Genomic DNA, 142,814 nt, shown 5'->3' with positions numbered 1-142,814 from the left:
ACACATGCGTATTGTGTATCCATACGCACAGAGCAACACGAGAAGAGATAAACTTCTGATCAGTACACTGCACCGGATTGATTTGTCTCATAGACACCTTGAGCTGCTGCTGATATCCTGTATCACATGCGCGCGCGCACACACCTGCAGGCTCGCACGCTTCTCGGTTGCTCCAACAATCCACGGCAGGTTTACGGATGTCAGCTCAGAACTGGTGTCACCGGATAAAACCCGCCAGCTCTATTTCAGTATACACGGTCCATCTCAATAAGAGCATGTACTAAATGACTGCAATGTAATGAGTGGCTGTGTGGCTGTACTCAAAGCTGTGACACTGACAGCGCATGAGAATATAACGCATTGAAGCCTCCTTTTCCCCTCCGCCTCTCTCACTCGCTCCGTGCTCCTCTGCGCCCCACTGCCTCTCAGCCACGGGATCAGCTGCAGGCGCTAATGAAACGTCAGTCAGGTAATTGAGGCGCTGGTGGTGGCGGGCCAGCCAGGCAAGGAGGCTAGGAATCCTGCGTGGGTGATGACACTGGGACATTAGCACCTACAGTATCCCTGCAACCCCCTATGGAGCATCACAGGAACGGCGCCAGGATCCAGCAGGGTGGAAAAAGAAATGGTTGTGTTTATGGCGACATTTGCGCACGTCTTCCTGTTTGTGTTGCAGCGAATTTTGTGCAGCGAGCGCCAAGGTGTGTGTTGAGTCAATCCCACCAGAGATTAACCAGAAAAGCAAAAGCTCTTGTTGTTCATGAGGATGTTCTACTAGCAGCCATAGCAAAGGAGTCAGAGGTTAAAATCCTTTGTTATTGCACCCCAGAGTGATGTTACAATCCCCGCCATCCGCTGACCTGCTCAGCACCCCAGTGAGTTATGGGTAATGTTTAATTCCCCCACCGTGACAGCTGTGGATCCGCATGGCAAATTGGATTTTTTTTCCCTTCTTTGTTAGAATTGCGCTTGTGCAGGTAAAGAGAGGGAGAAAGGCATTCGCTGCGCTGCTTTGTCAAGGTAACTCTGTCACATATTGTTCAGAGTCGTCTCTATCTCTCACTGACAAATCAAATCAAACCGATTTGTTTCTGGAGGCTGATGGAAGAACAGAGTGGAGCTGATCTGTCCGGCCTGGCCTTGTTTATAGTCAGCATGCAATCACTGCACACTGTGCTGAATGAGCCTCAGTCTCCCAGCCTGCCATGTGTCCTCCTCTTTATTATGTGCGCCATGATAGACTATAAAAAACAGCAAAGCAACCACATGGAAGCTGAAGCCCAAAGTGTTCCACACCACAGACATCTTTGTGTTTTATAAACAGTGTTGTGCAGTTATACACCCATTCCCCCCTCTATATCCCCCTCGTCCATCTTTTCAAGTGTTGAAAAGGTAAATTGGAAACATGTCACTTAATATTTGAGGTCACATGACATTTACAAAGAAAAGGAGTCAGAGCTTTAGTGATGGTGACATTTCTCACATGGTCCACATGGTTGCTATCACTACACACACAGAGGTGATATTCCTTATGGAGCCTTTCTAACTTTGCTGTTCATTGTTAATTTGAACAAAAAAGATCAAATTTTCACTTGAATTTAACCATTTGAAGTCCAACGTGTGATTGGTCCCTGTGACAAAGCTTCAGGGAGAAGAAAACTGGGTTCCACCCTCAGCTCTGTACTAACCTATGACTGAATCGAATTGAATTTGTGTACCTCACACACTGATGCTCAAACACATGAGCGCATTTCTGCTAATGTGAGTACTTTGTCTTTGCAGATTGAAGGTTGTGATGTTACAGTTCTCACATTTGGGATTTGGGGACCAGCACAGCTTCTGATTTTACTGCTGAAGCACAACCTCTTTCACATTTGTCTTTATATCATGACAAGAAATGACATTTCCAAGCACATCAATACACAGCCCCGTTCTTTCATTTCAAGGTAGGACACCTTGACGGACTGCACCACCTGACTCGAGATGTTCCCAAAAGGATCACTGTGCCGGGGAACAGTCCCACTCCCTGCTCTGCTCCACTCCACTCTTCTTTCTTCTTCCTCCCCGGGGCTTTAATGTGGAGAGTGGACAGTGGGGTTAATGCCTAGCTGTAAGCACTGCTTAGCACAAGTGATTGGGTTTGTGTTGCAGCAGGCCTTCCCCCCACTAGCAAAAAAATCCAGTGGAAATGACTTCTACTGTCCAGCCCTGTGGGCACTTTATTTTCCAACTAGCAGTTCCAACTTCCCTCCTCTTTGTTGCGGCTCAGTGTCCCAGAGGGCACAGGTGAATTTGATGTGGAACAATGATTAAAAGTTTTCTCCCTCAAGGTGACCTAAATAGTGGAGAAGGTGAAAGTGAGAAACATGAGTGAGGGGCACGGAGGTGAAAGTCTGCTGTGGACATTTGTTAATGATGTAGATGAGGCAAAATCCAGAGTTTAGGGAATAATTCAGAGCTTGTCCTCACACTACTAATGTACACATGTAGTAATCAGTGATTGCATGTGGCATGATGGGTATAAAGCACTGTGCCACAGAAAGGAGGCATCCACAATCTAATCATTGTCACATCAGCGATTACCTCCAGGCGTGATGCATTTGAACAGCGTTCTATCACTTGTGCTATTACCTGCCTCTTCCTGCCACACGTCCCTCAGTACACATCTTCTCTCTTAACTGTGCGTTCAATCACCACCACCTTCGCCTGCCGCTGGAGCTGAGCTCCCCCTCGACAGTGACGTATGTCGGCGATTAGCCCGGATGCAGTTCAATTATGATAAAAAGCCAGCACACCTCTTAGGCCGTGATTAAAGCCTCAGCCGGGCCTTGATAAAGAGATCCCATCTCAGTGCCATCACGACCACATTATAAGACGCTCTCCAGCGCGGTTCTGCCTCATGCTTTTCACATCAGCATTGCAGGACGTATACTGTCGCACGGATGGAGTCCACGGTGGTCAGAGTTGGATGGGGGGGGCTGCACACGTGGTCGTCGACGCCTCTGCTCGCCTATTTTCAATTTAGAATAGCTTCGCGTTCTCCACGCCAGTCTTAAACGATACCTGCCGTATAACTGAAGGTGGCCTCAGATATAAAGAGGCCCGAGTTTTGATAAATGCAAGAGCAGCGATGAAAAGAAGATATCAGAGGAGCATGAAAGGAGAGAGAGAAGAGAGCAGAGCATTAATCCAACAGCAGGCTGGGAGAGAGGGAGTGAGAATGAAAGACAGAAGAAGGGGAGCGAGGGAGAGAGGGGAGGAGGAGGCGAAAGAAAGATAGCCTTTCGGCTGTGTTCTGTCAAGGGAGAAATTACACATTTACGGAGGTTTTTTCAAGCAACAACGGGCTCCATAGATCAAACCGCTGGATTTATGAGCCAATTTTCAACATGAAATATAGACACAGAGAATCCATTTTAGCCATGTTTACTTGGCTTCTCTCACTCTTCCTCTCTCTCAATCAAACGCGCTGCAGTTTGTGAATGGTTCGACTCCGGAAACCGTAGCAATGCTAATTAGAGCTGGAAGTAAAGATTTGATCAATTGCAGCGTTTTGATCATTTCAAGTAGCTGTAATATCAAATGTTTCCACCTCTGACTGTTGGGAAAGGTGTGGGAAGCTGCAGAAGATCAAGAATTTAAAAAGATCAAATGCTTTCTTTGCTTTGGGGTCAGTTTCTCCTGCAGATAAATTCATATTTGAATACTTTAATAATAACTCAAAAACTATGCATGCATGATGTGCTTTGTTTTGCAGGTTGGAACCCAAAAGGCAGACAGACATCTGATATTTGTGTGCAGGCTGCAGAGACTTATATATTCAATTTAAAAAATATAAAGGCTATAAAGGTGATGTACACCCATGTACACCCAGATCAAAGCGCCCCCCCTATTCTTGGCAAACGTATTCAAAATTTGCATAGAAATTAATGTCTAAGTGGGCTAAACGACATAATTGACATGCAATTAGCAATATTATGAGGAGGAAACCTAATGAAGTTTTAGCGGCTATGCCAACCTAAGAATGATCACTGCTTAATTATCATATTAATGAAGTCATTAGTTGTCACTTAACTTGGATGACAGGTAAGGTAAGAATGTCGTGACCCTACGATTTCCCCAACAAATGTGTATTCAACACTAATTACCCCCAAGTGCAGATCTCTGAAATCTGTGAGAGTGACGGCCCTTTGAAATGTGAAAGGCAAACTTCTGTGGTATAAACACGCACACCTCGATGTAAGAAAAGAAACGGACATTTATTGAATCGTTGACTAAAGCATCTCCAAGGTCACCTGAGAACATAAATCAGTCCCGCTAGTCCAACATGAAAAAACTGGGCAGCAGATGGAAGCGAGGTCGAGACAGAGCCGGCACTACAGGTTAACACAAAACACGTTTCCAGTAAACACTACGGCACGAAACAAACAAAAACCCTCACACGGGTCAAACGAGCACTGCGGCTCGACATCCATTCCCCAACCCCGTTCTTTCATTCCAATTCATTTCAATTACGCAGTCATTCCCACCTTCTTCCCCGTGTCCCGATTAGCTCAGCCGGGCAATTTACAGTTGATCTTGCCTCATCTAAGGCCAAGCACTGGTGGAGGCAGGGAGACGAGCAGTAATGGAATGAAATGTCACTCAGTCGCTGCCTTTGTCACAGCGATGCTGAGCAGGCCCGATGGGAGGGGTTCGAAAGGCCTCGTTAGTAGGTGAAAAGGTGTGTGTGTGTGTTGTTAGCAATGAGTGTACGTAAATAGACAACAACATGGTGTCCAGCTCTGTTGTGTCTCTCTGGTTCACTCGTGGCCATCTCCACTGTGATCTGAATGAGTAACACTGTCGCTTCGCTTCCATGTGTAAAAGCTGCCGCTCCCATCAAGGCTTCTTCACCTTCTTCACTGAGGACGAGCTGGACGCCGATTCTCTCCGCTTGCGCTGCAATGTACAAATACACGACAGTCACAGTGGGCTTTTCCACAGTTCACCAACTCCTACTACCACTTAATGAATAACAATCCAAAATGCCTACAATGGAGAAAAGTCCAATGATTTCTCTTCTTGTGTTGTCAGTTATTCCCCTGTATGACCCACTCATGCTGTGCTCACCCCTGCTAACACCCACTGTTTGCCTCAGGAGGGTGAAGACAGTCATTAGTCTCTACTGTTCTTTTCTACCACCGGAGAACTTTATTATGAGGCTGTGAGCAGGTTCACAGCATCTGAACAGATTCGACTCTTTTCAACACAGATACAAAAAAACAACCAGGAGGAGTGACTGCTGCAATAACAAGTGCTGGATTCTTCATTGGTTGCTCACCCATTAATAATACAGTATAAAAATAAGTACAAAACAGTATGAAAATGATTACACACTTATTACACAATGATAACGGTTTGGAAAAGTTTGTTTCCGAGTTGCACAAACATACCGAGTTGGGGGTAAGCGGTGCTCCAACAACATCGATGATCTGCTCCTTGGCTTCCACCTTAATGTCATCTGCATTGAGCCAGGACTGAGATTCAGCCCCTGGGGTGGATGCTGTAGTGCTGTTGGTGGCGTTGATTTCCCCACCCTGCGATGCAATGACTGGACCGGCTCCTACAGTTCCCACGCACCCGCCGGCCTTCAGCAGGGCCTCGTAGCGATGACGCAGCATCTGCTGCTCATACTCGCAGTTGCTGTGGGCCTGCTTCAATTCATACAGCAGCACCAGGTCACTACGAAGCTCATTGAACATCTGCACAATCTCCTCAGTGGGCATGGGGTTAAGATCTACAGAAGGGCACAAAGAGGGAAGACTAAAGTGTGATTTAAGCACTTCAACACATTTATTTAGCTGATGGTGTGTACAGTCTACACATGAACAGTCGTGACATGTAAAGCCTTACGAGTCTGTTTAGCTAAAGTGGTTACATGTTACAAAGTGTTGTTGCATTACTGTCAACTGTAACGTGAAGTGAGCACCTGAGATGCTGCAAACAAATATAAAGTCAAGTAAAAAACTTCCTGTGTGTTCAACTAAACTCAAACTTATTTATAGCATCTGTGCAATGGTTGCTATTCAAAAGCAAGTTAAAAGGTTACATAATCCTTTTATTTCCTTCAGTACTGAAACTAAACTCTGTCGCAAAGAAGAGTTAAGACTGTGAAACTGGGAAATGTTAACAAATTGCTAAAGTTTAGTCATCCTCACCCACTCCTTGCTCTATCAGGATCTGCTCAATGGCCTTGATCTTCTTCTGGCCTACGGAGCTTGGCAGTTTCATCTTAATAACACACAAACACGCAGAGAAAAATGCACACCCACACACACACACCCCCACACACAAGTGTGATTTAAGGTACCAGGACATTAGGATAAACAGCTCCACCTCGGGGCTTTTAATTCGTATGAAATGCACTTCAGCGGGCCAGATCAAAATGTCTTTATCCACTGAACTCTATCTGACTGATTAGCTATGGGGGCACTCCACTCCTTTAGCTGTGCAAATGTATTTTCCATAGAGAGCGGCAGCTCCTCATCAGTCTTGAAGATGAATAAGAGTCCCCGTGCTTGGTTTTACAGATATTAGCTAGTCAGTAATAGAATTAATTATCACAGTGATAAGAGAAATAGCTACTAAAGTCAGAAACTCTAGTTTCTCACAAATCAGTATCTTGAAATTAAGAGTTGGACAAACAAAAACTTGCTATTTTAAAGAATTTCACATTTTTACTTTTTGTTTTTACATCAATTCCCAAAGAGTGACTAAAATTTTATAGGACTACTTAATAATATTGTCATTTCATAAGAGAACAGGATGGAGCTTTACTCACCCTCTGACTGCGCAGTGTGACGCCCGCTGATTTGAAGTCAGGGAATTTGATGCCTGCCGTCTCTGGAACAGCCTAAACAAAAAAAAATATAAATGGTGAGACACAAACTGTGAGTCAGCTTTGAAGTTTGGATACGTCTGAAATGTCACCATCAGAGGCATTATTATGGACCAAACTGGGTTTTAAATGTTAAGACTGTTACTTATATTAGTATTACTTACTTATACTGAGAGAAGATCGGTTCAGGTTATTAGAGACACACGTGTCCCATCACAATAAAGAAATGACCAAAACACTACTGAGACAAAACTAAGCAACAATTAATTTAGTGCAAAATGAGGACGGCAGCTGCACCGTGTCCATTATTATTAAAATTCTCCCCCATTGTTGCTTTTATTTGACTTCCTGTGTTACCAACAGTCATCATGTGCTTTACTTTGCTCTTCTTAAGTCAAATCATATCATACCGGTTTTTCTGTTTCCCTTTTTTGTGGAAGCTTCTTCTTAGAAACCCTCTTTTCAGCTCGTCTCAACTCTGTAGTTGTGTCAGCTGCCTTAATGAGTTTTTGCAGATCCTGGGCTTTCTTCTCACGCTCTTTCTTCCTAGTCTCAATTTTCCTTAGCTCCTGAATGAGATACTCCTCTTCTGCCACCTGCAGGGAAAAACAGAGAAATGCAGTCTTTCACATTTGAAAGGCTGTGAAAAATCTTTTTCTTCTTTTTTTCCACAAAAAGAATGTGTTTATACACCTGCACATAGATACAGGTCAAAATGCAAAATCACAAACCTGTTCAGGTGTGCGATTGAACAGCTTTTCCAGTTGCTCTTTACGGCGCCTTTCATGGCCAGCATCAAAGATGTAGATTTTGGGTTCTGTCCCTGATGCTGCGCGGACCTTGGTCAGCTTACCACAAATGCTATAATATCGTTCTTTCAGGTCCTCCACAGAGCGTTTCTGAAAAAAAAAAAAGTTTTTAAATTTAAAACATATGTGCTTTAAATCCACCTTACTGTATTTTTTAAATCCATTATCTATAGATGGGGCACTAAGCACTTACTCTGTATTGCTGGTGATCATATCGGTCATGGACAACGATGAAGCGCAAGTCAAAACGCTTGCAAAGGTCAAACAGGTGGTCTGTCTCTGCTTTAGTCCAGCCATCGTCGTGGAGATGCATTTGGTACTCTTGCTCCGAGTACACTGGCACCTGCACTGTCTATAGAGGTGAAACAGTGAACAAGGATGAATAATGAAAGGACAGGTAGCTGCAGCCACATGTCCTTCTTGCCTGTACTACATAAGCAGACGAGGGTTTTCCCTACCTTGTTAAAGCGAGCAAAAGGGTAGTCCTTGCCCTCTTCTGCCACACGTCTCCAGTGGTGGAATATGGCCCCGTCTCTGCGTGCTGGATTTGTGAAGGGCATCCACTTCCAGGGACGAACCTTTTTACAGCCTAACTTGGCTTTGACTGTCCTATAACCTTGAGTGGTGTCACTAGGCAGCAGGGGGGGTGCATCCCTATGGATAAACAGAAAAAAAACAATTCTTTATTATTATTATTGTTATCGTAAAATAAAGAAACACAGAAATGCAAAGTTCTTTACAAAACACTTTACATTCCTTCCAAATGCAAAGAAATAGTTTTGAAATTCCTGAACAGCAAACATTAAAAAGGCCTTTATGCATTTCAGATGAACTGACTAATATTGAAAAAGGAAGCATACTTCTTATCTGAATAAAGCAGAGCGTAGACCTCTCTGTGCATTCCCTCTGGTCTCTTGAAGGTCAGGGTTTCTGTTGCTTTCTTGGATTTTTTCTGAGGCAGAAGATGCAGACATTCGTTATTCAACTGCAAAAATATTTGTGCTCAAACAATTACAATACACATCTCTTCAATTTCTCTCCCTGGCAAAAGCTTTGAGCTGTAAGTACACAAGTACATCATTATAACTGCATGTTATGAACCCAACAGCTGGTGAAATTCATTGAAGGTGCTGGCAAATTTACACCAGTGTTACTTAAATCCTGGGACAGACATCGTTAGAATTATCGTATACAATACAAAACACAAACATCCATCTCACTATAAGACAAACATGAATAACTCAGTCTCACCTTGTCTGAGTTGATGAGGTCTTTCTTGGTGATGGGACCATCATTATCCCCTCCGGTCAACTCAAGAATATCCCTGACATCAGCACCGGTAGCCATGGCTGTATGAGATTAACTGTTTAGCTATTTAACGTTTTGAAAAACCTATCAAAGTTAAATAACACGAATTAATTCACGCGCACTCATTCTTTCTGTGCATGTGGTAACGAAACGACTATACACTCCTAGCTAAGCGCTAATGCTAACGTTACCATTTCGGTAGCAACGCTTAGGTCTCAGAACCGCAAACAGCAATATAAAGAGTTCGTAAGAGTTTATAATCCTAATATTACTGCGTACTTCACTACAATATGTAAACATTACAGGGCCATTTATAATGAACATTCAGAAGATAGTTGTTAAGGCAAAGAGAGCAATTAGCACAAAACCAACACTCCTTCCGTCCCCGCTCACGTCGTTGTGACTACACGGATTGCCTGTTAATTATCGCCCCCGTGAGGTCTGGCGGGCATAACAACTTGAATTCAGCTTTATTATGTTTACATTGTTAAATAATGTAAACGACAGTAGAGTTTAAAAAATACCAATACAATCATTGCAATATTTTACAACGGAAAAAAATAATACAAATTCTTCAAACCATGCCCAGCACATTTTTAAAAATATTTTAAAAATAATTGTAGAGCATAAAACTGCGATGCCATAATAAAAATAGTAACGCTTCAAACATGAAGGACCTGTTTGTCACGTTTCTTTGAAAACATATAAACCTTTGCTTCTTATTTTACCGTTCATCAAATTTTATGTACGCTTACACATTATTCTGAAAATCAATGTACGTGCCGCGATGTCCTTAGTTTTAAAAGAAAATACCGGAAGTAGACCCTTTCATTGAATGAAGACAATTGATCGAAGAGCTTGGTGATATGAAAGTGAAACTGGACTTGGTTGATTTATTTCGTAAGAACTCGAGAAGTGAAAGTTATCAGGCCATATTTTGGGTTTTTAAGGCAGACTAATTTGTTTGGGAGGATTTGGGTTTTTTTACATTTCGGTCCACACTCCTCACCGGTTGGTGGCGGTAATGTACCATTTTGCTGTTTTCCAACCGCCGATAAATAATATAAGGAAGAAGAAGACCCTCTCGTTTAAACTCATGCCTCCTCCTTCTTTCCGCCATTTTCCTCCGTTGGCGTAGCAGAGAGGGGTGTTGTACTAATTCAGTATATGTGCTTTTGAGTTTCTCTTTCGAAGCGCAAGAATCCCTAATATCAAATTTTCTAGTGCAATTTCCGTTTACAAGGCACTCATTTGCGTAAGAAAATGTCTAACGAGCAGGCAGAAACTACCACAGAGCAAGCAGGCCAGCAGCAGTTGTCGACGCCGCCGCAGCAGCAGCCGACTTCGCAGCAGGGGTAAGTCCATTCATCGAGGTTCCTTTGTTGCGACTTATTAGCTAGTTGGCCTAATTTGTTTTCTTATACAGCGATAAATTTCTTTACAGCGGCGAGTCTTTAATAATATAAAACATTCCAATAATTGTAAACTAGTAGCCCCGGTGTGTTTTAAATAAGTTCTATACGTGTTTTTCTAGCTTAGACGGCTTGCATTTGGGGCCCGTCTATTTACCGAATGCAGCCCTGCGTTATATATTGCTGGATAAATGATAGGATTAGAAGTACATGGAGCTATTGCTTTGTTGCAACAGAAAGTGGACACATTTCACTTTATATCCGGTCGCTATTGCGGCTTTTTGGCATTTCTTAAAGCAGTTTAATATAGCACAGGCCCGCTTTATCCAAGGAGAGGCCTAGCCATGCGGCTGAATTGCAGATAGCAGGCTGCTAGTTAACCATTGTGTGTCTGCAGATAGCATTAGCATTTAGCATTGAAATTCACTTTTCTGAGGCAGTGGTTTCCAAACTTTTTTTTTGCTAGGCCGTCCTTTGTTTTACAAGGAAATCTTGCTCCCACCCAAAAACACATCCTCCAACCACACACACATGTTTTATTTTCAAACTCCACTGCAGTTTATATAACACCTCAAACCTTTTGTAAACAAATAAACAAACAAAAGTAAACTGCAATAAATTACGGTTGCAATAAAATAAACTACCACCTACCAAATAACAGACCTCCCCCACAGGGGGCGCTCCCTACTTTGGGAACCACTGACATGAGGTATCTTTTTGTTCCAGATTTTGGAAAATGTTTTGTTACAGTAGTTACAAGAAGTTAAACACAACAAACATAACAATTGGCATAAATACGTAAACTATAGCTAATTAAAGTACAAAAAAATACAATATAATAAAATATTTAAAAGTAAGATAGATGGATCTAAACGAAGCAAAAATGGGGGAGATGATGGACAGGGCAGTGCAATACAGTTTGGCAAGTCTTCTAAAAGTTTTTTAAAGTATGCTTAGAAAGTTTTGTGAACTTTACATGTTGCAGGGAAATGAATGGAAAAGGCAAGAATGAGTCCAATGCCAGCAGGAAGGAAAGGCCCCAGAAGAGAGGTGGAGGTGGTCGCTATGAGCCCTATGGAAACGCAAACAAAAGATACCGCGTTTTCGTCAGCAACATCCCATATGATGTGAAGTGGCAAGCCCTCAAAGATCTGATGAAAGAGAAAGGTAAGGTATCAGGATTAGGGATTGACTCGTTTCACATGATAAAAGATCAAATCAGGATACGGGGTCATTTTGTTTGACCACTGCAGCTTTGAAGAGCTCTGGGGAGTTGTACAGTGTTGTCTGAGACCATGCTGGAGTCACTTGGAACAAACGTTGTGGACAAGGTCCCCTTTTTTTAATTTGTCTGTCAGCTAAGGAGTCGCTGCAGACGTGTACAAGCGTGGTGAACCTGGATGTTTGAATTTTCAGTCTCCATTAAGATGACTAAAATCTTGAGTTTTTGTGAAGTGGAGGTTGTAAATGTGCAAAGGAAGTCCACTAACTCGAAAGTCCAATGGTTTGTGATCATGAATGGGATAATGATGTGGTTCCTCCCCCAAGAAATGCATTAATAATACAGTTCTTTGTTACAGTATAGTGATTTTTTTTGGGGGGGGGGGGTCTAGAAACATGGAATGGGTTGCTTTCAGTTGAAATTTGTAATTAACAGTAAAACTTACACACTTAAGATTTATTAACTTGTGGTCAACTTGGAGAAATTTAATATTAAATTTGTGATGCAGTAAATTTGGATGTGAGTAAGGATTATTTATAAGTCAATTAAAGTGTTAAAAATGTTGTGTAGCTATGGAGTAATGTGTTTAACTGGCACCTATTTGAGCATGTGTTAAGAAGGGTACAATGCTTTTTCAGAAGGTCCAAGTAGTATTTGTTTCATGACAACTGACTGTGGAGTTAAATTGCATTTTCTTTTTTAGGTGTGACCTTGACAAGCAAATGTTTTTCTCGGCAGATCTTCATGTTGTACCAAGCACAGCTTTGTGCTGCGGATTTATTTGGGGTACAGGTCTACAAAACGAAGCAGCTTCTTGTGCACTGTCCTTGTCTCTAGAGGTTTGGTCATCAATGTCCATTTGTTGAGCAGACATGACCTGGAACAAAGGCGTGGCTGTGGTCGACGCTGAATCCAAATTACGATCGTGCATTTCAGGATCAGGTCCAGTCCATGATCAGGTTGGCAGTTAGAGAAGCTTCTCATCCAAAAGTTCTTCTTCATTACGATTATGGGTAGGTGTCTAGCTCAGCTGATGGACTGAGGGTTAAAACCGTTGACAAAGTTTGCTGAGGTTTGACATGAAAGTGGCTGAGGTATTAAGGAGGCTTTGCCAACTTGAAATTATTTGGTCAATTATCTTCAGGTAGAAGAGGTGGTGTTTGCGGCATCATATCCAACTTGAAAGGCTGTTGGCCAGTCCAACAGTTGTTGTCCTCAGTCTACTGCGTTTGGTGTTTTGGGAGAACTTTAACAAGGACGGGCTAAGAAGTCTCAATTAATTAAATAAAGACAAAAGAAAAGTCCAAGCTTGCTTTTTGTAGACCTGTACCAGATTGTGCTGAATGAGGTGCTGGGGGGAAGGCTCAGGACTGGCTGAGCTCACTGTCACCGGCCGCCCTACTTGTTTCTGCTCTAAACCCCCATTGTTCTCTCGGCTTCTCTCCCCTTGGTGTGTGTCGTCTCTGGAATCTGATTTGTAGTGGGTGAGGTAACGTACGTGGAACACTTAATGGACGCAGAAGGCAAATCCAGGGTAAGTGCAAATACATACAAATAAAACACACGAATAAGCCTAGACAAACCTGTGTTTGTCAGCTTTGGTTTCCTTATTTACTATGTTGGGAATTGTTCAGATACAAACCTGGTGGAGTGTGTGTGACACGGTGACGTGCCGGAGGCATGTTTCATTCGAAGTTGTCTGTGGCATTGATTCGAGGCCATCGAAGGGTTGATGATCTTATAACAGGACTTCAGCTCCTTTGTAGGCAATCCTGTGGGATTGCAGTAGCTGATAATGTCCCTGTGGTTGTGGGATTTGCTCCTTATGATCTAATGGGTCGTAGTCTGCAAGAGGTCGTAGCAAGGCTGCTAGATGGTTGATAAATAAAACTCATTCCATAGAACTGCTGGAAAACTCTAATATCTTAGTAGTTGGGAATCCTCTGTCACTGTCTGCCTTTAGGATGCTGGGGGAAAAACTCTATATTGAATATATTTGCCTGTATTGTGTTACTGGCTTGGCTTAAAAAGATCTTAACAATGTAGTGTTATTTTGGAAGCACAGATGTGACCAAGGCTGTAGGCTTGTGTATGATGATGAACTTTTAATTGCATGAGATTGTTTATTTTGACATGTCAAATATGTCCAGTGTTACAATCACTTTAACTAATATGAAATATTTTCTCTACCCTTTGATTTGACCTGTTCTGATGACTTCAATCAACAAAGGGTTGTGCGTAAGTATACTTTAACTTGTCGTCAAAAGCAAATGGTACAAACTGCACGTGAGACATGCACCAGTGTTTTAGACACTTAAATTCTCACTGGAAATGTATTTTTGTCAGTGTTGTTGAGTTCAGGACAGAAGAATTGATGAAGAAAGCGGTGGAGAAGGTCAACAAGCACAACCTCAACGGTCGGCCCCTCAAAGTGAAAGAGGTAGGTTCCAGAGGGGGAAGCTGTCAGACGCACTGAACAGACAAAAGTTGTACTTGTGTATTTGGCCGACTCATTACTTTGTGCTTCTTTGTAAGGACCCTGATGGTGTGATTTGCCAGCGGGAGATCAACAAGGCCCAAGGTGGAGGCCCTCCAGGAGGTCACGGCGGAATGGGTGGCATGGGGGGAATGGGAGGCATGGGAGGAATGGGTGGAATGGGCGGAATGGATCGTATGGGTCCTGGACCAAATGGCCCCATGGTCAACATTCCTCCGAGCCTTTTGAATAACCCGAACATCCCCAATGAGATCATCCATGGTCTCCAGGCTGGCAGAATTGGCAGCACTGTCTTTGTGGCTAATGTAAGCCTTACAGATTTATCAGTTTTTCAATCTGTATACAAATACTGAATATATGGAACTGTGCCTTATTAAAGAGGCCAAGAAATTGGGTTTTTACTTGCATGATTGTTTTTTGTTTTGTTTTTTTTAAAGAGAAATCCAAACTAATCCTGCAAAAAAATAATTTGCATTATAACTTTAATCTTGTCTAATTAACTGTCTGAAACGGTTTCTTGTACCTACAGCTTGACTACAAAGTGGGCTGGAAGAAGCTGAAGGAGGTGTTCAGTATGGCGGGCATGGTGGTGAGGGCGGACATTCTGGAGGACAAGGACGGGAAAAGTCGAGGCATGGGCACCGTAACATTTGATCTGCCCATCGAAGCAGTCCAGGCTGTCTGTATCCTTTTGAAAAATTCAACATTTCTATGGTAGCCATTGAATCTTCATTATTGGTTTCAAGGTGTGTGTGCACGTGTTTTCCTTAATGATTTCAAAGCAATGTTCAATGGACAGCTCCTGTTTAACAGGACGATGCACGTCAAACTGGTATGTTGCCTTTACTGTACATTAGAGCTCTATGGCATGATGATGATGAGTATAGTTAGAATGCCTTTGCCTTTTTTACAGGATGAGAAATCTCTTCCTAAAGATTTTGGACCACCGGACAGAGCAGCTGCCCTTCCCCGTAAGTATACATCGAGCCTTGTTCTAGTATAAAAGGTTTTGAGAGTTTAAAATATTCATGTCGGTTAAAGTGCAGTTTTTTTATAATCAAGTTTGTTAAATAAGATGAAATATTTGTCTCATTCACGTGAGTTCACTTGCTGCATTGAAGACCACTTTGGTTCATGCTGCCATAGTTTTTGTTAAACGGGGGAGAGAGAAACCCAGTAACTGTGTTAAATTATATCCCAAAACTTCTTAAAATCGCCCATCTCCTCTGCTCTGTCTGCTCATGCTTCATGTCAGTGGTTTCCCAGCAGCCCCTGAGGGTCATGTGACCTTTCTGTTTCATGGAGGTCGACATTGGTTTACTGCTTCCTTTGAAAGTGTCAGCTGTATTTATGCTACTGACTATATTAATTCGTGTACACACGCACACTATCTTCAAACTTAACCTGTTGTCTCTGAACCAGGTGGCCTGAGTGGTATTGGCTTGGGACTGGGACCTGGGGGCCAGCCTATTGATGCTACTCAGCTCAACAGAGGTGGTGGTGCAGGGATGGGCAACATGGGTCCTGGAGGTATCCAACTGCAGATTCTTAAAACTAAACACATTCATTTATTTTTAATCCACTGACTGGCTCATTGTCACTCTGTCCCTGTAGGTATGGAAGGAATGGGCTTCGCCAACATGGGAGGCCGGATGGGAGGAGGAGGTATGTAGTAAAACTGAGTCTACCTACATTTGGTCTTTCCCCCCCAAAAAAGTGCCTTCTGTAATATTAATGTTAATGTCTTCTGTGTTTATAGGGATGGACAACTTTGGAGGAATGAACATGGACCGCTTTGGTTCTTCAGGGATGGGCAGGATGAATGGTAAGCAAGTGTTGAAAACCCACTCAGCACTCCAGAGCAAGCGTGGAACAGTTTCACGTTTTGCTGGATGTCTAATGGTTTCATCTCTTGCATTGTCAGAGATGGACCGTGGGATTGGTGGTGCTTTTGACAGGGAATTTGGGCGAAATGAAATGGGAATGTCTCGCAATAATTTTGGAGACTCCTTTGAAAGAGGAATGGGTTAGTATTTACAGGATTCTGTTTGAAAGCCACACTGATGCTTACTTCCACTCATGCGTTTTTCTCTCTCTCTTCTGTTTGCTCACTTTTATAGGAAGCTCGCTGGGAATGGACCGCATGGGTTCTGGAATGGACCGCATGGGAACCAGCATGGACCGCATGGGAGGAATGGATCGGATGGGGATGGACAGGATGGATCGCGTGTCTGATCTAGATAGGATGGGTTCTGGGTTTGACCGAATGGGCTCTGGGATGGATCGGCTGGGACCCAGTATGGACAGGCTCGGACCTGGTCTAGATCGTATGAGTTCAGGCATGGATCGCCTCGGCCCATCTGGATTTGACCGCTTGGGCCCATCTAGCTTGGACCGCATGGGTGGTGGCGGCGGTGGCGGCGGCATGGATTTTGGCTCTCCGATGGGAATGGATCGCATGGGCAACACCGGAATTGACAGAATGGCGAGCAACTTCGACCGCATGGGCTCTGCCGGAGGACTTGACCGTTTTCCATCTGGCGGCCTTGACCGCATGAGCTCTGGAATTGACCGGATGGGATCTGGAGGTGTTGGTGGTCAGTTCGACCGTTCTGGTGACTTGGAGCGTGGATTTGGCGGCAATTCCTTTGGAGGAGCTGGGGCTGGAGGTCCTGGAGCCGGGGGAAGCAATGTCAGGAAGGGATGTCAGATCTTTGTCAGGAATGTAAGTGTTTATCCACAGTTTAGCTTGGCATATTGACTGGAGACGTATACCTGTACTTTAAATTAATTTGGGTATATTTTTGTCTTTCAGCTGCCTTTTGACTTCACCTGGAAGATGCTGAAGGATACCTTCAACGCATGCGGTAAGACTAAAATCAAATCAAATGAAATCAGCACTGTTAATCAGCATTTTTAGTCATTTTGGACATCCGTGTTCTTCCTCCTTTAGGAATGGTCCAGTATGCTGATATTAAGATGGAGAACGGGAAGTCCAAGGGCTGCGGTGTGGTTCGCTTTGACAACCCCGAAACTGCTGAGCGCGCCTGCCGGACCATGAACGGCTATCGCCTGAATGGAAGAGAAATTGATGTTAGGATTGACAGGAATGCATAAGTTGGGTGTCCGTGTTGCATCTGACATTTATTTTAGTTCATGATCTCACTCTGTATCCTCTGAACTGCCCCTTCCCCCAGTGTACTATGTTAGATAAATGTAACAGTGAAACTCTTTATTTTAGCCCTTTTCAGGCATGGGATATGTGTCACATGTTAAAATCACTCTGACATGGGTAAATTTGACTTTAACGGTCCTCACAGCTTCATTCAGGCTGATCACCATGTGTCCGAGTACCACTCAGTCTGAGAGATCTTACTGCCGATCAGAAATGAATTTGAGATATGAGGCTAATGTTCATGTTACTCTCCTTTAGGGGGTTCTCTAGTGAGCTCAGGAGACATAACTCAAACATTAGCTTGTGCTGTTATTGCCTTCTTGAGTTTTAAGAAGTCATTATTCAGACATGAGGCCAGCACGTTCAGATGCTGTTACAGAAATAAAACTAAATGCATGTCTGAAATGGGCTTTAGTAACATGTTGATTGTCAAAGTGTTTGTTTTTGCTTCAGTTGAAATTTTTAGACCAACTTTTAATTTTTTATTTTTTGTCCTATCATGCTTCCTGTCATTGCTTTTGTTCTGTAAGGTGTTTTGATAAAATAAACCTCAATATTTGAAAAGCTTTCACTTTGTGGTGCTCGTGCACTGATCGTACATTTCATAACATTTAAGCTAATAAGCCAAATAGTGAGGAGAGACTGCGGGTCAAAGTTGGTCTCGTAAATACGAGGCAGAAAACATCGGGGGCGGTAGAACTATCCTCTTGAGCTGTCATTGGCTATTAGAGTGAGCTGTAGTCCCGCCCCCTCGTGGACGAGGAAGGTCACCACCGGAAGAAGGTCACAAGCACGACATTCAAGATGGCGACCCCCTTGTGTCAGTGTTATCAGGTGAGTGTTTGGGGCCATGTGTGTAAAATATCCACGTAAAAACACCACAAAACGATAAGGGAACGAACTGAAACGACATTTATTCAACGGCCTATTTTACCCGAAACGGCGAATATCTCAATTTCGTGTAACTTCTCTGCTAAACGTGGCGTAAGCTAGCCGAGTTAGCCGTTTGAATAGAGAGAGAGAAGCAGCCGGTGTCTGAACTCTTGGAATTGGGAGCATATAAAATGTTGGAATTTATCAGTGAAAAGTCCAACAGCTCCTAACATTGTTTCTGGAAAACTGTTTATTTCTATCGTTAGCTTGTTTGCTGGTGCTTCACTTAAAGCGTTCTGATAAAGAAGTTTCCTGTAAAAACACCAAAGCTTCGTGATTTACCGTCACGTTCAGTTCAAGAGTTTATTTCAGCCTCGAGTGTCTGCTGAAGTTTGACTGTGTGTCTTTGTCCAGATATGTGTAAGAAGGGGTTTGGTGGCATTCCCTTCCTCTTACCTGCTGCTTTCCAACAGACCCAATGTCTACAGGATACGTGGGCTCCTCACACACACTCCACAGGTAACAACACCTGGAATAGGAAGTCCTACTGCCATACTTGACCCTGATTATGTCTGCCTTTGCTCTATAGTGTACTATACTATATACTGTTGGTTAGGTTGATATATATAATCATTAGTATTAACACAGAAAGATACTTGGGGTACTTTAAAAAGCTAAAACCTCACAGTTTATTCAGGAAAGTACACACTGCAGCTTGTAGTTTAGAGTTAACCTGTGTTTGTATAGTTTCTGAAAGGCTTTGCTGAAACTTTAATACAAATACTTGGTAGTTTTCCTCTTTTAGCCCAGGTCTAGCACACTGTATCTAGATAGATATACATGATGGGATTTCTTTTCTCTCTAAAAATCGACTGTTGGTCAGGTTTACGTTTTTAGAATTCTGGTACAAGAAATACATTTAAGAAATACAAACTCTACATTTGCATTCCTAATCTTGTGGGGGTTTTTTTTTTTCGTGTGTTCAAGGTGCCTCAGTCAGCCCTTCTTCAAGTAAGGTATTTGTCAGGAGAGCGGGGTGGTGGACGAAGAGGTTTCCTGGGAGAGTTTTTGGATAACCTCAAACAGGAGCTGAACAAGAACAAGGAAATGAAAGAAAACATCAAAAAGTTTCGGGAAGAGGCCAAAAAACTCGAGGAGTCAGAGGCACTGAAGCAAGCTCGGAGGAAGTATGTAAGTATCTGGCCACACACTGAACTTCTGTCACTTAAACTAGTAGCAGGTCTGAAAACTCTGGGAAATGCTCTTCTTGTCTTTTCCCAGAAAAATATAGAGTCTGAAACAGTGAAGACGTCCGAGGTTCTTAGGAAGAAGTTGGGAAACATTTCAGAGACAGTCAAAGAGGTAAATAGGACGTAGCGTATAGGTATAGACTCTGATTGTTATAGGCATGCTGCTGAAGCTGCTACGATTCTGTATGTTTGTAAGGGACTGGAAGAGGTCAGCCGGACTGAATTTGGGAAGAAAATCAAAGAAGGAATGGAAGAAGCTGCCAAAACAGCAAAGACATCTGCTGAGACTGTCTCCAAGAGTGGAGAGATGCTGGGCAAGACGGGCGCATTTAAAGCAATATCTCAGGTATCCAGTCACAGTACAAGTTAAATATGATTCACCTTTTATTGCTCTTATACAGCATGTATGACGCATAAACATGTTAACATTATTCTCAGTGCTTTTATTACAGACGATAGAGGTCATTATTTACTAGGTATTAGAAATAATTTATGTCACTGACAGATTTTCTGTTTTTAGGGAATGGAGAGTGTGAAGAAAGAGATCGGTGACTTGGGTCACACTGGCCCTTATCGGCCTCCCACCAGACTCAGAAAGAGGACTGAATTCTCCTCCAAGGGGGCAGCGGATGAAAGCAGGGTCTTTGAGGCCAATGAGTACGTGAGGGCCCTCTGTTTGCCTGATGCTAAGAAGGGAAATGCCCCTCAGCTTCACAGATCGATATTTGGATCAATCGGGCCAATATTAATTGAGATATAAGAATTGAAACTCACCCAAAGTTAAAAGCAGCGAGAGCTGGGACACATCTGATCAGATACCAAGAAACTGACATTAATATTATTTCTTCAGCACGTTTTTGTATCGTCAGCCTAACACCATCAAATGACAGTTTTCACACATAAACAAACTGTTGCCTGATGTTTGTTTCAAGAGGAGGACTGTAACAGTTGTGTGCCATTTCCTCCACCTCATTATCATTTCAAGTGTTTCATTTCTATTTGGTTTGTTGAGCTGGCTGTAATGTGCTTATTTATCACATTTTATCACTATATATATTTATATCATCACTTTAGGGAAGCTATGGGTGTGGTGCTCCACAAAGACTCAAAATGGTACCAGCAGTGGAAGGACTTCAAAGACAACAACGTGGTCTTTAACAGTAAGGAATAACCCCCCCGTCATGTTACACATCCCGACTCTTTGTTTTAGTCAAACGCTCAGACGTTACCTGGTTAACTGTCCCAGTGTAATCATAGATTGAGAGGACCAATGATGTGTCTGTTGTCTTAAATGTGATGCTGCTGGATTTTCTGATGACATCACTGTTGACCCCAAGTAATAAAGCTGGCGTACCTTTGTGTTTGGCCGGTGATGGCGTTGCTGACCCTCCAGTTTATTAGCATCTATTAATAAGCATTTTCTGAAAGAGCCAGGTGATGGAAGACGTAGCTACACTCGGTTAATTTTATGTGCATTAGTTAGGGAAACGCTGTTAATGATTAATAATGTTTGGACATGTGAAAAATGGCCTTTCAGTTGGGACGTTACACAAAGTAATCATGTAGTTTTTTTCACAGCTATTTGGGCACCATCAGCGTTTTTAAACTAAGCAGTAAAAACGCTGATCACTCACTTCTGTGTTTGATAAAATAACATTGCTGGCAAACTGCTGCCATTTAAAGTCTTTAACTCCAGTTTGGGGTGCATGATGAGTCTTTAACAGACACGGGGTCTGATTGGTTTCACGGTTTTCTTGCCCTGCTTTCTGTGAGGTGAAGCTCACTGCCGCCCACATTTTCTGACACATTTGTAAATGTTTTGACTCAAAGTGCTATAAACAAACATGCTGCTTGTATAATGTACTTATTCTTAGAAAGTATTTAGTCTGGGAAGACAAATATTTGTACTGTTTTCCTAAACTTATCCAGGCCTGGAAATCAGATTACATTTGTATCCAAACTACGTAGGAAACCTCTGACAAACTGATTTTTTTAATAATCACAGGGTTCTTTGAGATGAAGATGAAGTATGATGAGAGTGACAACGCGTTTATCAGAGCGTCCCGGGCCGTCACTGACAAGATGACTGACATCATAGGTGAGGCGGCTGTGGTTGAATGCTCTGGGAACTCTCACAGGTGCTGTCGGTGCTTTGGAATACAGAAATGTTACATGTATCCCTTTTTATGCTTGAAAGACTTAATTTGTATTCGTGGACCTTGATATGATGTCTAGTCAAGATGTTTTTAGTAACATATGTGGTACTGGTCCACCAATACAGACAAGTGATTTTTTTTTCTTAACGCCTCCTAGTCTGAGGCCATGGTCCTCAGCCGGGGCAGGGTGGAGTGCCCACTCCTGTCCTGTGGAGTCGTTCATAAGGAGTACAGCTCCTCCACACAGGGCTGTGCGATATGACTAAAATCTCATATCGCGATATAAGACATCTGTCGTCCGACAACGATATGCATCACGAAAATGTACATTTTCTGTAAATTCTGTGAATCTCGGGCAGCTCGACTTGCATGAATTGTTTTCAGCTGGACGTCGTGTACCCGGAGTCGAGTGTTACACAAGTTGAAACGGCCGCAGTTTTCTTTCTGAGTATTTATTACACGGCGTGCTGCGGGGAAAAGCCTGTTCTAACGTTTATTTTTTAGCACCTGACGGCTCTTTTTAGCTTCTCATCCGTAAACACTCTGCATACTATTTCACATGATTCAGTTTATTTTGAAAAATCTCAACAGGATCTTCAGCTTTATTGTGAAAGGTTTATGTGGAAAATAAACAAGCGGACGGTGGAGCCACGCGATGGTTTTACCGTCATTGTTGCTAACGACAACGCATAAAAACAGTCGCTTGTTCGTCCGTAGTGTGGTTGTATTAAATATAAGAGAAAGAGAGAACTTAAAGAAATTAATTCTACAGTGACCGTCAAAACCATGAAAAAATATTGCCGTAAACAGTTTGTTTTGCGACACCATGAAATAAACGATATGAAAAATAGACATTTTCATATCGTCGTCCGATATATATCGTTATATCGAACAGCCCTACCTCCACTTTGACACACACGATTCAGACATCTGATCGCCTCTGGATAAGCGGAAGAGGATGGATTGATTTATTTAAAGATAAAAGTCTTTATATTATTGGAGGTTATATCGCTGTTTATCATATACTTGATGAATCTTTTTAAAAATCTTTGTCCTGCTCATCCATGAAGGTGGGCTGTTTTCAAAGACTGAGATGTCTGAAGTACTGACAGAGATTTTGAAGGTGGACCCGTCCTTTGACAAAGACTCCTTTCTCAAGCAGTGTGAGCGGGACATCATCCCCAACATACTGGAGGTAACACTAATCAGCAGCAGATATCACTCAAGTGCTCGTTTTTTTAAGCTCTAAACTGTCATTTAAAGTGTACCTCTACAAAATACTTCAGTTGTGTATCAGGAGGAGAATACTCTGTGTGACTGTGTACTGCCCTAAAGTCTAGACGACCCTTTTTAAGCCTTTTTTTCACACAGGCGATGATTCAAGGGGAGCTGGAGGTTCTCAAGGACTGGTGCTATGAAGCGGTATGTCCTTTTGCACACACTGGCTCTGCGTGTTTAAATAAGTAGACTGACAGCTCCATGGCACTGCTGTACCTTGATTATCTGCAGGTGGCTAGTTTTTCATGAAGTGTCTTTGTCATTATGTGATCTCCATTTTCTCCTTCACTGGGTTTCCAGACATACAGCCAGCTGGCACATCCAATCCAGCAAGCCAAGGCCATGGGGCTTCAGTTCCACTCCAAGATTCTGGACATTGACAATATTGATGTAAGTTACGTAAGACGAGACTCTGCAGACTGATACTCAGACTACTGGCTCTTCTTTGCATTCTCAGGTTTAAAAATAGCAACACTCCATTAGTTTGCAGTTCATACGTGTGCTGACAGGAGCTGTAACCACTCTGGTCACTTTTATATTTGTAAATGTTTTACCTGACGACAGGGAAATCCTTGAATTCTGTTCAGTAAATATTTATGCATGTTCTTCTCCAGCTGGCCTTGGGTAAGATGATGGACCAGGGTCCGGTGCTGATTATCACTTTCCAGGCTCAGTTAGTCATGGTGATCCGAAACACCAAAGGAGAAGTGGTGGAAGGAGATCCTGTAAGTCTCTCTCACACACACACGCACACACACACATGCACACACACGCTCACACGCACACACACACATGCACACACGCGCACACACACACATGCACACACACGCTCACACACACACACACATGCACACATACACGCACACACACACATGCACACACACGCTCACACGCACACACACACATGCACACACACGCTCACACGCACACAGTTGTTGGTTGATCATGAAGTATTACAGAGCTTTAGCTGCCATATTGTCACACTCACACATGTGTGAGATCTTTTAAATTGATCATTAAGTGAATGTAATGAGACGGTGGAGTCATATTCAGCTGTTTGGACAAGGCCTTTGTTTATTTAGACCCAGACCTAGAAAGCTTTATGGGCTGTAAATCATCCCCCGAGGACAGCTCGGGGACGCGTGTGGTTGGAAGCGAGGTCAAAGTATCCATTCAGTACCGTGCAGCTGGCAGATGCCCAGTGTTCAGGATGAAAGGCTTCTGCCAAAGGATTAATGGTGGATGTACTGTTCCTCTGGAGTTTATAAGCTGAGCTCTAATGTCTGAGCATTAAATGACACACTCGACCATTTATGGCTCCTGGACTCAGCGTCTCTCTGTTTCCATGTCCGGTCAGAATGTCTTTCATCTTTCAAACTTTTTAATGCAACATCTGGACTGACTGAAACTGAAAATGCCAAGAAGCTATCTGCACAGGCTGTCTCAGGAGCCCCTACCCTTTGAACCACAGGAGACTCTGTGTAGTAGATCAAGCCAGCAGTAAAACAGATGATTGTGTCGTGGTTCAATAAGTCGTTTCCAAATGTATCATTAGTGTCATTTGTTTAGTTTGAATTTAAAGTGAAGTGCGCTCATCTGTTATTTTTCCTCCAGGAAAAAGTCCTCAGGATGATGTACGTTTGGGCTCTCTGTCGAGACCAGGAAGAGCTCAACCCATACGCTGCCTGGAGACTATTGGATATCTCCGCCTCGAGCACGGAGCAGATCCTCTAAGACTCTTTCATGTGCACTAAACTCTCACAGTTGGGGAGACCATACTTCCCCACATAGGCTCTGAGGCTGGGAGGATGGGACACACACAGGTGGACATGTGGGGGCTGGACTTTGCTACGAAAACACTGTGGAGTAGTGTTGCTGAATGCTAGAGCTGCTTCTCCATCTATTGGCTTTGCTCAGTCAGTTATTCCTGACCGTTCCTCAGGCTCACACTTGGGGGCAGTAGACTACCAACAACATTCATCCAAAGTCCTTTTTGCAGCCTGTAGGCTGTGCTTCTCTGTTTGATGTAGCCCTGCCATGGTTGGCTTTTAAAAGATAAATGATGCTGTTTAACTCGGGTTCAACTTATCAATATGGGAAACAATTATGTGGGAATGAGCCCAATACATTTGTAACTAAAACTTAATGTCCTCAAACTGACTCCTTCATATCCTGTCCCTGAGATGTCACCGTATACCTTTATTCCACCGCCGATCTCCATCAAAAAGAGACACACACACCATAAACTTACTGGGCCCAGAGTTGGAACCATTGATCCCAGTGACTGTGGGAGGTGCTACAACTGCCGTGATTTTATTTCCAGAAATTAACTTTGTTACACGACACTATGGAATATATGGCTGTCAAGCATGTGGGATGGTTGTTTCAGCACTAAGGCAAACGCCGGTCCCTCATTGGTGGAAGAGGTAACAGTGGCTGGTTTCGCCAGTGCCAATCAGTGCGCTCCCATCCTTACTGAGGATTGTCATCCTTGTATGTATGATAATAATTCAGTGTGATTATTGAGCTGTAAGAGTCTATATTTATTATGAGAAATAAAATGAACAGTCACTTTTGGAAACAACTTTCAATCCACCTTTTTTTTGTTTTTTAACGGTTCAGCCGGCCTTCATTTTGGGACGAGATCATGTGATTCCTTTGAGGGCAGTTGCTAATTATTTTTTTAAAATTAAATCCTCGTGTGGGACTTCAGTCTGATGTCATATTTCCTTTGGGAACTTCTCCAGGGCTGAGCTGACGCACTCATTTGTTTGGATGAACTTCAGCGACCCGTGTCAGCCTGAAGCGTGATGATGTCACGATGTGGGGTGAACTGGATTGTTTCATCGGCGTCCAGGATTCGTGCCGTTTGTGTTTTTCGTCAGTGATTTCTGGTGCGACTGCTCGGCCTTCAGTGCTGTGATGTGTCAGCGTCACTGTGTGCCATGTTGTACAGCCAGCATCCCAGGAGCTCGTCTCATAGAAATGTGGAGGTTAGAAAGGCCAGGTGGGACCCGAAGCATCTCTCCAGTCTGTTTGGGAAAATACGTTTCATCTTCAGTTTGAGGACAAAAAGAGTTCATCTCTACGTTTTTATTTCTGTTGTGTGAACTCATTATGTCTGCTTTGGTCTTTTCTTTTAGTTCATCAGTAACTTTTGTAACTCCCTTCATTCAGTTTCATGAATGGTAAATGGTAAATGGCCTGCATTTGTATAGCGCTTTTCTAGTCCATAGGACCCCAAAGCGCTTTACACTACATTCAGTCATTCACCCATTCACACACACATTCACACACTGGCGATAGCAAGCTACATTGTAGCCACAGCTGCCCTGGGGCGCACTGACAGAGGCGAGGCTGCCGGACACAGGCGCCACCGGGCCCTCTGACCACCACCAGTAGGCAAACATGGGGTTAGTATCTTGCCCAAGGATATTTGGCATGCAGCCAGGAGGCAGCCTGGGATCGAACCACCGACCTTCTGATTAGTGGCTGACCTGCTCTGCCACCTGAGCTACAGTATGCCTTTATTATCAGTATGCTTTTCTGATGTACACTGACTGGACATATTTTTAGGTACACTTTGCTAGGACTGTATTGGACCCTCTTTATTTCACAGCACAGACTGAAAGTGTTGGAAACGTTCCTCAGAGGTTTTGGTCCATACTGACATGACAGTGTTACATAGTTACAGTCAATGTGTCAGCTGCACATGCTAAAGGTGCTCTGTTGGACTGAGATCTGCAGTGAGCGCCATCTGAAGATGGTACATTGTGGTCATAAAGTGATGGACCTGGTCAGCAACAGTACTCAGGTAGGCTGTGACATTTAAACGGTGCTCGGTTGGTGCTAAGGGGCCCACAGTGTCAGATCCACAGCATTACACCTGAACTTCTGATACAAGCCAGGATGGATCCATACTTTCATGTTTCATTCACCAAATGTGATCCGAGCTGGAATGGGAGTTCTGTGATTCTGATTCTATTATTGGTATCACTCATTGATTCGATCCTTTATTGAGTCTGTCGGGTTCTCACTGGCTAACTTTGACAGTCACCGCCATCGCTAAGCAGCGTATGTTACTTAATTACTCCCAGGAGAAAGTAATTCATTACACTGCTCATTACATTACTTTGGTGCTTCTCTATAAAACGATCTCAAAGTTCCCAGTTACAGCTGAGGCTACAGTCCCTCACACCAACGCAAGTTCCTGTCGCAATGAGAACGCATACGATCTTTCTCTTAGTATGCAGGTATGAACACACAGCTGACAGACAGGAGCAAAGATGAAACCAGCACAAAGACACTTCAAAGTCATCGCCACAGTGATTCTACTTCAGAAACACAAACCGGTAGAAACCGAGGCTGCAGCCGGATTCTTCATCAGTTTGAAGTTCAGGGTCAGTTTGGGCCGGGGTCAGCCTCACTCTGGGTCTTTGGCTAGCTCAGTGTTTTCAGTGTATTCAATCATATATTTTTATTTATGTATTTATTATTAGTAGTACTAGTAATAATTTAGTTAGTTTGAGTTAGTTTCTCAGACAGCTCTCTGTAAACTCTAGAGATGGTTGTGTGGGAAAATCCCACTAGATCATCAGTTTCTGAAATATTCAGATCAGCCAGTGTGGAGCCAACAACCCGCCATGTTCAGAGTCACTGAACATTCTGACGCTCAGTGTGAACTTCACGGTCACCATGACCATGTCTACATGCCTAAATGCACTGAATTGGCTGATTACATATTTGCATTAATGTGCAGTTGAACCCAGTAAAGTGGCCGATAAGTAAATGTTTTCAGTCCAGATGAAATGGTGATCGCAGCAGATGTTCATTGTCTGCGGCAGTAACAAGGCAGCTCGGGACAGATGGGGAGATGCTGAGCAGAATGCAGTGTTGCATTAATTTGGTCCGGTCCTGTGTCTCTCTCAGAAGCTGACAGAGCGGCTGGTGGTTGCTCATAAACAGGCTTGCATGTCTGTACATGTCGACCAGCACCTCCACTGTTCAAGCGCTGTCCTGGATGATGAATCCTGACTATTGCTAAGCTGTGCTGAGGCTGCAGCTCCCTGTTGCCGTGCTCATCGCTCACAGTGCACCACTGTGGTTCTCTCACAGACACCACTCCCCACTCGGGTGTCCAGAGGAGCATCCTTGGAGAATTCACAGACTGGTCAGACGGATCCTGCTGACCGAGAGAAGACCCTTTTGTGTTTGTTCCATATGCTATCATGTTGATAATGAGCTCACAGACAGTGTGCTAATTAGTGTGCAGCATCAAATAGTCATCACTTGTGCAGTTGTTTACAGCACTATACTTCGATGCTTCTACTTCAGGTGAAAGTGAATGACACACATGAACACCTGAGTGAATAAACTGAGCAAAATATTATATAACAGCTCCACTGTGCATATAATAGCAAAAAGATCAAATGTTACAGAGGTGCTCTTATGCTTCTCCTCTTTTAAAAAAATGGTGCAAACGGTTTAAGCACAAAGTGGCTAAACACCAATTTCCTCTTCTTATTTCTCCTGATTGATTTTGGTCTATGTTTACATTTTGCTGGTGTCCTTGTCACTCCTGTTAGCATGAGATGGTACCTGCAGGCCATTCAGGTCCTTCTGAATTGCACATCCACACACGCCATTACGAGAAGATTTGAGAGTAGAGGAGACGCCAGGAGACCTGATCAACCCAGCATCAGGACCTTCTTTGTGCATGGAGAGACAGGAGAAGATAAGCCAGAGCCTTACAAAAGGACCCTCAGCAGCTTGTTTCTGCAGACTCCATGAGCAGGGCATACTTGAGTGGGACCCGTGCTCACAGGCTCATGCAGGTTGACTGGCATTCATGGCAGGTCTGCCCCTGGTGCCTCGGTCTTATCACAGGTGATGCTGCTTGTCGCGACATCTCGAGACTCTTTAGTTGCTGACAGACGAGCCTGCTCTCACCAAGGATTATTGTAACTGTGAATCAAAGTGACTATGAAGCCAGCAGTGAGGATGATGGGTCCCCTTTAACATCCCTAACCCTCACCCCCTTCAATAATAATACTGAGATGTATTGCTAACCTTAAAACTGATTTGGCCAACATCTTAAACTTCTTCTTATTCCCAGCCTCGAAAGAGCGATGCCTACGGTATTTGAACGGGTGGCAAAGGCATGGCATATAGTTCTGTGACCTAAAGTCAAACATGCACAGGACAGGATATGCTGTCGTACAGGGAGCAAAGAAGGTAACGGCCCTGCAGCTAGCCAACCATGCATACGTCTCTCCATGCACGGAGAGAAGTGGTGCCAGGTGAAGAAAGTCAACAAAGTAGGACACAAGTGTCACATACACTCGCTCGCTTGATGGGTGAGTGCTGACATCCTGCCATGGCCTGGGATCCAGGTTGGCAGCTGCAGCAGGACTAACAAGCTGAGTGACAACAACAGGAAGAAAAGGAACTTTCAAAAGTCAGAAAACACGATGAGTCACAATTCAGCCAATATTTAGTCTGTAAAGACATCCTTTCAACAACATGGTACACTGTAATTTAAAGATAACAGTTCTTAAAATCCACATCGTACATTATGAAGCCTGAAGTCCTCGACTGTGAAGCTTGATGTCATTTAGATAACAGGCTGGCTTTAATTTCCCGAACACGTCTTGCTGTTTTATTGTTCTGCGGTGTTACACTTCCTGTTCATCTTTATATCACAAAAGGACATTTTTCAACACATGCTAAGTGCTTCAAGCCTGCCAGCCATCCCTTTATTCAACATCCACCCTGTTTCCTTTCTTCGCTGTCATCTGTGTGATGCCCCATTAACTATGCTGTCCTTGAGCTCCCCTGACAGCCCCGTTTCCTTTAGCATCTGCACTTCTCTACTTTCATCTAATTATCCATTTTAACAGATTTGCCACGAAGGCTAAACTAGGTTAACCCCGTCGAATCGTTTTTCTGTAGCTGATTATACCAGGCAGCACCTCACTTCACTGATCATGAAAGAAAAACAGCATTTTTATCCACCAGATGTTTTCAGGTGGGCTCAGCACCGCGCACAGCAAGTGTGCTGGAAAGATGAGGCTTCTGTTTGTGCAGGCGTGCGCTGTACAGGTGCTCACTTTGACCCAGATTCACCGGTGCAGTGGGACACTGGGCCAACGTGTTGACTCATAGGAAACACACACACACACACACACACACACACACACACACACACACACACACACACACACACACACACACACACACACACACGCTCATTCACACAGGTGGTCGGACAGCAGTCGAGGGGGGAAAGGCCAGAAAGGTGCACCGGTGTGAGAGGGATCATGCAGGGGCGGCGAAGTGTGTCAGGAAGCTGCTGCGCCACCGTGTGTGGACAGAGGCCAGGTCAGATCCTTTCTTCTCTGGTATAGAGACTAGAACTGAGGATATGTAGGTTTAATAACTGCAAAACATAAGAAAAGATCAAAGAAAGAAAGATTTAAAAAAGCTTTAGTCGGCTTGGTGAGCCACATTCATTGTTTTTGTGCCTGCTTTGGGTTTAGCCCCAAAGCAGGCACAAAATCAGACGGGAACATGCGAACCGCTGGAGCATTGCAGCAGAGACATATTCTTGTCTGTGCATGTAAGTCCTTCACACTCACATATTTGTTCCCTTCTAATTAGCTGACTGTCAAAAATACATCTCAGCAGGTTACAACAAGGTTAAATCAGTTTTAACAATAAAAACTCACAATTATCTTCTTTATTTTCTTTTTATGAGGTAATTTCCCCCCTAAGATACGTTCATGTAAGCTGATCTTTAAATCCATGAAATTCAGGTAAGTTCAGAAAATGTAATTATTTTATTTGTAATATTTATTTAAAAACTGCATCTTGTATTCACTCGGGTTGTCTTTGGCTAATGTTAAAATGTGTTTGAGGATCTGAAACATGCATGTCTGAAAAAAAGAAATCAGAAAAGGGGAAAAAAGCTCTGTCAGCAGTTTTTTACATCATCTATGGATAAATCTGAACATTAGTCCACTGAGCACTGAAACACATCTACGCTGAGCCGTTTAACGGTATTTCCTTCATTTCCGCAAACATGGAATTAAATCCCAATTTGCTGCTGTAATGAGATGGAGGCAGAAATGTCTGAATGAAAAATAAAAGCAAAACATCTGCGCTGCTATTACAGTCAAGTGAAAAAATATGTAAATTTTCTCATTAATGAATTTTCTCATTTATTATCTGCTGAATCATCTGTGATGTGATGATTTCCCCCAAAACCAACAATTTTAATAGAAATGTTTCTCTCACGATAACGATTTGGTTTGGATGACAAAAAGCGTGAAGTGTCTTATGTAACTACAGGTGAGGACAGTTCAATAATAGATTGTTGAGACTTTTGTTTGAGGATATTGGCACACATTAAAATTACATTTTTCTTTCAAAGGTTATCTGCTTCATCTTTTCATAAAGCTGGCCTCGTTATTGCTGCTGTTATTGCTGCTGTGTTCGCGATCTAATATCGAGAAGCTGTCCTGCTCATGAAAGTCAGCGGTCAATATATTCTTATCTCATATTCATATAACGCTCCACACCCCTGAGATCGAACAGAGATATCACACAGAGAAAGAGAACCACATTTGGACACGTGTTATGAGGAATCACTTTACCTTTAATAAAAAGGAGAGGGGAGAAGATCGAGACATGCTGGAAGAACACTGCAGAGACTGATACTGTTAAATATAATCATCGCTGTCATGTTTTAACATTCAGCTGCTGTGGTAAGTCTGTTTGGCTGCATTTCTTCAAGCAACCATAAAATAGCTAATGGCTCAAATAACATATTTGATTCTTAAGCTAACATTTCACACCAGTCATTATATATGTATTGTGCTATACTTCAAACTTTGAAGTAAACTTATTGTCTCCATATGAGTAAAGACTTTCTGTTAAAAACATGTTGCCAAGTTGTTGTTGTTTTAAATAGAAAAATAAGATGTATCCAAACAAACCTTCGGGTCTCAGGGGATTACATTCTGTATCATGACTGAGTCGCTAAACGGTTCCTACCTACAGTCAAGAAAAAAAAAAATCGGGGCTCTGTGCCTGTCTGTGAAAAACTAAGTGCATCCTTATTGGTTCTATAGGAATTAAGAGGTTAAATAGCAGCCAGAAGATGCTAAATAAATGCATTGTTAGAAAGTTTTGGCCGGTCTGGAGCATTCAGGTGTGTGTTAACACGTTGCCACAGCCTTCCCACTAATGGACATCCCAGCAAATCATCCCACGGTCAAACCATGCAGTGCTCAGAGAAATGCAAAAAACCCCAAGAACTACATGTGAGACTGCAGGTCTGAGTTAACACAATTCAGTTTGATTCATACAGCAACAAATCACAACAACAGTCGCCTCAAGGAGCTTTATATTGTAAGGTAGACCCCACAATAATACATACAGAGAAAAACCCAACAATCATATGACCCCCTATGAGCAGCACTTTGGCGACAGTGGGAAGGAAAAACTTCCTTTTAACAGGAAGAAACCTCCGGCAGAACCAGGCTCAGGGTCACAGTAGAGTTTATGAAAGTACGATTAGAAAAAGACTGAATAAGTTTACATTTTTATGAAAGCGTTGAGGGGGAAACGCCTCTTTGTTCCAGAAAGACCATGGTCGCCATCTTTTTCTAACAAATTATGGACCAAACTGTATATGTTTAAAAAATATCACCATGACGATGTCTTTGTCCTTGACTTTCTTTTTCTTTTTTTCTCTTCAATTCTTGTAAGAAAAGTATTGTGACTGTATTCAAAGACACAGGAGTCAGCAACAACGCAGCAATATTAGTGACTTTAACTTCATGTGCAAGTAAAGTAATTCACGTCAGCATTAACCCACTACGTCACAAGTCTTAATAATCTTAAAACAGCATATTCTTAAAACCAGATGAAGGATTTACAGGTGCGGTTTACATGACTGCACGTTTCTGTGTGGATCCGTTACTTTTATTCATAAAAACTTTGCTGGGAAATCATGCAAACCAGTGCATTAACAAAACTTGCTATGCTGCTTAAATCTAGCTCATTATTGGGTAGAATATCTTTATTAATACAAAACATAGACGACAAGAATCTTTTTCTTTTCAGGAAAAAGAAAAAGAAATAAGGCTTTTTCCCCCTGAAACTCTCGTTTGGCAGCGTGCTGACAGTTAGACAGACAGCACTCGTTTAGCATTGTAAATGAGTGGTAAAGCAGGCCAATTTATGGAGGGTCAGATGTGCCTGTTCAGCAGTAACAGGCAATGAGAGAGCTCTAACCAGGCCCCCCTCACCCAAACATGCTCATCCAGAGACCAGCGGGACGTGCTGGAACTCCCAGAGCCCACATTACAGCGTAAACGTGGGACGATGGCTCTACAGGACGGACGCTGTCAGACGGAGCTTTGTGTGACTGCATGCGCTGCTGCTGATAAATTCTCACTCAGGCTGGATCGCTCTCTGCGTGGGCGGAGCGAGGCCACCCGGGGTCATGAAGCACTTTCTGCTGACGTTCAATCCCTCCTCTGTCATTTTTTCCTTCTGGGACTGACACCACATTAAGACAAGTAGATACATAATTCTCTATATTCTGCAAACATTTATGTGTATTATGTTTGTGCACAGGTTCCTGTTTTTGCTCTGAATCACATTTGTCTTTGACATAAACCTGCTCCTGTACTTTCATCTGTTAAAAATTTAAGTAAACAGTAATCAGCACATTCTCACCATAACCCGGTTAAGTTTATCCTCCACATGCACACACAGCACCACCACCACCACCTCCACCTCCCAATCTCTTTCCCTAAATCAAATCCCCATCCACCCAAGACACCATCAGCTAGCCCACTCTAATTGCAGGCAGCAGTCTCCTTATGAGAACGGCCATTCTGCTGAGAGGAGGGAAAACAATGGAAGCAAATGCTGTTTCTATTGATCAGCCGGTGTCTCTGTCCTCCCTGCAGCGGGCCGAGTTTTCCTGTTCAGACGTCCGATATATACGATTTAGTGGCGTGGATACTGACATAGTAGAAATAGTAGTAGATGTGAAGGGAGGAGGAGTTTAAATTAAAAAAACAAACGTGAGAAGCTGCATAAAGAAATGTAACAATTTTTTAAAAGTGGGAATGGTCCTGTGTATCAGGCTTAGATGTATGTGGGCACGACCGTGTGGTAGCTCAGAGCAGATCAATGAGCAGAGGATAAAAAGAGGTTCAACATAATAAAATGACTCATTTAAAATATTTAATACAGCAGGACTCTGGTGTTTTTCCTCTAATATGCTCTTTATACGCTCAGTGCTTGCCTGTGGGCAGACACGGTGACAGATCGCCTCACCTTCAGTGACAGCTAATCATTACGAGTAAATTAGATCAGGGCTGAGGCCAAAGGACAGCTGTTGTGGGCTACAGGTACTGCCCTGCCAGCCTGCCCGCCCTCTCCCATAACTCTAATGATGATGGAGGCCAGGTTAGATTAACTTTTCCACGCTGTTACCGTGTCTTATCAGTCATGGAGCCCAGCGGGCTGCTGAGACGAATGTTAGTGCGTAAAGGAAATTACAGACTACTTATCATTAAATGTGGCTGCTGTGGATGTCCTCAGAGAGATCAAAGGTCAATCCAGGACACACCCTAATCCATAGTGTGTAGGGAATAATAGCTGAACCCATTAGAAACCCATGAACTAGTTTATATGCTTAATCTCAGGGGCTGGACGCTACATTTTGGGGGTTTCTGGTGTAGAGAGCTGCAACAAATTAAAAAAGTTCACATTATTTTGTATGCTGCTAAATGTGTCTGATTCATAGCAATCTAATACAAACAGACTGCTAACTGACTACACCTGTACACCAGACTGCTTTCAGGATTAAAAGCTTTTCGTTTGCCCACAAAATCTATTTGTTTTTCTAAAAATGAAATTGTTTTTCTCTTCTTACCTTCTGCTTCTCGATGTGAGCATGCGCGAGTGTCTGTATACTATGGTTGACTTGCTGTTCTCTCTCCATCAGCATGACAGGTAGATGAGGCTGTGAATAGTCTTCCATCCCCTCATCAATAGTTGCCAAGGTCAGGGTCGGAGAGACAGACGCAAACGGTTATTTATTACTGGAGGCAGAAAGAGAGGAAGTGTTGAAAACTGAGCGCATTCAAGAAGAAAACTTCAGAGGAACATCGGAGATCAAATAGTGCAAACTGACCCAAGGACAAAAAGTCACCTGTGCATCACACGGCGCAGTGATACACGTTCAGGACTTCTTTCAGTATTTCAACAACTGCTGCGAAATGTAGGGCAAAGCTGGGTGTGTGCACAGAGTGGGTTGTTCTTCCAAGCAATGCCACACAAGTCATTTACAGAGAGCTCACATATTTGAATGTCCCCTTTACACAAATTATCAACAGCACAAGTCATTAAGGATTAGTGATGTCAGCTTACGTGAGGATTTAGGAATCGGATGACCTGCGATAAGGCGAGGTTTCACACGGCTAATTAGTCCAAGTCTGTTCGTTTTCATGTGGCCTTCTCTACCGAAATGAACTTTAATCAATCAGCTCATTGATTAAAGAGTCATAATTATGGTCTGAGACCTGGCAGTATAAATCACAATAACAGTATACAGTAATGTGTATGTCCCCCAATCTGTCCTCGCGGTCCCCTGTCAAATTACACAAGTGTCAGGCTGACATATTTAATCCACCGCGCTGTTCTCATGAGACTCCTCCACAGGCTAATCATGCTTCAAAGAATAATTGGAGTCATTTAAAAGTGATGCGTGAATGGTATTTGATAATATGATTTCATCGTCCCCTCAGTCTCCTATTTCCCAGTGATCCCACACCTCCCACTGTGACTGTGGCAAGAAATCTGTGTGGTTTCTGATCTCATACATTAAGAACGTGGCTTTGTCTCTTATATCTCTTATGGATTTCTGTAGGCAAACAAAAGCAATGTCATCTGGAAAATATAATATACAGCACTGTGCATAAGTCTTGAGCCAGCCCTTTGAAAATATTTTGCTGGGAAAATGTGAAATAGGTGCAGCGATTTATTGAACCTCAGAAATACAGTGAATGAGTTTGGACAATTCTAATAAGCTTGAAAGCCAATATTTGGTATAATCACTTTTATCCTTCAGGCAAGCTTTCTGGTCATTTCTTCAAGTGGATCAATAATTTAATAATTTGTTAATTTAATTAGCAAAAATGTAACATTTGGAATCATCACTCCATGAGACCCATTGTCATTGATTTTCAGTCTAGTTCTTGTGTAATTTGGCATAACTCTGCGTTTTCTCCTTCCATAAAAACGGCTTCTTGACAGCCAATCGTCCACTGAGACGTTTCTGATGAGGCTTCGGTGAACAGCGGCTCGATCGGTTGAAGGACCAGATGCATCTTCAGGTCCTGCGTCAGGTCTTTGCTCCATTTTTCCCTATTTCTTAATGGCATGATTACTTTTCATCTGCTATGTTTTTAGGTCTGACACTTCCTGCTTTGTCTTCTGCTGATCCAGTTTTTGAGGACACAACGGCCAAACCTTTGCTGAGGAGTTGCAGGTATTTGGTAGTGAGCTAATTAAAGTTTGGCCCTGTTAATGGGAAGAACATTATCATGATTTGTCCTGAAAGGAGGCCTGGATTTCTGCACCGAACCAGTTTGGCAGCATTCACTCAGAATCACACGCGTCAACATTATAGTCACGTTAAAGCAAAAGTCAGGGACACAAACATGAGACATACTCAAAGTAAATCATGTAATGTGGCACAATTTAACACTGTGACCTGCTTTTGGCATCACAGAGAACAGTTATCATGCTGAGCCGCCAAATTCATAATAATCCAAATCGCTCATAAATATAACACAAAAATCTCAACTTCATAATTTAATTCATATCTTTAACAAATAGATTTTTCTTTGTCATGAGACCAACACATCGTCTCTAAGAGTCGTGATGTTAGAAAGCTAAACAGGATCTGACTCCAGAACATTTAAACCCAGGCCATTTCTAGTTGTGGCATCCATTTTTGCTCCCATCTTCTCTTCCTCGTTTTCATTCTCTATCTTTCTCGCTTAAACAGTTTCCCACTTTCTCGTTCTTCCACCTCCCAAACATAATTTTTCCCCCTCTCTGTGGACCTAACTACCCATCCATCTTTACTTCCCAAAGGCTGATCAGGTGACTGGAGAAATGTTTACTAAGGAGCAGCTTGTGGCTCCATAAAAGGCGTGCCACAGAGTCAGCGTAGTCACGGCTGGAGTGACGGATTGTGCCAGGCCTGCCTGGCGGAATAAATAGAGGCATTAGCAGCTCTGCAGCTGGCCCAGGCTACTCCTTGGGCTTACTGGTCTATGAAATGTGCAGCATGGCAATGTCCTGGGCCTCGCCACAATGTGATGAATGGCTTATATTCCTCTGTAAAGCATATTAAAGTCAGATCACATGATGGATAGCAGAGAGAAGACAGCAGGGGAGGAAGAGACTGGGGGGGGGTGATAAAATATGTAAAGAGAGGAAATTAAATCCCAGACAAAAATATCAGAACTGGTGCCCCCTTGCTCCCCAACTTCCATTTCTAGTGACTGATGAAAAGAGTGGAGGCGATTTTGAATATTTCACGAGTCGCCTTTAGGCCCCGCTATACTGTCTGGTCTGTGCATGCCCGTTAGCCTCAGCAGGAAGGTTCTTGTGCACTCGCTTTACTTCGCACAGTTCAGATGAACTCCCAAAGGCAGCGTTTCTGCCCATGACCCATACATCTCTGAATAATTGCCTCGTTCACAATTTTCCCAAGGTAGCCATACAATACCTGCCCATCGGCAGAATATACCTGAACCTCACATGCCACCAAAAGGTTTCTCGTTCTATTCAAACTACAAGTGAAAGCAGAAAGAAAGAGATCATTCTGTCAGATAGAAGAACTGTTTATCACTGTGGTTATTGCTTCTTGCTTTCTTACCCTGTGCCTCACCTTCACACAGGAACTTGTTTTTATAGCTTATAGACTCTGTTTTAAATCAGTTATACATCTTAAAATATGCTTGCTATTTGAGAAATGGACTTTTTTGCATTCGTCCTTACTGTGAGATCAAAAGAGACCTTTTCTATGTGGCAGCTCGCGACCTTAGCCTAAATAAAGACTGAGCTCATGTTCCAATCCATAGGAGCGTCTCTGAAATCAGCACCACTACCAGCTGTTCTTTGTTTCTAACCTCATGTAGGTTTATGAACGTGGTTGGGTAAAGGGACTGATTGGAGTTGAAATACAGAACTTTAAGCTATGATTCAGTTCATAATTAAACGAAATACTGATGTTTGAATCAGAAAACACACTCCAGTCTCTCATGTTCAAGTTAAATACATTTTTGTTTACATTTTTGTTGTTCAAATTTAGATGATGAGGATGTAAACCTGAGGGGGTAGGGCTAAATAAGTATATACTTCTGCCTACTCCTTTTCAAACAACTGCATGGAATGATTTTATGAAATGTTGGAGAATAAATATGTTTGAAATAAAAATGAACTGAACTGAACTAAATCAACCCAGCAACCCACCCTGAAGTTGGCTGGACCAGTAAAACTCTGCTTTCTATCAGTGTAAAAGAGTTTAACTACACATTTATTTCTGTAATGTCATCGTTTATCTATTACTTATTTACTCTACTGTAGTATGCATAGCTGTGGGGGGAGGTCTTTATTAGTAGCCAAAGCATTAAAACTTATGAAAATACAGTTAAAAGTTTTATGCTCTTTTATTTATGCCCGACTTCACATTTTTCAAAACTATCCAGTACGGCAGATTGAAATCTTTGGCCCGGCTCTGGCCCCCGGGCTGTATGTTTGACACCCCTGTTGTAGATCTCGAGGCACAAAGTCCACATATGGAGGAAAAAACAAGAATAAAAATGTAAGTATGTCTGTAACCCAGTCTCACCGCTGTTCATGATATATATACAAAGAAATCTCTTGTGCTCCTTGATGGTTGTTCAACATGAATTTTTAAAACGTTACTTTGTGTCCCTGAAGGCCACCTTCCATCAGTCTGCTCTCATGTGTGCATATACACTTTTATGGCTACTTTTTAAGTTTTTGACCCTATTTGACCTCATGTGAAAGCTGCTGAAGATGATGCCATTTTCAGCATGGCTGTCAGCAAAGGCAAGAAAACAATTTATTTCAGGGAAAGTAAACCAGACTTGTCTTTATGAAAGATTGTTGTGTCAAATCGTTCAACCGTGTAGAAGCTAATTTTAGAAGTCAGACTATTTGTTTCAGTCATACCGGATGGAGCCCGGATGGATTTAATAACCTATGTTACTAAATACTTTTACCAACTGCTCTGGTGACCTTTAAACATATATCTGCATTGTGTTCAGGGACATTAAAAAAAAAAGGCTTCAGCTGAAGAGCTGTAAGGAATATTTAAGGTTAACCAAGCATGTAACTTTCTTCCGTGGCTCCACATCTCTGAATTTTCTCATAAAACAAGTGGAGCAAGCTCTCCTCCTTGAGCAGGTGCTGTGTGCCTGGAAATAAAGGCTAATTCTCCTGTGAAGTCGCTCACCGAGCACACAGAAGGTCCTCTCTTTATTCCAAGTATATTTTACGTTCTTTTCTCAGGTTGTAGGCTACATCAGATTCAGCAGTTAACTACAGCTTGTTTAAAGAGGTTAATTCACATATTTAAATGTGACACTTTAAAGTAAAAGCATCAAAATAATGTTAAACAAATCCAGTACTGAATTATTACAGCGTAGCAGTGACGTAGCATCCACTCGTGTGCTCCTGTCGTGTGACTGTCAGCTCATACAAACCCAATGAAAAGTTGGGTTTACATAACACTTTATACAGTTTACATCTTATTCACAACGGAATATAGAAAACATATCAAATGATTAAAGTGAGTAAATTGACCATTTTATAAAAACTGTGAGCTAAATTTGAATTTGATGGAAGCGAACGGCTCTATAAATTGTGACCAATGTAAAACTGAGAAGACTGTGAAAACTAAGGCTCTGTCATGCAAAATCAAGTCGTATGTGAACATGAAACATCGCTGCCTACGCTTTTTTAAAATGGACTGAGGCAAAGTGGAAATCGGTATCCTTCAAACTAAAGACGAGCATCGGGCCTAATGTGAGCACTCAGTTCAAGAGCCTGCATCTCTGATGGGAGCGCAGCATTGCCTGTGGAACTGGTGGCTCGCACATCTGGAAACCATCAGTGCTGAAAGGCATATACAGGTCTGGATGCTCCCTTGCAGATGACGTCTGTTTCATGGAAGGCCTTGCATATTTCAGCAAGACAATGTTAAACCGCATACTGCATGTGTTACAACAGCATGGCCTCGCAGGAGAAGAGTCTAGGCCTGCAGTTCAGTTTAAAGAAATACATCAATAAAGACCCAGGACTGCTGAGCAGCTCGAATCCCAAGAACAGGGCAGCAGCAGCTGGTTTCCACAGTTCACAGACTGGACTGTTGTTAAGAGAAACGCGGGTTGCTACACAGTGCTAAACATGGCTGTGTCCATACTTTTTTGAGATGCCATCAAATTATTTTAAAAAGTGACTCTTTCACCTAAAATTCCTCCAAACATTTGATATGTTTTTGTGTTCTGTTGTGGTTAAAATGTGGACCTATGAGATTTCCAGATAAATTTATTCTGCTTTTATTTCCATTAGATCCCAGCTTTTTTTGTAATCATTGTAATCTGATTTCATGTGTTCAGATAATTGATAATCTATAGATTTATGATCTCACCATCAGATTAAAAAGAAGAGAGATTTGATGAGGTTTCGGCTGAACACATCCTGGTAATGAGGAGGACGGGGAGGAGAGAGGAGGAGAGATAAGGAGTGCGACAGACAGATGACACAAGAGAGGTGAAGAAGAGGAGGTTATTAGATAGATAAGACGCAGAGCTAAGCGACTTTGTCACAGTTCACATTTGTCACAGTTCAAAGAGCAGAAGCTAAACCAAGGTTGATCGATTTTCTAAACTGACGGAGCGAGATCCGTCCTGTCTGGGATACGACTGCTTCGTCAGTGTCAAAAAACTTTTTTCTTTTTTTTTTACTTATGCTGCTGAAAAACTATTTCTATAACAACAGTATATGTGTATACTGCCCAACAAGCCACCCTGTGCACCGCACTGTTGCAGTAACGATTCCTCCGCTGGGCTTTTCCCTGTTTTAAGATCCTGACGACATTCCTGTAGCAGAGGAGGGTGAGAGTAATGCCTGCATTCTATCCTCTCTGGCTCTCTATAAATCACTTGAAGATGTCACATTGAAAGAGAACTTTCTAAACACCGAGTGTAGGCTTTTCTCTTCCTGTGTGAACGGCAGAGTTCCCTCCTGAGTCGCTGATGTCGCGGATGAGTCACAGAGGTGGGCGGCTGAGAAGTGCTTGGAAATGTTTTTGACTTCAAGTAAAAGAGTCGCAAAAATGGAATGAATTTGATTTGTGAAGTAAGTTTAATAATGTATGAATGGTTTGTATGACTCACAAAGAAATTTGGCAATTCCTTTTTCACGAAATGAACAAAATGTATTAATAAATGATCATTAATGTCCTCGGCCACGGCATTAACTCAACTTTAAGAATGGTTACATGAAAATTTCCCCTTTCATTAGCTAGCTGACTTCAAGTAATAGCTTTTTTTTTTTTTTTTGCTGAGATGATGTCATTGCAATGAGTGAAGTTGAGGTTTCTTGCAGTCGGTGTAGCTCTGCATCGAGACTGCAGCAAAAACCTGAGCTCGTCTTTCCAAGGCTACAAGCTCTCCCTTTCTTCTGCTGAGGGAATCCTGCACAACACTCAGCTGATCGAACCCTGATCTCTTCACTCATATCAGAGAAATTCTGCACCATCTTTAATATTTCATCTTACCTCATGGATGAGAGGAGGCTGATCCCTGGCCTTTGCTGTCTGATGGTTTTGACTCATTGGCTTTAAGTTGAGTAGTGAAGGGTTAAGCAGGAAGCATCAACTCCATGAGTCTCCATAGGAAAATAAACTAGGTGCTGACAAGAGTCATGGATGTGTGTGTGTGTGTGTGTGTGTGTGTGTGTGTGTGTGTGTGTGTGTGTGTGTGTGTGTGTGTGTGCGTGTGCGCAATATCCTTACATGGCATGCAAAAAAAAATGCAAATAGCAAATTTGAAATTGATGCATTGCAGCAACATGGCTGGTTGCCTTTCTGGCAAGGCTTATCCCTCATTCGTTACTAATATATTTATTATTTGTTTCATTAATTTATAGCAATGATCAATCACTTTAAATGTGGCCAGAATGAATCCTCCGGCGATGTTAATCGTGTGGAGAGGATTTGAAACGGCGCATCATCAGTCAACTGGCTCCATCACACTACGTTATCTGAACCAAGTGTCCTCTCATTTTAATTTAATTCAGTCCCCCTCCCACCGCTCCTGCTCCTCCTCTCCCCCCCCCCCTCTCCCCCCTCTCTTGTTCTCAGAGAAGTAAAATTACGCCGTGAGTAGCGGTACAAAATGATTTTGGCAGCCTGCTCTGACAAACTCCTCCAGTCACTGTGCGCTGCTGCGGCGTGATCAGACCTTTACAGCTTTACACTTAATTTCCAGAGCTGATATCAAATGGTCATCAATCATTTAAGTCTGGCAGAAATGAATGTCCTCGGGCTCCGAATCGCATCAAGCAGTTAAAAAGTCTTTTACTGGGGACTTGCTTTCTCACTCTGCACAGGATTGTTTACTGCTATTGAACATCCATGCATAATTAAAGCTCTTATGAATAGCTAAGGCCGTGCATTTAACCACGCAGCTCTCTGCATCACAACACAAAATAAGCCCTTACCGAGGTCAGGGGCTGCGATAATGTCTCATTAAGATCCCATTTTGTCATCAAGGTAACTGGAGGGTGATGGGCTTCCTTAGGTATTGATCTAGACCCGATATGCTGATATGAAAGCTGTATGTACTGTATGTGATGCACTGGATGTTCACAGGTCTGTGGAACAGCCACGACCGACAGCATGTGAAGAAAAACCTCAAAACAAATTTAAAGCATTTTGTGGCTCAAATTTCAGATTTTTGATTGAATCAAAAACAGATGAAATGAATAAACTTATACAAATAAGTGTACAGTGAAACTGCCATGTTTACATGTGAGCTGCTTCGTTATCGAGTCACAACATAGACACACACACAGACACTGAAATCCTGGCACAGCCTTAAACACTTAATTAAAGAAAAATAGAGTATCAAATGGACCGTGAAGTGTGGTTCAGCTGGTTGGGGACTGATGTGTGTGTGTGTGTGTGTGTGTGTGTGTGTGTGTGTGTGTGTGTGTGTGTGTGTGTGTGTGTGTGTGTGTGTGTGTGTGTGTGTGTGTGTGCGTGCGTGTGTGCGTGCGTGCGTGCGTGCGTGCGTGCGTGCGTGCGTGCGCGCGTGCACCTGGCTCTGGAAGGAGTATAGGCTTGCACAGTGCATGGCACTGGGACAGTCCAGGGTGAAGTTGTGAGGCTGTATGATGAATGTTGCCCCCTAACCAGGACTGAAAGGGAACGATTAAACCTCGTCCACCAATCACCTCCCCTGGAGCTTGAAGGAAACCACCGGGGAAAGAGTCTCTGCTTTCAGCAGAGGACACACAAAGACAAACGCCTACTGTATGCACACACACATTTAAGAAAAATCAGCTTTCCAACTCCTGAGCCTTGTTGACTTAAAGTTGAATATTTGCACATATCAGCAAACCCAGTAAAACTGATATGATTTTGTCAGAGTTTCTGGATTCTGTTTGAAAGTCCACGCTGATGCCGAAATGTAAACGTATGTAAATGCATAACCTCAGCTTTTTTTCTAATATGTGTCCAGAGATGGTGAAGAAAGGGGGAAAATGTGCTGATACAGAAATGTTCTTCATCCGCTGAAGAGTCTTCACCGAATTTCAATTAATGTTTGTGCATTTAGTTCAATCCCACGTTCAACACCTCATAACGGTGCTTCTAAATATGTTGCTTTGAGGAACTTGCACACAGCTGCAAATGCACCTCTTTATTTGTGATGTCATCAAGGTTCCTCTGTGGTGCTCAATCAGCCATACACATACAGTAAAGTGCACACAAACACACACGCATACAATAGCACCCCACAGGGGAAGTGACACGGCTCTGAAGGTCAGTGGCTACAAAACAGCTCTGATTCCCAGAGGTTTTTGTGACTTTCAGACACCCTGTTCTCTCTCCCACTTTCACTTTCAAAGCAGCGGCCGTTGGCTTTTTATGCATGTTACACCAGCTCATAAGACCTGAGTGACACTCGTCTTCAGGGATGAGGAGAAATTTTTCACGGTTTGGGTGAAATTTCCCAAACCCACACACACACACACACACACACACACACACACACACGAGAACACTGTGTCATCACAGCTGCTCAGTTTGTTTGCAGCCACATGTGTCTCCATAAAGTGTGATGCAATCCTAAATATCACGTTTATTCCTGCAAGATATTTTCAGAAAGTAATTTTCATTTCTGCCAATCATGATCACACCTCAGTCTCCTCAGTGCAGCCCAACACATCACTATAACCAGTCTACAAAACAAAAGGCTTTTTGACTCTAAACTGATGAATATGCTGCGCATCACATGCAGCCGAACGCTCGATCTCAACTGTAACTTTCCATACAGCACAAAGCTGATAAAACCTGCGAGCTGCTGCCCAAAAAAGCAGACACATCATCTTTTTCAGACCATTTAAGAAACAGCAACATATCCTCCAACGCAAGAAAAAGCTTTATTTGCCAAACCATAAATGCGAACAGTATGCCGGGGAGCTGTGAACAGTGTCTGGTCGGTGTTGTGCCGGCTCCAAAGGTTAATGAGCTGTGTGTTCTGACGGAGGAAAAGGAGACAACGATGCTCTTTACGGTACAGGAGGCGTTGCTCGCCCAAGGGGCCGCCTCAACGACACCGCTCAGATCTCATTATCAGGCTTATTGATTAGTCATGGCCGCCTGCCCCTCCACCCACACATACACAGACCCCAAATGACATTCACAGATAGAGAAGTAGAAATGATTGCACTTCCGCTCGCACACAGAGACACAGCAAAGGGTCCCTTAAATCCTGCAAGGATATGTTTTATTTAACCGAGAACATCAAGAATTTCCTTCTATATAACTTCTTAGCCTGTAGATTTATTTATTTTTTTTGCATTAATAACTTTTGTTAAAAGTAAATAACTTTTGGGCACAAAATTAAAAAAAGATAGGACAGAAACATTTATTCAGCTTCCCCGTCAGTGTCTAATTAGGATGACACATATGGGCTCTCTAGCTCCAATCAAAGGTCCCCACTCCCACACACACATACTCACACATTTCAGCAAACACACCTAGGAAAATGACACACTCCACATTCATAATGTACTGGCTCTCACCCACACAGCCACTCCACAGGGGGACAAACACACGCTTGAACATACACGGACGTTTTACAGCCCCTAATGTGAAGCTGCCATTTTGTTCCAAGAGAAAATTGCTTTAATTAAAATTAGCACAGCGATAATAGGTGAGCTGTTCAAAGGCTTGAACACTGCTCTGTGTCAGCCCACATGTTCCCAGCATCACGGGATGAACCTGTCATGGTCCTGGGTCGTTGACCCAGCGTTTTGTGTTTATTGTGATTACCTTCCTCTATTCTAGTTATTCTGATTTTTGGTATTAGTTCTTGTGCTTAAGTGTTGTATCAGCCCTACCTGTGCCTGTCCTCTGTGCTCTGTTCGGGTCCTTTAGTTTGTGTGGTAAAACAGTCTGTGTGTTTCCTGTTTTACTTTGTAGGTCTGTCTCGTTATGCCCATTAGTTCCAGGTGTGCCCCCTCCTGTGTGTCATTTCCTGATTACCTGATGTGTGTATTTATACTGTGTGTCTGCCTGTGCTCGGCGTCGGCTCGTCTGCGTTTGTCTGCGTTCGTCCGCGTCATCCGCGTCTCTCTGCGTCTCTCTGCATTCTCCAGTTCATATGACTCCAGGTTTGCTCTTTAGTTTTCCCAGTTTAGGTTTCTTTAGTCATTTGTCATTCCTCACTGCCTGTTTTGCCACTGCCACCTGTAAATAAACCCTCACTCATATCACCAGTCGGCTGCTTGCATTTTGGGTCCTCATTCATCCTCAACACGACTGCTGCCCCAGCCGTGACAGAACCATGTTTCCGTAACGCGCCCTTCCTGTGTTTTGGTGGCATCTGCACAGAAATCGCTGACATTAATCAGAGGAAATGAATTTTTTTTAAAGTCATTAAACCTCAGCTTTGGTTGGTTTATTCACTCCTTTATAAACTGGCACATTTTCACATTTAGCCCTTTTGTTGATTACATGTTTGCCAAGATGCCAAGAAATAAGCTCTCAGGACCAGAAAAGAAATCCATCTCTAGATGGTAAAGTAACATATGCTGCCTCTTCCACTTCCTCGCCCCAACTTCCCACCTGCCATGACCTGCTCTCCTGTGGACGTGGGCATTGTGCCTGGCATCAGCAGCTCTTGGCAGCAGGTGGCTCCTCCACCTGGAAACCTTAAACTGGAAGAGCAGTGGAAGGATGAGGATCAGACTGGCTTCTTTGGTTAGGATAAGAAACTGAGGATGGATTCATGTGACAGAATGAAATGAAACCATCACGGCTGAATCGTGCTGTTAAAATACTTCAGAAAACAAAAGTGAGGCGTGATTTGTCTTCCTGTGGGAGGAATCCCGGGTCTTTAGTGAACTGCACTGACTGTGCTGTGTGTTCATCCTCCCCGGACGCTCCCGATGTCTTTAAGGTACCAGAAAGAGCCCGAATCACTTTTGTACTGGAGCATGAAATTAAAAAAAAAAAAAAAAAAAAAAACCCATATAGGACTCATGTGGCTATAAATTGATTTTTGCATTCGATCTCAGTCAAGTCGTTTAAACAAAGTTTGGCACTTGATAACTTCCATACTCGCTCAGCTGAACTTTGGAGGCGCATTTCTATTGGTCCTTTAGTGGACGCAGCAGAGTGGTTTGTCATTTGACAGGCACACATAAACACCGGCTTATTACTGATATTTATCAGTTTCCATACAAATAATGACCTTCTTACCTGCACACCCCCCTGCATCGGTCTAAGCTGTGTTTGAATGATCAGATCAGGTCTTTGCTCTCATGTTCTCCTTATGACACATTCAAGTGTTTCTTTATGACAAAGTTGTCTCGTGTATGAATCGTCTTTGTATTATTGTGCTGAGACCACATTTGTGATTGGCTGCTCGCCCTGCGGGAGGCCGGAGTGGGTGGGGAGCTTAAAGAGTCGCTGCCTGCTTCCAGTCGTGTCTCGGAGCAAAGCGATTCTCAGCAGCAGAAGAAGGAGGAGGAACAAGCGGAGGTGCAGGAGGAGGAGAGCCGAGCACATCCTAAAGTTTGTAGCTGCAGCTGTCTGGACGCAGCGGACGCACGTACTGCGCACCTGAATCAGGTTGGTGTCGTATGACGGGCAGAAATCTGCGAGCACGCAGCTCAGTAATGACTGCGACTGAAAAACAGCAGGCAGGGAGCAATCATTTAAGTAATCACAGCTTAAATGTTCAGCGCGGACGCCTTCGTAAGAGACTGCCGTGTGTCGTAGTGTCGCTCGAGCCTCCATATTCGCAAGTTCGAAAGTCCGCAGACGATCCGTTTGCCATTTGTGCCAAAACTTTCCAAGTTATCCTCTCGATACAGATGCTCTGTCCTCCTGGAGCTCAGCCCCAGCCTGCCAAAGCACTATTAGCTGATCACAGTGTTTCTGCCAAATAGCAGCAGTAAATGCTCCTGTAGGTTTGGGAATAAATAGGGGTGAAGATCGAGGGGTCGGACGACCCAAACTGAAAACACAGACAGACGCTGCTGCATCGTTTCCCATTATCGTCTGATTGTTTTATCTTTTGGAAATGTTGTAAAAATGTTTATCAAGGCAGCGCAGTTTTTGCAGTTTTAAGAAGGTAACGTTAGATCAGTAACCATGTGACCTGCTTACCTGGATATGCTTGAAAAAAAATCCTATGGCCCAGTGTACCATGAAATTAATCTGACTGTCCTCCTCTTGAAAGACAGAATTCATTCTCTGCTTATAGCCCCGTGCAAGCCACCTTCAGGAACTATGGATTGAATTATCCTGCTGACATGGGCTGTTGTTGTTGTTTCTCTCTGAATGCCCTGCAGGACACCAGGTAGGACAATAAGATGGCACAGGTGCATACGTCCTGCACAAATGGCAGAACTGGAGTCATTTCAATGTTGGTCAGAATAAAAATAGACTTTGGTTTCATGGTGAATTTTATTTGCTCGTATATTTGAAATCCATCCATCTGCACACTGTTTGTGATCGGCTCTGTGCAGTCATCGTGCAGTTTGAGTCACGTGTGGGTTTCGGCCTGTCCTGCACCGTCTCGTTAACTTATCAAAGGATAAATCTGTGTCAGCCATTGGATGCTCCACAGCCTCCTTGGCTTCTTCCATCCATATTGTCTCATGTTACAGTGACAACTGCTGAATAATTTACCGTGCCTTGCTAACTGTAACCAGGAATCCAAGTTTGGGTATCTGATGGTGATTGCTGAGCAGAGAGGTTCGGTGCTTTGGAGACGGGTTGGAGCTTTCAGATTAAAATGTAAGTGATACCCCAAAAAGAGAGCTATTTAATTGTCTTGGCTTAAAATAGAACCAATAAAAAGACTCGCTCCAGTGTCTACACTGTGCTGGCGGCTGCATATCAGTGAGGCAAAGTACAGCTTCATTTGTCTAAAGTACAGACAGACATCCTGCTGTAATGCATAGTTACATATTTCATAAAAACGTTGGTTTGTTTTTGTTTTTCTTAAACACTCCATTGGTATCCCACTGCACTGCACTGCAAGGCACCTTCATGCAAGGCAAACACGACAATCGAGTACCATGAGTTGCTTTCTCCTCCTCTATGTAGACTAAATATGCAGGCAAACTGTACGATTTTTACCTGGAAGAGGTGAGTTTCTACGCAGAGTTCAGTTGGGATGAAGAGGAATTTCCAAAAAAAAGGGACAAATTAATCAGAAATAATGGTCTGTGGCTACTCTCAGCTTACCAGTTCAGATAAAAACAGAGCGTAGTAATGCTGACTGCGACAGTCATCGAGTAATGACATCGAGAGATGGAAAGAAAAGGGAGAACCCAGGTGGGTTTAAGCCCATCTTCCTCGCCTGTCAGGATCTACAGCATGGAGCACGTTAGTGCCACAAAGCTGTCTCACTGTGTCACTGTTATTAGCTTTGATATCATTTACTCTCCGCTGCTCACCAAGGTGGCTCCTTTATTACGTTGTTTAAAATCAGCCGAATAAGGAGACAAAGTCGCTCTCGTGTCTTTGCTGCATCATTTTAATTTCATGCACTCCTGAAACGACTTCTTCGTGTGGCAGATGAGGAACCTGAATCACCTGTATGTTACACTAAGCATGATTCATTTGAACTGTGTGTCATGTAGCACCACAGCACAGCGGGTCATAAACATCCCTTCTGCAAAATCAGCAGGAAGGTAGAAATGACTTGTGTGTCAGTATAGAGATGCAGCAAAGTCACTGTAGGTCTTCAACCTTAACCAGTAAGAGTGACGTGACTGGCTTTGATTCCTCGTTGAAGATCAGCCATCAAATATTCATCAAGCCCATTATCAGCCTTTTGTATCTGACTCTGGGATTTATTTGCTCTGCTTCAGCTCGAAGCACTGACCGTAACTCCCCCGCACGACTCTGTTAACTCCTCTGGAAATACAAGGGGAGACCAGTTCACTTACTGGAGTGACTCTGCCGATGGCTCATGATCCACACTGTGCACATAAGCTGCCATTTCTTCTGCCCCAGGTATTATGGCTTGGGAGGCTTAAGACCCCACACCCCAGCCCACTGTCAGCTCGGTAATCAGCTGGACAGCCTAGCTTCACTTCAGCAGATGTCCGAGGTTTTGCTTTGACTCTTCTTCTGTGCTGAGGACTCCGGCTCGGGGCTTCTTTTGTCTCCGGGGATCAGAGCCGTGTGCAGCACCCTGCTGAGCAAAGTTATTTCAGCTTCACAGTTTGAATCAGCACTTTGCTCACTAGTTAAAACTCCTCTTATTCTTTAAAGGCAGACCAGATTTGCTGAACATTTCACCCTGATATTTTGCTTTCACGGCGTTGGGCGGGGGCCGCTAGGTTTTATTCCCTCGTTGACTGAAAAGTATTGTTTTACGTCCGGACTCTGACATTCAGGGTCGTTTCCTTTTACTGTCTGGGAGAAAGTTTATGCCGTTTTCTTTCTTTATGCTGACTCTCAGCCCTTTTCCACCTTGGATTGGAGCGAGTGTCGTGTGGGCAGGGCATGTAAAATATATGGCCTTCACCCTGGGCCTGGCTGACTGGCTGGCACAGGTTCTGTTCTGTCCCAGTGGGCTTGACAGAATGGCTGTGTGATGGGAGGAAAGTGCTGTCTTCTGGCTTTAAGAGTGCTGACATCTCCATACTGCTCCTCACATGCACTCGCACACCTTCCATCTCATCTGTTTGCTTTCCCTTCTTTCACCTCCTTCAGATTTCTTACCTGCAGATGTATCTGCCCCCCCATGCTCCCTGTTAGCTACACACCTCTGCTCTGTGTGAATGCAGACGTCAATCATAGATATTAGCGCCGCCACCTTTCTGCTTCTCTCTTTCCTCATCATTTGTCTGACACTCCTCACTTCACCACCAGCTCTCTCTCTGTGAGGTCTTTCAAGGTGAGCTGCTGTATGTGCTTCGACTTCTCCTTCATCCTCTTATCCTTTCTCTAAATTAATAAGAAAATGTTTTAAGAAGCCCACTCACAAGCCTTTGTCCACCCACTGCTGATATGCTCAAACTTGTGAACTGGTCTCCTTTCATCCTCATCATTGTGTGAATATTTCATGTCTGTGATTTGTGAATTAAATATAGGATCTAGGCAGATATGATTGGGCTGACATTTATTCACACTGACTGGTGGGACGGATGGGTTAGACCTGATTAGAGCTGCGGTGGTGAACAGGAGAGTCCTGTCAGCACACCTGCATCGGTGAGGTAGCCGTGTTCTCAGGACTCTCTTTGCTTTGAGTCAACCCCCAAGGGTTCCATAAATAGGAAAAAAAGTGACATTTATAGCTTAGAGAGTCATGACTTGGTCAAATAAAATTCACTCTGAGTGTGTGCATTTAATCTTTCTGGGGTTTTTTTAGTAATACTTTTATAGCTGCTAATATTTTCTATGACATTTATTTTACAGTAACCTTATTTAGCAATGGAGGAGGCAATAAAGCAGTGAATACACCATGTAATGCTCTTAATACCCAAACAAAGGTCTTTTATGCTCTGAAATCATGGCCAGATATTTCAAGTCTGTCTGTGTAGCACCTTTTATTAGCACATGAAAACACACCGCGAAGTTGGGAATATATTTTTAAGCTAATAAATCTCATGATCTTCCTATTGTTTTATTCTTTCCCTGTAGGACTGATATTTTACATTTCTCGAGTTTTAATATTTAAATTTAATTAATTACAGTGAAACAGTCCATAAAATACAAGGAGATCTACTTTTCCCCACTAATCTGGAAAGTGCTGTATATATGTCTGGCTGTCATTTCAGAAACTGTAGTTGAAAACAGTGGCATTTACTGAGCGTTCACTTTTAAGGTGTTTTTCCTCATGCATTAAAGGTATTTATACATGCATATATTGTACATAAACCATCTGTACAGTATGTACTGTGTTACAAAGTAACTTATTAGGCCTTGCACGTCCTAGAATTGCCACTTGCAGTTTTCTTTAATATATAGTTAATCCCGTGCGTGCGTGCGTGCATACATACACATATATGTGTGTGTGTGTGTGTGTGTGTGTGTGTGTGTATGTATATACGTGTGTGTATATATGTATATAAAAAACCCCATTTACAGTCGAGCTCATTAGACTTCAGTCACCTCCCTCACTCACTCTCTGCTGAATCATATCTGTTATTAATCTCTGTCTCTCTTCCACAGCATGTCTTTATCCTGTCTTCCTTCTCTCACCTCAACCGGTCGCAGCAGATGGCCCCGCCCCTCCCTGAGCCTGGTTCTGCCGGAGGTTTCTTCCTGTTAAAAGGGAGTTTTTCCTTCCCACTGTCGCCAAAGTGCTTGCTCATAGGGGGTCATATGATTGTTGGGTTTATTGTAGGGTCTACCTTACAGTATAAAGCGCCTTGAGGCGACTGTTGTTGTGATTTGGTGTTGTGTAAATCAGTCTCGGGTTCCCCCTTCCTCACTTTTCTATGGAGCATGTTTTGTTAAACTTAACTGTTTAAATTGCGTTTTGCCTGATGACAACAGCAGCGGCTCCAGCCCCAACATGTCCCTGAGTAGGATAAGCAGTTAAGACAATGGATGGTTGGATGGATGGATTGTAAGTTAGCAGGAATTGGACCTTTTGAGTGATAAGTGTGTGTGAAGGTGGCTGTAGGCGCTAGCTGCTGCCCACCATCACTTCAGCTAATTCGCGTCATTGAACTTCAGCTCTTAATTGTGTGTTTTGGTGTTTGTCTCTGTTGCAGCATTTATAATTGGATTGTATCACAAATAATACAGCTTCTTGATTGGTTAACGGTAATGACAGCCTGTCCAAGAACTCTGCCGGGTACTAACCTCTTCTATGAGCATGGTCTCCTCTAGCTCCGAAACAACATCACCTAGCATTGACCAAAGTACTAAAATCACTGCTTTAAATCACTTTGGTTTTTTTGGAGTAACACGCAGGTCAGTGTACAGCACACGAGCCTCTCGGGGGGATTTAAGCCTCATCGTGCTCATGCAGAGCAGAAGGCTTGTCTTTAAAAATAAAAAATGAATCAACAGTGATGGAGAATGTTGCATTATTTCACTGTTGATGCAGGGGTGACCTTGAAAAGGCCTAAATATGCTGATAGAGAGAAGAAACTTGGTGCTCATCTGGGCTGTGATAAAATGATAGATTGTAGCTTTGAAGATGGATTTGTTCAGCTGCATTGCTGCTGTTGAGAATCACAGCAGCCCTGTTTTTGCCCCTTTGCTCCCTCGTCTGTGCGCAGCTCCATTTGTCTTTGCCTCTGTTTCTTCATCCCTTGTTTCTCCTGGTTCACTACAGCAAAGGTTTTACGTGAACCACTACCAAGAAAGTTTCCCGTGGAAACGTATCTGGGTGTGTTTATGTGGATTGACAGGTCCCTCAGTATGAAGTGTGTTGCGCTCTGTTATTTGCATCTACCTTTATGTTTTCAAAGGTCAGCAGTCTTGAGTGCACTGCTGTCTCATTTGCATGTACACTCAGTAAAAGAACAGGATGCTCTCTCGCTGGCTCTCTCTCACATTGTCCTCACACACACATACACACCTTCTCGTACACGTCCAAGTGTGTCCACAGAGCCGAATGAATGGCTGCGTCGGAACAGCGGAATATTTAATTGGCCGACTTTATCACCATTACTGTAGCCACTGACTGTCTGCCAGCCCAATTATGACAGGGGCTATCTGCTGGCCAAGAGTAAAAAGTGCGATGGCTGCACAGGCGCTCTGTGCTGTCTCAGTTCAAATGCTAAAAATACCTGTTAGACAGTCGTGTGCGGGTCATTAAATGTTAGTATGCTTGCACATGTACAAGAGACCAGAGCCGCTGTGAACTCCAGGTTCAAGCCAGACGCGTCCAAGTTAGTTAAGGTGGATTTTTTTTTTTGAAGTCCGTTTGTTGTTGTACACAATGCAAGGTGACCTGGTCCCTGTCGTCCTCATTAGCCAATTGTCAACTCCCTTAGGCGACCAATGAAGCGAGACAGTCACACACATATAAAAATCCCCCAAACCAATCTCTCATCAGTGCTACCAAAGTGCTTCCACAGGGGCCCCCAGCTCTTTGAATATGTGTGTGCAGTTTATGGGCAGATATGTTTTCTGATGCCCTGGAAACAGCATTACTCCTACACTGATGGAGTGGGGATGCCTACCTGAGCTGGTGGATCTCACGCAGCTCCCCTTTGCCTTTTCTTCAGGTCCACTTTATCTTCATAAGTAGCAAATTGGAAAGGGTTAATTCAATTCCCAGCAGGCTGTGGCTGGGAACATTTACCATCTCTCTCACTTTTGCTCCCTCTTGCTCTTTCCTCCCTTTCTCTTTGTTTCTAAAGTCTAATTACTTTTAGAGAGTGGCTTTACTCGGGCTATAAATAATGACAAATCAAGGCTGTCTCTGCACTGAACCTTTAGAGGCTTGCACGGCTGGCTATCGGTGTACATGAAGCGATAGGACGGTTGTGGTCTGCGCAACTCGTGTTGGCTGAAAAGACGATGCTCGGTTTGGGTGTGAAATTTGCATGAGAGTGGGTATCGTGGGTGGAGAGCGGAGGCCAAACGATGATGGAGACCACAGGGCAAAGAAAATATCGTCATTTCTAATTCATTTTTACAGAAAGGCTCAACAGGTTTCCCCTTGCTGTCCAAAGACAGACAAAAATATGATCAGTATATGAAAAGTTATGATGAATTCTTACGTGATACTAAACATGAACTTGGGTTCAACATTCAGCTGCTTCGCCACCTTTTATAAAAATGTAAGAAACTATTTTTGTCTTTGTTTAGTATTTAGATGAATAATCTACAGTAACTGCTTTTATCTTCACCATCGCCACATTATACAGAGAGAGAGTGCTGATGATGTGGTGGCTGGAGACACTAACGCAGACCCCCATTGGTGTGGTCACCTAATACTCCAAGTTTTATACAAGTCATAGTTTTGCTGTAAATATTTCCCCCTAGCGTCCCTCTCTGTCTGTCTGTGTCCTCATCCTACGCATGCTGTGTATGTCTGAGTGGTGCTAAAGAGAATAAGAGTCTGCCCACTGTTGCAGTGTCTGTTTTTGCTGGTGCACTCTTTGTGTGTCCGTGTGAGAGAGGTGTGCGTTTAAAGGCTTTTCGACGAAGACTGAAGAGTGTCCGTTTCATTCCTCTTCATCTCAGGGGTCTCGTCACTGCCCGGAGGAAGTGTCCTGGAGGAGAGATGGAGTGGGCGAGAGCTAATGCGAGACGAGGCTGATGGACGTGTGTGTGTGTGTGTGTGTGTGTGTGTGTGTGTGTGTGTGTGTGTGTGTGTGTGTGTGTGTGTGTGTGTGATGGAGGGTGAGACTTAACGAGGAGGAAAATAAGCTGAGCAATCTCTGTCTGTCCTCCCTCTACCTCCCAATGACTTATTCTCACACACACACACACACACACACACACACACACACACACACACACACACACACACACACACAGCCTCACTGACTCTGTGAAACCTTATATACAATATGTGGCCAAAAAAATCGACTTTTCTGTATCCTGTATGTTTTACACTCACGGCTATTCAGAGTCCAGCTCATTGCTTGAATAAATCAATATACCGTAGGAGCAGTCGGATACCTGCTGTCTGATATGATACATTTCACTATTTCAAATACAATAAATTCTTTTTCTGTCTCCTCTTATAGTTCATATGCTCTCTCTTACGGTCTATTCATCATCACCTGACGAGTTACTGAGAGATGTTGGACAAAAGCTGCCACCAAATAATTACAGAGTGATTAGAATCAGATGAAGAGGTTACATGCATACACGTTGTAGGTTTAAAGTAAGAGTTTACATGCCTTTGATAAATAGACTTTATTAATCTTTCACTGGGGAAATTCAAGAATTACAGCAGCACAAGGCTGAGGAAGAAAAAGTCCATTAGAAATTTATTAGAAACCAATAAAAATTGCAAAAAAATAAAGACAGGGTACAACAAAAAATGCTAAAATTGTTGAAAAGTGCAAAAATGAATCAAATACAAAGGTAACTTGTACTATATACACGCAGTACAATATGCACGGAAATATTTTTGTACCTAAACTGCAGTAGGAATGATACACGTGTGTATTTGTGGTTGTATGTTGGACTTTTTCCAGGCCTCCTGTTGTTGCTGCAGTTTAATATGAAGGCAGGAGTCCAGCTGCTGTGACATCTTCACTTTGGTATTAAGCTTTTAGCTTTGGATGAGAGCCTGGAATGCTAAGCTATCAGCTAACGTTAGCATGCTTGGATAGCTACAGCGCTGGTACCTGCTGATCTGTGCTAACAGTGCTGCAGTTTAACACTGAGCACAGACCAGACTGTTAGTGCAGTTTGCCATACAGGAAGCCAAACTGTCAGATTATTGTATAGAAAACTACTCAGAGGCAGCAGTGAGTTATGCCCCTGTACAGTTATTATTACAGGAAACGTAAGCTTAGAGGACACTAAACATATTTGACCTCATCAGAACATGTTGGTCATGTTAGCTGGTTAAAGTCTGTCGGGGTTGACTTGCTTTCAGAGTCTCAAGCGGCCATTAGTGGAACTGCAGCAGTTTTGTGTTTGCCTACATTCTTTAGTCACTGACGTTATTCACACTGATGTTTGTCTGCTATTTATTTACTTGTTACATTCACCTTGAATCTCACCTGTTTCTACTAAAGCTACAATAATATGCTTTACCAAGACTTCGTACCAAAAACGTGTTATTTATGTCATTAACAGGTCATGTTATTATATCTATGATGAAAATCAGTCTCTACTAACAGCTGTCTAGTTATTTAAGAACAATAAATTACACTCAAAAACATGTTCAAGCCCAAAATGTTGACTTTAAGAAACTTGTACTGAAAAACATTTCTATTGTAAACAAAGTAAAATGGAATTGTATCCAATAAAATGTACTTGATGTAAGCTGAATGTATCAAGCATGTTTACCTTAAAGATTAATTATTTGACTCAATCAACCTTTGATTTTATATATTTCAGTAACATTTTGCTCAGAATGATTGCTTCATGTTTATGAGGGCAAATAATCATTTTTTTGAGTGTATTCCAGCTGGTCGTGATGGTCGAAGGTCATCATGCTGCTGGAAATTCTCTGCTGCTGCGTGTTTGATATATAAATGCTGTATGTTATAAATACATTATAGAACTACAGCCCCACTGCACCCCGATATCACAAGCTTTGAAATGAGTCTTTTCAGTTTAGACAGCAGTCTGTGCAACAGCCCCACGGTTGTTGCTCTGAGAGGTCAAGTTTTGTTATGAATATCGAAACACGTTGATTCTGTGAACGTAGCTTTTCTCCTACGAAACACTGAAGACGTCCAGATGAACAGAATCGATGTTTGGGGATTTCCTTGCCTGGATGATCGAGCCTGCATCAGGATTATAAACCAGTTCCAACGTTTGCAAAACTGTAACAACAATTTCAAAGCTTCTGCGTTTCAGATGTGTGACGCCGTCCGTTCACATCGTCATCGTCTTTGAAATTGGTTTCAAGGTTTTCGGGCCTATTTCAGGACTTTTGCTGATCACATCACTCAAAGGCCAAAAATCTGGAGCTACCAGCTCGTGCGCAGCAGGTCTATGTTGTACACGCACAGACGTGCACGTTCAATCACAGCGTGAGCGCCTCCCGAGTGTGTCATCCTGCTGCCGGTCTGGGGCAGCAGGCACCCTGGAGACACCGGCTGATGAAGCAGCAGATAGCAAACCTTTGAACTGAACCCGACACGCAGAGAGTGTGCCGGACGGCAAAGGCATTCTGCCATGGTCACGCAGAGGAGAGTCAGTCCAGTCTGTGCCAGCAAACCTCTCCTCTGTACTGCTGCCTGTTCGCCACAGGAACTCCTGCTCTGTTCATCCATCTTTCTCTCCTGCTACACTCCTGTTTGACTCCCTGTACAGAGTCGCTCGCTTGTTTTTCTTCTTATTTAACGCAGCATTAATGCTCTGTGCAGGGCTGCTGCGAATCATTAATAAATGCACAATTCTTAATCCCTGCACTAATTTCCCCTTAAATGACACTTTCAATTTTCCTTCTTTTTCACCCATCTCTCCCTCTCACTGCTCTTTCTTATACCCACATGCGACCCCTCCTCTCTTGGTATCATGTTTATTTAAGCGAATAGCGCAGCCACCACCCATCAGACAGGTGAGCAGGTAAAAATGCTTTTGTATCATCTTTCCTCAATGATTTGAAACCTGGTCGGCCGCAGGAGATTTTAGATTATTAATGAGGCTCCTCAGCACATTGTCTTTCCTTCAATCATGTGAGCGAGTGAATGTAAGTCCTGGTGTAACAGTGCACCGACAAATATGGGCGAGGCAGCGTGGTATCGGTGTTTATAATCGTGCATTCATTACTGCTAATGTGGCTGTAATGGCAGCATAATCGGAGTCCTAATTGAGAGTCATTATAGGGATGCTGGTGCTGTGTTCTCCTCACAGATGGTTTATATCACTGTCACTGCTGCTTATTAAGCACGAGGTTGTAATAATCACATTGTGGGGAAAATGACTTCATCTTCTTGTTATGCTTCACATTAAAAACGGTGCATCCTATTGGAACGATGGTGCAAATTTGAATTTGAATGTCATGATTTTAGGCATACTAGGGACAAGGGGCAATTTTCTAACCAGCTGGCTTTCTTTGGCGTTTCTTTCAGGTGTGGGAGTGGTTGCTCATCCGGACAATCTCACGACACTTGGTCCGCTTCGTGTCGGCCGAGGAGTGGAACGATCCCATAAAAAGATTCTGCCAATCTGCATCTGAATGAAGACACTCTTCATTTGTGACCGACAGCCTAACGCATCAGATAAACATTTTCTACCTCTCGCTGCTTCTCTGCTTGTCAAGAAGGGCGTTTTTCGCCGGAAAGGACTGGCTTCAGCGTTTGACAGCTCTGACCCACTTATCACGCTCCAGCCGGTCGAAGGGAAAACTTAGCATTTAGCAGACAGCGTCAGGAAAGGTTATGCATTGTTTTATATTCAGGGCCACTGAGCAGCTGACCTCCCAATCTGATTAGCTCCATACAAACAGCCACACATGTGCCCACACAGACGCGCACACACCGGGCTGCCGGCCTCTGCAGGTGCTTTAAATAGTGCGCCGCTCGTGTCTGCGTTTCACTTTAGTGTCACAACACAAAGACACGCGCTGAAACAGCTGAACCCAGCTTGGTGTTAGAAGTCCATCTGCGCGCTATTAACTCCCTCAGAGCACGCTGACCTTGACCGCCATCAGTGACGTTTGCGTTAGCGGGAGGCGGTGTCACGTCCTGTCTGCTCTGTGAGACAGAGTGAGAATGAGAGCTGGTGTGGCTCCGATAAATACACTAAAAGCATGACCGCCGGAGGGCAGGCGCTGAAATAGGAAAGCGGCTGAGCGTCATTAGACTTTTTAGGCAAATGTGTTACACAAAAAATAGTCCTTGTTAATTGAAAAGTGTGTGTGTGTGTTTGACACACTGTCAGAACACATGAGAGTCAAAGCTGTCTGGGTCATGTCACTCTGACTGGCCTACATTTGATCCAATAAAGTGGCGACCATGGGAATGCGCTCGTCGTAGACACTCGCGCTCTGCGGTCCTCTCGCTCGGTAACTATTCTTAAAAATAAACAGGGTCTGCAATATAAAAACTTTCAACATTTCCTAAATGAACGCCTTCCCTTCCTTCTCCGCACCTCCACCCAACACACCAACCATCCAGTCAGTGTGTAAGCCCTGTCTTCGGGCCCCGTGGAGGATGAACGATGTGCCCACACTTGACTACGAGTTGCTGCTGTCCCCAGCCAGCTCCTCCCTCACCGGCAATCATGGCGGCGGCAGCAGCAGCCCACCTCTGGCCTTGGTCGGGGTGGACACGGAGCAGCGCACCGCTTTAGCCTTTGTAGGCCTCCTCATGCTCTTCTTGGTCTTCCTGCTGGTCAGATGCTTCAGGATCCTTCTGGACCCCTACAGCCGCATGCCTGCATCATCCTGGACTGACCACAAGGAGGGGCTGGAGAGGGGTCAGTTTGATTATGCACTGGTGTAGGGGGCGCAGGGGAGCGTGTCATTGCACACAGAGACTGTTTTAAAGCACGGACTGGTTTAGAGGGACAACATTGTGACTGCACTGCTTAAGAAGGACGTCAACTATTGCAGGAAGTTTATACTGTGTCACTGTCATCGTGTACTGGTGTAAATACGCGGCTGCAGGACCATAGGTAACCATAACGACTGTGGTTCGACACGAGGCTCGCCCTGCAAGCCAAGCGCTCGACGCACAGCTGCCTTAACCAGACCTACTGTAACCGTGGAAACATGCTACCCAGGCCACAGCATCACTTTAGGGCTAGCTTAATAGGATTTGGGAAATATTCACTCACAACTAACCTCAAAGCTAGATTTTTTTTTTTTTAAACCCACTCCACGTGCGTAAACACAGCCAGAGCTTAGCTGAAGGAGTTTACATTTAAGCAGATGCCCCTTTAATGAACCGAAGCCCGTCACGAAGCGTCTGACCTTTGAGCACAAACACTCACCTTTATCGTGCTTATTCTGAGTCCTTACACCGAACAGTTCCAGATGCTTTTAAGGCCCAAGCAGGTCGTTTGTGGCGCTATAAAAATCTTGTCTGTGTATGTTTTGTGTGTTTCTGTGTCTGTAACTGAGAAGCCATACTGAAACTATATAATCCCGTATTACTGCGAGTAGAGTTTCTGTTAGCCGGTCGTGTCCTTTGCTGTAGTCAGCCTGCTGAGCGTGTTGATGAGGCAAACGGCAACCTTTAGGCGAAACAAAGCTTTATTTTTCTATTCTCGACTCAGGTTTTGGAGTCTCCTTTTTGCTATCCTTTTCTCTCTTCCTCTTACTGTGTCAACCTTTAGACTCTAGATTTTTGAGCTAGTCCTGCAGCCCAGTCTTAGGAGGCAAAGGAAAACACTTTGCTTTTTTGAGTTTTGTAATTCAATATTTTTCTGACTATATGCTTTGTTTTTGATACGCTGGAGTGAAACAGTGAAAAACAATATGATTTTCTTCTTCGATTACTCTTATATAACTTCCACTGATGCTGGACTGTGTGTGTAGTCCATGTTGTTCATGTTTGAAATGAAATAAAAGGACTGCTAGTTAAAGTCTCCTGGTGTCACCTTTGCTAGTGTGGGCATTTACACAGAATCTGCTCCTTTAAATCTTCTGTTTACGAGGAGCAGCCAATCAGAGGAAAGCTGGCTTAAAGGAAAGGAGGCCTTAAAAGGAGAGGAGATAAGCAGCTGTTTCATGCACCGAGGCCCACTGGACCTTTTAAAAAATGTATTATTCTGAAGTGTAGATAATAAATATAGTGTCTTCTTCTTGCCCCAGCTAATGATCTCTGCATGTTCTTACTACATCATGACCCTCTTCTGTGGCCTTCCTCTTTTCCTCCACATGCAGTGTCCTTTGTCCAGTATTTGCACTGTCCCTCCTCTGGACACGTCCGAACCCTCTCAGCCTCTCTAACCTTGTCTCCAAACCCCACACACTCATCTCCACCCGGTCCACCCTGCCTTCACCTCTCTCGTGCAGTGTCAGATAGCTGACCTCCAGGTATTTGAACTCCTCCTGCTTCCACCTTGTTACACGCATGCATTCGGCTTTCATTCCTCTTCTCCCCAGAGCATACCCCCACCTCTCACTACAGATCAGTCCACGGACACTCCTGCCTGACTTCATCTGTCAGCCTGTCCGTCGCCATCATAAACACGACGGGGGTCGGAGCAGATCACTGATGTTAGCTCACCCACCCAGTGGCGTGTCTAGAAAATTTTTGTTGGGGGGGGCCAGGTAGGGGCACAGATTTGGAGAAGGGTGGCAGATGTAATTGGCAGATAATGTTAAAAAAAATTCTACCAACAGTTAACCATCATTCAATAACCCTGTAAACCTAATAACTGAATTTGCTTTTGACTCTTATTAGAATGAGGTTTTAACCACTACGGTGCAAAGTTTTTAGATACTGTGTTGATGAAGTACAAGAGATACAATCAGTGCTTTGTCAGTGTTTGCTCAGCATTCAAGGACAGCAATATTTGCATAGTATTTTTACTGACATATAGTGCACATATGTTTTGGGCACAAACATTTTTGAATATTAAAATACAAACATTTTTAACATACAATTGGCAAATTAGCCAATGCAAAACTTTATCTTCTTTTTTTAATAGGAAGATAATCTTCTCACAAACTGGTGTTTGATTTTGAAACAGGGAAAAAGTGGGGAAACAAATGAAAAGACTAACATTTGAATGAAACCTGAAAGCAAGTAAATACTTTCTATGCTGCCTTATGGTAAACTTTGGTAATATTGATGTATAAAGAACAACACTGGCTGATGATGAAATACAGTCAGCTGGTATGGTGACACTGCCAGTATTAACCTGCAGGGCTGGACTGGGACAAAAAATTGGGCATTTTGACCAGAGACCGGCCCACCAGGTATTAAAGCCATAAAGCCTTTGAATGAAAACAAATGCTGTTGTGACAGTGATGTACACGGTCTTGTTGGTATGTGTATGATTTCTATCGATTTTACATCAGATAAAAACTTTGTTCGCAAGATTCAGATAATTATTTAATAAAAGCTAGATATTTTAAATGAGAATAAGTAAGAAAAGTATTTCTTTGTGCCCCCCTTTCCCTGTTAATGCCCTGCCTGGCACCCTGGCATAACTTTGCTAGACCCGCCCCTGCACAGTTACCAGCTGTCAGCTACTTAGAAAAGGATCCTGGTGTTATTTGTCTCTCAGAAACAGCTCATAACTTCCCTTCAACTCATTCATGTGACCTAAAAGGTAAACCTGTTTCTCCATCACCTGTTCAGCTCTGATGATTCAGTAAGGACATCTCCTGGTTTCATCTTCATGTTTCCTCTCACCACATATCCAAACTGACATCATGACCAGCAGCTTTTACAGCTGTGGCTCCAGCAAACATCAGCTAATACTAGAAATTAATATTAAATAAATTCTAACAGCTGATCAAGCTTAAAGGTGCTGCTGTTGTTTAGCGCGACATCCGCTGGTTTCCTCTTTCTGGCAAAGTGGGCGATAAACAAACAAGACAGAAAAGCCGATCAGCTGATCATTGATCAGTCTCATGATTGAAGTAGCAACAGGAGAGGGAGGGGGAGAGAATGAGAGAAGAAGAGGCAGCTGTGCAGTGTAAACACAGAATAACTCCAGCTTTGTGTCTTTTCCATTCTAGCTTAAGTTCGGGACAAACTGCGTCTCTTCTCAGCTCAATACAAAACCTGTAATATTGTCTCTGAATGAGGGACCATTCCCTTTTTTAAGGAGCTGTTGGCAACTCTACTAACTAACCTTATGAATAAAGTTCACTATCAGTAACATCACAGCACCCACCCAGCTGTATATAAACTCCGTCATGCTAGCTAGTACGCAGTACGAGTTATTGTAACTGACTGTAAAAAGTCAGCACAACGAAAATAAACTCCACCTAAACTTGGTTTATATCTGACCCGGATAGACTGCAGGTCATAACTTCTTACCTGAAGTTCAGTTCACCTGACACTCGGACCAGCGGCTGCTTCGGGTCTCTCCTCCTCCTGCCTACCCTTCCCTCATCCACCTGCTAGCCGCCGTGGAAGCTCCGCCATGCTCGATGGCCAGTCCAGCTATGTTAAACTGTTAATCTTTCGCCGAAAAACTGTTTTCTGTGGTGCTGTCTTTCGTGCTTGGCTCTCCTACCTTTGCTAACATGATGCTAATAGCGCAGAAGCCGATGCTGCATTCACTTACACTCGGATATCTGAGCTTCACTGTGAAAACATAATCGTACATTTGATATTTCATTGGATTTTATTGTTTTGGCTTCGGGGTGGCACCTGGGGTGGCCAGTCTGGTTGGGGGGGTGGCCTGTGCCCCCCCAGGCCACCCCGCTGGACACGCCACAGCACCCACCTGTCACACCTCCTCATGCCTCTATCGTATGTGTTCTCCACAAAGACACAGTGCCAAGAATACACAACTTAAAAATATAACCCACAATACTTTATTGCCATTTATGTCAGTGGACAAAGGTTTACAATATAATATGAATGACTCTAAGTTTTACAGACTGCCGTTTGGTGTCATAAATCTTTGGTTTTCAGAGATGATGTCACAGGATGTCCCGCGATGGCCGCTTTATTACGTGATCCTCATCTTGTAGATGCTGTGTGACTGGATGATTGTCATATCAGCTTTCAGTTAAACTGTGGGATCAACAGGTGTGACGAATGCTGCTTTCGTTAAGCACACGATACCTCGACGATGATGACGATATTCAAGTCTGACGCTGAAGCTGAGATACAGTAAGCACAGGCAACACGGTGCCCTTTCAAAAAATAAAACATAGTGGCAAGTTTTAAAAAAACAACAAAAATTACAAAATGAGAATAAAGATACAAAGTATACAAAGGTTCCCAGGTTAGAACATGGTTATGTGTTATAAACGTCGTCTTCGATGAAATACCTCAAGTGTTCAAAGAGAAGGATTAGCATTTAGCACCACAGGTCCGAGCATGGTTGGCATGTTGGCCTCGATCGTTGTACACACAGTGTAAGCTTCCCTACTTGTTGTGATAAAAGATAGCTCCTGATTATCTCAAAGACTGATCTGACTGCCTGAACACGTCAGTCAGGGATGACCAAGCACATGCTCGCTTTTGGTTTGGATTCAAAACAGCCAACAACACTTAAAAGCTTTCAATCTGTGACTATTTGGCCTGGCAGCTGTGACATTTTAAAAAAAAAATCTACATTTCACTTAAAAATATACAATTAAATCTTCAAGAAGCAAGTTTAATAATAATAATAATATTGGTTTATCAGCACTGAGACAAAAGACGGAGACAACAGCAATAAAACCTGGTAAAAAAAAAAAAAAAAAAGAAAGAAAAAAAGACTGCGCTTCTTCTACAGCGTTGGGTATCATGTAGCACCTTTTTTCCCCTCAGGAGGAAAAAAATCATGACAAAGGACGTATGACCTGAAGCATATTCTTGTTTTTGTGAGGTTTTGCGTTCTAATGTGCAAGCCCTTACTCTGTAAAGCACTGCTGTTAGTTACAGTTTAACATGTCATGTACCTTTGAGGCTGCTACTGCATTCACGTGTATGTCCCTTCAGCTGTTTTCACACATGAATTCTGGGAAGTGTCGGGAGAATGGGGTTGGTACGACATCCCACGCGGCAGGAGATGGTTCTGGCTTCTGGAGATACTCCGTTTGCTTTGGACGGTGCCGTCTGTGTAGAGCGTGCAAGAAGGCGGGCGCGCGACGCCCGTTTGGTGAATTCAACAGATGCTCTCGAGTTCGAGTGAAATGGACATCTGTGTCCTCGGGGCTGCAGTGAATGTCTAAGGCTCAGTCCTCAGACACCGAGCTCACGGTAAAGCCAAAGAAGGCAGATAAAGTCAGCTTATTGTCATTAAATGTGTGACTGTAGTAAAGAAGCTACAAGGCTCCGACAGCCAACACTGGTAGGAAGACTGTTGATTACATGAAGGCTCACAGGTCCTGAATCAGTGAAGTCAAAATCACTGAAAGCTTAAATACCTGATCGTGACCTGATCTATCTTCTTTAAAGTCTCCGAGCTACTCGCTGCTGTATTCCCTGCTCACGATGGATGCTGAGGGACATTAGCACCCTCTTTTGTTTTAAAGTTAGCATCACAGCATGGTGTTGAGAAGTACTGAGGTAACCAAACGTGACAACACGCACACGCAAACACGCAGGACCAACATCAGTCACACGAGAGGAGAACTTGCTGTTTTCTGAAAAAGACTCGTTGGCATCCGGATATCAAACAGAGAGCGAATCAACCTGAAATGCTGTGTATACGATGCAGTCCTTTGTGTTTCTGAACAGCAAAAATACATTAAATGACTTACTAGGATATGTAAGGGGCCCAAGATGACAGAGAAGTGAGCTTGTTCTTAGACCATGGTGGCACCCTTATCTTGAACCTTAAACTCTATTTTTCTCGATGCTACTAAACACAATGACATCTGTAGATGCTGCCTGTGATTTAAATACTCGTCTAAAGACAGTTCTCAGCACTTCACTTCTAATTAAAGCTTTGTTGTTTTGTCTCATCTACAAAAGTGCTTCATGGACTCGTGAGCTTCCTGTCTGCTCTTGTTTGGGTGGAGGTGGGCGTGGTCCAAGCACAAAGACACCTCTCTGCGTCGCCTCCGCTGGTTCTCTGGGTGGAGAACGAGCGCTGGGTCGGGTAGGAGTGGAGGGGAAAACAAAAAGAACAAAAACACAAAACAAGAACACAGAATAATTTGAACATTAACAAAGTGGTGGTAGAGCTGACTCAGTCTTTCGTAGCCCTCGATTTCCCCCTGTTGGTGTGGTGGTCCTGTAGGGGGACTCTGTGTAGGAGTTACTGGATAAAAGGTTAAAAGGCTTTAGAGATCAGTCCAGAGCAGGGTGGCACTCTGAGCTCAGTGCAGATGGATGTGGAGCTTGATGCGCAGGGCGTCACCTATTTCCCCTTGTAGGTAGTCAATGTCATGCTGCTTTTCTAGTTGGTGCAGTTTTCGGGGCCCAAACAGCCGAAGGCTGGCAATCTCCAACCGGTAAGATCCAGGTGGAGGCGGCTTCTTGCCGAGTCGGAGCACGCTCTTTCCGTCGCGGCGTTCCAGCAGGCGGAAATGTTCATCGGCGTTGCCGTGGGTTATGACATAACGGACGTGGTGCTCCAGGGGCTGCAGGGCGGGCAGAAGCTCGAGTAGAGGCTCCTTGTTGAGCAAGGAGGCCAGAGAGATGTTAACAGGGATAGAGGCCTGCGTGTCCACACTGGCCATGCTGACTGCTGGTTCCTGCGGGGGGAACGAGGATACAGAGGATGGCTGTCAATTCTCATAATCTAAAAAAGTTCAACCTGAAACCAGAAGGAGCTAACGAATATACCTGACTGAGCTCATTTTCATCAGCATCGCGCTTGTGTCGTCCATTCTTTCCTCCTCCGTTGATCTTACATTCGTAGCAGGCCTCGGGAGACAGGCTGTCTTCATCCTCACCCTCTACGTACTGGCCCGGGAAACCTGAGCCGGTTATGCAGTGACTGGGTGGAGACGAGCATATCAGCCAAGTTCAGCGTGTGCACAGAGAAAATTCATTTCACAATCAGCATCACGAAAAATGTTTTGGTGCAATGTGACCCCTCACCCCTGTCCTGCTCTGTAGAAACCTCCAGGACAGCCACACAGGTAGCCTCCATCAGTATTGGAGCAGCCATAGATGCAGGGGTTTGTGGACGTGGTGCACTCATTCACATCTTGGCAGCCACCGACACCCTGATCAAAGTCAAAGCCAGAGGGACACACACACTTGTAGCTACCCAGCGTGTTGTAGCAGGAGGCCGAGCCGCAAACCGACGCTCCCTGACACTCGTTCTCATCTGCAGTGAAAGACGAGAGGAAGTTTTTAACTTCTTATACACTCGCTGACCACCTTAGATATACCAGCTGAACTGCTAGTTAATACAGATATCTCACCAGCTAGTTACATGGTAGCAACCTGAAGCATTTAGGCATGTAAACATGTACAAAAGTCCAATCTGGGGGAAAAGGGTGTATGTTTGTTGGAGGCAGACAGGCTGGTGTTTCAGAAACTACTAGGATTCCTAGGGTTGACAGAGAGCTGTCAGAAGACACTGAATCTGTGTCATGAAGACTTAAAGCAGGTCCAACCGGGTATTGACAAGATATGCCTAATAAAGTGGCTGGTAAGTGTGTATTAAAACATTTCTATTGTTTATCAATGAATGAACAGTAAAGGATGCAGAAAACATTGAAATGTTACAATCTGTGTTACACTAAAAGCCCGTACAGACACTAATAGAAAAAAAGGAAATGTATTTATCTGTGGCAGCAGATGGCCCCGCCCCTCCCTGAGCCTGGTCCTGCCTGACATTTCTTCCTGTTAAAAGGGAGTTTTTCCTTCCCACTGTCCCCGAGCGCTGGTTCATAGGGGGTCACTTGATTGTTGGGGTGTCTCTGTATTATTGTAGGGTCTACCTTATAATATAAAGTACGTGAGGCGACTGTTGTTGTGATTTGGCGCTGTATAAATAAAGTTGAATTGAATAGTTTGATTATGACAACACTTATTACAAAATACATAAAGATATGTGACAATTCGTCCATACTTTATAGCACACAGAGCTCTCAAACATCCAGATATTTCTGTATTATCTATATCTCATTTTTTGCTCCAGCTTGTCTTATTATTATAAATATGAATCTATAGTTTCATTATAAAACTAGAAAATGTCTCGCTTACCTACTAGAATCACTAGCTCCTCTATTCTGGTCTCTGTACTGCTTGCTGCCCTGAACAAGAACCTCACAGACTCTGTGTTAAGGTACTCACCCACACACTGGTTCCACTGGTAGTGCTGGACGTAGCCCTGAGGGCAGCCGCAGCGGTAACCTCCCAGCATGTTCTGGCAGCCATGCTGACAGCGGTGGTTGCTGCTACATTCATCCACATCTGAAAAACATGAAAACTTCTCACTTAGTGACAAAAATCAGTGGAAGAACAATTTTGGACCCCGCTCTGCAGCCTGATCACAAACATGTCAGCAGAAACACTCGTTTCTCGTTGACCTCTAACTGTAAAGGATATCACGCCTGCTTACCTTCACACTCAAAGCCCGTTGTGTCCAAGGAGAAACCTTTGGAGCATTCACAGTTGAAGCTCCCAGGCGTGTTGACACAAGAGGCCCGGGAACCACACACGCTGTTCTGAGCGGTGCACTCGTTGTTGTCTGGCAAAATTTGAGAAACCGATTAAAAAAGTGTTTCTGCACCCACGAACTGTAAAAACATCTCATATTTAACCAGTTTCAGGTCGATCTGGTTTTCTTTTTCTTTTGCACTCACCAATGCAGGCAGTCTGGTGCTGAGAGAAGCCAGCGGGGCACTTACAGGTGAAGCCCCCAATGGTGTTAACACAGAGGAACTGGCAGTTGTGCTGCTTGGTCGCGCACTCGTCCAGATCTTCAGAGAGCAGAGAGGAATGAAATCACAGCTGTTGGAAAAGCTTTTTCCATAATCTAAGAATCTGCAGCCCAATTTGAAATCAGGAAACATTTGGAGAACCAGTGAAACATTAAATTACAACTCTGCTAAACCAGATCTGAGTTTTCATACATTTCATCATTTGATACATTATTGATGTGTTTGTTTAGGTTTGAACTATTTCCTGTCAGTGAGCTGATACAGTCACAAATACATCTTAAATATAATTTAAATATTTAGTCAGGAACATTTCGGGGTTATTAAATTGTAATCAGTTGTTTACAAATTGAATAACTATCTGTGTTTATTGTCAATGATGCAGTACTGTGATTGCTCACCAGGGGGGCACAGCTCACACTTTCACAGAACACAGAAGCCTCAAAACCATAAAACTAATACTTATGTTTGTTACATTGAATTATTATCTTCGACTTTGTAGTTCAATAAATAGAACGTAGCGCAGACAGCAGCCGGCTATAAACAGGACCAATAGAAAGCAGCTTGTGATTTGGACACAGCTAAAGAGAGATGCAGTGGGCTTTCATACCTTTGCAGGTCTTCCCATCAGGCTGCAGGCTGTATCCTCTGGGGCAGGAGCACAGGTAGCTGCCTTCTGTGTTTTTACACAGGAAGTTACAGGGCTTCGGGGACAGGGCGCACTCGTCCATATCTGAAAAAGTAAGACCACAGTGAGAACACAGAGGCATTCTTTATCAATATTCAGGAAAGGCAGAGAGCAGACGTACCGACACAGGAGGTTGCTGTGAAGTCGGCTTTGTATCCCACGTTACAGTGACAGCGGAAGGATCCGATGGTGTTGATGCACTGACCGTTACGACACAGATCCGGCATCACCTGGCACTCGTTGATGTCTGGAAGAGATGAGAGATTATAGAAGCCACACCGAGAAACACAACATTCAGCCTCATGCTCTGCTGTGTCAGCGCGCTTTGTTTTACAGGTTAGAATCGTAGAGCCAGTTACATTAAACATTATTAAATGCAGAAAAACAGAAGTAAAATCTCTTCTCATTACTGAGCATCTCACCTCTGCCATCAGTGGTGTAGCCAGGACCGAGTGGGCACATCTTCTTGTACTGTAAGGTGCCAGGCAGCGGGCAAAGCTCACACTGTGACCCCCAGCCCCGACCTGCGTTGCAGCAGCACTCAGACTTGGTCACGCTGTTCCTGTTGGTTGATGACTGCTGGCACATGGTCTGCAGGACCTCTGTGAAACAGAAGCCCTTTCTGTTGTCTGGAGGGAAAGAAGGACCGAGCAGAGCAGAAGCAGTACTTTAGTTACGGCCCCGTTCACCCGAACGCTGCGTGCTTAGCAGGCTCTTATACTGCGGCGATCTCACCGATACACTCGGTTCCAGTGGAGCTCGGCTCAAAGCCGTCGTTGCACTCGCAGCGGTAGCTTCCCACTGTGTTGACACAGCGGCCGTTCTTGCAGATGCCGGGCTTGGTGCGGCACTCGTTCAGGTCTGCGGGGGTACAGAGAAAAGACGAGTGAAGAGGACAATGCTGTATGTGCGAGAACTCCATCTCTCCCCGTGTTAGTCACTGTCACTCACCCATACATCCCTCTCCGTCAGGTCGGCGCTGCATGCCAGGCGGGCAGATGCACATGAAGGTGCCGATGAGGTTCTTGCAGGTCATGCCTTTGGAGTCGCAGTCGTCCAGTCCCTCTGAGCACTCGTCCTGGTCTGCTCAGAGGAATGAGAGATGGTTCATCCAAGGTCAAAGCTAAAGCACTAAAAAACCTGTTACACTGTTTAGAAAATACACGAAACAAGATTCTGTACATCACACATGAACATGAAGACACAGGAAGGTGAGCTGTCTACAAAATAAAAGCAGCAGTTTTAATAACGAATCCACGGTGGCAGGCTCACCTCTGCACATGCGCTGGTCGTCTCGCAGCACGTAGCCAGCGGGACACATGCACTCGTAGGAGCCAAATGTGTTCACACAGCGGAAGGCGCAGAGCAGGGGGTTCTGGGAGCACTCGTTGATGTCTGAAGGAGAGAGTTGATTGGAGACGTTATTTTATTAACTGCCCTCTGATAAGTCAGTTTGACTCGTGCTACTGAATGACTGACCTTCACAGGTCATCATGGGTCCTGGTTCAAAACCCTCCTCGCACGAACACTCGAATCCTCCCACCACATTGGTGCAGGTTCCATTTCCACAGGGGTTTCCTATTGAGCACTCATCAGTGTCTGCAGAGGCCAGAGAGCAGACAGATGAGGCAATTAAAACTAATCAAAAATTTATGGCGCACTGTAGATTTTAAAAGCATTCATTAGCAGGTCCCAAAATAAATCAAGGCCGAAAAATGACCCGGTATTGATTTTGGTGATTAATAATGTTGATGCAGCCGAAAAAATCCAAGAGGTCACAGTTCCTAAAAAGAAGTGCTTTTTATTAACTACGACCAGTGTTTGCCTACAAAACTGGAGATATTCCTGATGATAAACTGTTAAATGCTTAAAAGTCAGTAAAACAAATGTATTACATTACACTGTTACAGAAATGGCAAAAAAATGTGAATTAAATGCAAACTCTGCACATCTCACCGATGCAGTTAACGCCAGTGTAATCCAGGTTGTATCCAAAGGGGCATTCGCAGCGGAAAGACCCGTCTGTGTTGATGCAGATGCCGTTCTGGCAGATGCCCGGGTTATCCAGACACTCGTTCAAATCTACAGAGAAGGACAGAGAGTTAACCCATCGAAGCCTCTCGCCACTCTTCTTCAAATGAAAACGCTTCGCTCGGTGTTGCAGCGCTCACCTTCGCGAGCATCGCCCGGTCCAGGCAGGGCTCCGTGGCCGTAGGGACACAGAGTGTTAAAGGCAGCTGGAGACACATCATAAAAGTCAGTTTTAATATTTGATGCATGCGACTGCGTGTGTTCGAACAGCTTAATGACTTTGTTTCACAAACCATCGGTTTCGCGTGGGCACAGCTCGCAGGGCAGTCCCCAGCCCTCTCCGGGCATCTTGCTGCAACAGCACTTGGCCTTGGTGGTGTTGAAGGCTTTGGGGACCGAGCACTTGCCTGCCTCGAATTTGGTGAAGCAGAAGCTCTCTCTGGTATCTGGCAAAACAGAAATAAAGAGTCAGCTTTGTTTTCAAAGATCTCCTCCAAGTGCCTCGATTGTACTCGACAGCTTCTCTCACCGTAGCAGCGTCGTTTGTTGTCAGAGAGCACGAAGCCCGGCTGGCACGAGCACTGGAAGCTGCCCGGGGTGTTGGTGCAGGTCCCAAACTGGCAGAGGCTGAGATCCACACACTCATCGATATCTTGGAGGTGAGCATAAAAGAGCGTGCGTGCATGAGCAGGCGGCCTGACTGTCTTTGACTCCCTGATGTTTAAGTGGAGGCGTTCATCAGGACTCTTTGTGTGTCTTACCGATACACTGGTCATTTTGCACCTCGTAGCCAGGAGGACAGATGCATCTGAAGGATCCGTCCAGATTCTGACAGGTTCCCGGAGAGCAGGTGCCAGGCAGACTCACACACTCATTGATATCTGTGAAAACCGTACACAGATGTGTGTCAAACATGCTGCGAGGGATTTTTACCACAGCTTTTCCAAACATACAGCAGCAGTATTAGTATTTCAGACGTTATTTTACAACAATGACCAGGGTCAAAATGATTAGCCTCTCTGATGCTAACAGGCCTTTTAGCTGGATAACAGCGTGCAGCTGTTTGTCTCACACTCGTCTCCTGAGCGATCAGAGCCGCTCTTCTTTGGAGAATCTCTCAAGCTCTTCCACATTTGATGATCCTCAGACGTGGACCTTGGTCTTCAGTTCATCCCACAGACTTTGTTACGTCACACCTTTGTTCAGACCACTCGTTGTTCTTCACTTTGGTCTTCTGGAAGTCGTTCTTCACCAGGAGCGACGGATGCTTTGGATCCTCGTCTGGTTGTAAGACAAAACCCGACTGGCACACTGAGGCTTCCCTGCAGCATAACACTCCCATCCCAACTCAGACATCGTCTCTGTGGTTTGTCTCAACGGACCAAAGGACCTAATCTTTCCTCAGGTTGTCCTCAGCACACTTCAGTCCAGCTTGAAGGTGTCGCTTCTGTAAAAGTCAACTTTTCTTCAGTCTCGCAGTCCATTCCTGTGCAGGTGGTAGTTAGTGTCTCGTAGTTGCTGTGGAGTCTTTAGACACGTCTCTCACTAGTTTTCTTTCCAGAGTCTTTAAAATCTTTTGCTTCTTCATCTTCCAGGCTCGTTCTGGCTCTCTTTGAATTTCTTGACGATACTTTTCTTGACACTTGGAAACCCTGTGAGAACTTTTTAGATCCATCTCCTGCTTTGTGAGCATCACCAAGTCTAAACTGATTTCTTACAGCGTGATGCTTTCTCGAGTGACAGCTCAGCATTTCTGTCCTGATCTGCACACGTACCTCGACCTGGTTTCCTACTCTTGAGGATTTGACCGGTGACTCACCAACACAGTTCTTCCCATCAGGCGTGTTCTCATAGCCTTCGTGGCACAGACACTGGAAGGAGCCCAGCCCGTTGATACACTGTCCATTCCTGCAAACTTGGCCCTGGAGAGCGCTGCACTCGTCTATATCTGTGAGGTAAACGGTGGAAAGATTAGGATTCGTCCGAATTTCTTCATTTGGAAAGAATAAACCTATTTTCTCTTCCTAACATCCAGACTCTGTGACAAAGCTGCCTTCAGGAAAAGGTTCAAAGACATAATGTTTAATACAGTTTGACAAATTTCCCCATGAAGCCAAAGAACAGTAAGAACACAGAGCGAACATCTAAATCTTACTTCACGTCAGTCCAAATGTCACAGCGCAGCAAAGGGCAGCCTGTTTTTATTGAATTGTAAGGGCGTAACTTTTAATAATATGACAACTACAGCTTTGTCAAGAAGACGTTGACCTTTCACAGAAAGCTCAAACTGCCGTTGACCTTTGCGGAGGAGAACAGCAATGATTCGTACCCATGCAGTCGTTGTTGTGAGTGAGCTCAAAGCCGGGGAAGCAGAGACAGTTGTAGGATCCCACGGTGTTTTTACAGGTACCGTTACCGCACGGCTGCCGTTCACACTCATCCACGTCTGAAACACACAAACAAGAACAACATCAAATAAAGTGTACTGACCCAAATGTACACATTTGTGTTTGTATTGTAACACCTGTACTGATTTCCCTAATCTTCCCTCTGACGTTGGCCCTCTGTACAACACTAATGAAAAAGACTCAAAGTACCAACCGAAAGTCTGAATGAAATGTTTTTGTACAATAGTTGTTGTTTCCTACTCTTTAGTTCTTCTCTACTTTCTTTACCATGTCCCACAGTCTGTGTGGGATATAAAGTGTGCGCGCTGTGTTTTTCTCACCCATGCACATAGTTTGGTCAGCAGTGGCCTTAAAGCCGTTGTGGCAGATGCAGCGATAACTGCCCTGCGTGTCGATACACTCGCCGTGGCTGCACACGTTGGGGATCTCCTGGCACTCGTTACGGTCTGTGGACACGGGACAACAGAAAATTAGCAAAACGCAGCACACCACTAACATGTTTAGTTATGATCATCATGGCGAGTCTTAAATACCCAAAGATAGCTTCCCAAAGTCTAAACTGACATCTTTAAATACATTTTTTTATATATATGTAGAAAAGCTGAATAAACTGAAACCCGTTTCGTGTTCTCCGTGGACTCCTTACACGATCACACAGTGTGGACTCACCCAAACAGGCCCCGCTGGGAGACAGTTTGAAGCCTTGCGAGCACTCGCAGCGGTAGCTGCCGGGAATGTTGATGCAGTTGGCGTTTCGCTGGCACAGGTTGTCCCCGCTGTTACACTCATCGATATCTACGCCAGAGGAAGGAGGAGAGAAACAGTGGGCATCAATCACAGGCTCTGTAACTGTCTGGTCAGAGCACGCCGTCAGCTCGCGGACAGCAGGAAACACAACAGCGCCATTTTGGCTCTGATACAGTACAGACAGCTGCTGACTGGCTGACTGATGGCTCTGGCAGGTACTTCCACTTAGAGCCACTGTGCTTTTTACAAGGAGACAACTCTTGTTGGTAAAGGCAGCAATGACTATATTGCTAGAAGTGATTGTAAAAGCAGCTATGTGGATACTGTAATTCGAGTGTGACACATACTGTATGGATGTGTGCACAGCAAAGTTATTAAGTCAGAGTCTTCCTCTGGGAGGATTACAAAGGACATTTCAGACCAATACAAATGTCACTGAAAGCCTGAGTGCTACCTTCACAGATCAGTAGTATGTTGTTGTAGCTGAAGCCCATCGGACATTCACAGCGGAAGCTCCCAATCTGGTTGATGCACACTCCATGGGCGCAGATGCCAGGAATCTCCCTGCACTCGTCAATATCTGCAGAAAATCACCACCGGGGTCTATTTACAGCACGAGGCACAGCAGTAAACATGCACGATTAGCAGGTGGGGGCTCTTGATGTTGTAACACTTACCAATTGGTTTGCCAGTATGGATGTCAATAATGAAGCCAGGAGCCTGGTTACCACACAGCAGCTGGTATTCAGCTGGAGAAAAAGAAATCAGTTGAGAATCAGCGATGGAAAACACGCTTTAGCTCGTGTTTCGAGGACTTTGTTGGAACTCACTGGTAGCAGGAGTTGGACAGGCTTCACATGGCTTGTTCCAAGCTTTTCCCACGTTGTAGGCACAGCAGCACATCTTCTTGGTCATGTTGAAGGACAGCTCGTTTTCACAAGTGTCGTTGAAGTTGCGGTAGCACACACTCTTCCTCATGTCTGCCACACGAGAAGGAAAGTAGTCATTAGGAAAGGTTTGACACAATGCTGTTCGACTGTTGGACATGTCTTTAAATAAGAAACAGCGAGGACTGATCTGCACCACCCACCCATGCAGTTGTTTCCTCCATTGACCTGCATGTACTCAGGTGGACACACACAAGTGTAGTTGCCCAGAGTGTTGTAGCAGGTGCCGGGCCCGCAGATCCCAGTGTGAGTCGTGCACTCATCGATATCTGCAAATAAAGACAGAAAGCATGAGCAGCGTGTTAAAGACCTCCTATTGGGTGATATTTACCAGCTCTGGACTCAACGACAGCTTTATCAACCATCGCTGTCACGCTTATTTCAGATTGGATCTGAAATGTTATTATCGTTACAATTTTACTTTGTTACTTTTTATCCATATTTGAATCCACAAATAATATCAGCTACTAGCAACAGCACTGGCTAATAAAATGTTCTATTTCATGTACTTATCTACACTGTTAGCTACTTCAAAATGTGTCCTCATATTTCACCACTACTTGTAATATTAATAATAAATGATGTATTAATTACATATTTTGTAATGGGGGTAAAAGTGAAAACAGCTGTATTTAACCAGAGGTGGGTAGAATAGCCAAACATTGTACTCTAGTAATAGTAGCACTACCTCAACATAGTTTTACTCAAGTAAAAGTACAAAGTAGCCTCCAAGAAATTACTCAAGTAAGAGTAAAAAAGTATTTAATAAAAAAGGCTACTTGAGTACTGAGTGACTGATCACAACATCTGATTTAATGTTTAAAAATGAGATAAAAATATGAAGTTTAGTGCAAATGTTGGTATTTTAAAGACTGAAAAGCAAAAACAAAAGAATAAATCTAAGCAGAAGAAAGAGGTTTCCAAATCATTATTAAACTAATATTTAGAGAAGGTAATAGAAATATAATAAAATAAAGATAAGTTAGAACAGAGTAAAGAACTTCCAGTGATGCTGTGACTTCATCTCCGACAGGCTGAGCAGACAGAGTAACATTAACAAACTGCAGGTTTGTGTCGCCTGCATTTTTGGTTCAAACGTGTTTATTATTTGATTAGGAGTAGCGATACCTCATGATAATATTACTCGAGTAAAATTAAAAAGTAAATGTAGTAAAACTCCTAAAGTAATTTTTTCCAAAAAGTTACTCAGTAAATGTAATTAGTTACTACCGACCTCTGTATTTAACATATATTGTACAGGTACAGTGGTGAGAATCATATTAAGGACGTGAAGAGAAACAGAAACCACACTGACGGGAACATGTGTGGTTGTTACAGGATTACTGGGTATCCTTACTGTGTAACTCAACTGGCTGTAATTGTTTGTGTGTTTGAATGTTGTTGTTTTTGTGTGTGTGCATTTAGGCAGCAAATGAATAAATATACAAACATAAATACATTAAAAACATCTTGACTTTACTGTTTATCAGGTGAAAAAGAAATGAAGTGACTCAATAAATAAAAACAATACAGTCGTACAACTGAAAGAATTGTGATAAGAGGAGGACGGCTGTCAGACATCCTCAGCAGGCGAAGAAGAAGAAGCAGCAGGACAGGAGGGACTGGGACACGCTCAGTCCATCTACATCACATGACCCAGGCCCAGGGGACGGGGACCGACTGCATGCCATGTTTACCTGTTTATGCGTATGTGTTTATATCACATGTGATTAATGCTAATATTTAAAAATAACTGCTAAGGTTTCTCCTCACACCTGTTCATTTATTTTAAGTTCTTAAACTGCAGTTTCTCATTGGTTGAGTTTTGTTTTCGGGGCTGCTGAGCTTATCTGTGCATGTTTCCTTGGTTACAGCAGACGTAGACCCTGGAGTAACTCTGACAGGAAGTGTCTCTATAACAGGATTGTCAGTGTAACTTTGATTTCAGCTCTTACCTTCACAGATGCGAGTCTCTTCATTGAGGTAGTACCCTGGTGGACACTCACACTGGAAGCTGCCAAATGTGTTGACACAGTTTCCACCCTGGCAGAGGCCTGGAAGCTCCTGGCACTCGTCAATATCTGGAAAAGAATTCACTTTGTTACATCCATCAGTGACACCAACGTGTTGTCTTTAAACACAGGAGAGAAAACAACGTTTTACCCTCCAGGATGACAGTGATGGGGTTGGGTCTGAAACCCTCTCCTCCCGGACACAGAGTCTTATAGTCGGCTGCAGACGGGACAGAGACACACATGCAGGTTTGCATTTGGAAATAAACACTGTAAATAAATGAAGTGAGTGGGTCTGTGCATACTGGAGTTGAGCAGGGGGCACAGTTCACAGGGGTTTCCCCAGGCGACCCCCTCTGAGCAACAGCAGGAAGCTCGGGTCACACCCACTCCGATCTCTGCGCTGCAGGAGATTCCTCCATCGCCGCGGGCGAGGACATCCAGGAAGCAGTTCCCAACACGGGTGTCTGAAAAAGACACAGAACGGCAGCGAGTCCAAGAATGAAATGAGCAACATTTTGGGCGGCTCACAAATATATCAAACACATTAATTCATTATGCTGCGTGACCCATCCTGGTACAGAACAGACAACATCTGCATTTCTCAGTGTGACTCACCCACACAGCCCACTCCTGTGGGGTTTAGCTCAAAGTCAGGTGGACAGTTGCACAGGTAGCTTCCTGGTGTGTTCACGCAGAGTCCATTGATGCAGTTAACAGGGTCCGCACACTCGTTGATGTCTGCATTGACGTACGGTCAGAAAACTTGTTCATATAAATGCTTCAGTAAATGGAAAGTGCAGATGAAAGAAACGATGAGCAAAGCTTTAAAGCAGATTCATGAGCTGAGACAGAAGCACTAACCAGTGCAGTTTCCTCCACTGCGGTCCAGTTCGTAGCCATCATCACACACACAGCGGAACATCCCTGGAAGGTTCTGACACGTTCCAAACACGCAGATGTTCTGGAAGTTACACTCATCGATGTCTGTGGGGAGGAGAGAAGGACAGTTTGTGTTTTTGTCTTTTTGACACCACCTGTTTGGAAGAAACAGTGACGCGCAGCACCTTGGCAGGCCTTGCTGTCTTCTGTAGGAGTGAAGCCCATCTCACACTCGCAGCGATAGCCTCCCGGGGCGTTCAGACACTGGCCGTTCTCACACAGGTTCACATTGTCTGCACACTCGTCCATGTCTGAGAGGGACATATTAAAAACTTACAGTGTGCTGGACACACAGTCGCTGGCTTTAATCGGGACAGCTCCGACAGTCTTACCGGAGCATGAAAAGCCATCTCCGTTGAAGCCCTCTTTGCAGGTGCACCTGTAGGATCCCGGCGTGTTGACGCAGTCTGCGTTGGGATTGCAGTTGTGGTCCTCTGCAGCACATTCATCTTCATCTGCAGGAGAGAAAAGTGGAAAGCTTAGCATATTCTTGATTTAACGAGGAAATTTTATTCCTTTTATGCTCTGTCGAACCCGATGCTGCAACATAAACTACCCCGAGTGCATCCCACAGCCGAGTAATACCCACTCACCCACGCATTTGATGCCATCTCCCACCCAGCCGTCTCGGCAGCGGCATTTGAAGCTTCCGGGAAGGTTGACGCAGGCGGCGTGCATGTCACAGTTATGGGATCCGATTTCACACTCGTCAACATCTGGAAATATTCACATTAAGCAACAATTGCAAATCAAGTCAAAGAAGAAGCAGGCAGCACTAATAATGTTAGTGTTGGTTTTCTCAGGTGAAATTCTCCTTTTTTTAAGGAAAGGACAGCTCTGACCAGGTCTTCACATACTCTTTCTAAGCCTTAGATCGGGAACTATTGTATGCATGAACGAGCTGTGTCATCTCAGAGAGTCCCGACAGAGGCGCCGACCTCTCAGCTCGGCCTCTGATGTACCTGTGCAGCCCGTCGATCCCTTTTTGACAAAGTATCCCATCTGACAGTGGCAGATGAAGGAGCCTTTGGTGTTCTCACAGTCACCATGGAGACAGATGTTTGGGTTCAGATCGCACTCGTTCACATCTGAGATGGACAGATGAAGATTATACATGAATGTTCTCACCGTGGAGATTACAGTGACACAAAATGAGAGTGACAGTGGAAGTCCCACAGATGCTGGGCAGCCACAGACAGCTCATCTATATTTATAAACACGACAGAGACTGAATGAATAAATTAAGGCGGCAGATGAAAAAGACACAAAATCACAAAAGAGGGAAATGGATTTACAGATCAAGATGAAGACACTCAAATTATAGGCCTACCGATACAGGTCCTCATATCCATGGAGGCCATGAATCCATCGAAACACAAGCAGCGATAGTCTCCAGGAATGTTGCTGCACTGGCCTCCGTCGCAGATGTCAGGAGTCTCCTCACACTCGTCGATATCTGACAGCACAGGCAGACGATTCAGTTTGCTACACGCAGCGACGCAGTAACATTTCTCCTTCATGCTGTCTTTTTACCTGCACAGGTCCTGAGGTCAGGCATAAGTGCGTATCCCTCACTGCAGCTGCACTCGTAGCTGCCCTCTGAGTTGGTACAGTGGGTCTCACAGCCTCCGTTCATTATGGTGCACTCATCAATATCTGCAATGAGAGGTCACAGCTATGAATGAAAACACACAGCCCATCTGTGTGTCTGTGTTATTCGGGCGTTTGGGTTTCTAAGTGATTAAAGTTCATCTTCTGCATAGTTTCATCGTTTCTGTTCTAGTTTTATTTTGTGCTTTTCAGTTCTGTTATCTTCTGATTGGTTCCTCTAGTTCTAGTTTTCTTCTTTCCTTTTGGCATTCCCATTCTCCTCCCGCAGTCCTTCCTTCGTGGAAGTCTTGTGTATTTCTTGTCCTCCTGTTCAGTTGTGTCTCTCTTCCTGTTTTATTTTGCTAAGTGTTTCGTGAGCTGAGTGTCGCTTCCTGTCATGTTTGGTTTGTTGTCTGCAGCTGTGTTCCCTACATGTTCCCTCATTACTCTTTGTATAAACTGTGTCAGTCTCCCTTTGCGCTCCCAGTCGCGTTTCTGTCCTGCAGGATAATCATTAAAGCTTGTCTCGGTTATTTCTGTCTGCTGCATCCACTCCGCAAATGACTGGACCCAAATTATTACACAGCCTTAAACGGTCTGGTTCTTATGTGGCACTTTTCTACTCTAGCTGAAGACTCGCAGCACTTTATACAACTTCTTCTTCTTCTTCGGTATACAGACTGGAGGATCAGCCGGGGAACGAACCCCAACCTCCTGATCAGTAGATGACCTCCTCTACCTCCTGAGCTCCCATCATCTTTGCTGTTGCAGGAGTCTTTCTTCTTCCAGGAGTCGAGCCTCGCTTTCACACACTCTCTAGTATGACTTTAGCTCTACTCACCAACGCAACCCTGTCGGTCCGGTGTGGCCTGGTAACCGGTGTCACAGGAGCACTGGTAAGTTCCCATCATGTTGACGCACTGGCCATTCTTGCACAAGTTGTCACTCAGCTGACACTCATTCACATCTGAACCAACAACAAAGTGCAGAGACTTTAAAATGATACAAAACTATTTTTTGTTAATTATTAAAGACCTCTCCGTCTCTCCGTCATGGCACTGGCAGTGTGATGTATGCCGCACCTTCGCAGGCCGATCCATCCATGCTGAGCGCGTGTCCAGGGGGACAATCACACTCGTAGCTCCCTTCTGTGTTCAGGCAGGTTCCTCCTTGACACAGCAATGGGTTTCTCTCACACTCATCAATGTCTGTGTGGCAATAAAAGTCAGCAGGATACAGAGGAAGTCAAAGGGAAATGTAAAAGCAGAGCCAAATATCGACTGGACTGACGTCACATTCAGTGTGGCGTCTCAAAACTCTCTGAGTGTGTTTCATACGTACCCATGCAGTTCTTCATCATCATGAAGCCGCTCTCATAGCCCTCAAAGCATTCACACTCAAAGCTGCCGGGTGTGTTGACACATGTACCGTGACCGCACAGGTCAGGAGAGATTCGGCACTCATCGATATCTGAAACACAAACACAAAACAAGTGCTCGCTGTGCGCTCGTTACAGGAGACGTGCCACTTAGCTGCGGTCTGCGCCCATCGTTCACACCTGTGCAGTTCCTCTCGTCGGAGGTGAGAGCGAATCCGTTGTTGCACCGACATCTGAAGCTGCCGATGGTATTCCTGCAGGTTCCGTAGGTGCACAGACCACGGAAAACCTTACACTCGTTCACATCTGAAAACAAACACAGATAACGTGAAGCGAAAGAACGTATGAAAGGTGAGCACATTCAGTAAGTGCAGAATGACCTTTGTAGAAGGGCCTGCCCGTCAGGATGTCTCCTCTGTTGGCAAAGCCATGTGCTCGGGGACAGATGGCTCTGTACTCAGGTGAGCCTGGTTTGGGACACTCCTCACAGTCAACACCCCAGGCAGCACCCACTGAACAGCAGCACATGTCCAGACGGTATCTCCCAGGCACCGGCTCGCCACACTCATCCTCATGCCACTTCAGGTAGCACTGCTCACTGCGCATGTCTAGAAAAATTGAAAATGAAAGTCATTTCTCCCAGAACTTTGGAAAAAAGGATAACATCATCGGCTGATGTCCTCTTACCCACACAGGTGCGCCCAGAGCTGTCCAAGGTGAGACCTTCGGCGCACTCGCAGCGGAACGAGCCCTGGGTGTTCACACAGCGGCCATTTTTGCATACTCCAGGGAACACCTCGCACTCGTTAATGTCTGCATGGTGGCAGAGTTTCAGAATCATTATTGCAAGGCCAAAAAAATGCGCACATTTGGAAGAAATCTGCAGGCACACGTTACAGGGACTAATTATTCCACAAAGGTCAGTTCTCAGTTAGACATCAGATGTTCTCACCTTCACAGACGAGGCCCTTCATACGAGCAAATCCTCGGGAACAAGCAGTATCTGAGAACCACGAGAACTCAAGATGTCATATAAAAGTATTTCTATGAAGCAGTAGTTTGGCTTATATTTGATGTAATTAACACCATCTATGAATCTACGGACCGATCTCGCAGGGTTCACACGGGCTGCCCCACGCAGCTCCCAGCGTGGAGCAACACTCAGACTTCAGCGTGGCTCCGTTGATGTTGACTTCACAGCGGTTGTCCTGAATCGTAAGCCAGCAAGTACTCTTCATGCTATCTGTAGAGCCAAAGAACAACAGAGAAGGCGTGAGTAAAGGATCCCGGTGAGAGTTACGGCTGTAACAGCGACAGCTTTGCTCTAAGAGCACACGGTGTCACGGTCTTTGAGTTTATTGAGGTTTTGTGGTTCATTATTTCAGATTTAGAGACAGATTCATATTCTAGTTTCAGTTAGGCTTCAGTTTAGTATTTTGTAGCACATCTGACTTTGTTATTCCAGGTTCCTGGTTGCTGTTCCGTTTGGTGTCCAGCCTGTTCCCGGTCCCAGTCTGTCGTGTCCTCGTGTCTGGGTCTACTGGGCTACTGACTGTCCTATGTTGGTAACAGTTTTAATAAATGTGAGCACCATGAGTGGAAGACACCCTACGATGAGCTGAAAGATTAACTTCACCCTCACGGTTTCCCGTCACCACCCCCTCCCCTCCCTTTCATTCTCTGTTTTTGTGTCCCATCCCAGTATTATTATTGACCCCCCGTATGGCCACCCTTATGAAAAAAGTCTGGAGGCGGCCCTGCTCGTGTCTCAGTTGTTTCCTGTTTTATTTTGATAGTCTCCTGCCTCGTGTGCTTTCCTTGTCTCAAAATGAGGGAACAGATCACAGCTGTGTTCCCACACGTGGCCGTTCCCTCATTTCCCTCTGTGTGTACATGTCTGCGTCTCCCTCTGTCTGTGTGAGTCTGTCGTCGTGTTTGCCTCTAAAGTTCTTTAGTTTGGATTTCCAGTTACGTTCATGTGTGGTGTTGTTTTGTTGTGAGGCCTCTGCAGCAAAGCTGCTCTGAGTTTTACTCTGAGTCTGTCGAGCCGTTTGTGCCTTTTCCTTCCTGCCTCACAGCTGAACCTGACACAAGGTCAGTAAACATAAAACCACCAAAAACTACTTTTCATCCTCCATCCTCCACGGGGCGGGCTCTCAACATAGGAAGCAGAAATGAACTCAGCCAGAGGAACCAGAGACAAACACAACCGGCTCATGTACTATGCATGAGTATTCATTCAATGACTCATTTACCCTTCCAGCTGTAGCATGTAGCTTCTTCAGAGCGATTTCCAAAAACGAATAAAACCTCTTAAAAAAGTCTGGCACAGCATTTTAAATCTGTGGCAGATTTCTCTGAGGTAAAGCAGAGAATCAAGGCCACGCAAGCAAGTATTTATCTAAAAGCTTTGCGTGTTGCTTTGTCTGTGAGATCATCTGAGGATGATAATCCTCCTGGATCGCTCCTGAAAACCTGAAACCTCAGTGTTTGTTTACAAGAGTGGAGAGCGGACGTGGACTAAAATCACTCGAAGGAAAAGACTCTTGCAAGAAATGATTTGTGTAATCGTCTCACACAAGCTGTGTCTCGGACCCCGCAGTGCTTCCTTAATTTGCACTGACCATTGAGGAGGAGGAGTATCTTACCCACACAGATGGTGTTGGTGGAGTCCAGCTTGCTGCCGTGGGTGCACTCGCAGTGGAAGGACCCAGCCACGTTACGACACGCGCCATTGATGCACGGGCTGGACTCACACTCGTTGATATCTGAAACACAGGCGAGCGCACACCTGAGGTCAGAGCTGATTCCAATTCATCATCATTGTTTGACACACACACAACAGACTGTTATCAGGTGTGTGTGTGTGTGTGCTCACCTTCACAGGTCTCTGATTCAGGCTTGAAAACAAAGCCTTTAGGACAGAAGCATGTGTAGGAGCCAGGAGTGTTTCTGCACTGGCCGTTGTCACAGAGCAGACGGTTCACCAGACACTCGTTGATGTCTGCCAGAGAGAGGAAACAGAGTCACTGAGTCACAACAGGAATAATGCAAAGAAACTTGTATTTAGAAGTATAAACATGCAAACCATCAGAACCTTGTAATGTTCACCCTCTGACATGTACCAGCTGAGCTAACGTTAGCTGCTCTAGCTTTGTAGACCTGTCAGTATCGTAGAGAACTGAACATTTGCAACTGCAGCAGCTTATATGAGTCAAAAACATTCATGTTTGTGCTGTTTTTTGACATTTTCATGTATCTAACTACTGAAACTACAAATGTAGAAACTATGTGGTCAAAAAACGATGCAATCCTCTTGGCTCACACCGAAAGCACAGCTAACTCTGAAAAGCACAGTCATGAACCGCTTCAGAGCGACTCACCAACACAGTTCTTGCCGCTGGTGTCAGACTCGTAGCCAGCGTTGCAGATGCAACGGTAGCTTCCCCTGAGGTTCTCACAAATGCCGTTCTGGCAGATATCCGGGTCCAAGGCGCACTCATTAATATCTGGGAAAGATTATATTTTATTCAGAAGATGTTGAAGATTTTTTTAGCGACACTGTGGTTACTTTCAAACTTCCTGCTCACCCCTGCCATCAGCTGTGATGCCAATACCACTGCTGCACACGGCCTGGAACTCAGCTGGGCAGAAATAAAGGATGTGATGAAAATTAGATTTGTGTGAGCTGAATGTTTGGCTTAGGGTAAAGTTATCATTTTCAGACCATAACTGTTAATCAAGTGTAAGATGAACCAAGGACGGTACCTGAGTTTCTGGCGGGACAGGGTTGGCAAGGCTCCCCAAAGCCATGTTCTGGATTGGCACAGCAGCACTCCGACTTGGTCACTGCACCTGGGAACGGGCGTGAGCACGTGCCCATCTTGATAGCACCGTAGCAGGTAGTCCGCATGTGTGTGTCCACACACACTCGACCATCCACATCGACAGCCAGGCCTGGTGGGCACTCGCAGCGGAAGGAGCCCTCAGAGTTGATGCAGCGGCCGTTCATGCAAATGCCAGGTGTCTGACACTCATCGATATCTGACAGAGACGGTGTGCATGCATCACATCGAGTCACGCTCAGTTTATCACACAAGACTATAAAAACCAGAATTACAACGGGTTTCCTCCAGAAATCACCGGATTTTTCTTAGTGATTCATTATTTGCATCACAGCTACTTCAGATGTTCTTTCAGTGCATCTAAAGTTATTTTGTTTTTATTTAGTTTTATTCAAAATTATTATACAGCGATGAAAAAGAATAAAATATGTTGGTTTTGTTTGATGTTTGGGACTATAGTTAAAAATCTTGTTGAATTCTGGTGGCGATAAAGTGGTAATAAACTCTCAGAGTCTGCAGGTACATAAAGACAGAATGAGGTCACTCAGAGTTTAGATGATCTCGTTTAGCCGTGTGTGTTTTGGACGTGCGAGCGCTCTCTGTATTATGGTATGATCGTCATGGGAATGGCGGCTCCTCTTGAATGTTGAAGACAAAATCTCTCGACAGAGATTCAGAAATTCATCAATCTTTCTTTTTCTGGGCTCTGCATAAAAGCATTTTGGGGGAAGCCTCAAATACTCTGACTACTGAAGCAAAACTTCAAACGGTCAACGGGGAATCTGCAGAATTTCAAACAACACCAAATCCGTCATCGCTGTTTCGAAGCAGAACGTCTTTGGCTGACTTTTAGTCTGCGTTTGTACTTAATAAATCGGCATACCGGTGCAGTAGCGCCCGTTGGGTGCAAGTGCAAAGCCAGGCTTGCAGATGCACTTAAAGCTGCCGTCCTCGTTGATGCACATGCCGTTCAGACACATGTTGGTGGTGGCACATTCATCGTGATCTAGAGTGGACCAAGAGGAAACGTTCAGAGAGCTGCTGGCTTATGTGAGCTTCAGCCTTCTCTGGTTTTGCTCCTTACCAATGCAGTTCTTTCCATCAGGGGTGAGCTCAAAGCCAGCATTACAGATGCACTGAAAGCTTCCTTCAGTGTTGACGCAGCGGCCATTACGACACATCACTCCATTCACAATACACTCATCGATATCTTAAAAAAGAGAAGAAAGACGGCTCCTTAAATGGTCTCCGAAACTAAAAAAGTTCTTAGAATGAAAGGAAAACACAGATTTTATGATATGACATTGTTTTCGCAGACATACCAATGCAGGCCTGTTTTGTGGGGGTTCCCTGGTACCCCTCGTGGCACTTGCAGTGGTATGATCCATCTGTGTTGACGCAGTCTCCATTGACACATGGATTACTCACACATTCATCCACATCTGGAGCAGAAAAATAAGAGCACATAAAAGGTCAGAATAAATGGATTTAACTCTCAAACACGAACACCACGCTTCACATTTCAGACCCACGTTTGAATCAAGTTCCTTAGACTGGCAGAAGATGGCAGTGCAGTGCATGCAGTTAACTGTGGCGCTGCATGTACCCTCCACAATATGCAGTGTTTCTTACCAATGCACTCCCCACGAACATCCTGTTTGTAGCCCATGTTGCACTCGCAGCGGTAGCTTGTAGGTGTTGGGATGCACCGTCCGTTCAGACACAGGTTGGTAAAGTGTTTGCACACGTCCACCGTTTCATTCACAGTAACAGTGCCTGAGAAGACAAAACAGGCCTGTAAAGCAGACAGCACAAACACAAAGTCTGTCTGGGTTAGTCTCCCACAGAGCTTCATCTAAATCTCATTTAAAAGAATCATTCAGATCCACAGTGGGACAGACTTATGTGCTGGACGGTTCCTCCGTTGTTTCCAAACGTTCCTCCTCCGTTGTTTCCAAACGTTCCTCCTCCGTTGCCGATCCCTCCATTACCGTTGCCGTTGGGGAACTTGAATCCATAGGGGTAGTGTCCATTGTGGTGTTGAGAGAAACCGTGTACTTGAGGAACGCCCACAATACACAGACGCCTGAACTCATCTACAAGACAAAACAGAGCACAGACTAGTGGATCCCAACAACTGTTTGATTCAGAGAGCCAAGAAAAACCATTTAGGTGGATTATTACAGCGATTTGGACTGAAAGTGCTCGAATCAGCCGGACTGCTTAAAGCTGGAGTGGATCCACCTGAAATATCCGCTTCCTTCAGCTGCAGTGAGGCCATCGAGTAAATTAATTTACTGGTTTGAGATTTACAGAAACTGACTAAGTAATATGATGAAAGCAACATGCACATAATAGACATGCAGCTATGTATGCACACGTGCTTTTTAACAGTTAACATGGACAAATGTAATCCTCTTAGTTTGGGAAGTGACGATAAATCAAAACACACAAGCCAAAGTTTAACGGTGGAAGAGAGCGAGCACTCTGTAACAGATGAGTTTGGGTCACATGATCTCATCCATCTTGAGCAGGGGGATGATGGGTAATTATCTCCACATAAATCCTTTCCATGCTTCTTTGTTTGCTCTTTGTTCATGACATCATGCTCATCAGCCTAAGTGGATGATGCTGTTGCCTCTATGTCACGAGCTGCAACACAAACTCAAAACAGCCTCACGTTTACAGCGTTGGCGTTGTTTAGTTCGACTCTGCTGAACTCGTTTCACTTGTGCTCTCGCAGCTTTTTAAAATCTCATTTTGTCTAAAGAAAAGAAGAAGGTGCTGAATGGGTTTTCCTGATTTTAATCTCACATGTATCTCACAGAATGAGCCAACAAGTATTTTTTATTATCAGGTTCTCCTAAAAACTCTCTAAGAAGCGTTGCCAACATGGTGTAGCTGAAGTACAGACAGATATTTAAAAGTAGAATGGGAGGCAGAGCCTTCAGCTTCCGGACCACAGCTCCCAGTTTGGATTTGGGAGACAGACGCCCTCTCTACTTTTATGATGAGGCTTCAAACTTTCCTTTTCTAAAGCTTACAGTCAGAACTGGAGCAGGTGACCTTAGTTATGCTGCAACAGGCGGCTGCTGGGGGATTCCCATGATGCACTGGGTGTTTCTTTATCAGTCAGCTTTGTGTTTACACAGCTCTGCATTTAATCAGTAGTTATTATTATTGTCTGGATCGTTTACACAGCGTGTCTTTTGTCCTGTCCCCTCACATCCAACCAGTCACAGCGATTTTATTTCAATTCAACTTTATTTATACTGCGCCAAATCACAACAACAGTCGCCTCAAGGCGCTTTCTATTGTAAAGTAGACCCTACAATAATACATACAGAGAAAAACCCAACAATCATATGAGCAAGCACTTTGGCAACAGTGGGAAGGAAGAAACCTCAGGAAGGGGCGGGGCCATCTGAGAGAAGGAAGACAGGATGGCTGCCCCTCCCTGGGAGCACCTTAAGGTGACAGTGTTGTGTCGGTGCTATATGAATACAATGGAAATGAGCTGAACTAAACCATGAGAGATGTGTCCTCTTTCCTGTGTGTCACATATACTCACCAGACCCTCTGACGGGGCACATCTCAGGGATCTGCCCTAAAGCCCAGCATCGTCCTGTCTCACAGCAACACTGCATCTTGGTGTACTGACCAGTCAGATCTGCAGCACAGCGACCGTTTGCCAGAGCAGAGAAACAGGTTCCCACACGCTGATCTGAAGAAGAAGAATATCAGGTATATAGCTGAAAATACAGTAACAACTAAGACTTAAAGACTTCATGCAAACAGGACAGCAAAACAAAGCTTTGTCGCCACTCGCCAGCCGCTGAGTTACGATTTAAAAAATTCAAATCAACACAAGTTTAGGTCAGAAGGCTGTGCTGCCCTCTGTGTGGTGCCTGGGAGGAAGTTTCTTTATAGGTTAGCAGTGGGAAAGGTTGCCTGGGCTTTCAACTAACAGCAGGCATCTGAAGGGCCTCCAGAAAAGAGGTCTTATTTGTTACAGTCGGCCAGGTCAGGGTCAGTGGGGCAGGACGTGGGGCGGGGGCTCAATGAGCGTATGTAAGGAGGTGACTGAGGGGGAAACAAAAACCAAAAGGCAGAAAAAAATCAAGGCAAAGTGGCAGAGAGATTGTGCATTTTTATCTTTCTATAAACTGAAAGACATATGAAAGAGATGTTTAAGTGCAGAGAGGAAGGAGCAGAAAAGGAAAAACTAGGGAGCAGGGTGGGGGTCAGGGGGTGAGGGAGGAGCGCAAGTCGATTAACTCACTAATGAGCCAGCAGTCTGGAATTAATCAGTTCCATGTGGCGTAATTCTTGCCAGTTAGACAGAACATGCGGTGCTGCGTCTGCGAGCACACATACAGTGCAGCACGCAGACTCATGTTTACAGCAGCACAGAGGTATACCTTCCATACATATTCACAAACATATGCTTTCCACACATGCAAGTACACAGTGTACGCAATCAACTCCACAGACTATAAGATCCAGAAGGTACGACTGAGCTTTAGGCACGGTGGAGGACAAAGGGAACGGGGAGGGGAGGTGCTGATGAGGATGGTGATGACTTCAATTGGATCCAGATGTTGGTTTGCTCACTAGTGTTGCTCCAGTGCACAAGCATATGCTTTCATTTGGTGAGGTGTTTTTACAGACTGACTGACTGGACAGGTCTTCTTTTCTTTTTTTCTTCCAAACTTTCACTGTGTGACGGAGCATTAGGCTCTGATTACTGTCAGGGGCCCCAATAGGTCCCAGTGGTCTACTTCATCACAGCACAGCGCATCCAGCAGAGACGAGAACAAACATCCTGCTTCTAAAACACCAGAGCGAGCGAGCAAACAGTATGCCCTATAAAAATGATTCACTCCTGTGAATTTACTCTAAACACAAAAAACCAAAGAGATCATGTATGGAGCTGAGAGTCAAACAGTCACATGTTGAGGAAACAAGCTGAGACTGTCTTTTGTTTTTAAGCCCAGTTTTGTGGATTTGCGATCAGTGGTTTGAAACATCCAGCTCAGATTGGTTGGTATAGGTTTACTGATCTCCCCTTGGTTTCCTCTCCATCTGTGCAGACAGCAAAGGTTTAGGGGAAAGGATGTACAGGAGCAAGACCAACATCAAACCACAACCCACAGAAGTAAGGCACAGGACATGGATGTCAGAGAGATGTAATGGGAAAAATGGAGGAGGATGGGAGTGTGAGAGTATTCCAGTTTGGGGATTTAAAGGTTCGTTTTTTTAAAAAGGAGACAGAATAAGAGAAATGTTCCACTTATAGATGAAAATGAGCACCGCTCCAGAGTAAACAGCAAGACTTTCTATTGTAAATCACTGAGCTGCTAGCTGAGGGAACGAGCTTTAGTGCGAGCCATGCTTCAGGCAGGAGAAAGATGGAGTGAGAAAGACGGAATAAAGTGAGAGAATAATGTATGACTTTAGGGGAAAGGAGAATAACGGGGCTGAAAGTGATAAAGGGAGAAAAATGGACTCGTATAAAGACAAACAGATGGAGAACGACTGAATCCGGTGACTGGAGCACCGAGTCAGTGTAACACAAACATACCACAGACACATGCACGATCCCTTCTTCATGTACTCTCACATTCCTGCCGGGAGTGACTAATACGCTGACCGATCGATCTAAAGAGACCAAATTTCTCTTTGAGTGATGGAGGTCGTTAGCACACGTATTGATTAGGTTTGGAAACGGGGTGTGAAGTCATGCAGGGACGTACATTTTCAATCCTCAGTACTGACTTTAGAGCTGACAGCTTTTGTTTGAATGTCTTTCCTCTTTGTTTTTTCACCATGCTCAACAATCCACTACATGACTGCGGACTCTCTACCTGTGACATCAGCCCCCGCTCTGTGTATGCGCTGCATGGATGCACACATCTGCACATCTGGGCGTGGCTATTCTTGACATTTTCACACTAAGCTCCACTTTTTCCAAAACAAAGTCAGCGAGCCAAATACCTTCCACGGATGATGGATGACATATGTGAAACTAGGAAATAACTTAAATATTAAATTTAAGAAAGCACGATGGCAGCAAAGAGAGGCTGCTTGGCCCGCTGATGTTTAAAATTGTCAAACACGCTGACAGTGAGTCGTCCGTTTTGGAGCAAAATCTTGAAATGACGTATTAATGCCTGGCTGTGTTTCACTGTAGCTCCATATGGGGGGAGGATTGTCGGGAAGTCCATATGGGAAAGCAACAGAAAATGTGTTTATATTAACTTTGTACTCGCTTATACTTTTTATTTAATCATGAGAGCGCCCCTGTTTGCAGTTTTGTCACATCATCACACCCTGATTCTTAAAATTATGTTGCATAGAGGGGCCACGTTCACAAGTAAATCATATTAAGAGACACGTAAGTCTTATGAGAATATAAATATCAACTATCCCTTTGCATTTTTGCTATTTCTCTTCCATACGGTCTCCATTAACACCTGGCAGAGTCTGACTAGACATGTCAGTTTGGTATGGACTGTATGTGAGTCACTGTGTGTGAATGAGTCACAGGGAGGCTAACATTAGAGCAGATTAATGCTGTCAAGGACAAATAATGTGTGTAAGTTTGTTTTCCCGCACATGGCGACCACAGGTCTGCCGGTCAGCTCGATTCACCAGAACTCCACTCACAGGAAGCGGCGAAGGAGGGAGGGAGGTTACCAGCCAGATGTGGAGCTCTTAGCGAGCCAGGGGGCGAGGAAGTGCACAACTGACAGAGACAGAAACGTCGAAACTGTTTATGTGTGTGTGACTCACCCACACATCTGGAGCCATCTGTGCTGGAGATGTAGCCTCGTGGGCAGGTGCAGACGTAGCTACCGGCGGTGTTGGTGCATTCTCCTCCGTCACACACACCGGGAACGGTGCTGCATTCGTCGATGTCTGAAACAGGCCGTTACATCATAAATACCTCCGTTCATCTGATCATGGAGCACATCTGTTGATGTTCAAATGTTCAGTTCTTTGTTAGGATGCAGTAGCATGCTGCAGTAAAAGTTTATTACACTGGAGCAAGAGTTTCTCCCTCGGGGGAAACTGAAGGAAACCAAATGGATCTGCAGCCTGACAAAGTGGAATTACTTCACTTCTGGTTTGTTCTGTTCTGGCTAAAACTCGGGCTCATCCGCCAAACGTGTAAATAGCAGGAACAATCACCCAGTAAACCACACGGCTCGGAGAAGGAAAGCACATCCGCGCTGACTAATGCATCAAGGTAACATCAAAACAACCAATCAGATTACAAAAATATCAAACAAACAGAAGAAACTAAGAAAAACAATCACAGGCTGGGAACGGGAAATGTCCAGACTAAAACAGAACCTTTTCGTGCACTCCTCCTTCGCTCTTACATTTAGTGTCTTGGCCATAGTTAAGCAGAAAAAGCTGATAGAAAATGAAACCCCATTGGTGGACAGCCTGCAGTGCCACCCGAGCCTCCAGCGTGGTTGCCAATAAGTGAGTATAAAATTTAAACATGGACGAAATAAGCAAAGAGAATAAATTCATGCACAGGTAATCGTTTCCTTTAAAAGGAGTCCTGTTGTGTAATGAAAAAAAGAAATAAACAGTATGGGGTAAATGTAGTAACCACAGTTGCTTTCAATCTATAAATTACGACTAGACTTGAGGCTAAATTCAGAACAGGATAAAGGTCTTAAGCCAAACGTACCACAGCGTGACTCAGACATTATGCTGGTCTGAGAGTATCGAGGTACGGGCAGCGTCGACCTCAAGTTGTATTATTCTGTGAGAGAGGTCCTTGTTGCTCCATGATCAAGGAACCCAAAGTTTTATGGTGTGTTACGCTTATTTATCCATATATGTAATTACTGCGCCACTGCCAGGTATAATTACAGCATCAGTGCAGCGCACAGCTCATGCGGTAATGCACAAGTGAGTGTGCTGAATGCGATCAGCTAGAAAAGTGAAAAGCGTGGTGTAAGTGTTTGTCTGTGCAGGAGTGAAGAGTGTGTAACTTAAATCCACGTGTCCTTTGTCTTTATGTGCCTGCATCTTAGTGTGCAGTAACACCTGGAGCTACAGGCTGTTCTCCCCCCGCTGACAGCAGTGGCAGAAGGCCTAGGTGAGGCTGTAAAAGCCCAGGCAAATAAACCTTACGTCAGCAACAGCAACAGCAAGCCAGACATTACTCCACGCAGAAACAGCGCTTGAGGGACTGCCTGTGTGTGTGAAAGGAAATGTGTGTCACCTGAATAAATGTCTGCAAACAACCATCGAGTCTGCTACGCGTGCACGACTGTGTGTACGTAACATTCATGTATTTGGGAAAAACTCCCACATACATGTAGATAAGCTAGCGTGTAATGTATTCATTTTTTAGATCTAATTGCAACTTTTATATGTGAAAAACAGAGTAAATGCATGAGCATCTGAACGTAAGGGCAACAGTGAGGTCTGTGTGCAGTGATTATGTCTCCCAGATGCTGTTAAGTGTTTCTTTGTTCAGCACTAACAGCTGGTTTTGAGCCAAAGCCTTTCCACTGTATTTATGGAAGAAAAATGAAAGGCGAGGCAGAAACAGGGTAAGGAGGGTAAAAAGCAGAGGCTGTTAAGCAGACCGAGCTAAAAAAACAACAGGTGCCCCGTTGGGTTCAGGTATGATCAGACACCCATGACATCTTAACTGCTCCAAAACCCGACTACTCTAACAATGAAAGCTCTCATTGTGGCCGCTTGTTCATTAGCTAGCAGCGTATTTCAATAAAAAGCCTTCCCAAAGGATCTGGTCTGATTGTGAGGGAGATTTCACTAAACACGGGTTTCCTGCGAATCCGTGACTTAACGTACACGCCACAATTGTTCTTTTGTTTTTTACAAGCTTTGCAAACACTAAACTCTTTCTCCTTCACTCTGCATGAGTCAAATAAACAAATGGCAATATAAATAATGAAATCAACAAAACAGCACGAGGGCTCAACTCATTTTTCAACCAAATTTCAAAATAATTCAATAATAAGACCAAACACGTTTCCCACGCCACGCCTTATTTCAGCTTTTTTCTGAAGATAAAACCAATTTCATTGCTGTCACCTGCTGTTATTATGATCATACCTACTCATATTTTGTTACTGCTTAAGTCCCAAAGGATCCCAAAGTCTTAGCCAGACTGTTGCCAGAGAGGCAGCCGGCTGGTTTCACAATAAACGTGTGGTCAGGCCACATCAACGAGTGGTTTGAGTAATCAGATCACATTGCGTCTTGGTGGTCATCTATGCTTTCTATGATCTGATTGCCCAAGAGCAATTTTAAAATGGGAAATATTTGGTGGGAACTCTTGTGGTGCTTTGACCAGTACTAAGGAAATAATGTCATCCCACAGTCCACACACAGCTCCTTTTCTCTCTTCTCATTGCTTCGATGTGTTCATGCTGCAGATGTCAATAAAGTTGTGGTTGTGAAACTTCAGCATCTGGTTCAAGGCTCCAGCCAGAAGTACAGAGGATGAGCGAGTATAAAAGGAGTAACATTTCTAACCAGCAGGTAGTTTCACATGTTTCAAACAGCTCAACAAATATCACAAATAATACAAAACATACAAACTGTTTCTGTGCAGTTGGGCCCACAACAAGCTAAAGGTACAGAAGCTAGCAAGAACTAAATGTAAGTGTGTGACACATTCGCTCTCAGACAGGGAGCAACAAAAGGAAATATAAAGATTAGATCATAAAGGTTGGAACAAATCAGATCTATGCATGCTGTGTTGGTAAAGTTGTGTGTTTCTTGTTATTGCATAGACTAAACAAAAACAAATGTAACTTTAATAATTTGGTGTTGTTCAGTGGTGGCATGAAGATACTAGACAGCTTAGTGTAGTTACATGCACGCTAAACTTGTTAGTTTGTAGCAATAAGATTAGATAAGATGGATCTTTATTGTCACTTTTACCAGAACAATGAAACACAGTTTGGCAGCTCTCCATTGGCAACTTGTCGGTTTTTACATTTGCATACTTCGAATAAGAGAAAAGATAAATAAAGATAAAATAAGTGGGGTTAGGGTTACCTAACCCTACAATACCTAACTAATACCTAACCCTAACCATACAACTGTAGAATAAACCCTACAATGACGTGAAAGGTTGCAGTAATGCATCCTGTTGGGACGGGTGCAGAGCAAGCTGTGGTGTTCATGGTCAGTGTTAGGCTAAATCAAGGGTAGTAGATATTAATTCAAATTTAAGATGATGATCTGCTTATAGGTCACAAGTCACAACTACTGGAGCTCATTAGACACATTTTCAGTTTTGTGATTATTTTACCCAGGCTGCACTGCTACACCGCATATTCCCCACCTGCCAAATCCCAGTCTAACAGGCGATGGGGAGATACAATAACTGTCAACACTTGGTGGCAAAAAGGTTACAAAGAGTTGCTAAATCTAAGATTCTGGGTTTTTTGTGTCCACCTTCTTAAATCTTAGACCAGGGATGTCCAACTCCAGGTCTCGAGGCCCGGTGTCCTGCAGGTTTTAGATGTGTCCTTGATCCAACACAGCTGATTTAAATGACCTCCTCAAAATGTCTTGAAGTTCTCCAGAGGCCTGGGAATGAACTAATCAGTTGAATAAGGGGTGTTGACCCAGGGTGCGATCTAAAACCTGCAGGACACCGGCCCTCGAGGCCTGGAGTTCCCCACCCCTGCCTTAGGTGTTTCATACATCCTGCTTCAATAAATTCAAGCTCCTTCTCTTCTTACTGTAAATCCTGATCTGAGCTGGCGCTTCGCTAAAATCACGTCTGTGACTCTGGTAGATTCAGTGAACTCATCCGCCCCATTTCCTGCTTCATTCACGGAGACATAAATTACTTTTTAGTGCGTGACGGTAATTGCTTCTCATGAATCTGAAGGTGGAAACCAAAGTTTCCAGCAAATATAAACAGTTGTGTATCTGCTGCTGCTGTTACTCCTGCTGCAAGCTCATAAAAGCAGGACAATAATTCATACACTGACGCAGTGCACCCGCGGTCTTGTTCAGCAGAATAAATGTCATCTGGCTCAAACAGTTTAAAAGCTTTCTGTAATCCTCTCAGACGACTACGAACACATCGGCTTTGGTCCAAAAGACACAACCCCTGCCTCGCTAACTATCCGACTGTTTAACCTGGGCATCGTTTAAATTCCACCCAATCAACACGCTGTAATGTGATCCCACTTGTGTGCGTGCACGTGCTTCAGTGTGTTTGTGTGTATTTATGCGCACATGTCAGGACTACTTTAACTTTGGACACATCTCCGCTTTTAAAGCGCCTGTGGAGATTTGTCGAGCCAATCCCAGCAAACCCGGAGTTATCGTAAAGTACACAGTCTTGACCGCCTCACTGTTAAATCAACAAAATCTCATTTACTTTTAGAGGTTTTTTTTATTTTTGAGGAGACAGGATTGTGGAAAGTCCTTTTAATGGTTTTGGTTAATTATCTATAGCCACTAGATGCAGATTAGCACCATGAACTCAGGAGAAAAATAATGCCTTGCTCAAGAACGCTTAAGAAGGATAGATGGGAACTTATCTGTGACTTACTCGCTGCTTACTTTATTTATGCTGATGTTTTCACATTGTCATTCTAATTTGCAAATATTCTTACCTCTTACTTAGAAGGCTTACCTTCACATTTGTGGGTGGTTTCGCTCTGACGGTGGCCAGCAGGGCATTTACATTCATAAGAGCCGACGGTGTTGATGCAGTTGCCCCCAGAGCACAGCCCTGGCACTGCCTGGCACTCGTCCACATCTACAAAAAAGAAGAAAAGACACTGAAATTAATGACAAGCAAACGCACATAAGAACAAAGGTTGTAGTAATTACTGGAGTTCCCAAAGTTTGGGAGGCACAGCGTCTTATAAAGATGAAATCTGCACAGACTAACTTCAAACAAGATGCAGTGTTCATGGTATCAGTTAATGACAGCTCAAAGGATCTTTTTGTGTCTGGCAAATACTCTCTCGCTGTAACTCTGCATACTCTGTTTTTTCTTTTTGCTAAGAGAATGAGTTAAAACAGGCACTGACTTGGCACCGGCTGCAGTGTCTAAGACCACATCCAGAAAGACCCGCTTCAGCTCTTGCCTGAACAGGAAATGGCTTTTTAAATGTACATTTTTCCCAGCATTAAATGTGAGTCACTTTTACCAGTATTGGGAATATGTCAGTGGGCGTACTCCTTTCAATATAAAAAAAATAAAACTGTTTGGGGCCAACCACTAAGTAGAGTCAGAGCACTGTGAGTGGCTAATCCCTCAGAAAACACTGAACAACATGAATAAATCTGCATACAATGCTGCTTTAATAGGAAACAGTTTGTTTAATCTTCAAAAAGAACGTCCTGTCTACTGTTAATGAGCTCTCCGTGGCAAAGGCTGAGAAAGAAAGCAACTACTGGCCAACATCCTGACGTGGAGCCTGGAGCTCAGTCCTTACATTTGGATTCAGAGTCATGTGTGCTTTGTACTGCTGCCAGAAAGACGTTGCTCCTGGCTCTCTGGCGATTAGGTATCTTTAGTGTGTGTGTGAGTTAAAGACAAGAAAAAAGACAGAAACAGATATTCTGAGAGAGAAGGAAGCACAGACACAGACTCCTGGAGAGGAGTTAGTGACACATGAGCAACCTGGCAACCCCGACAAAAGAAAGGAAGCTGAGGAGCTAAATGGAAATCAGTTACTGGTTCCACATCCTTTACATTTGCCAGTTACGCCCATAAATAAGACAATTATACATATAGATGAGTGAACTGTGGAATTACCATCTCATCAGACTCATAAATTAAACACACTAGGCTTATAAATAATTACTGCAGTGCATTTTCTGGCCCCCAAATATTCATCCCAGCTGTGTTTGAGGTAGATGAGAAGCTGAATACTTACCGTAAGCATCTACCAGCACTCTGACACTTCTGTGTCTGGACTTTCTGGGCCTTGCTCTGCTTTACAAGCGATGCACTATGTCACCCCACAGAGTATAAACACAATTTGTTTGGTGTGGCAAAACTAGCAAAAACTGCATGCATCCGCACACAGCTAGGCTTGAAGCTATCAAGAAATATCACTGTAGCTAAACAACAAGCATCTACATGCATCCTGTCAGTTATTAGGTTTTAGGCTCTGGTCTTTAGCTTTAGCTGAGTTTAGCAATTCAAGTCAATTCAATTTTATTTATTGAAATCGCAACAACAGTCGCCTCAGGGCACTTTATATTGTACAGTAGATCAGTAGTACAGAGTAAATTATATTATATAAATTAAAGTCTGCAATGTCCCACCAGCATGAAGCAACAAAGGGCCTGACTGTGGTCATTTTACCGTGGACATGACCTCCACATGAGTCATACATGGAGAAGGCCTCAGGTTATTAGATATGCACGCACGGGGAGTCTGGTTTTATCTGAGAGGGGGGGTGTCAATCAAAGAGGGGGACTCTCAGTTCATGTTACTGTCACTCTGCTCGCCTGATTTTCTTGACTGTGTTATGTCTACACTGCATGTGTTAAAGAGCAGTAAAGTAAGATGAACAGTGCAAAGGGATACATGTGGATACTTTGTAAGGGAACAGTAACTGGTGGAAGCAGTTTGCTGTTACTGAAAGCTGAAGACATTCCCGTTCCCTAAATAAGCCTCCATCCTCTGTGTATATATTACTTTAGCTGGTTCCCTGAGTTTTGAGAAAAGTTCAGAAAAAGTATCTCAGTGCCCGCCCACTTTGAGTCTGCTGAATGTGATTCTTTGCTCTTTGTCTGGCTGTGACTGTGAGCGGATGCCCCTTCCTGGTCCCTGGGATTGGTGGATTGGACTTTTAGTTTTGGAATGTCTCCGATTTTGTTTCCGTCTGTGGTTTGATTCCGTTTGTTATTCCAGCTTTCCCAGTGTTTCCCTGTCTTTATATGATGTTTAGCATGAATCTTGTCCCTGTGTTTGGTATTTACTTCTGTTCTACTTTCTGTTTGACTTTAAAGCTCAGTTTGCTGTTGTTTCTCAGTGTGTGTCACTGTGTAATCCGTCCCCTTCCTCTTTGTCAGGTCGTCTGGTTGTGTTCCCTTTTGTGCATCCCTCCTTGTATACTGCTCAAGCATTAGCCAAAATAAAAGCCTCCTTTCATTCCATTCATTTTGTACTCACTACATGCATTTAGTACCTCACTAGAAAACAAACCTTCATGTGCTGTTGAGTTATAGCAGCCATCCCACAATGCAATGGGATGTTTAAAAGATCCTCCTTTTACATAATGGAGCTGCCTCTAAGTGGTTAATGATATATATATAAATAAATAAAATACACGTAACATATAATGTAATTGCAAGGAGGTATTTCTGTAGTCTATTGATTACTAGATAGTGGAAAAGGGGTGGGATTAAATAAGCTTATGCTTCTTCCTGCTCCTTTTTGAACATGAAAGTTATTTGTAGTTGTGGTTGCTCGTTTTCCTTTTGTTTTGCTTTGTTTATTTGTCTCTTTTTAATTCTATGTTGTTGTACTTTTTCAACATGTTCAAAATAAAGATTCAATCAATCAATACTTCATATATTCTAATAAAATCAAACTTTCTGTTTCACTGAAGCCTTCGTAGCTTATTCGGTTGTTGATAACATAAGATGACCTTTATTAGTCCCACAGGTGGGAAATTTGTTTTGTTACAGCAAAAGTGCAAATTATGTAGCAGAATTAGAAAACACTGGAATGCAATAAAATAAAATAAAATAAAATATACAATAGAATAAAATAGAAAAACAAATGCTATATACAACTGAGTAAGAAAATACAAAAGTACAACTTCGTCAGAAAAAGAATTGCACATATAGCAGTTTTATTGCACGTGTGAGGGTTTGATCAAAGCAAAAGTCTTTGTTGTGGAGTCTGACAGCAGTGGGGAGGACAGACCTGCGAAATCTGTCCCTCCCACACCGTGGGTGCCGCAGTCTCCCACTGAAGGAGCTGCTCAGTGCTGTCAGAGTCTCCTGCATGGGGTGGGAGATGTTGTCCAACAGGGATGACAGCTCAGCCACCATTCTCCTGTCACTCACCACCTCCACTGGGTCCAGAGGGCATCCTAGAACAGAGCTGGCCCTTCGGATCAGCCTGTTCAGTCTCTTCCTGTCCCCGGCAGAGATGCTGCCGCCCCAGCAGACCACACCATAGAACAGGGGTGGGCAATTCCAGGCCCTGAGGGCCGGTGTCCCTGCAGGGTTTAGATCTCACCTTGGGTCAACACACCTGAATCACATGATTAGTTCGTTACCAGCCCTCTGGAGAACATCAGGACATGTTGAGGAGATAATTTAGCCATTTAAATCAGCTGTGTTGGTTCAAGGACACATGTAAAACCTGCAGGGACACCGGCCCTCGGTGCCCACCCCTGCCATAGAAGATGATGCACCAAATCTGGTTTACTATCAGGTGTTTGAACTTTCATCAAAGTTTTTTTCTCCCATTAGGACAGTGAAACTAATAAACTAACAGGCTGAGGCTTTATGTCACACATTTGGAGCAAATAGTTCAAAACAACCAAACTACGTGTCGGTGGACTCCTGTCCTATACCGGTCGTGGCCCCGTTACGCGTGTGGCGTCACCTCTCAGAGGCCCGCTCTGAGGCGCCGCATGGACAGCTTCAGCTAAATTAAGACCTTAACAGGAAAATACAAGCTCGTATCCGGACTCCTGTGTACATGTAAACACGCTCTGTGCTGTTATCACTAGTCTGAGGATGTTGTACAGCAGGAACTCCAGCTGAGACGATGATGGATAAAGTGATGGTTTGGATGTTTATCGTGCACGGCTGTGTGTGTCTGTGTGTGTGTCTGTGTGTGCGTGTGTGTTATTACGTGCGTTCTTTTTCATCTCTGTTAACATGAAGTGGTAAAGACGTTCTGCCAGGTGTGTATACAAGAAGACAGAGAGCGTGGTCTGACCTTGGCAGGCTCCAGTGCGGATGTTGGGTATGAAGCCTCGTCTGCAGGGGTGGGGCTGGGCAGGACACTGCTCGCAGGGGTGGCCCCATGCTCGGCCAATGGTAGCGCAGCACAGAGTTTTGGTGCAGACGATTCCACTGAGCTGGCCCTGACACATCTGGTTGTTCACCTGGGTGAAACATGGCCCGGTCCTGTAGTCTGCAGTTTAACAGTGAGATCAATCCTTTGTTAATTGGTGGCTGACTTAATATTTCATTGACTCAATGATAAAGCAGTGATTCATTTCCTGGAGCACATCTGGTGCAGGATTAAATGAAACCACACAGTACATAAATGAGACATTTCTAAATGGAGGAGGCATATTTCCTGCAACATCTGAGTCTTTTCACTTCTTCCTGCCTTTCTTCGTTTACTAGATTTCGGTGCAACATTTTGGAGAGATGACTAGCTATTCAAACACATGCCTGCAGTTTAGTTTCTGTATCGAGCACTGGCTTAAAAACAAGAGGAGACAAGTTTAGGAGTCCAAGGCTTTCGATAAACAACAGGAGGGTTGGTTCCACTGAAACAGGTTAGTTCAGGCCTCAGATTTCAAACATTAGCTTATTAAATTTGCTCACATTAAGCTGTAAAAGTGGTTTCACTCAGCAGGAATTTGGCAATCTGATAAGAATGACTTCTGCGTATTTAGAGCTTCTATTAGAACCACATTTAACGGACAAACTGAAGCTCTTTAACTAGGAGCTGACGGTAGGCTAAACAGTGGAGGTTACAATTTCCGTCACAATTATGACTCAACCAGCTAAATAACTACCACAGAAAAAATGAAAGGGCATTTGGACACTTCTGTAATCTATCCTGGGGACAATGCCTATTATTTTGGCTGTGCAAAAACACATTGCTGCTAATGACCAACACTAATGTTGTGTTTGAAATGAACACAAACATCTCAGACGTCAGACTGATTCGTGCAGCTGTGACAAACAGAGCTCTGGTTTGATCAGTTTATCAGCACTGTTTACTGAGGACACCAGCGTAAGTAGTTAATGCTGGAAATTTGCCGCACGCACCCTGGGCTTTGTTTTTTGGACATGCATGTATTTTTCTAGACATTTAGAATCACACACACATGGTAACAACAGCAAAAATAATTGCACGAGAAAAGCAATCACCACTCTCGTGCTGCACTGCTGCCTGCCAGTGAAAATGGCATAATCTTGTTAACTGCACTTCACAAATCAGACTCGGTGAGCTCACGCTGAAACCATTTCAGCAATACAATGTTCGTCCTTTCAATCACATACAGCCTAATGATTGCTTCTCTTGTGGGAGAAACCCCTATTAAGTTCTCTGCAGTGGCGCCAAACTTAATATAGCCTTCATTAAAAGGAAAGTACGAGAGAAAAAGAAGCAGATTGTTAGATTGTCACAGGAGACATGAAAGGCTAACTGCATGGTTGGCTCGCCAAGGCTGTGACAGAGAAAGAGCGCTGCCCGCTCAGCTCTGAGGACGAAATGAGATGAAAGATTGGAGGATTCGAGAAGTGGTGGCTGTCAGTCTCCAGTCTTATTGCCCTTATTAGTTCCTTGTGCCATATGAAAGAGGATCACAAAGAATGGGCCAAAAAGTAGGAGAAGCAAGAAAAAGAGCAGAAAGTAGGTCAAACTGAGCGTGCAGCAGTTTGCAACTCTCACCCATCTGTCTTCATTTCTCTTTGTCCACTTCAGGTCTGTTTGTCTTTCACTCTAGTCTGCTTCCTGCTTGCCTCCCTCATCTGCTCTTTGAGCTTTCATCTTCATGTGACCTGGTGTCACATGACCGACTGTATGTGATGCATATTTCTCACGGTTAGCTCTAAAGCAACATAATGCACGCAAACGTCTCCGTGCACAAACACACAGAAAATGCACATTTAATTCCAGATTAAAAATGAATAAGAAAGAAAAAGAAAAAAGCTGCTGGTAATTTATAATTTACATTTATGTCAATAAATCCAGTTCAATCAATGATAAAGGTCTGACTAATAACACTGCTCCTGCTCTTTATCAAAAAATATTCTTCTATGTCACAACTGTGACACAGAAGAATAGCTTCATACACACACACACACACACACACACACACACACACACACACACACACACACTACTAGCAAGCTGAAAGACAAATAAGAAAAGCAAACAAATTCCGCTTGCTTTATCCGTTAAAACCAAACTGTTTAAATTGACATTAAAAAAGAAACAAAAGGAAGAAAATCCAACTAAAAAAATAAAAGTCATGGGGCGATCGTGGCTCAAGAGTTGGGAGTTCGCCTTGTAATTGGAAGGTTGCCGGTTCAAGCCCCGGCTCGGACAGTCTCGGTCGTTGTGTCCTTGGGCAAGACACTTCACCCGTTGCCTACTGGTGGTGGTCAGAGGGCCCGGTGGCGCCAGTGTCCGGCAGCCTCGCCTCTGTCAGTGCGCCCCAGGGTGGCTGTGGCTACAGTGTAACTTGCCATCACCAGTGTGTGAATGGGTGGATGACTGAATGTGGTGTAAAGCGCTTTGGGGTCCTTAGGAACCAGTAAAACGCTATACAAATACAGGCCATTTACCATTCCAGCCTCCAGTGTTTGATTTTGTCCCTGCATTAAAAAATAAATGGACTCTCCCACGCTCAAATCATCGACACTGAATAACCAAACGCAGCGGCCAAGTTCAGCAGCGTATTCGTGTGTGCTAAATTAAATATATATGCATGCACATTCTTTCTCAAGCAATGCCCCACTGTTGTCTGTCTCTTACACACATTAACACACAAGAATGCGTCTGCTTGTCTGTGTACATGATGGAAAACACAGCATCTGCATGAGCTGCAGCGTTTAGCTAAGCAAGAGACTGGAGCAGCAATCACAGCTTAGCTGAAAAGCAAAGAGTAACGGTGAATAAAGCTCTCCTGTCTCAGTGTCTGCTCTCTCCAAAGTGTGTGTGAGCCATGTGTTCAGGGTTTTGTTTGTCATGCACGTAAATTTGAATTTGGAAACAAAAAAAATAGCCTCAAGCATTCAGCTGAGAGCTCAACAGGTGTGTCAGGGCAACGTCATCGGTGTGTTATACATGTAAGTTTAGTAGACACATGAAAGCATGAGCACTGGCAGGTTTGGACCGGAGACAAATGAAAAATCCTGAATTGGTCTGGCTGACAACATTAGGAAGCAATTTCGTCTAATTAGAGCTCAAAAAGATGAACAGATAAAAACATCCTGCTATCCTCCTCACTCCGTACTCCTAAATCCAGTATCAAGGGACTGAAATCTCCTGTTTCATCCACACATGCTATGGATGCTACGTTCACTCACTCTATGCAGCATAAAGAATCTTTACTCTCCGGTTAGGACGGTGTGTCCGTGTATTACTCAGCTCAGAGTCTGCTTAATGTGACTGATGCACTTCCACCTCTGTTGGCTTACACAGTCAGCCATCAAACACTGTTAACAGAATGCAAGCTTTCACATATGATCTTATTTAATGAGTAAATCCTGTCTGTCTAGGACTTAAAGCATTCTAGGCAAACATTTTCCCATCAACCGTCTCCAACTATAGGATCACAAAGATGAAGAGGGCACGGGCCTGAGCACTGGGAGGAAAAGAGAGGGGAAGAGAAATGGCACAAGGGAAGAAAAAAAATCTCATTTCAGACTCATTAATAATCGCTGAAGTATTTATAAAACTCCCAGGAGGGAAAGTCTGGGAAAATAAGAAACCTAGTAGGTTTTTTTCATGGAAATCAGGCTATTATCATTTATACATACTTGCCTATGACAGGAGTTCAACAAGTCAAATGAATAAAGCATGTATACAAAAGCCTTTGAGTGTGTATGTGCACGTGTTTACATATCTTTGTGGGGACCAAACATTGGATGTTTACTATACTTGTGGGGACCAAAGTGCCCGTCCCCACGACTCTGAAGGCATTTTTGGGACTCAAAATGAGGGTTTAGTGTCAGGGTTACAATTAGGTTATGGTTAGGGTTAGGCATTCATTTTTGATGGTTAGGGTAAGCGGCTAGGGAAAGCATTATGTCAATTAGATGTCCCCACAGAGATATGAAAACCAGCTCTGTGTGTGTGTGTGTGTGCCGAGCACACGTCTGGCGGGTCTTGTGGAATTTCTGATTGCAGTGTTTTGTTTGTGTTTGTGTGTCCTTCTGCTGATGTGGATGTAAATAAATGATTCAAATGTGTGGGCTTGTTTGTTTGCATGCGTGTGATTGTGAGCATGTCTGTCCGTGTCTCCCGGCCAACCATAGCAGTCTCTGTTAGTCTTATCAGTGCCATTATCAACAGGCTTGAAATCGCTCTTTTCCTTTAGCCGTAATGATTCCTTAAGGAGCCTGCTCCTTTCATTTCTTCCACACTGAAAAAGCAGCCACTCAAACGTGACTAAATGTTTAACGCACACATAAGAAAGGCCAACAACTGTGGGAGAATGGCAGAGGGAGAGATAAGCCCTCAGCGTTCAAGATCTGATAGCCTTTTGCGTCAAGCAAACTGTGTGAAGGCACAGCTCACACACCCATGCCAGTATTCAGGACAGGCTGTGGATGCTGCACTTCCTCTGTTATTGTTTCTATATCGCGCCCATTGTACTGTACAATGTATTTGGAGTTCTGCAGCTACAGTATTTTAGTCTGTTTTAGGAAACTTGTCTAACAGTGGAACAATAATCCTCACTCTCATGAATGCAAACAGAGCCGCTGCCAAACCAGAGTCAGTCAAGTGGGCTCTAATCTCCATCAACAGCTCCCATTCATGAGCCGTTCTCTTTACTCAACAGTGGAAGAGTCTTTGTAGTGTTTTTTTAAACTGGAGCAAAACTAAACCGGTCCATTTTTCAACCGGCCAATCAGAGGCAGCCCCCGCCCACCACCGTGGAGCGACGATACTTTAATGCTGATATGAATGAGATGGATCATTAAATTTAGTGCCCCCATGAAAGCAGACACTAAAACAGCTAGTGAAATGTGACAGTCCTAATTATGTTTAATAAATACCAGGATGATTTCACTCAGAACATGTAATCATAAAAAGTATCTGGATGAAGGACAGGATTGGTTACGCCAGCAGAGTTCACCGAGTTTGCACATTTTTAGCCAGTTTTCTGGACTCTCGGCTGATATTTGCTCCTTAGTGGCTCGATCGGGTTTATTTTATCTTTTACTGCAGAAGTTTCTGCGTATGGAAAATGCACCATTAAAAGGCTTTCTGCAGGTCAAATTTAGCCAGGCTCCAAAGTGGCTGACTCTTGCTAAATTGTCACCGGGGGATATTTTCCACCCGTGCCTGCTCCAGCGCCCCCACACGCCCAGCGGTGCAGCCATCCTGTCCAGCCATGTTCTGTCTGCTCTTATCCAGAATCAATAGAACAGAAATAGCACAACTTCCTACAATTCCAGCACCTCAAATGCCCCTGACGTCAACACTTGCTGATGTACAAAATTGCTCCTCTGTGATTCTTATTATATTTGGGCTGGACTGGAGAGAAACTGGCGTTTGAGACTTTATAGGTCTGCAGAGACAGACAGACTGGACCAGACCTGGAACAGAGGAGGCACAAAGTTTCAGACTCACATTAGCTCATTCTTACTGTGCATCATACATGAACACAAAGGATGACCACACGGTTAACGTTGTGTGTTAATGTCAAGCTCATCGATGTTGTGGCCAAACATTAACTCACATGACGGTGCAGGTTTCCCTGCTTGCACAGATATATTAGTACACACGTTTGTATCCATTACATAACCATGGCGACTGTACAGATGATATATGATGATGACATTTTAGTTTTATATAAAACAGAACGATGAAACTGTCCCCAGACCTCCAGGCTGTTTGCGCATAGCTGCACGAGCTCACACTCCCCACGCCCGCCGGGGCTTCCCATGAGCCCGTCACACACGCCGTTCACCCATACTGGTTGACTTTCACTCCCTTCATAATCACAGCTCATCAGCAGTCTCCTCACTGAATCACACAGTAAATCTACTGACCCATGGCTTCAGTTACACAAACTCTAAAACCGCATGCAGCCTTATGGCGAGCGCACCCGAGCACACACCAGGGACACTTTGACCTTTTCAGGCCAAACCCAAAAAATTACTGGCCATTTATCAGACTTGCAGGAGAATTTTTGGATTTTAAATTGCAAATTATTGTTTGGTCAGTGTGACAACACTGCCCCATCCATCCATCAACCTGGGGTCATGGAGGACAACCGCTGCTCCTCAGTATCAAAAGGAGCTAGTCTGAGCATCTGGTTAGGATGCATCTTCGGTGCATCCCTTTGGAAGTTTTCCGGACACGCCCAACTGGGAGGAGACCCTGGGGTAGATCCAGAACCCTGTGGAGCGATTATTTATTTCGTCTGGCGTGGGAATGCCTCAGGCTCCCCCCAGGAGGGGCTGGAACGTGTTGCTGGGGTCAACAACATTTGAGATACACTGTTTATCCTGCTGCCGTCACCACTCAACGTCAGCTGATGGATGCATGGACTCAGAAAAAAACACACATATATATATCAAGTCATTTTGCTTTAAGGGTTTACAAAGGAAGTAAGTTAAAAATTAATTTACTGAAGATGATTGAACTCTAATTCCTGATCTTCAACCTTCATCCCAGCAAGGGACACTCTTCATGTCTCGTACTAATAAGATTCCCTGTTACTCTGTTACTATTACCACCTTTCAATCTGAAGCAGCTATAAGGCACCAAAAAGACTTGTAAGCATTTCTCTTGTGATTTCCTTAAAGTGCGTCGGTCCCCCGACTCCTTTAACAAGGAAAACATTACCCCACCCCCACCTCCAACAGCCTGTGTGTACACAGCTGGGGAGTCCATTTTCTCACCCCGGCCCACCCATCCTCTTCTCCTCCATCGCCCCTCTTTCTCTTGCTCTGATTTCCTACCTTGTCCCACTTCTCATCAGGAAACATGAAGAGTCCATAAGGAAACTTTCCTTTCTTAGTCCTGTGGGGATGTTATGGGGTGGGGGGGTCTTTATGACCAGATGTTGTGCTGCCAAACTCAGCACTGATGGTGTTGTAGTCTCTAAGAAGACAGGAACCAAGACATTTAACAAGGTCGGAAAGTGAAAAAAGAAATACCTGAAAGTGTTTAAAGAATCTGATTAAGTTGACAGGTCGTCCAAAAGAAGCTACACAGGTACACACACACACACACACACACACACACACACACACACACACACACACACACACACACACACACACATCTGCAGAAGGATGAAATGATTACAGGCTGAGAAGTTATCCTAGCCAACAGCAGGTGGGAGGAACAAAGACAAAAAGGGGAGTGGATGATGGAGGTCAACAAAAGGTAATGTGACCGAAAATATCTGACGATTCTGTTTTTCTAACAAACTGAACAGAAATGACTGGAAATTAAGAAATCAACCACGGCGATCTTTCTTTGGGACCTTGGGACTTACTTCCCTGCCATCACTCCCCACAGCACACATACCACAGGATACGGTTCAAAGCACAGGACAAACACCCACTGTCTGTCTGAGCTATGAAGTCATCCACCTTAGAAGAGCCTGAGGTCTCACCAGCTCTGCTGATAGGAACAACACTCACAGTCACAACATCAAAGCTTTCCTGGTTTGATATCTTTCCTAACATTAGTGCGTGTGCGTGGGTATGAAAAGGACTGACGAAAGACAGATCACTCCTCCAATCCAAGAGGTCAGGTCGAATATAATACACCAAATACACACAAACCTCTTATTTTCAGTTTTTAGCCATTTCACTCTGTTACAGTGTTAAAGTAGCTGCTGAGAATCAATGCAGGTGTACGCTGCAAACAATATCTTCATTTACCCGCATCATCTCAACAACATCTTTGGGTGTGAAACAAAAATCAGGCACACAGATGATCATATCATACAACATGTACACGTTCAACCACGGTAAGCACGGCGAGTGGAGGGTGTACTGTCTTTGTTCCTCGTGGTTTTCCCACCAAAGTCCGAGCAGGGATTCGTATTTGAAGGCCTCCTCAAAGGAAGAGAATCAGTTCACACAGTATAAACACAGCAATAAGGATGAGCGCTCACCTCTCTCGCACTGCGGGCCAGTGAAACCGTAGACACAGGCACATCTGTTGGGCCCGATGCAGCGCCCACCGTTCTGGCAGCCATTCTCACACACAGCTATGCGAGACAGAGGACAAAGAGATTCAGTAAGAATTGCAGACTTTGCGCTCTCTTTAATTCTTTCTTTCTTATAGATGTTTGAAATGTCATGACATCATTCTGTGTGGTGTTTGTTAAACAAGCCTCTGTGAGGCGTTTCATTTGCACAGATCAGACTGTAGATTTCTGCAGTAATATAACAGCATTTCCTCATTACAGTATGCTTCCGCTTGTACGCTCAGCAGGTGAAGACAGGAGCAACAGGCCTGTGAGGGCGTCAACTTCAAATGTCCTCGCTTCTGTTCTTATGAGGTTTAAGTGTAAAAGACCGTGACCAAAGTTCTGCAGACAACTTGAAGAATATCAAACATTCTTCTGAACACATGTGGTCTGCGCAGCACACAAGACACTGATGCAAGTTACACATATGTGCATGCACAGCGCACCGCCCCGCACCCAGGTGCGCTGACTCAGCAGTTTTGCACTCACGTTGTCCACAGTGGTTGCCGGTGTACCCTTTTGTACACAAGCAGGAGTCCTCGGCGCAGCTGCCTCCATTCATACACCTGACATTACAGGACTGAACTGTAAGAGAGAGGAAAGGTTTGGCTCAAAAGACACATTAACAGCTCCGTCTGAACATCTGCATTTTAAGTAAATATGGATTTTACACATGTTGGTAGTTTACACATGTTTGGAGGGTTCAGATTAACATACATTGTTCAAAAACACCCCAAGCTACAAATCCGGACCTAATCAAGCAGACTGAGGTTAGGCAATACGTCAAGCCAGCTGAAGGCTACAGCCAGTCAGGAATTTGCTGAAAAGAAAACTGGGGGAAGGGAGCAAAAAGAAGAGCGCACAAGAAGCAAAGAAGAGGAACAAAAGCCAACAGGGTGTGAAGAAGAGTACGGCAGAGAAAGAAAGAAAAAAGAGCCATAAGTGGTGTCTCTGTAAAAACCTTTCAGGCTGTCAGACTGCTTCCCCGGGTTGAGAGGGTCAATTTGACGATCTCAAACACACAGGAGCAGCTTCCTTAAGAGCAGCTAATTGGCGTTCCCAGCAGACAGGCAGCTTCTGCTGAGCCAGCTTTTGACTGAACGTAGCAAAGCAGAGACACCGACGTGCAGAGAACTTGACCGTCTTCATTGGGCCTCAAAAGTTGATTTTATTGTCCTTTAGTCCTCCTTTCCCTATAAACTCTGTGCCTTTCATGCTCTTCTGTTTTTATCTTAATCTTAAGTTCAACATTAATTTCCTCTCTCCTCCCTCCATCTGTCTGTGTGCGCGTCTGTCTCTCTTTAACATTTCTGGCATGCAGCGCTCTGCAGCAGAGGGGAAATGACTGAGCTTCCCCGTAGCTGACTTTGTCTAATGAGACTTTCTGAGTTTGCACACTTGCCAACAGGAGGTATTTCAGCCACTATAATCCACCCACTTATTTTGACTGTACCCAAACACACTAACTATGCCTTGTGTGAATCATAATGAAGGAATACGCTCTGAGGTAGCTTTTCATTTTGATCGCAGATTTCTGCCTTACTGGAAACTTGCGCAGCACCAAGTTTTAGTGTACATGAGTCAAAGCACAATGGCATGAATCCTTGGATCTGGATCCTGTGCAGTTTTGGAAAATGTAAGGCAGAGGTATTTTTCACAGGAATGGTTTACAAAGCTTTCATTTGTTCCATAGATTGAATGCATCTAGAAGTCGGGAAGGAGTCCCAGTTAGCTTTCTCACGTGCACCTCTTGGCAGGCTCCATGCACAGATTTGGCAGAAGCTCATTCTGTCTGGACTGTTCCTCATAGCAACACATGGTGATAAATTAAAGCAAATAGTTTGGGACTCTGGAGGAGCCTGCGCTTACAGGTCAGTGTACTAGTGGGCTGCCTCTGGCTTTCAACTTTCTTCTTGTTCACTCCTTTAGGGAGTCGGGTACGGCTTTGCTCCCAGCTTTCAACCTCACCCTCCTTCAAGATAGAAGATTACAGCAACTGTCTGTAAGGCCAGCAATAGAAGCAGTCGTGTGAATCATAAATAGTGACTGCAGTCAGTGATTACAATTTTCCCCACCATGGAACAAACTGTGAAGAAAACCCCCTAAACTCAGGGCTCCCCAGAAAAACATGTTTTTAAATAGGTCCAGGAAGAGTAGGGAAAGACTTTGGCTAGCAGCAAGAAACGCTGTAGTGATGCTCTCTGTCTGCTTATCATCCCCTGTTCCTCAGGAGGATAAGAGGCTGCTGACTGAAGAGAGAGACACTGGAGGTAAGCTTTCATGTCACGAGCTTTCTCTTTTACAGGAGCTCATCTGGAGGAGCAGGAGGAGGAGAAGGGATGAGGAGAGGAACGACTACATTTGGACACAGAAGAAGATGATCTCATTGGCCCACTCTCCTCATGACACTCCATCTCCTGCAGGTGGAAAGAGATGGTCTGCCCCAATGACCCGTGCATGGGAAGCTGCACGTGCAGAGCAACATGATTGGGAGTCTCTGCGTGTGTGTGTGTGTGTGTGTGTGTGTGTGTGTGTGTGTGTGTGTGTGTGTGTGTGTGTGTGTGTGTGTGTGTGTGTGTGTGTCATCCAAAGAAGCAGGGGTGCAGGGCTATGGCAGCACAATGCGCTTCTGTGTTCTGGTAGTATCGTCGGTAAGCTGCTCACATGTGGGTGGTTTTTACGAGAATCTGAGAAACACAGGAAGTCGAAGCTCGCGTGTGAGTGTGTGTTGGAGCTGAGCGGGAGTGTGATGGAAAACTGAGGTGCTTTATAGCTGTGTTTTGTCCTGATTTACACACACCCCAGAGACCTGTGACAAGTCCCCGTGATGTAGTGAAAACGAAGGTTGCACAAGATGCTCTCAAAGCAGCTCCAACTCCAAAGGAGTCGTTGAGTTCCAGGAAAATAACCCTCCCCAACTGTTGTTTAGTTCTGTACCTCGCTCAAGTCATCAATCAATTTTGGGCTAATTAGAACAACTCTTTTGTTTTATTTGCACTTTTAAACTTTACACCAAACAGCACAGAGACTCACTTCTGTGCAAGATAAAACTACAGCGCTTGGTTTCAAAGCCTGCACTCCTTTCCTTTCATGGAATATGATGTTGGTTTCAAGCCTGAATGAGCGTGCTGGTTCTTTACCACAGAGGTTACAATGGTGACCAGTGACTCTGCCTGCATTAGCAGATAAGCTGTACAGCATCGTAAATCACTGTCTTTGGAGGCTTTTTCTGTTTTGTGGGTGAGTGCTGAGTCAAACTGTCATCCTCAGTTTAAAACAAAAACAAAGCCTTTTTTCATTTCCCATGAAACACACTCAAACATATCCTGCATGTATGATAGAATAACTACAGGATAATTTACTCAATAAGTCTTGGTTGTACATTACAAAGTCCCTAAATCTGCGTGTGTGGGTTCCAGCTTTACTTCTTATTAAAGACAGCACACACTGGTTGCAACACCAGCGCCACAATCTGGAGCTGTTACAGTTTTTCTCAGTTGCTTTGGCACAACTCCTGAGACCCAGTTGAGCTGTTTGAAATCCTTCGAATCGGCGCAGAACGTGCCTCCTCGTAGAGCAGTAAGGACGTGTGGCACACACACACACACACACACACACACACACACACACACACACACACACACACACACACACACACACACACACACACACAGACCTGTGGTGAAGGGAAAGACAGGCTGTCCCTGTTTTGCTTTTTTTTCCTCTCTTCTTGTTATTTGGTATTTTAAGTTCTTTTACTGTGTAATTTGTACCTTTGTACAGCACTTTGACCAACACTACTGTTGTAATTAAATGTACTATATTAATAAAATAAACATAAACAAAATCGTGTAAACTTTTAATTGTTCCTGTTAATAGTTTAGGGGCAGCGTGGTGGTTAGCGCTTGTTGCAAGCACCTTTGGGAGGACCATTCTGTGGGACGTTTCCATCTTCTCCCCTCGTGCTTTCCGGGTTCCTCCCAAAGGCCAAGGACATGCAGTTAGTGGGGTTAGGTTAACTCGTGGTTCTGGTTGTCTGTCTCTCTGTGTTACCCCTGAAACAGACAGGTGAGAGGGCGTACCCCACCGGTCGCCCTGTGGCAGCTGGTATAGGCTGCTCTTTCTCTAAGAAAACCCTGCACTCTTGACATCAGCATCGAAAAAATGAGCCACTTTTGCTAATATATGGTCGCCATTTATCCTCATAAAAATCATCTGTCAGAGCAGGCTTTCAGTGTCAGTAAAAGTAATTATGCTGTTAGGAAATCCTCTAAAATCATTCAGAGAAAATATCTAAATATTTGGGTTACCTATGTTTACACAGTGTCAAAGGAATTTGTCATTTTAGTGGCTCTGACTTATTCATTGAAGCAAAAACTTGATTTTAATAAATGAATTCATGGTTTGGGGCGAGCTTCAGGTTTTTGTAAGTATGCAGTGTTTTGCAGGAGCTGCGAACTTCAACAAAGCTGAGAGAAGTGAGCCAGAACAGCTGAGAAAAACTGTAATGCTGGTTAAAGCACACCAGTCAGCTGAGAGCGATGCAGTTTAAAGGTCAGATAAAGACCAGTGACTGTAGTGGCTCTTTAAACGAGCCATGTAAACATAATCATGTAAACATGACCCATGTCTGAATGAGACTTGATAAAATCCGCCTCTCTCCATTCACAGAGCTCCATAAAGCTCCGAGCCAGATGCCAATGGATGCCTGTCTCAGAGACAGCTGTTTCTCAGCATCAGCGCATCTCTGCTAACCATTCTGTAATTACGGTTATTGCAAGACGAGGTTTTAAAGACAATCCCAGCACAGCTGCTCTGCCCGAACTCTCAGTCGGCTGCTAACAAGGGCGACTTGTCTGGAAGTGACACATATTTTCTGGTCATCGATAAATGTGACTCATTTATTCGACTGTCCTGCTTTCACACACATTCAACATTCCTTCTTCTGGACATGTGTACGTTTCCCAAATCCTGCCAGGCCTTGTTTCCTGGCAAACACGAGATTCCAGGAAAAGTCATTTAAAAAATATCCCGGCCATCTGTGTGGACGCAGCAGTCATCACAGACACGTGGGTCACGTGAAGAAAGTCACAAATGTGCTGCTAATTTATGTAAACCTCTGCGTTCCACAGGCAAGACGTGAAACATAAAAACGCTATCTATAACTCTGGAAACCAGGGTGCTAGAAGTAGGCCGTATAATTAAGGCGGAGGAAACTGGCATTTGAAAATGGAATTCCATAGAGCTGCAATTTGTTTCCAACTGCACTGAATTATCCTGTTAGATGATGGACTCTGGCCAAAAGCTGAATTTGAGAGTTTGCACATTTGGGAAGATCCACACAGAGAGTGTAGATGAGCCCTGTGAGACTGCTGGGGTTAAAAAGCGTTTTAAACTGCAGAATTTGCTCAACAAATCAAGCCTTACAACCGACTATGGACAGAGCTACAATACCAGAGCGGGTCTTTCTTTGACTGGGTCACCAACTGGAAGGTTTTCACTCAATCTCGTCCTTAGAGGAACAGCGACCCAACAGGTCACATGAATATGGTTCTTTTAGTCGTTACGAAAAATCACCTGTCAACAAACATTTTATAAACAAAGCCAGTTTCTTCCAGCTGAGAGCTTCTGGAAAATAATTCCTGCCTTCATTTCACGCAGGCCTGATTCCTGCCACAGCCTTTATTTTGGAATCACACAGGCTCTGCTTTCTCGTCTGCTCGCTCAGAAAGCAGCAGTTCAACCACTGACTGTGAAAGGAGGATCCACTGTGGACAGAGAGCGACACACTTACACTTACAGCCGGTTTATAATCACAAATGATTCATGACTGTGGGCTGTGGGGCAAAGCTGGAGAGAATGCACAGAGGAACAACAAGAACATGCAAACTCATACCAGTTGATTCAAACCTCTGTGTACGCTGTTCTTTATCAGTCGTTCCTTTTCTTTTAAGTCTCGTATGGAAGAGAAGGTGGAGGAAAGGTTTGGGAACCCCTGAGTTTGCAGGATTGTAACTTCATGTTTGAGATCAGTTCCTGATACATTCGTTTCAGAAGAGCAGAAATTACAAACTAACATGAGCCCCACCCTCGATCGCTTTGGTATCTGATGGGGCTTTACTTCATCTTCGGTCATAAAGTTGTTTGACCTTTGACCCTGATTACTGCAGCCACAGAGGCCAGCGGATGTTCTTGCACAGTCACCGTTTTAGCACCTTTTCCATCAACCAATCACTGAGCTGTAAAGTTGTCAGTAAACTGGTCACGTGGTTTCGCAGCAGTTTGGATTCCGGTGGGTGAACCCAGCCTGGGGAGTGTGACAGGAAGTTTGGTCCAAGCTCTCACACTAATCTATCACTTCACTTCCATGTCCCTAAGGAGCATGACGCCATAGCCAAAGCACAGATTTTACTGCACATCTGTGCGTGTTCTGCCCAACAGGTCAAAGGCACTTTTTCCTCACCCCGCCCTCCGGCCTTCTCCTAACGGCCATCGTTACTTATGGCGGGAAGAGATCCAGTTTTACAGCTCTGAGCCAAATGATGATCACCGTGTGTGAGACACATTTTTCTGTCTGTTTGGATTTAGGTTCGAGTGTATCTGTCTCGCTGTGTACCGTTAAGCGTGTGTGTGTGTGTGTGTGTGTGTGTGTGTGTGTGTGTGTGTGTGTGTGTGTGTGTGTTAGTGGGCTTGGTGGAATGTGAGTATGTGTAAAGGGTCTGGCAGGGCCAGGCGTGACTGATGAGCTGACTTTGGCCTACTAAAGCACTGAAGCTGAACGCACTGCATGCTACTTAACACACACTGACACAACTTTCTTGCTCCCACAGTGGTGCTTAACAACAATGTTTGCAGTGTGTCTTGCACATATTAACCTTATACTGAATAGCCGCACACTGTGCAGTAATCTCATAAAGACAAACATGATTTCACACACTCTGTATGTGAAGTACAACACTTTGCTCCAAACACACATCCTGAGTGGTCTGTAACTAAGCCCAGCAGACTCAGCCGGGCAGCCAGACTCTCCACTTTAATCCTGACAAACCCAGTGACCTGAACGCTGCGTCTCAGGCTCCATACACTGCTATTACACTGGCCTGAGTGTTACTCTGGCTTCTATAAGAGTAAGGTAGGATAGAGACTTGGAACTGAAGCTTTTCTGTGTTAAAGAAAACATTTCACAGCTTTGAACAGTAGAGTGAAGTAAGGCCTGAAACCATTCAGAGGACTAAAGCAAATACAACATCTCTGCACTTTCCATTATAACAGTGACAGCTGATTATTTTGCTTGTGCTAGTAAGAAAACATTTAAGTGGACGTCATGCTCTCAAGCAAAAGGCTTGAATTTGAAGAAAACGAAACCACCTCATGTTTAGGACTTGATACAAAATACATATGATTCTTACATGATGTCATTTTACCAATTTACATGAATTTGGTACCCGACTATTTGCAGGAACAGCTAAGGGTTTTCTGCTTCTGTTTTCTCGTGTTTATGCTAAGCTAAGATGCTGCTGGCTACGTCCTGCTTAGATATTCTGTGTACTGAGTGTTGAGAGGTTTTAATCTTTGAGCTCTTGGGCAAAGAGAGAAAGTGACTTTGTTTGATTTACTTAATCTACTGCTGCCTAATACAAATGTCTAATCAGCCAATCACATGGCAGCAACTCAGTTTCTTTAAGTATGCAGACATGGTCATGATGATGCTGAAGTTCAGAATGAGCATCAGAAAAGGGAAGAAAGTTGATTAAAGTGACTTTGAGTGTGTCATGTTTGTTGGTGCCACACTGGCTGGGCTGAGTATTTCAGAAACTACTGGGATTTTCCACACAGTCATCTCTACGGTTTACCAAGAATGGTCTGAAAACAAGGAACATCCGTGAGTCGCAGAACTCTGGGAAATGCTGTGTTGATGCCAGAGGACAGAGAAGAATGACCAGCCTGTTTCGAGCTGATAGGAAGGTAACGCTGGACAGGGCGTCACTCCTGTCAGCTAAGAACAGGACACTGAGGCTACAAATTAGCTCACGCTCACCAAAGCTGGACACAGGACATTAAACAAAGGTTACCTGGTCTCAATCTCTGCTTCGGCATTATAGTTACAGTTATGATAATCATCATAACTGTGCAGAAACATCACAGGTGTAGCGATGTCGAGCAAAAGAAACAATCATTGTCCGTAAACTCTCAAAAAGATGATCTGCTACTTTAAATGTGTGTGTGTGTGTGTGTGTGTGTGTGTGTGTGTGTGTGTGTGTGTGTGTGTGTGTGTGTGTGTGTGTGTGTGTAAATACTGACCTCCTGCTCCACAGTTCGGGGACAGCTGGCCATTCGAGCAGGTACACATGTTGGGTCTGGAACAGAAGCCATCACCACAAGAATTCCTGCAAATCGCTGCAGAGTGAAAAGAACAAGACAGAGCGGAAAGGAAAGGAGAGTAGATCTAATGTCTTCAACCATACATAATCCCATAAACCAAATCGTGCTATGCCTATTTGATATCTTCTCCGCTGAGTTTTGCGATGTGGGGAACTTACGAACAATGCACTGGTTTCCTCCCGGCAGAGTCTTCCAGCCTGGACAGCAGTATGAATGGAAGCGAGAGCCGCACACATTGGGTCTGATAGAGAAGAGAACAAACAAACACACTACTTACTACTGCCAGCATACTTCAGTACATCATTAAACAAACACACACATATCAGCTCATTTCTGAGGAGCCCAGAACCTGCTCGGTCTCTGCTTTCAGAAAAAACAAACTTTGATATGAAAGCATTGTAAAGTGATGGATCGAGGTATTCTCAGGCTTGGTAGGAGGGAAGGAAATGCAACAGGCCTTCAGCACAGCGTTTTGTCTTCCTTCAATGCTCACTTCTAAGCTTGGACAGACAGGATGTGTAGAGTCCTCCTTTCTCTCAAAGCTCGGCTGCCCTGATTTCTGGCAAAGATCCTGCTGGTAGTCGGCTCTGATCCTTGGTGGTAGAGAGCAACTTTGACCCTGTCTGACAGATGTAACACTCATCACAGCTCATGGGCCGCTTGTCTGGCCTTAAAGGTTAGCCACAGAGTTTTCCTCTGAGGAAATGGCTAAACCACATCTAGAACTGACTGGGTCTGCTCACACACTCAAACACACACATAAACATGCCGTCAGGACTGAGGTCTGTTTTACAAGCTAATGAGAGGAGCTCTACAATCTCAGTCATCCGTGAATAAAAACACCTCTTTGTATATTTAAAGAAGGAGGAACTGTGCAAACGGGCATCGGTCGTCAAAGACTCGTGCAAGCGTGAGACACTCAGGTCAGTGTCAGTCAGGATTCCAGCTGTGTGGCTAAACTAACGGTATCCTCGGTGACCTTCCAGAGCGTATAATGACGAGTGTTTGCGGTCATCCAAGTTGGTCATTTGCTGATGGCATGACTAAGTAGCGACGGACCGCAGTGTGGTGAGTTGGGATAAAGCCTGATCCAGATGCTCATAGTAAAATAATTTGCCACAGGGATCACATCCCGTTAGCCGGGACACTTTTGCACCCCCAGGATTGAATTTATTGTGTTGTGAAAACAGAAACTTTTTTTTAGTAAAACTAGATTACTCAAAGTTTTTTTTAACACCAAACATGAAGCAGTAAAAACCAGACTCATAAAATAAGTTGGCAGAGCTGAGATGTTCTGAGATCTGGTCCTTAAGTGGCTGCTGGATACTACATTTCCCACGATGCAGCTCAACACAGTCTTTTATTAGAACTTATTGGCCCAGTCAGTGTCTTTTTAATCCCAGTTTTCCAGAGCTAACAGAAATATCTTTGCCCCGTTTCTTTATAAGAACATCAGCTCAAAGGCAGAAATGTCGAATTAAGAAATGCTAAATGGACTCAGGTCACCCAGCACGCTACACTACTCTCACTTTACATAACATACACGTTCATATTTATAACTATAACACACTCACACACACCAACAGTGTTGGCTGTGATGCATTACAAAGTAACGAGATACTGTAACCACATTACCTGTTTCAATAACTTAATAACGTGACGCATCATTGCACTAAATTCACTGCTTACTTTACAGTTACTGTATGTCGTTACTTGTGTTAGAGAGGTGCTGCAGTTACCTGGGCACCAGGTGGATAGAAAGACAAAAATCAAACAAACGTGCTTTTTCGTTCACGTGCGTTTGTTACAGTTGGCTTATTTCAGTTTCTGTGGCAGAGGTCCATCCATACGGGTCTCGAGGGTGGAAATATGGACGTTATTTTTATTTTTATAGCAAAAACTGACAACGGCGCAATGGTAGAGTGCAAACTGCATCAGGCACAGAAACATCCGCAATATGCTGCTAACACAGCTTAAGCTCTTTGTAAGTATCTGCACAAACAGCATGCTAACACAGGGCTAGCCAAAGACACAGAGTGACGTTAAAGCTGGGTGGTGGTCTGGGTTTCGGATCAGTTTCACTTCATGAGACGATGCTAACGCCCTCCTATGCAGTAGGAACAGAAGCCGTTCGCATAGCTTAGCATTAAGACTCAAAATGAATAAAGCTGCTAGTTTTTCTTGGTCTACAGCTCATCTACAACTGTGCAAAAATTGTTGCCCAAATGTTTAAATGTTACAATTTTCCGATGTGCCCGACTGTTTTTTTTATGAGAACAGCTGAAAACCACCGGAGAAAGATTTTAGATAGTTTTTAAAACATTTTATGGGGAAGCTAGTTGATTTTAGTGAATTTTTAAAAAAAAAAATAAGACAAACCAGTAACAGTCAGGTTGATGTATTTGTAGTTCCAATCCACTGCAACACAACAGTGCAGCTTTTTCTTGATTAATCCCAAATAAAACTGGAATTTAAGGCGTTGACGCTGATGAACTTAAGTTGCTCCTGTGTGCTCACCCCGCCTCACTGGGCAGCATCTGCAATAATCCTAGTTTTTTACCAGGAAGATGACAGCTGGAGTTTGAGTCTCTGATATATGGAGAACAGAGCACACCTCCAACCACATTCCCAGATGGCACTGGGGGACAACAGGACAGAAAAACAGGTGGGCAGGCAGACGAGAGATATTTATGAAGGTAGAATGAATGGTCAGACAAAGAAAGAAGACAAACACGTAAAAGAAAAACGGGGAAAATTCTTTAAGGGTGTTTGCAGAAACCAAATTGTGACCTTTGGCTTTGGAGAGAAAGCGTGAAAAGAGCGAAAGGAATGGTGACTAGGAAGAGGAAAGAGTGGTTGGTGGGAAAGGAACAGGAGATCAGTGGGAGGGAAAGCAAACAAGTTTATGTTGAGAGGAGGGGGAAACAGGAGAAGGAATGGGAGCGGAAAACCGAGATATGAAAACGAAGCAAAGAGCAGCGTGAGCTGGACGAGGCCAGACCCTGAGTGGGGGTTGGATTTCTGCAAACACACAAACCAAAGTTCAGAAATGGATACGGCAAGAATCTAAATTCCAACGCCTAACGAGCGCTCGTGAGCAAAATTATTTCCTGATCCATTCCTTCACGCAGCACTGACGATTTTCCGCTGACCTGAGGGATGTCAATATACAACGAATTACAAGGGTGTGACCCCGAGGTCAGAAGCTCTGGTTTGTTTTCTTTCCTCTTTCTTTCACCTCTTTCCTCTGGGTCAGCGCCTTGTCTCCCGTTGCACAGAGGAGGCTTTACAGGGTGAACCAAAAGCAAATTGAAAAACTGCCATAAAAAGGAGTTTAGGCCCCAGGGGGTTCCCCCCAATATTGAAATGTCCTACTGTTCTCACAGCTAAAACTACAACAGATGAACTCTTCTGTGGCCATTTTGCTGCCTTTGAAGCTAACCCCCGGCCCGTCGATCGCTCATTAACCGCCATTAATAATGACAAAAGGGAAATAGCTGCCACCTCATCCAAAGGAAAGTGAAGAATGAAGGCAAAGTTACAGGGAAGTGGCCCAAAAACCTGCTATGCTGAGAAAATTAGTCACCCTAATCTGCGTTGGCCAGTGCAGAGCAGCCGGACTCATGACGACGGGCTGACTCATAAAAACACCGACTGAAAGTTCACGGTGTCTTTGCCCACGTACGCTTGTGATTTTACTGGTCACAGGTCCGACGCCTTAAGTCCTCGAACAGCCCGGGCCTGTTTCTCTACAAACGAGTCAATGAGTCTGACTCGTGTTGAGAAATGTTGAGAAAACGAGCTGCAGACAGATACGAAGCTGACGGTGATCGATCAGTTACAAACTTTTTATAAGTAGCTGAAAAAAAATAATGTGCAGCAGACAAAGGAGGAAACCTCTGGCTCTCGCCCAGCTCATTCGAATGACACGCTGGCTTTAAGCCCTTAAATAATGTGCAAAATTATTCAACGTTTGATGCTTTGAAAGCAGCTGAAGAAAGCCGTGAAGTTTAAAACAGCGGTGCTCAACCCCCGGGGCATGGACCGGTACCGGTCTGCGAGTCATTTGGAACTGGGCCGCGAGAGTTGAGGCTCGGGTGTTAAATTCATGGTTTTCAGGGTTTTTATCGGTTTTTCTCGTAACTCGGTTTCCCTGAGTCTTTTCCCGTGTGTTATGAATAAATCTTCTTTTTTTGGTACCGGTACTGGTTTTATTTTGTTGTATTTATCCGCAACACCTTAAAGGCCGGTCTGTGAAAATATTGTTGGACATAAACCGGTCCGTGGTGCAAAAAAAGGGTTGGGGACCGCTGGTTTAAAACACAGGACAGAAACTGTGAGAAACAAGTGAGAAAATTAAAAACTGAAGAACAGACTGGAATAAAAAAATGGAAGGACGGGAGAACTCTGAACTAGCTAAACGCTGACCAATATTTTTCAAAGTATCTTTAATTTCCCAGATATGAGATTTCTGAAACAGACCTGACCTCAGCAGCACAGTCTTCATAAAGTCACAGCATTAAGGTTTGATAATGGACTGAAGTGACGGGAACAGGAACTACAGTAAATCTGTACGTCTTATCAGGCGTCAGCAATCTCCCATCAGTCAGACGGACTGAAGGGAGATAAAGTTTTACAGCACAGTAACTTTCTGTGATTTGTGGTTTTGTAGGCCCAGAGCGAGCGTTTGTTCTTATTCTTTTTATATAAAAAAGTGATTCTTTTTTCTGTGGGCAGAGATTATTCATGGGATGAAAAGTGCTTCTTGTGAAGAAACATTGTGACTAATTGAACAAAGGTAATTGTAAAACAAATACAGCTGTCTACACAAATGTGTTTTTTTGTCTGTGAATTTGTTACAAAGTGTTCGACGCCGTGCGTACATATCAGAAGAAGGAAGGAAACCTGTGGCTAAGTCTTTTCACGCAGTCTGACATTAAGCAGGAGCCACTTTAATCGCAGACCACACGCCAATCAGCTGTCCCAGATAATCCTGTCAGCTCACTCGCAGCGAGCATAAAATCCCAAAATGGAACCGAATGTGCAGAAGAGAGAAAGGGAAACTCTATAGCTATATTTTTTAAGAGGGGCTTTCTTTCCTGTGCTCTGAAAGCACTCACACTCCTGTAGGTCTGAGGTGAAACCGTTTTTCCTTTTGATATCCAAAATCGTTCTTTTATTCTGTTTCAAATCAGGCACATGCCAAGGCAGTCTGTAAATAGAGGACCCCATCCAGGCCATCAGGGTGGTATTGACATTATCCTGGAAAGCACCGGAGTAACTAAATGTAATTCTCTGGTTTGAGGCCGACTGTCTGCCAGTTTGCCAGCATCTGAGGCGCCTCATCTCAGCCGGGTGAGGAGCTGCCAAGCAGGGCTAAGTTAAAGGTGGTCATCTGTGAAAAAAATCATGTAGCAAGACTTTCAGCCCCAACATACGAGCAGTCTTATTAAACGATAAAGAAATGATACAGTTATTTGAGCTGGCTGGTGTCGCACTTTCCTTCTTCTGCCAACCAGGTAGTCAATCACAGATTTAAGTAAAGCAGGTCAGACGGTGGTTTGCCGTGGGACACGGAGCCAGCCAGCTCTGATTCGATCCCGCCTTCACATAAAGCGGTGCCAGGGTGCGGTGTGCTGCGGGAGCCCATAAATCAGTCAGTCAACATCAAACCCAGCACTGCCAGAGACAGAGAGGGGATCTGGAGCTGTAGCCAGCAAATAAACACTGCACCTCAGCCCAAGGCCAACGTAATGACCATCATTAGGCCAACATCCCTGCATCACCCACACAGAGAATCTGTGAACGCCTTACCGAGTTACTGACAGCCTGCTGTGATTAGTACAACTCTCACATGAATACAGACCCAGTGTGAATGAATTGCCATGAAACTCAACAAACATTGAGCTCGTTCTACACAAAGCCCAACAGCCAAAACTCGTCACAAATGAGATTTCTTCATTTTCGAGGCTTCCGTCCAGACCTGCTCAGAGGCTCATGTGCAGATGACTAATTTTACCCGATGTCAGATGAGCCGCCGTCGCTTTGGGCCAACGACCCCCAAAGTGTAACTGAAACTAGATTCGACACTTGGGCTCGTGAGCTCTGGCCAGAGCACTGCAATACACGGGAGGCACCTTAAAAGCTTCAGAATCATTTCAGTGACAGTTACCAGGCACACCGAGGCACACAAAGTAATCCAATCAAAATAATCAGGAACCATGTCCAGCGTTTTGTTAAACAACTCTGGTTTCTAGTACTCGCCATGGCCCCAAGCCCAGCGTGCGAGCGGACCTTTTTTAGCCTAAACACGCCCCGAGTTTCAAAGCAAAGATGCTGTGAGTTTACTTCAGCGCAACTATCGCTGCATGAGCATTTTATTCCTAACACTGTGGGGTTTCAAAAGCTCAGCAATGTAATGGAAAAAGTCTGCAGGCTTTTGTTACTTGTTCTCATGAAACCGCACTATTTGATGGAAATAGTGTGCTATTGTGCAAGGGTCTCTCTCTCCCCTGGCCTGTCACACTAACTGTGAATGTGAATTATTGTTAAGCGCTGATCACATGTCCGTGCTTATATTTGTGTCAGGCAGGATAACTCGTAGGATTGGTAAAGGGGTAGTGCACTTTGGTATATCTCCTTTAAATATGTCATGGAAAAACATGTGAGCCAGTCTGAGCGACAGGGCAGACCAAGCTATTGGCGGTACAGCGCTGGACATGTTGTGAGAGAAAACAGCGGCTCTGTGACGCTGCCCCGCTCTTCTAAAAAGCCTCAACTCCAAACCTCCAGCTATGCGCTCGTAGTTTTCCTCGGTTGTCTTTCATTCCAGCCCCACGTTACTCCTTCAGCTGCTCCGTCACCTACAACGGTGAAACAAATGCCCTTTTCATACCCCCCCGTGGCTGATACGAATACCTCATTTCCTGTGACTTGGCACCGGGGGAACCGTAAGCTGGGACAGATGGGAGACTGATTGGAATAAATGATGCAGACACTGAAGCTGGCGGTGAGGTGAAATATACAGTGAAAACTGTCTGATGCACTGACACGTATGTTCCACGCCCTGATTCATGGTGTTTAGGTAACAAAGTGAAAGAGACGTGAAACAGAAGAGAGAGCTGAGCGTCTGCAGCTGCTGAGATGTGATGTTTCTGGATGTTCCCCCCACACAGACAAATAAACAGCACTTTAAAGACATTCGTAGGTTCAAATGTAAAATGCTTTGGTGTTTTTGGTGTTGAGGCCAAAGAGACCTTCTGTATTTGCTCTGTCAAACTGTGTCTTTGGCATTTTTCAAATACTCAACTAAAGAAATGGGAACAAATATGTGTTTGTCTGGTTGCACAACACACGATTTTTAATGAGCTGTCTTGTGCTTGAAGACACAACACAGGCTCATCCCTTAAGTTAGATGCCTTTTTATGCATGAATGATTTAAAGGTCAGCGTAAAGTAGTTTAACAATGAAAAAGACATTCCTCAGAAAATTCCTCTGAAAATCAGCCAATGCCCAAAGAAAAACTTTGAAAGACAAAGCCTGAAGAACTTTGACTCCTGGGAAGGAAAGTATAAAGAAATGAGGAGTGCTTGATATTATTGCACAGTACTGCGCCTCCCAGCTCACATGAATTTCTCTGTTAAATACTTCAGCTTAAACACGGAGGCCTATAATCTCCTTACATTCCTGAATAACTTTGTATAGCTTAGGCAGGACACTTTGGGGTATTTGGGTCATGGCTTGTATAGAAAGCTGTGTGCTCGTATGTTTCACAAAATACAGGAGATTTTATTCTGGCGAGTGGTCTATTAATGTCAAATGTCCTGTTTTTGACAAAACGACGCTGTAGTATTCAGCAGCATAATCTGGTATAAGGCGAGCTTGGCCTGAGCCCAGAAAGCAGCAGCTCAAATACAGCTGCCAGGAAAGCAGAGAAGGAAAATACATTCATGGGTTTAATCCTTGTTCAGATACAGAGACAAATGTTGCTACATTAACTTTGGGTTCATTTCAGCCTGCAGTGCGATGTGACTGTATTATGTTTGATGCTTATTTGTGATTGGCCATTGACAGTAAAACACACAGATTCTCACCCTCTCAATGTGTCTTGGCCGCGGCGTCGAACCCGCTGCACCTCCCTCTGGTCCACGGTGCCGGTGAAGCGGCTAGCTTGGTATGGGCCATTCCCAGTTTGACTGCAAGCCACATGAACCGCCCCAAGCCACATCACCACCCATCCCAGCAGAACCTGAGTCAGCTTCCCAGATCCCATCGGTCGGCTATACCTCCAACTGAGTCCCTCCTGTGCTAATGCTCACTCCGTGACTCTTCACTTTATGGACCCAGACTGAGCAGCAGGACCTGGACCTGGATCCAGACCAAATCACGGTGTGCACTCCACAGTAAGGGCTAGACAGAGGAAGAAAGGATATTAAAGTTAAGAGACAAGTAAAACACAGACGCTGGTCTAACAGGAAACACCTTTCCCATCAGATTTACTCTGCAGGCCTCTCAGACGGGCCCATTTCACCAGCATGACCTGTGTTCATTTGAATAAACTAGATGTTTTTAACACTGCTAATTACAGAAAAGTTCATCTTAACTATGTTTCACATCAGCTCTATGACTCTATCACATCATCAGTGTTTTAGTTCAATTCAATGTTATTTATATAGCGCCAAATCACAATAACAGCTGGCTCAAGGTGCGTTATATTGTAAGGTAAAGACCCCCACGAACAATCATGAGCAACAACCTGACAACAGCAGGAAGGAAAACCTCCCTTTAAACAGGAAGCCAGCTTGGGGGTGGTTGTTTTGGTTAAACATTGATTCTCCAAGTGACAGATATTACATTTATCCATCCTTTATCAATTATTTTTGGCTATTATAACTGTTTTATTTACAGTGTTAAAAAGTTGAACTACTTCAATGTTTCAAGAAGCTAGCAGTTTCAATTATTTTACATTTTAGCTGTTTTATCTGTTCCTCCGCTAATATTCAACATTTAGTTTCCACTCAAATGGTTTGAACTTTCAGACGACATCTCACAATTTGCCCTCACAGTGCTGCTGGTACAAGCTTCCCTGTCTGGGTCTTCTGAGAGCACCAAAGTTACATCCAAAGGGGGTGCACACCAAGGAAGACAGTAGATTTATGCTTCTATGATAAAACCTGTGAACAGGTGTGAACAGTGGCACTGACACCTGTGCGTCATCTGTAGTTACACTTCGGGGGAAGGTGCATGTCGGGTTACACTGTAGGTTTGTGGCTGCTGGGCATGACGATGGTGTAGAGCTACTGTTAATCTTAGTGCAGTGTATTAACAGCCTCACACTTACACTCGGACAAAAGCAGAACCTTGCAAAGCTTTGGATGAGCAGAGTTGAACAACGCCACTTCAACTCTGCTTGATATCTGAATTTCATACACTCTTAATTTGTAATGTTGTAACAATAAACTATTTTATCTTATTGATGATTATAACTTTGCTAGTTAATTGAGTTTATATATGCTTAAAGCTCCACATCTACCCTCTGGAGTGTAATGAGCAGATGAAATAAACGATGCCTGAGTTAAATCGCCCATCATAGATTTCCCACCACTGTGAAGAGAACACGATATACTCTGATGCGAAACACTTTGCATTTGATTTTCTTCTTTTTTTTCTTTGTGATGCTGGGCGGTTACAGTAAGACAATAGAAAACATATGATTTGAGGACACGCAAGGAAAGACTTAAATTCTGACTTCTAGCAATCTGTTTTCAGTATGCTGCACTTCAAAGCCTTCTCGTAACAAGTTTATCACTCAGCAGACACCGAAAACTGCAAAAAGTGGGAAAGAGGTCATAAACTGATTAGAGAAACATGCTGTGTGTCAAACAAAACAGCGCTGTTCAGTGTTGTTGACTGACATTAAAAAGAATAATCAAGATTTTACTCATTTAAATTAAAACAAAGTGAAGGAAGAGGTTATTTTTGCCCTGGACCATGAAGAAACTTTTACACTGCTGTCTCTTAAGGGATAGTGTGTCATTTACACATATTATCTTTAACTTTAGCTAAGCTTTATTGTTGAAAACATAAATCTAACATCTACATCTACTGGCCCAAATGGGTGCCTTCAAACCAGAGGGAGCTAGAGAGCAAGACTAAAGGCATGCTGGTAGAAAAGCACAGGAAGGGTTAAATAGTCGTGTACAGTATCAGATAATCGGTCGGGTCAAAATGCCACTTTCACAACCAGAAAGAAAACCGATCATTAACAAAGAACAATTAGCTATTTATTCAGTCATACAGTGTTCATCAAGTGATTTATGGAGCCTTGGTTTCTGAATGTAACTGTGCAGCTCAGTCCTAAGGACGTTAGGCTAAATTCAAGCCATGACAGCCATGAGGTTCATTCTTTACCTCCTTACAGACTTTAACAGGGAACTCTGGGCCCCCAGTGATATACAACCTCAGCAAACCCAGTGTCCAACCGCATCACATATCTGGGCTGGACACGGAATACAGGAGAAATATGGCCCCACATCCTTGTGACTCACATTCATTTTAATGGAAGAGGAGAGATGGATGAGCCGTGAACTCAGTCAAGTATGCAGAGCTCAGACACGGGGAGAGGTAGCTGGCAAAACCCGGCAGGAAGAGATGGATGTTGAGGAAAAAAGAAATGTGAATATATTTGTCCACTATTATACTATAATTCACATTTTTCCGTTTTTTTAAGACAAACACAAAAAATGGAGCGCGTCCAAACATGTATCTGGCACAACTTTTACGCGATGTCCTTTTTTAAAATCATCCATAGGATCGTTTTTTGTTCTGAACACTGATTTAAATAAAAATCCCTCGAAAACCAAAATGTTGCGCTCCTTGCAGCTGAGTATGGAGGCGGGATCAGAGCCGAACAAAAGAAATGCATGATCAATCACCGAGAGCGAGCTCTGCCGAGCACTACTCCAAGTGTGCTGTCAACATAAAGCAGGTAAAGCATCCGTCATGATTATCATTTAATCGTCGGACGGCTGGTGCAAAACATGCCCTTTAACGCGGCACAAAATGAGCCTATTTGCTTAGAGATAAAAATCACACCAAGCACAGTTTACACTCTTTTCCACCTAAACAGTTAATAATTACGTGGGATGCAATACCACACTTACATTTAAGCCTGCTGTTAATTCACTACAGAGAAGCACAGATAATTTGGAGCAGGCTGTGCACAAGTATGTCTGCTTCAGTCCCCAACTCTTAAAAAGTGCAAACCAGCCATTCAAGACATCTGCTGCAAGCTGACCAAAAAAAGCACATAAGAGTTTCCACGATAGTGAAGCGCTGAAAAGAGATCTGGATGCCACCACGACTTTATGAATGGAGAAAAAACGCAACATCAACTCCTACTAGTTGAAACACAACAGACGGAAAAATAGGTGAGTGCGCTTTTCATTCCGCTATACTCTCCAAGAAACTTAAGACCACACTAAAACTCAAACAAGGCGAGCAATGCATTATCTGCAAAACGTGACGAACCCATTTTAGCACCAAAAAGCCGCTTAGAGGGAAAAGTGCAGCATCCGTTAGCATTCTTAGATTTTTCCATCTACCTTTGTGCATCTTCAGATGGCAGCCATGCATATAAAGAGATAATCTCCGTGAAAAAACGGGCTACTGAAAGAATGGTCAGAGCCATTGATAAGCAAATTTTATTGTTGTCAAGAGGTTACTATTACCTTGCAGCAGTTGGAGTGCCTTGGCGTCGAGGAGCCCCGTCGGAATTTGAGACAGGATATGTGCCCCCGAATGGAATATTGAACTATAGCCTTGTGAGAAAAGGAGAAAAGTTAGGGAATTGCCCTGTTTGGGAGAGGGGAGGGGACACAGAGTGAGGCAGACACTGAGCGAGAGGGGGGTAGTAACGGACTGCAGGACAAACCCACATTCCTCAAGACTCCTAGAGTTGTTATAACAGGGGCCAAGCAGCTAAACCTCCACACTGTGGCTGACATAGCTCCACTATCATCACCGAGCACAAAACTCCCCTTCAGGCTAAACCAAGTGATGAGATAAGAGTCCCTCAAAGGAAATGATCTTGGACGCAGAACGAATCAGAACATCAGGCAGTGGAGACAGAGGCAAAGCTGCCAAATGGTTTCTAATGATGTTATGGTTCGTGATCAGAGCTTAAAATACTGAGATTAGGTCGTTGTAGATATAAAGTTTAAAAAAATCCAACAGCCTCACACGTGGCTCTGATCACAGACAATTAATTTTTCATTTACAGCTAAGTATAAAGCAAGTGTTTCAAGTGTACACTTGCTGTTCAAACAGATTTATCTATTTACTGCCCGAGCCTGCCGCTGACTGTGACTGACACATCCTGGTGCTTTATTGCCACAAGTGTTGGTCGGAAGTTGGCATTCATGGTTGGTTATATTGGTTAGGACAGCTGAGGAGGTCTCAGAGCTTAACTGGTTGAGGGCAGTTCTACAAAGGAGACTTTTTTTAAACAAATGTAGATTCAGCTTGGCTTAAACACAGCAGTCAGTTACATTTTCATAGCTAATTCACTGCTAAGGGGGAAAGGTGGGATTGCAGTTGCATGTCAGTGAGCTCAGGGCCAGTGTCCGACCAATTTGCCTGCATGTGTAAAGAGGATAAAGGAAGCGAGGTGTACTTGAGTTAAAAAGAAAAAATCTGAACTTCTTTTGGTTCCTCGAAAACATTTCTCCTCTTGGATGAGCGGAGAAACGTCGTCACGAACCAGCTGCCTTCTTCTTAAGCAGCTGAGACGACGTGTCCCAGATGACTGAGAACCAACTTTCAAGCAACTTTTAAACTGTTGTCACGTTTGACGTGTGGATAAAAACATTGACAGTGAAGAGTTATTGCTTTCATGGTGCATTACGGCTGGACTGTGAGTCATCTGAATATCCTAATCCTGACCCTAGATTGGAGCACTATCAGAGTTAAAAGAACCACCGGTGTGGTTTAATGGAACCACTAATGTTTCTGAAAACTCGGTGTCTAAGTGCTCCTTTGCCACGTGACCAGCACCATTAAGCCCTCCAATGACCTCAAACTCTTTGGAGGAGAACAAGCCGATTGGGTATTTACAGGGGACATTTTGTCTCCTGTTTGTTCGCACACTGGTTTGGTATGGGTCATAAATAGTATTTTTACACAACACCTGGTACCTGGAAATCCTTTTTATTTCCCTAAACATCCTCCGCTTGAAGACTGACAAAGGAGCTTTGTGGTAACATCTTCGGCCCGTTTTCGAGGAGAACATTAACAAAGCTGGATAATTACAACCATGTGTGTGATCCTTTTTTGTCTCTGCAGGACATGGCATGATCTAAATTTGCCAAACTGAATGCTGGCGCTGAGGATTTCCGGAGAAGAGATGATGTAAAACCACTTGTGATTATCACGGGATGTATTTAAATTTTATTGTTACTTATTTCCACATTGTGTTCTCTGATAAACTTTGTGTGCTCTTGGCACCAAACGCCTGACACAACAATGAAAGTATTAAGCCATATTCCCATTAAAGCATTGCCGTTTTCTCTCCTTGGAGGCTGAAATAGACACGCAAACTTCCACATAGTTGCTTCATGCTGTTGGACATGGCAGTGTGTTTTAGTTGGGAACATGCAGCATGCTGTGGGACCAGCTTTTGACATGCGGCAGAGTTACCCGGGATGATTTGCAGTGTGCTGCAGGAGCTCTCGGGGAGTCTCACAGGCTCACACTGACACAATGAAAGACTGGGACGACTAGAAACAAAGACCCTCAAGGAGCATTAAGCTCATTGTGTGTGTGTGTGTGTGTGTGTGTGTGTGTGTGTGTGTGTGTCCTTTCTGTCTCCGCCCTCTCCCTCCACCCTCTAAACAGGACCACATTTTGCCGAGCATTGATCTGGCTATAGTGAAAACACACCACTGTCTGGAGTGCATTGTACTTTTGGAGCCCAGGGACATACTTTTACTGCCCCCCCCCCTCTGCACTCGCTCTCTGTCACTTTCCACACATACATTTGTATACACATGTGTAAACACGCCCTCGCACAGGCCTACCATATGTCGACCAAAGGTAAAAATGCACGGCTTGAGGAGCAGTCGAATGGAATGACCAACGAATGGTGTGCACTGATTTTTCCAGTCGAGGTCGTTAGAGAGGACGATGTTCAGCTCAACACGTGCGAACTACAAGATAAGAAGGTAAAAGAAGCTTTCAGGTTCATTATTACTCCATGAAAAATGGTCCCTGTGAGACTCGCGGCCAGCGTTGTGGTGACTACTTGGGGTCACGCTGACAATAGAAAGCCATTTGTTTCACACGGACCAGACTGCATCATCCGTCTGGCTCCGAACGAACAGGAACGTGGGAGATCGGCCGCTGGTGTAGAGTCGAGCTCGGGGTTCCTCTTGTAGCTGACACGATATGAGAGATGACAAGCCAGTACAGAAACCAGATGATGTTTGGATTGTCCTCACATGAACATCCCTCTGCACACGACACGCACACATAAAGCCCACGTACCCTTCAGTTCCCACACCTCACAGACTCAGCAGTGTCTCTACGACTGTGTAAACTCAAAGGAATTACTTTCGCCTGCACTTGTGTGCTATAGCTGAATTCCTGAAACGATGCCGGCTCTCTCCCAGTGCTAAAGGAAAGAACCACAAGAGACCACCAGTGCGTGATGGAGGCTTTCAGATCATCTTTAATCCCAGCCAAGAGAGCCGTTACGGAGCCAAATCACTTTCCTCTCATTCAGAATTAGTCCTACTGCACTGCTGCCCATAGAGGTAAACTGGTGCACACGAGGACGAGTGATCTTAAAGCACTTACCAAAGCTACGCATTATTACTCTGTACGACTCTAAGTGGGTGACTAACAGTTAATATTCACAAAGTTCAAATTCCCATTATCATCTCAAACATAATTGTTCTATACAGAGGTTCCTGCAGGCACAGTGCACAGACAGTGAAAATGCATGTTTGTCTTATATTTGCATGTTTGTGACACTTCTGGGTTTCAAACCATCAAACTAATATTAATATTAGACATAGATAACCTGAATAAATACAAAAATGCATTTTAAAATGATGACTTTATTTATTAAAGAGAAAGAGAACTATCCAAACCTACCTGGCTCTGTGTGGAAAAGTAATTGACCCCCCCAAACCTAATAACTGGTTGTGCCACTCTTGGCAGCAAGAACTGCAATCAAGCATTTGCAGTAACTGGCAACGAGTCTTTCACATCACTGTGGAGGAATTTTGGCCCACTCTGTTTTGCAGAGCTGTTTTAATTCAGCCACTCTGGAGGCTTTTCCAGCATGAATGTCCTGTCAGAGGTCATACTGAAGTCTGGACTTTGACTAGGCCACTCCATAACCTTCATTTTCTAATTTTAAGCCGTTCACAGGTGGATTTGTCTGTGTATTTCACATCGCTGTCCTCCTCCATAACCCAAGTGCTCTTCAGAACACAAACGTATGGCTCATAATAACATCTGATGATTTGAAACATGTCAGTGTGCCGAATAGGAAGAAAAGAAGAAAAACAGACTTTTATGAGCTGTTTGATTCTGTCTGTGTGCACGCTCCTCTTCTAACTTCTCAGTTGGCACACCCTCGATACCTTTCCTCAACTCATCCTAGTCCTCTTATCTTGGATATGAGTGCGGGAGTTCAAGGCAACAGGTAGTTAAGTAAAGGAGATGCCCTTGCTACAGAGATGTAATTTTAAAGCATCAGTTTAAAAGGTTGTTTGTGGCAGAACTGCAGCAGTTTTTTATGATTCCTATCAGTTAAACTTTACAGTGTTCATTTGTATTAAAATTAATTGAGGCAGGTGAGGAGACTTCTCCAAAGGGAGTTTGTCCACCAACAGGCCTGTTCTCATCTCTGTGCCTATTATGGTGCCTACTGTGTGCCAAGAGCGATTTCTGGGTCACAGAAGGAATGAGAGAGGAGGGACATTAGACCTCCTAGAGACCCACTTGAGTTATGCTTCAGGCCGATGTTCAGCTCAGTGTTGATAGTTAGAACTAAGCTGTCAGCAGACCACTTTCAGAGCACTGGGAAACACTAGGACGATGAATACTAACCTCATAGCTGGACTGACCATCGGCCCACCGGGCAGATGGTGAGTTTTCGTTTTCATGGGCCGATGGTGGTTTTTCGTTTTCATGGGCCGATGGGGTTTTTTCTTCGTTTTTTTCCATAACGGTATAAACACTGAAAGGTGGTGGATTGGCCAGATGAAGGGAGATGTGTAAAAATAACTCAATTGTTTGGTGGTGGCTATTGCGGAGCTTCTACAGATTCAGTAACATTAGCAAGAGGTGGAGGCCAGCAGATGCAACACGCTGGCAGGTGGATGACGGAAAGGCAGGAGGAGCAGAGACCCGAGGCGGTGAACTGAACTTCAGGTAAGAAGTTATGACCTGCAGTCTATCTGGGTCAGATATAAACCAAGTTTAGGTGGAGTTTATTTTACTTATGCTGACTTTTTACAGTCAGTTACAATAACTCGTTTCTATACTGCTGGGCGGGTGCTATGATATTATTGATGTTGAACTTGTTTTATCTTATTTATAAGGTTAGTTATTAGAGTTTCCAACCGTCCCCTAAAAAACGTAATTGTCTCGTATACAGAGAAAATATTGCGCGTTTGGTACTGAGGTGAAAAGAAACACAGTTTGTCTCGTATTTCAGCTACAATGAAAAAGACACAAAGCTGGAGTTATTCTGTCTTTGCTGCACAGCTGCCTCTTCTCCTCTCAGTCTCTCCCCCTCCCTCTCCTGTTTCTACTTCAATCATGAAACTGATCAGTGATCAGCTGATCGGCTTTTCTCTCTTGTGTGTTTATCGCTCTGAATCTTACAACAAATGTTTTCATCTGATGTAAAATGTATAGAAATCCATTATTGTACATAGTATTTTTTTAGGGTCTCATCATAATTTCTTCAGAAGTAGCTAAGTACTGTATAGCCAGTATTTTCCCACATTTTCTAGATTCTGTACCAGTACTGTGTGTAAAATGCCATCAAAAAGTCAATTAAGTTTTTCTTTCTCACCTGTCTTTCTGTCTCCTTTCACTTTTTAAAGGTTGCCATGTTAGAAAAAATATTTTGCCCTGCCATGCTGTTTATTGATGTGGCAAATGAATGGTTTATGAAAATATATCTAAATCTGTCATCAGTAATCAGTAATGATCATGTCACACCTCTAGTCTTCTCTGTCTTAATCTCAGGTTTTCACCATGTGTTGTAGATAGTTCAGGAGGTTAACTCGACCAAGCGTCTATTTTCGGGAACTGTTTAGAATACCAGAATAGGGAGGATGGTGAAGGTTTACGTTTATTAGACTGATACATATATACCAACAAGACAGCATACATCACTGTGACAACAGCGTTTGTTTTCATTCAAAGGCTTTATGGTTTTTCCTATAATACCTGGTGGGCCGGTCTCTAGTCAGAATGCCCGGGCCGATTTTTTGTCCCAGTCCAGCCCTGACTAACCTTAAAAAAGTGTTTGCACATGTGCCATACATGATGAGAAGGAATAAGGGGCCAGTGTTTATGGATCATGAGCGCTCTGATTGCTCTTTCCAAGTTTAATCACGATTACTGGAAAGTCAAAGTCCTCACATAGTGAAAGAATTTCAGAAATTTGAGTGCAAACTTGTTTGAGTGCATCGCTGACTGTCACACGTTGCATTATGTTCATATGGAGACATCACAGCGGTCATAGCAGAGGGGTGACCCTGGGGTGACGGCAGCATGGGGGTGTGTGTATCTGTGTGCATTCGTGATATATGTTTGTGTGTTAGGGTGGGGCTGAGGGTTTTTAAGGATGATGTCTGGGTTAAAAGGTTGGTGTCATCATGATCTTGGGGTTTGTGGTTTCCCAGCAGGGGAACTTGCGGTCCCACTTGTGTTTTTTTCTCTGGCTGGGTGAAAATATAATTATTGCACGACACACACAGAAAGACACACAAACTCATTCAGAATTTGACAGACGCACAGTCTTACTGCATCTCACATTTTTCTCCTCTTACCTCTTCTTCCGCCGTTCTTTTTTCCATCATTTGCTCACGAGGCAAGCCTCACTCGCCTCGTCTTACCTGGAGCGTTGCTTTTCTCGGCTGTGTAAAGACTTGGCCTCGCGCAGCTGTGTTGCCCCAGTGATGCAGTCGGAGAGGAATGTCGAACTTCAAAGTATTACACGGGCAGAGACAAAAGATGTCAGTGTTCGGGTGGGGGGATGAGAATATGTGATCTAATAAAAGAGCACACAAACACATTGGTCCGTTTAGGCAAGGTTAGGCTACAGAGGATGAAGAGGAGGAGGGAAGACCTGCCTCACATGTCCCCACCCTACTTTGTGTGCGAACCAGGAGCGGAAAGAGGCGGGTATACACGTGATGCTGCTCCCAAGTGACAGAGCACACTGCAAGCCTCCAAAGCCTGCTTGGCCATGGTAAAATGACTCTTCAAGAATACGGCGGGGCTAGAAATGAAGAAAGGCTGTTGTGTATGAGACAGATGGAGCGTGGAAGAATTCGGTTTCAAGGGGTCCACGGAGTAAAACGTTTTGGAGAAGAGCAGTGAAATTCCACAATCCCTGTAACTGCAAAAGGCAGAGGTTGCAAACGTGAAAAAAAGAAAGAAATGTAAAGAGAAAAGAAGCAAAGAGAGAATTGGAGCGAGAGTCCAAGAGAGCGGAAAGAATCCTCAGACTGCTTGCTAACAGTTTGAGGGGCTAATGGCTTTCAGATGTGTGCAACTCTTTTTGTATTTTCAAAGGAGCATAAAACATTCCCTCTCAGAGGAATCCAAACAATGGCTGGAATCCACAGACTGAAAACTCACAACAGCCATTACAACAAAATGTTTATCTCATGTTTGCTCACGTTTCAAGCATTATATACCTCACGGCCTCAGACAGGCCTGTATTTTTCAAAAACCGTCTTTCATTTTTGAGTTTTGCCGTGTTTGGTAATGTTGGGTTTCTCTCTCTCTGAGAGCGCTGTAATGGGTGCGAGGAGCTGGGCGGGGGTGGTGTTCTCCCTATTTCCTGTTCAAACCTTGGGGGAACGAGACTTGGACGAGGTGAGGTCATTTCTTGTTCCAACTGTAAAGTTGGCTGCAAAAGGGGGAGGCAGTCGAGCGCTGTAGTTTCCCTGTCCACTCTCAGCCTCGTGCACGTTATGGCTTCATGGAGATGGATATCCATCTTAGCCTTTAAAATGCACGGAGAGGAAAGAGACCAAGCTCTCTAAAAACGTGCAGCATAAGCAGCTTAACTCAGGTTAAAGTCAATTTGGGAAACTTTGTGAAAATACACACATTTACTTTCAAGTTAAGTTACAAGCTAACACTGCTGGCTTAAATATGAGGCTACAGTTAGCAACACGTTAGCTTAGCTTAGAAGACAAACTTTAAAAAAAAAGAAATATGGGGAAAACTTGTCAGTGACTTCATGTTTTGAAGCCTTGGACATTTGCACCACTGCAGTCTTGTTTTTTTGGATCTTTAATTGACCACATGTGGAAATAAGACAGTGAAATGCTACGCTATCAGCTAACACTGGCTAGCTTGGTTAGCAAGCTGCATGCATAGACTGAATGGGAGTGTCATACATCTGCTAATTAGTTTTGAAATTTAAGAGAAACAAAAGCCAAATTTTACTCTACAAAAGAAGTCAACCATAGACTTCTTAGATGACCCGTTTGGAGACAAATAAAATTATTGCAATGAACATGCGATCTTGTTGCACTTGAAATGGTTGCTTCAAAGACCGATGACCACTGTAGTCTTCAAAGTGACTGTGGTTTGTGCAAAATGCAATCTGTTTGTAATAATGCAGTAACCCTAACTGTGATAAAAGTCACAGAAATGTTGCCGTCTAAATACAAAGAAATTCACTGAATTTCACATAAATTTCGTATAGTAGAATAGAATAGAATAGAATAGAATAGAATGCCTTTATTGTCACTATACAGTTGTACAATGAGATACAGAGCATCTCCTACTCAGTGCAAACATGCTGGGGGGGGGGCAGGTCTGCAGCGCTATATACATATGGACAGTATTAACAGAGGGAAAAGATATATATATATGTAAAATGGTAAATGGCCTGTATTTATATAGCGCTTTACTAGTCCCTAAGGACCCCAAAGCGCTCTACATATCCAGTCATCCACCCATTCACGCACACATTCACACACTGGTGATGGCAAGCTACGTTGTAGCCACAGCCACCCTGGGGCGCACTGACAGAGGCGAGGCTGCCGGACACTGGCGCCACCAGGCCCTCTGACCACCACCAGTAGGCAACGGGTGAAGTGTCTTGCCCAAGGACACAACGACCGAGACTGTCCGAGCCGGGGCTCGAACCGGCAACCTTCCGATTACAAGGCGAACTCCCAACTCTTGAGCCACGATCGCCCCATGTACAAATATACAAGCCGGTTTTTAAAAAAGTAATATGTAATAAATAGTATTGTGTGTATACAGTTGGGTTATTGCACTATTGCACAGTGGTGGTCCATAGAGGAAGTGGGAAGAAAAAAAAAAAATTGCAGGAGGGGGTCACAGTCCAGTCATAAATTCCTCCACAAATTGCCACATAGTTGCTGCAGGATGGCAATTTAATTGCAAAATGACACAGGCAACCTTGTTTTTATATAAGAGTATAATCAGAACGTGAGATTTCTTCTACTATATTTTACTGCATACAGCGCTATTTGTACATAATGCAAATTACTCTTGTACTTTCCTAATTCTGCATTTTTAGCAGTTTTTCTTCTTTTTTCTATTTTTATTGTTTTTTAAATTTATCTCTAATTCTATCTGTCTCTTGTGCTGCTGTAACGAGTGAACAGTGCAGGGTTAATAAAGTCCGCATTTGTTAAATTTGCAAAGAGATGTGCTGCAGACAGATTGCACTTTTCACAGACTGACTCAAATTGATTTCTGTGTTGATAATCTGTCAGCATTTACAAATCAGGCAGAAATTATTTGGAAACCTTTCCCATGCTGCATGAGAGCGATTCCCGTCAGTCCAAGATGGACCCCAGTTGTTTGGAGACAGTTTGCCTCTCATCAGGCAACCCGTCCAATCACCTTGCAGTCAAATGCAACAACCCCAGAGACTGAGGTTGTTGCATTTGCAGATCTCATACATGAGAATTTGACTGATCCTCTCATCTAACCTCAACCTCCATCAAACAGACGCAACCTTACTGTAGGACAGACATTCATAGATCCCAGTCACTGGATGGAGATTCTCAAATTTAGATGTGAAAATACATCTCTGCTCTCATTTTCATGTTCTCATACAAACCACATGCTGTCCACAGTAGTGTGTAGATTTATGTTTTTATTTTTGGTGTTTAAGCATTTGCTGTCTAAAGTTTCCTACATCTACTGCCTCAGATTCAGGACTTGACGTGACCAGTTTTACTGTAAAACTATTCAAAGTGAATAGTTTTTTAATAAAAGCTTCCAAGAGTTTTGCTCAAGCCCAGCCTCTGCGGTCAGTATAGAGCATTTCATATTGAGGTGTGGTCCTCCCAAATGATTTATGCCACCGAGTTAAAAAGGAAAATGGTGAAAAATGAACGTTAGCCCTTCTTCTCCCCCTCTCGTCAGCTGTTGGATTGGGGGAAGGGCTGCAGCGGCGTGCTAGGAAATGGAGTCTGGGTTCTGAAAGCATGTGTCGAGTAGAACCTCAGTATAATAGATTTGATATGTAATCCTCCCCGTTTCTTAAAATGTTTGCACTTTAGCATGCCATAAACTTGTCATCTCGATTTGGCGGAGCAGTAATTTGCACATGCAGATAAAAATGTACTGAAGTCTTACATTATAAAAGACTTAAATACCTGTTGAAGTTTAGAAAAAGCTGTGCTCGTTGTAATTCAGATGACTTTATGACAACATTGTTTTACACGTGTTTGTTCTTCCAACCCTGATGTTGTAATTCAGCTTTTTTTGTTCTTTGCTGTGAACTTTACATCCTTCTTTACTTCTTCAGTTACTTTTCACCCCCAGAAATGATTTTACAGAACATGATTGCATTAAATGCTCCTGACAAGAATCTATAGCAGTAAAAATAAGAATTAAACAAATTATGCAAAGATTGTCATTTATGAAACAGTGAGTCATGCCCCGCTGTAACATGCTGTTACTCTAAAGCGTTGGTGGATTGTTGTGACGTCCAAACTGTTCACATTAACAAACAGACAGATGTATTCACTGTTGGAGAAAGATTTGGAGAAAGCAGGATTGATGGCGGCTGAAGGTCTAAAGCAAAGAAGAAGCAGCCCACATTGTGTGACAGCAGACAGCTACAACATGCAGACATGTGTCTGCAAAGCTCTTAAAAGACACCTACAGACTACTAATGCATTACTGCACTGAACACTTCAGGATCATAGAGGAAGCCCGCGTTGTTTTAGTGGCTGCCTAGCATGCTAGCTTCACTCCTGCAGAAGAACCGACCCTTCTGATTAGCAGACAAACGGAGCTGCAGCCACCCCAAACGCACAGCACGTGTAATTTATAATCAGTCTGCTTTATCTCATGTTTTTCTGCACACAATAACACATGTGTACGTTTGTCCATGTGTTTGTCTCGTAGACTTTATATGTGCACAAACACACACACATACACACCCACATATGGATCGTCTGCAGGTTGTGTAAAACGCCGCAGCTAGACTTTTGACAAAATCCTCCATGTATTCTCATGTGACACCGTTGCTATTTCAGCTACACTGGCTTCCTGTTGAATTTAGAGTGCATTTTAAGATCCTGGTCTTGACATTTAGAGCCTTGCATGGACTGGCACCTCCCTACATCTCCGATCTGCTACAGCCCTATGTCCCTAGCAGGTCCCTGAGGTCATCTGATCAGGGCTTACTTGCTATAAAGCAGACTAAAATGAGAACTAAGGGTGACCGAGCTTTTGCCACCGTGGCCCCGAGACTGTGGAACTCTCTCCCTCATACATTAAGAACTGTGGACTCGGTAGTTGTTTTTAAAAAACAACTCAAAACTCACCTTTTTAAAACTGTTTTTGGTTAAATTTCTGCCTGTTTTATATTGTCTGTTTTTACCCTTTTATAATTTGTTATCTTATGTGCAGCACTTTGTGATTCTGTCTAGAAAGGTGCTATATAAATAAAATGTTATTTATTTATTTATTTACTTATACACATGCATACCTTAGAAGACTAAGTGTGTGTTCTGGTCAATTTATGGGTTGGAAAAGCCACAAAAATCCTTTCATGAGTGATAAAACCCCGTGAACTCTTTACTCTAGAGAGCAGGTGTACTGGACAAATGGGAGAACAGGATGTCCAGGAAGAACCAGCCTCGTACATGGCAGGGAGCACTTGGAAACTCCTCTTAAAAACTACCTGTCTGTCAGCATTCCTTCCATCCAGCAGGACCTTCTGTTATCTCGCGGTTTTGTCTTGTTTTTGGAAAATGTTTTCAACGGGAGTCACAGAGCTGAAGACAAAGGAGCAGTGGGACAAATCTTTATTGTACGCCTGAAAGAAACTAACAAAAACAATAAAGGATGGGGTGTGGGTACGGGCACCGAGGAATATGTCAACAATAAGAGAAGGAAAAGCATATACAGTATACGTTCTGATACAACAATCCGAGAAAATGCCTCTCTTATCCTCTTTATGGGAAACTGAAGGCCTGACCCTAAATCGACACAAGCAAATCCTGTTGTACCCTGTGACCGTCTGAGAAACATTTGTTTAGGGTCAAACTTTCATTACTGTAAGACATGTGAGGCCCTCTAAAGCTGCGTATCAATGGACCACCCAAGCACAAACCAAATAAAGGGGCTTGGGGGGGTGGGGGGGAATCTAAAGAGGTGATGAGTTGATTTTCACACTCTGAACTGCTAATTTAGACAAATGGTTGTGACACATAGAATGTGTTTGCATGAACTTTGCATGAACACAAAACTACATGGGCAACATGTTAGTAATGGCTCCGCGGTGTAGGGTTTACACGTTCACCCTAACAAGGAAACGATCCAGGGTTTGTCCCAGGAGGAGGCACAAATCCCTTCAGTGTTGCCTCAGGAAGAGCATCCGCTGTAAAAATCTGCCAAATCCAACATGCAGAGCTGCCCGCTGTCATGACCCCATTGTGAATATGCAAGCAACCCAAAGTCACTTAGCTTGGGCTTAAAGCATCAGGTGACCAGCTGTGTTTACTACATCCTGAGAGTCCTTCCCATCTCTCTCATCTCCTGATGCTTTGCTAATGTACACAGTGTTTTGGAAGCTAGTTAGCCCACTTTCTAATTTCTACACCTTCACTCGAGGATTAGCGGTGTTGCTTCACAGCAACGGGAGATGGGGGATTGATTTTCTTCCTCTTCCTCTTTGTTCTTTGGTCAGTCTGGATCACAGACTGTCGTCTTTATTCAAATACCTGCTGCTCAGTGTATGGCTTTTTGTCCGACTGGGGAACCACGGTGATGCCATTCGGTGTCAACCGGTCTGCTGATGTGGGACCAGCTACTACCGCCTACTGGGAAACCCTAAAAACAGAGACAAGTCAAGCCGAGCTGAGCCGAATAGATACCAGTGGAAACTGGAACGTTCAGTTGAGCTCACGAGACGGTTGTTAAAATTGCAAAGAAGGAGAAATTTTGGATGAGAAAGATCGAGGTGCTTTCTACTGTTAGTGTTTTACTAAGAAGGTTACTCCAGAAAGTTACTGCACTTTAGCATTTTTGTCTTTTTTAAAAAGAAAAACGGGACATTTTCTTCAGATTAACAAAGAAAAGTGCAGATAACGAGCTGCCAGTGCTTTTTTCCCTTTCTTAAAGTCAAGGCCCAAAGAGCCAAGCTGAAGGTTTCAGACACCACAGCATTTCTTTTTA

The 142,814-nt window shown here is 43.9% G+C and overlaps 5 protein-coding genes across 12 annotated transcripts; 3 read left to right on the top strand and 2 right to left on the bottom strand.

The window, feature by feature from the left end:
- Positions 1-4,240: 4,240 nt before the first annotated feature.
- Positions 4,241-9,752, bottom strand: dmap1 (DNA methyltransferase 1 associated protein 1). 5 transcript variants are annotated; one of them, XM_039606370.1, is made up of 11 exons: positions 9,726-9,752; positions 8,941-9,038; positions 8,550-8,641; positions 8,148-8,343; positions 7,883-8,041; positions 7,612-7,779; positions 7,291-7,476; positions 6,824-6,895; positions 6,201-6,273; positions 5,436-5,779; positions 4,241-4,941 (listed from the first exon to the last, which is right to left on the bottom strand). In XM_039606370.1, exons 1-11 carry the CDS (start codon positions 9,730-9,732, stop codon positions 4,882-4,884), a joined length of 1,455 nt encoding a protein of 484 aa, XP_039462304.1. In that variant the 5' UTR covers positions 9,733-9,752; the 3' UTR covers positions 4,241-4,881. The 5 variants fall into 5 exon arrangements, with proteins under 5 accessions (XP_039462304.1, XP_039462307.1, XP_039462303.1 ...); XM_039606373.1 differs by lacking the exon at positions 9,726-9,752 and adding an exon at positions 9,370-9,421; XM_039606369.1 differs by lacking the exon at positions 9,726-9,752 and adding an exon at positions 9,189-9,416.
- Positions 9,753-10,086: 334 nt separating this feature from the next.
- Positions 10,087-17,874, top strand: hnrnpm (heterogeneous nuclear ribonucleoprotein M). Of its 3 annotated transcripts, XM_031745556.2 has the most exons (16): positions 10,087-10,352; positions 11,395-11,576; positions 13,113-13,165; positions 13,862-13,869; positions 13,978-14,071; positions 14,167-14,433; positions 14,658-14,811; positions 14,911-14,960; positions 15,042-15,099; positions 15,551-15,658; positions 15,743-15,793; positions 15,888-15,953; positions 16,053-16,154; positions 16,249-16,853; positions 16,944-16,995; positions 17,082-17,874. In XM_031745556.2, exons 1-16 carry the CDS (start codon positions 10,261-10,263, stop codon positions 17,243-17,245), a joined length of 2,106 nt encoding a protein of 701 aa, XP_031601416.1. In that variant the 5' UTR covers positions 10,087-10,260; the 3' UTR covers positions 17,246-17,874. The 3 variants fall into 3 exon arrangements, with proteins under 3 accessions (XP_031601416.1, XP_031601424.1, XP_031601427.1); XM_031745564.2 differs by lacking the exon at positions 16,053-16,154 and having other exon boundaries at positions 10,088-10,352; XM_031745567.2 differs by lacking the exons at positions 10,087-10,352; positions 13,113-13,165 and having other exon boundaries at positions 11,442-11,576.
- Positions 17,875-18,054: 180 nt separating this feature from the next.
- Positions 18,055-25,444, top strand: timm44 (translocase of inner mitochondrial membrane 44 homolog (yeast)). Its single transcript, XM_031745582.2, has 13 exons — positions 18,055-18,137; positions 18,591-18,695; positions 19,164-19,367; positions 19,458-19,538; positions 19,623-19,772; positions 19,947-20,083; positions 20,501-20,586; positions 21,432-21,524; positions 22,653-22,777; positions 22,954-23,004; positions 23,161-23,250; positions 23,475-23,585; positions 24,475-25,444. Exons 1-13 carry the CDS (start codon positions 18,108-18,110, stop codon positions 24,592-24,594), a joined length of 1,383 nt encoding a protein of 460 aa, XP_031601442.1. The 5' UTR covers positions 18,055-18,107; the 3' UTR covers positions 24,595-25,444.
- A 21,744-nt stretch (positions 25,445-47,188) lies between these two features.
- Positions 47,189-60,875, top strand: LOC116324827 (cortexin-1). Its single transcript, XM_031745593.2, has 2 exons — positions 47,189-47,353; positions 58,423-60,875. Exon 2 carries the CDS (start codon positions 59,416-59,418, stop codon positions 59,794-59,796), a length of 381 nt encoding a protein of 126 aa, XP_031601453.1. The 5' UTR covers positions 47,189-47,353; positions 58,423-59,415; the 3' UTR covers positions 59,797-60,875.
- Positions 60,876-63,774: 2,899 nt separating this feature from the next.
- fbn2b (fibrillin 2b) lies at positions 63,775-129,795 on the bottom strand. 2 transcript variants are annotated; one of them, XM_031745821.2, is made up of 65 exons: positions 129,605-129,795; positions 125,969-126,284; positions 118,034-118,116; positions 117,795-117,890; positions 109,983-110,078; positions 109,416-109,511; positions 101,300-101,497; positions 97,010-97,135; positions 92,143-92,268; positions 88,919-89,071; positions 87,249-87,443; positions 86,980-87,123; positions 86,670-86,789; positions 86,432-86,557; positions 86,231-86,353; positions 85,271-85,546; positions 85,093-85,146; positions 84,886-85,011; positions 84,381-84,506; positions 84,151-84,270; positions 82,608-82,745; positions 82,455-82,505; positions 82,190-82,315; positions 81,883-82,110; positions 81,683-81,808; positions 81,466-81,594; positions 81,207-81,332; positions 80,966-81,091; positions 80,068-80,190; positions 79,865-79,990; positions 79,497-79,622; positions 79,128-79,250; positions 78,867-78,989; positions 78,660-78,785; positions 78,457-78,579; positions 78,211-78,333; positions 77,898-78,059; positions 77,744-77,812; positions 77,536-77,661; positions 75,724-75,849; positions 75,464-75,613; positions 75,311-75,382; positions 75,088-75,213; positions 74,556-74,681; positions 74,207-74,332; positions 73,808-73,924; positions 73,298-73,426; positions 72,240-72,359; positions 72,008-72,130; positions 71,772-71,924; positions 71,619-71,684; positions 71,404-71,529; positions 70,927-71,046; positions 70,720-70,842; positions 70,399-70,530; positions 70,183-70,308; positions 69,870-70,076; positions 69,569-69,694; positions 69,370-69,492; positions 68,685-68,801; positions 68,441-68,569; positions 68,173-68,292; positions 66,967-67,198; positions 66,709-66,862; positions 63,775-66,617 (listed from the first exon to the last, which is right to left on the bottom strand). In XM_031745821.2, the coding sequence occupies exons 2-65, from the start codon at positions 126,145-126,147 to the stop codon at positions 66,240-66,242; spliced, it is 8,610 nt and encodes a 2,869-aa protein (XP_031601681.2). In that variant the 5' UTR covers positions 126,148-126,284; positions 129,605-129,795; the 3' UTR covers positions 63,775-66,239. The 2 variants fall into 2 exon arrangements, with proteins under 2 accessions (XP_031601681.2, XP_039462913.1); XM_039606979.1 differs by lacking the exon at positions 129,605-129,795 and adding an exon at positions 128,423-128,577 and having other exon boundaries at positions 66,240-66,617.
- Positions 129,796-142,814: the final 13,019 nt, after the last annotated feature.

This window comes from Oreochromis aureus, linkage group 23 (assembly GCF_013358895.1).
Source record: "Oreochromis aureus strain Israel breed Guangdong linkage group 23, ZZ_aureus, whole genome shotgun sequence".
Taxonomy (NCBI): domain Eukaryota; kingdom Metazoa; phylum Chordata; class Actinopteri; order Cichliformes; family Cichlidae; genus Oreochromis; species Oreochromis aureus.
The sequence above is the reverse complement of the archived record's forward strand: the minus strand, read 5'-3'. Positions and strand labels throughout refer to the sequence as shown.

Excerpts from the sequence above, each read along its gene's own strand:
- LOC116324827 (XM_031745593.2), top strand. The coding sequence starts at position 59,416 with ATGAACGCCTTCCCTTCCTTCTCCGCACCTCCACCCAACACACCAACC.
- hnrnpm (XM_031745556.2), top strand. The coding sequence starts at position 10,261 with ATGTCTAACGAGCAGGCAGAAACTACCACAGAGCAAGCAGGCCAGCAG. Across the intron at positions 15,100-15,550 it reads CAGAGCAGCTGCCCTTCCCC|GTGGCCTGAGTGGTATTGGC; the intron begins GTAAGTATACAT and ends TCTCTGAACCAG. Across the intron at positions 15,794-15,887 it reads AGGCCGGATGGGAGGAGGAG|GGATGGACAACTTTGGAGGA; the intron begins GTATGTAGTAAA and ends CTGTGTTTATAG.
- fbn2b (XM_031745821.2), bottom strand. The coding sequence starts at position 126,147 with ATGGGATCTGGGAAGCTGACTCAGGTTCTGCTGGGATGGGTGGTGATG. Across the intron at positions 84,271-84,380 it reads TGAATCAGAGACCTGTGAAG|ATATCAACGAGTGTGAGTCC; the intron begins GTGAGCACACAC and ends CCTGTGTTTCAG. Across the intron at positions 71,047-71,403 it reads CACTGGCGTTAACTGCATCG|ACACTGATGAGTGCTCAATA; the intron begins GTGAGATGTGCA and ends TGGCCTCTGCAG.
- timm44 (XM_031745582.2), top strand. The coding sequence starts at position 18,108 with ATGGCGACCCCCTTGTGTCAGTGTTATCAG. Across the intron at positions 19,368-19,457 it reads AGCAAGCTCGGAGGAAGTAT|AAAAATATAGAGTCTGAAAC; the intron begins GTAAGTATCTGG and ends GTCTTTTCCCAG. Across the intron at positions 20,084-20,500 it reads AGGGTCTTTGAGGCCAATGA|GGAAGCTATGGGTGTGGTGC; the intron begins GTACGTGAGGGC and ends TCATCACTTTAG.
- dmap1 (XM_039606369.1), bottom strand. The coding sequence starts at position 9,321 with ATGTTCATTATAAATGGCCCTGTAATGTTTACATATTGTAGTGAAGTA. Across the intron at positions 8,344-8,549 it reads CTGCTTTATTCAGATAAGAA|GGATGCACCCCCCCTGCTGC; the intron begins GTATGCTTCCTT and ends GTTTATCCATAG. Across the intron at positions 5,780-6,200 it reads CCTGATAGAGCAAGGAGTGG|ATCTTAACCCCATGCCCACT; the intron begins GTGAGGATGACT and ends GCCCTTCTGTAG.